Genomic DNA, 123784 nt, shown 5'->3' with positions numbered 1-123784 from the left:
AAAGCTGTCCTCTGGGGACAAATTACCCCAAGACAAATCACCCCAAGGTCATGGGGCTCTTGCCCTTGGAGGGCTAGGGATGACCACATTTGGTCCAGGGTTGAGATCGAGTATTTCTGCCTGTCTATTTCTTTCTGGGCAATCAATTAAAATTTGAAGGTCCGCATGCTGTTGAGGCACTGCAGTGTAGTTCTCCATCTGAGGTCACATTTTCACCGCTTTTACAGTGGGGCCAACAAGACTCCTGCCTTACCTAAAAAGCATGTTACAGTCCCCTGCTGGGAGGTACTATATTCCTGTGAGCGGGTGCTGCACAAACCACCATTGTGGCTGGCCAAGCTGTGCCAGTGGACTTTGACCATGCCACAAGATGCTCTGTGTGGAATGAATAATGTTGCTTTACTTTTAATTATTAAGCAGTAGATGTAATCCTAACTCCACGATCCATGAAAGGGACCCCTAAAGGGCAAGCTGTCGTTGCACTGGAGCCAAAAAATGAGGACTTGGAAGCTTTTAGAAGGAAAAGCCAGTTTCCCTGGGGCAGGCAGTGCCCAAAGGCTGGCCACTGAGCAGAGTCGGGGCAAGGTGTCCCAGTAGCGTGGACCCTTGCACAGGGCAATGATGAGAATGGAGAGGCGTCACGGGAACATGGAGTCAAAGCCACTGCCAAAGTCAAGTGTCCACCAGTCCTCACTCACCCCCTCTCCAGTCCTTCAGCCCTGCCAGGGGGTAGTTGAAATCCCGATGGGATTTCAGAATTTGCAAACCTTAAGTCTTTTTTAATTTCATTTGTGAGCTTTTCAGGCCAATGTTTCAAGTTTTCTGCCCAAACGTGGAGGGCTGGGAGACTTTTCTCCTGACGTTAGTCCCGCTGGACCCGGCTGAATGCAGCAGCCCTGTGCTCCGATGTGAAAAGCTGGACTTTCCCACAGGTGGGACATTTACATCTAGAGTGAGAAAAATTAAGGGCAAAATCCCCTTTGTTATTATTTACAGTGCCACGGTGCTGAGGGGAGGAAGATCAGGTCCCCAGGGACCTGGAGAGCAGGACTTGCGGTCTACTTAGAAAAAGAAGTACTTCTGCAGTGCCAGGGGGTGAGTGATCTGTCTGTGTTCAGCCTGGGGCCCTGTAGTCAAGACTTGGTCTGAACCTCAGCCTGCTGAAGCCCAGCCCACCAGCTCCTCTTCCCTTTGTGCACCAGAGCGTTAATTGATCCCCCTGCTGCCGTGAACCAGGTTTTTTCCCACAAGCAATGCTTCTTTCTCCCTGGCACCCAGGAGCTCGAGTTATGATCCCATCCCAAGGTTTGGGGCTTGACAAGAAGCCAGCAATTGCTGGGCCGGTCTTCTGCACCCCACTATCTGCACGCACGCCCCTGCACATACCCCCGCACGCCATGTCACCTTCCTCAAAAATAGTTGCAATACTGTGCTGAAAGAGAAGGGGAAAAAGACCTTTCCCCCCCCCGCCTCCTGCTCAGGGAGCAGCTCCTTGCAGAATGAAATGCTAACGAGCGCCTTTGCCTTTCCTTCCTGCTGTGTCTTACACTGGATTAGACCTGAAAAGCAGTATCACCAAGCTTGAAGTTCAATTTATCAGTGCAGTCAGGATTGATTTGTTACACTACCTATTCTGGGGAAATGAATGTCTCCATCGCGCTCCCTTCCAATGCAGGCGGACCTTTGTTTTGCTCAGATCAGCTGTGTAATGTAGGAAGCTGACTTTCCACAGATAAAGGAAAAAACCTACAAAATCCTGACTAATTCTACCCAGCCCGGCAGTGCCGAGACTGATGCCACTTGCAAAGCAGCCGCCTGGCGTTATGGTGGCTGCAGATACCAGGCAGAAGAAGTGCTCTCCGCCTGGGCTTATCTCCTACTTTTTTTTTTGTTGTTGAAGAAGGGATGAAAAGTGCCATAGGAATCTATTCTTGGGTGAATTACACATCTCCTTTGTCACTATTAATGTTATGGCTGGACAGTCAGGTTGGTCCTTGGAGCTCAAATTCATAGTAAGAGTCAGGTTGAAAACAAAGTTGGGTTTTGTACAAATTTTCAGCTGTTTTGTGAGACAATGGAAAAGGACTTTGCTACTGCTGTTGAGGAGGATAATTTTCACTCATAATCTAGCACAGGGTATCTCCATTAAGAAAGCATGCAATTAAAAACCCAGTTTTCTCCCGAAGCCCATTTTGATGGAATATTAACAGAGAACCATGTACCAATGCGGGAATTACATTTTCAGATTCAAAAGACCCAGAATGTGGATTGCTATTAAGAGTCATATTCTAAAAAGACCCATTTTTTTTTTTCCTAAAAATCCCTGTGCGCATCCTCATGTGGAGGGAAGGGTTAAAAGCCCGGCACCCTGCGGAAACAAGCGGAGATCCTCACGCTCCTGACAACGTGGCTGTAAGAAGGATGTCTATAGCTGGTGCTCATTAAGCGAGACGAAATGAGAGAGGTAGTTGCTCTAAAGTAGATTTTTTCCTCAGGTAAAAGCAGGATTTCTTTCTCATAAATATGCTGCAGCGAGACATAAACCACTTATTGCTTGAAAGCAGCTCTGCGCTGCTGGGGAGCTGGAGCTCATGAGGGAGAAATTGGGTCTCAAGCAACCCTGACCCAGGTGCCTTCAGCCTGGCTGTCGGCAGCGGCAACCAGCTTTTTGCTTGGGCTGAGGCTGCAGGAGACTCCAGCCACTGCAGCTAAACGCTGAGTTTCCAGAGGATGGGAGGAGCGGGCTTATGTCTGAGAGAGCCTTGGTATTGCTGTCCATATTCCCGCTGCCCCCTTCAAAACCCAAGTGTTAGCGAGGAAGAACTCCAGAAGTTGGAGCCGTGCCTGCTCCGCAAGTCTCTAGATCCAGCCTCCTACTAGCGTGTCTCCCCTGAAAATGGAGCGGGCGATGCAGAGATTTGGAGCACACAGCGAGCATCCCTCTTCCAGAGAAAGAAAGGGTCATGGAAATGGCCACAAGCCATTTTGGATGCAGGGAATATCTTGAAGGGCTGCACATCTTTGGATACGAGATTTGGTGTTGCCCCTTCTCTGTAACTTGGGTGTTTAATGTAATTTATTGTGTTTCCTTTTAAAAGGAAAAAGAAAACAGACTCAACATCACACACTCTTCCTAAATGCTCCTTAATCTTACACACAACTCCGAAAACCCTAAGCTTAAAAACTGCTACTCTTAGGGTGTGGGTGCACATCTGTCAACAGAGTAAAACTGAAGGGCTGAGGTGTTCCCCTGCTCCCCTGACCAACATTAGCTTGAGCTATTCATTAGCTCGAGCTGTTCGTTAGCTCCAGCTCTCCGGGCTGATGTCTGAAGTCACGCAGGAACTGGCTCGTGTCAAACCGCGTGTCCCAGCACTGGGGTCTGACCATATCCGTGAGAGTGGCGGAACAGAGCACCTCTGGAGGTCTCATTTTAACTTGAAGCCATGCTTGTCACAGACCCCCTTTTCTGAGACCCAGGTGGTGCCTGTGCTGAGCACATCCGTTGTGGCCAACTTCTACCAGCACTGTACTACCTGCCGTTCAGCGATACTTGGGAAATGTTTGCCTGATGTTAAGATGCTCGTCCTCAGGGACTGTGGAGAACCATGACTCCTGGCCTCCCAACGCTCATTGGGCAAATACAGACAATGGAAATAACCCTGAGCCGTCTCCAAAGCAGTTTGATCTGAAGGGCTTCGTGATTTTTGAACAGCTGAGGTGAGCAATACTGAGAACTCAATTTCCACTTCAGCCAGCTCTTCTACTTGTGCAGGGCAGGGCGCAGAAACAAGGTTTGAGCACTTCACGGCCTCCGCCGGCTGGATCAATATTTTCCAATGCGCACAAGTTTCCAAGGGTTTAAACCGCTGAGTTTTGCAGAACTTTAATTGTATCAAATGCAAAAAAGAAAGGGATACTCTATCAAACTAACACGTAGCCAAGCACATAAAGAATTTAGGGGATGAATTAACAGAAAATAATTCATATGCTGCAAGAATAAATTGCTGAGTCCAGTAGAAGGAACCACTGTTTCTTCTTTTTTTTTTTTTTTTTTAATGGTTCACAAGGACTCGGAAATACAAAATCACAGGAGAAATTTGGTGGAAAGGCCATGTGGGGGTGCCGTTCCTCAACACTACTGTTTAGATTACGTAAAATGTTGCAATAAATTTGAAGAACAACCCAGAACTTCTACCAACTCCCACCCCCTGAAACAGATGAAGCAAGCCGAGAAGTCCACATCACCTCACTGAATTAATTGTGCCAAAGGTGACATTAAGGGTGCCAAAACCTGAGCTATAAACACAGCTGTCACTGGAGAGCTTACTGTGACAGGAAATCAAGCCCTTCCCGCTGTGAGGCAGACGTTCAACCTTTCTCAAATTATTTAAAGCAAGTAGAGGCAACAGATCCTCAATTGGCCCAGACTGTGGCATACGCGTGAAAGTTAGGATCAGCTGAGAGTGTTTCTCCTCAACGGCTTGGCATACAGAATCATAAAAGAGTTTGGGTTGGAAAGGACCTTTAAAGGTCATCCAGTCCAACCCCCTGCAATGAGCAGGGACATCTTCAATTCAGTCAGGTTGTTCAGAGCCCTGGCCAACCTGACCTTGAATGTTTCCAGTGATGGGGCATCTACCACCTCTCTGGGCAACCTACTCCAGTGTCTCACCACCCTCCTTGGTGATGAAAAAAATTTTCTTCCTTATATCTAATCTAACTCTTCCCTCTTAGTTTAAAACCATTACCCCTTGTCCTGTCACCACGGGTCCTGCTAAAAAGTTTGTCTCCATCTTTCTTATAAGCTTCCTTTACGTACTGAAAGGCCACTACAAGGTCTCCCAGGAACCTTCTCTTCTCCAGGCTGAACAACTCCAACTGTCTCAGCTTGTCCTCACTGGAGAGATGTTCCAGCCCTCTGATCATTTTTGTGGCCCTCCTCTGGACCTGCTCCAACAGGTCCATGTCTTTCCTATGCTGAGGGCCCCGGAGCTGGACGCAGTACTCCAGGTGGGGTCTCACCAGAGTGGAGTAGAGGGGCAGAATCCCCTCACTTGACCTGCTGGCCACGCTTCTTGTGATGCAGCCCAGGATACTGTTGGCAATATAAGAAGAGCTGCCCCTAATTAGCAGATTCTTGAGGGTAAAGCCTAGTGGGAAGGTCTCCTGGTTGTTGGTAAAGCTGCTTTTCTAAGAGGCTGTGCTGGGTGCTCGTGCCCTTCCCAGCATGGGTCCAGGAGCTGAGCTGGCTGTTTTGCAGGGGTGAGTGGCAGGGTGAAGGTCCTGCAGCATCAGCAAAGGCTGCCTTTCTGTTTTTTGTGTTAAGTCAGTGTTTCTCCCTTGCTGAATAACCGTGGGCTTGGGATTGCTGTGGTGAGGGATGAAGCTGTCCTGATGTTAATAGGTGGTGGTCGCCATGGGATCAACCCCTTCTGCATTGCTCAGGTAGCAGGGTGAAAGGACCCCAAGGGTGAGCACGCCATGGGGTGCCACAGAGGGTGGGAGGTGGGTACACAGTGTCTCCATCAGTGGCCCAGCTCTTGGGGGCTGCAAGGCTATGCTAGCCTGCCATGACGTGCTAGTGCTCCCCAAAACCGAAGGGAGCTTCTGGACTGTGCAGGGCAGAGCCAGCCTGGGACCTGAGTCTCCCCTTGCACATGGAGGAAGAAAATGAAAGGATCCATCCTCCCAAGTCAGGCTTTTTGTACACTCTTCAAACCTCTTTCTCCTGCTGCTAGGCTCAGCTTGCTGAAACAGAGATTAAAAGCCTGAATTCCTGTAGAGGTACTTCAATGGCAGCCAAAACAGGCTCCCTAGAGAAGATGAACTATCCCCTGGGCCGAGGGGAGTTTGAGCTTTCGCAAAACGGACTGATGAGGAAAATGTAGCTGGTCCTGCAAAGATGAATTCGATAAAGGTGGGCAGAGCACAGCGAAGGCTTGGGACGCTGGTTAAGTGTTAGCTTTTACATATAGCTGAGTTCCAGGTCTTTAGACAAGACTTAATCTTTTCTATAAACAAATAACACATTCATTTACATGAATAATCCACATTTCTTATGCAAATCATTTCCCCGCTGCTGTTTCTACTGAGAATAATATTCAGTATAATTACCACATTTATTTAGTGAATCTATTTACACAGGGTAGCGCTCTGTCCATGAATGCGCTTCACCAGAGAAGCCCAAAGAGCAACAGGGGAGCCCAAGCTGCCAGTCATGTGCGCCCTCCGCTTGCTATTTTTGTTCCGATAAGGCATTTTGGGACTCTTTGGGATGTCTTGGCAGGAGCAGAAGGACGTCGGCATCCTGCCTCCGTCCCGGGGAGAGCACCTGCTGCTAATGGAAGGCAGCTCCCCCCTGCTCGCCAGCCTGCTGTTTGGAGCTCGAGCTAACTATAATGAGGCAAGGCACTTTGAATAATAACTTTCCTTTGGGTATAAGGCTATCTTAATTTTTTGTGTGTTTAAGTTGGTAATTGCCACGGAGTTTGAAAATCTTCCAGGTTTTACCACTCTTAATTATGTTCTCATGCATATGCATCGTCTGCTTGTGCGCTCATTACTGCGAGGAGATCAGAACCCGAAACGTTGGAGCGGTTTCCTCCAATTATCTCCCACGCGCAGAATTTCCTGTGAAATACCCCTCCTGCATGGGATAGCCCAAGCTGTTCGGAGCACATCTTGCTGTCCAGGGCACATTTTGCTCCGCGCGGTTAAATCGAGATGCGTTTCTTCCCTCGCGTGTCTCGCCTGGGCTGCTCCTGCCTGGGATGTCCCCTCGCTCGTAGCGCCAGCTGTTGGGATGCTTGTTCAGGGGGAGTTATTCCGGTGTCCTAATGGAAAATATTTCAACTTTCTAGGACCCTGATTGCCTCTTTACCTGCTCTGTTTGCATCTATTGATTGTTGTGGTTCAACAAGAGCCTCTGGGACTAACAAATTCTAACAGGTTCGAATGCATTAATGAGGTGTTATGCGAGGAAGGAAAAATAATGCTGTTGGGCTTCTAACTTGTTCTTGCTCAATAACAGCAAAACAAATGTGCGCAATTAAACATTACTTTGTTTTCTAAACAGCAGCCTTGAAATTTTGTCCTGCTCGTGGGGAAATCAAGCCGCTGCTCTGCTTTCTAACCAACAGCGATGATTTGGTGATGGGAGATGAGATGTTAATCCACCTGAGCACGTTCAGGGTAGAACATTGCTCCCTCGTAGGCAGGCAGGATTTGTGGCACCCAGTGCGTTTTTCTGTAGGAGATCACAGTGGATCCCACGGAAAAGGGAGCAAGCGTAGACCTTGACATGATGCCCTCGTTTTGCAGAGATTAACTGCTTGCTTTTAAAGATTTTTTGAGGAGATGCGGGGTTAGCTGTTAGCCCCTTGGGGCTTTTTGCTTTTGAGAGCAGGGCATTGCCTGATCAAATATAAATCACTCCGTCTTTATACTTAAAGCGTTGGATTATATATGGAAGATATGTCTATCCCTAGACACTTCACCTAAATAATGTGATTGAAATCTTAAGAAGTTAGGTGGTGTGTGGCTCGCTCTCAGTTTTTGGATCCCTCCGGAGAGGGGAGGGATGAACAGCCAAGACTTTTTTCTGTGAAAAATTTTCTAGGAGGAAGAGGGGTAAAACTTTTCATCCAGCTGTGAAAATGCTCCTTCCCACAAAACGCCTGGTGCAATATTACACATTGCCAGCTGCGTTAATAGATGCCTAACGCCCAGTTGGCATCGGGCCACACTTACGTATCACAGAAGCAGAGATTTGGCTCTGAAGTCTGCTTAACACCTGCACACAAAAGGACAGAAGCATTAAAGGTGCTTTAAGGACAAAGCTTTATTTTGGCTCATGTGTTCTCTCACCCACCACCTGACTTGTTCTTTATTCCGTTGAGTGTCACCTGTCCAAACCGCAATTATGGGCTTGAATGTGTCTGAGGGACAAAGTCCTGCTGCTGGCTAAAAAAGGACTGATTTCGCGTATTCAAAGTAACAAAAGGGTTTGGTCTGAATTCTGGCAGGGCTCTCCGCTTTCTCAGAGATGGATGGAGGGGTGGGTGCGTGCACACGCATGCGTGCACACAGGAGCACGGCTCCTGGGGAGGCAGGGGAGCAGCTCTCCTTCCCCTGGGGTTCCCCAGGAGCATGGTGCCTGCCGGAGCTGTGCCGAGGACTGCAGGGTGCCCAGGACCTTACATGCTCAGGTGCTGCTGGTCAAGACTCACCTGCCCTGTGCTATGTTTGTTTATTGATCGTTTGCCGCAACTTGGCCCATAAAGCTATCTATATGCTGCCTTTTGTCTCAGATCCTCTTTTGTGGCCATTTGCAGTGGCTGCCACAGGTTGCCAATGCAGTGACGTGGCGCTAGACAGCTTCCCCCTTGCCAAAACACTGAAAAAACAGGTTGTGGGATCAGCAGCCATCATTTATCCATGGGCTTTTCCCAGCAAATGCCTGTGTTGGGGAGGATCAGGAGAGACCATCAGCCACCAGAGACGTTTGGAGACAGACAGGACCCAGAAGACTTAACTCTGTTGTGGCGATAAGCTACGCAAAAGCAGGGCCGGTGAAAAGCAACCAGTGAACAGTACTGGAGGTGGTCACAGTAGAAGAGCACTGCCCGAGGGATCTGCTCTTGTGCTCCTTAGTATGTTCCCCAGCCACATGCTGAAGGCAATGTGTCTCCCATTGCTCTGGCCCTTGTTCCCACACCTGCTTCTACTGGCACCATTGGGCACCTGGAAACGTGGGAGCTAATTAAAAGGCTGCATCTAATCCAGAAAAAACAGTGCTCCAGCAAATGGAGACAAAGTCTGGGGAGAACATGAATTAAACACAAGTGCAAGTGGGTGGGCAGTTGATTGCAGTTGCTAACGATGCAAGATATAATACCTTGTGGTAGGCAAAAATTCTCCTCCTTCCCTCTAATCTTACTATGGAGAAGTCTTTGCATTTATCCCAGTGGTGAGGGAGCTCAGCACTGCCTCGTCTGTTGGTGCCACACAAGCTAGGCTGAAGGTAGGAGCCTGACTTGTGGGAACTGCAGGTGGAGCGTCTGGATGCATGCTGGTGCCCATCTACTCTGGGAAGAGCTTGTGCTCCTGCGGCTGACTTGATGAGAACTTCAATTAAATGCTATTAAAGTAGCTCTCCTCTTTATTTTATTCTTTTTATGCATAGCATTTCCTGACAGCTTAAACCTTTAATTAACTGGAGATGCCATCGTGGAAAGTTTGCTGGAGAAGAACGTTTGTAGTTTAATTAAAAAGAAAAAAAAATCCTTTACAGTTATTGAAAAAGATCTGCTTGCAACTCCAGTAGTGGCAAAAAGCCTGCAGGAATTCCTCCATGTCCCTTTCTGATTGCAGCAGTAGGTGAGGAGATGCAGAGTGATATCCTTGCCCAAGGAGAGAAGGTGAGTGCTTCACAGCTTTGTGTTTGACCCTCCAGTTTAGGCTGCAGATGTAGGACGAGCCACAGTTCTGTTATCTCAGTGAGGAAAAGGAGAGAGACAACTATAAAGCTCTTACTTTTTTTAAAGAACTTTAACTTAAAATTCTCCTGGTATTAGGCCAGAGCTGTCTCTAAGATTTGTGGTCTTCTCTGAGGGCACGCAGGGAGAACATTGTTCAGCATAGGCACTGGTCTTTTTTTTTTTTTTTTTTTTTTTTTGGCTCCCATTACAGCACAAAAGCAAAGGCAAAGCTTACCTGCCACGAAACTGTGGGATAATGTTCACAGGGTCTTCAACAGCCTTCACGGAAGTTGCTTTTTGGGATGGTAGGCTACTGCCTGATGTGGCAGGGAGTTCTCGCTGCAGTTTACAACCCTGAGGACTGTGTGTGACGGTAGCTGTGGCTAGGAACCACCAGCTCAGTACAGGCTTGCAGCAACATGTCACGGGGCCAAGGCATGGTGGTGACAAGTGCTGCAGAGCTGGTGGACCCCCATGGCAAAGCAACAATCTCTCCTTCCTCTTGTGCAAAGGACTTGCTGGCTTCTCCCCTTCTTCTGCCGGCATTTACTGGACTAGGAACAAACCAAGTGGCCTGGAGGCTTTCTGAACAGCTGCAGATCCCAAAAGGGACTTTTGTTCCTGTAAATATAAACTTGGAAGAGTCACTGACGTGACTGTTCACGTTTGAAGCACAGCTCCACCCCTAGACAAATGGTAGCAAATGGCTTCTGAGCCATCCCCTGGGAGCAGGTCGGGGCTGTCGGGGTGGTGTCTGGGCCAGGGGCATGTGTTGGCTTTCTCTCCTGGCGGCCCTGCACCCAGGCTGGCACCTCAGCTACTGGGTGACGGGGGACAGCTGGGCTTCTTCTGAAACATGCCAATGCTCAGCACTTGCCAAAATAGCTATTTGGGAGCAGCTTGGTGTGCTCTCTCTCCTCTCCTGGCCCTGTCCTCGGCGTGGTTAAATTCAGAACGTGTAGCACACCCTTTTCCAGGGGTAGGAGAAGAACTTCAGTATGAGCTTCTTTCCCCAAGCCTGGAGCAGGGTACACAAGGGTACTGTTGACCACTGAATGAAATCCATCCCCCTGTGGAACCGCGTATTACCATGCTGACCCTTTCAAATGCTGATCTCTTATTTTTGCAAACAAACATATTCTTTTTGAGATATCTGCTACCACAAGCAGCACCTCTTTGTGGGGAAGCCATAAACAGCAGTAAGAGCTGGGCTGCCCCAAGCCACTGACCATACCAGGTCCTCCCCTGGGCTCATGTCCTGGAAGCCCCTTTTCAGCCAGAGCTCAGTGGGGTTGCTCCATCTTACAATAATCAGTGATATTCAGCTGAGACTCCTCAGCATCCCAAGTTGGGGCTAGATTTTGATCCTTTCCTCTGATCACTTCTTGAGTGTATCTGTTCAAGCCCCTTCCAACTTTTCCAGAATAAGCTGCAAACCATTTGTGATCCTTTTGGAAAAGAAATGTGGTTTTAAATGCTAAGGACCCGTTTCCTAGACTGTTTTTGTGTCTCCGGCAGTACTGCTGGCCTTAAACTTCGCTCTCTTGCAAGCAGGTAGTATGTTATGGACCTCGCTTGTGAAGCATCTGAGATTGGCAGATGAAAAATTAGAAAAACGGGGAAGATAAGGGTATCAATAATACAACAGAAGACTTTTTTTTTATTGCCTTGGTTTTAATGGAATCGCAGTAGGATTTTCATACAAGCCTCTGAAAGTCTATCACTCCAAATAACTCTGAACCTATGGATTTGTACGCTTGCCTCACTCTTGTTTAAATAGCTGTGACTATCATCTGCGCAATATATCATCTGTCCATGCACGCGGTCTGGAGGAATGGACTTTCTCGGAGATCATATGCATTGCTGGAGCTCCTTGAATCCCCCGTCTCATCACCCCCTCCCTGCACAGAGCAGCCACAGGGCTCCAGCAGGCAGGGACTCATACAGTGTCACCGTGAGCTGGCGGTGTCACCCTCCCGGCTGGTGTAACGGCGGGGGAGAGTAAGGCCTTTGCCCGTTATCTCTGCCGGGCACAGCGGGTTATTCATCACGGTGCCGAGCACTGCCAATAAAGCTTTCCCTCAGCAGAGGGAGTTGTTTCTCAAGGTAATAAGATAGTGTTATCTGATCGCGTTTTTGTCAGGTATGTCCTATTTATTACCTTACCTGTAATCTAATTTGTAATGTATTTCCCTGATACTTTCTATATTTCCCCCCTATATTTTCTAATAACTTCCACTGAAAGTCTGACCTACAAAAAAGACAAGGTTTTTAATCCAGCTTTGAATGATAACACCCCCCAGGTGCCTTTATCTGGAAAAACTCTCCTAGCATGGAGAAAGGTCTGGTAGGAAAAGCTCAGCACCCTCTGCGAGTGTGTTGGGGGAACGCTGCGTTACAGCAGCCAAGGTAGCTTCGTCCCGGCCAGGAAAATGCCAGTGGCTACTTTCTGCTTGTGGCAAGATGATAATTTTGGTCAGAAAGCCATTTCTGCTCCAAAGGAGTTAGCGGGAGGTATGTAAGAGGCAGCAACCAGCCCATGCCAATAGCTGGGGTGGACACAAGGTAAGACGACAACTATAAGCTATGTGAAAAGCCACCATGGATGAGCCTCAGCTGCTGAAAATTGCTCAGGTGCTTCACCTTAGCTCTCAGAAGAATGCAAAAAGCACCAGTTTGGGGAAGAGAGTGGCACCTGTATCCAACTTGTAGGTCCTCTCTAGGTTGGGCAGGGATGTCTCATGGTGGCAGAATGGCCCAGCTACCCTGAGCACGGGGTTGATGAAGGTAAGTTGTCATGACAAATGATGCACACCATGGGAAGAGGTGGCATTTTCAGGCTGGCCTCCCACGCGATGTTGGGCTGGTCGTTCACCAGGGCACAAGGGCTTTCCACTTTCTTTCCACCTGATTAGTTCTGCTCCTGCTTGGCTGCACCGCCAAAACAAAGTTCAGCCTAAGTCTGCCTGCTGGACCTGGATTTCATCATTGTGGTAAAGGCATTTCAAAGTCAGACGGCCTTAAAACAAAGAAAGAGAAATGTCCCTTTTTGTTGATGCTAATGAAATTTTTATCTGGGCATCTTTCTGTGAATGTTGGGCCTGAGAGGCATGGATTATGTTAGGGGAGAAGGGCTTACTGAGCCCTGGAAATAAATCAGAGGAGGACAGAGGATGAAGATCACAAATGATAAATTAATAAGTGACAGAAAACAACTGCAGGAAATAATAAAACCAGGAGGAGTGTGTGGGAAATGCATAGGAGAGGTTGTTTACAACATGTGCATCGGACTTTCCAGCATTTGACATCTTATCTCCAATTCATTCCATATGTTACTTTATGCATGGATTCCTGTTTTTATGGGGTTTGTTCTATAGTTTTTGTACTAACATGAATGACTCACATCTGCTCCAATACTTAATTTATTCTCTAATGTCTTCTGCAAGGGATTGCTCAGCTCGTGCAATGCTTGTCAGTGGCAGGATGGGAAGAGCTGCGAGTCAGGCAGGTGAGCAGAGACATGCTGGGCAAAGCAGCTTTTTTCTGGACTCCTACTCTGTTGGTTTTTTTTCCCTTGCAATGTCTGTAATTCCCACTTCGGCTGCCCTGCGTGGACAGGCTTGCTGTGCCGGGGCTGTGCGCGGAGCCAGCAGGGAACACGCCACGGGACAGGGATGATAGCTGAGGGCCATCCCCGCAGGACCACGGCCCGGCACTGAGCTGCTGCCGGCATACCAACAGCTGATGATTATGATTTTATTTTTTAAGTGCTCTTGACAGCTCCAGAGACTCGCATCGTCTCTTCCAAATCCAGTAATTAAATTCCACCTACCTGAATTCCCCCTGCTGCTTCAATTGGATAAATTAATCTTCCCGTCATGTCTGAGCCTCCTCTGTGTGTTGTTGAACGGTGGCCTCCCTTCGCCCCGGAGCCGGATCGGGACCGGGACCGACCGGGGGACAACTTCGCAGCCCCGTCGCCGCGCATCCTTTCGCGCTCGGTTCGTGGGCGCTGGGAAGCGGCCCGGATCCACACACGCTGCGTGGGAGGGGAGAGAAATGGGCGTCCCCGCTTACACCCACCCGCTCACCGCCCCCCCGCCCCCGCTGTGCTCGGCATCCCCGTCCCCGGGTGGCCGCGGCGCGGTGCGGTCCCCGGCGGGGCGGGCAGGGCGGCGGCGCGGCTCCCGCAGCTCCCCCGCCGGGCCCGGGGTGCCAGCCCGGCTGCCTGCGAGCTGCACCTTCCCCCGGCGAGCGGCTCCGGCACCGGCTCCAGCCCCCCCCCCCCCCCCGCAACCTCCTCCCGGCGCCTCCTCCTCCTCTTCCTCCTCCCCTCCCCTGCAGAGCATGCACAGCCCGGGACTCGCATCGCCGGCTCGGCGGCGGGCGGGCGAGACCCTTCTCCCCGCCTAGCCCGGCTCCCGCTGCCCCCGGTGGCGCCCCCCGCCCTCCCCTATCCCCTTCCCGGCCCTTCGTTCCCCCCCGCACCGGACTTTTCCCACCCTTCCCGAGGATGAGGCGGCCGACGCGGCGGCTGGCGCTGTCTCTGCTGGGGGTGCTCTGGCTCGCCGCCCTCCTCCTCTTCTTCTTCGGGGCCAGGAGGAAGTTGGAGGCGGCGGGAACCGAGGGCCGCCCGTCGGAGGTAAGGAAGGGGCGGCGGGACAGAAGTTCCCGGCGGTTTTCGGGACCCCCTCCCTGACCCCACGGCGCTCCCCTTAAAGTTTTGCACCGGCTATGTACCCTTTCCTTACCCCCCCTCCCCCCGTGGATTTACTCCCCCGACCCCCCGCTTCCGCGGTCGCGGTGCCCCTTCCTCCGCACTGTCTCTGGCGGGGACAGTCCCAGCCGTCCGTCCCCCCCCGCGGCGCCCCGGGTCCCCGGGGGCTGCAGCCGTCGGGACTCCCCGGGCCGTGGGTGCCGCCGGGGGGTGGCAGGGGCGCCGGTGGGACCAGCCCTGTGCCCCGCCACCAACTTGGAGCATCCCTGGCTTTCGGGCCTGGGGGTCCCCGGGGGAGCGGGGTGCACCCCAAAAAGATGAAACGCGTGTTTTGTGTCACGCGTGGGGCACGGGCGGCTCCTTTCCCCCGTGGGTCACGCAGCGTTTCCGAGCCTTCTCCTGCGCAAGAAGGGCTCGGTCTTGTCCCCTGGCCGGAGTGAGAGGGGAGCAGTGGGAGAGCGTTCAGGTGGCCCGTGGTTGGGGCGCGTCGGCTGGCAGAGCCGCGGGTACATCAGCCAGGTTGAATCACTGGGGCTTTTAATTACTGGTTTTGAAGACGGCGTGGGTAGGAGCGTTGCCCTGTAAGTCTTCCAGCCGGGGCGGAAGAAGGGTGCATTTGCAGTCACCTGTTTCTGTGTTGTGTTTGAGACCCCAGAGAAGACCAGAGAGAGACAGCACGGGAGAGATGCGAAGAGCATCCTGCTCGACACAGGGAGTGAAACAGCCGAGTTTCACTGCCCAAAGGCTGCGAAAAGCAGGGAGCTGCAAGCAGCTTCCTTTGAGCAAGGTCCGGTGTCCTTCTCTAACGGCTGAGAGCAGCCTGAGCTTAGCTGAGGGTTAACTTTCCAAAGAACATGGATTAGATGCTGATCTTAGTTGTACTGCTGTAAATCTTGAGTAAACTAATTGCGGTTAAAACCCAGGTCCTGAAAATCTGCTGAGATTAAGGGTTATCGCGGCAGAGGAAGGGTGCAAGCCCTCAGCCCTGTTCTTGCACCAGTGACACCCAACTGAGCATTTGGCCCATGACTTGGAGCAACTGTATGTGTTGGCCAGGTCTTCGGAGAGTCTCACGTGTGCGTCACCTCTACAACTGAATTAACGACCTGATTGGAAGAAAAAAAAAAAAGTCAGAACTCATAAAGCTTACTTTGATTTTTTCATCTGGAGGAATTATTGGTTTTCCATGTTTTTTAAATAAAAATGATTGAGGAGGTTTTTTTCAGGCTTTCAGAAATCTTTCATTCCTAGCAGAGGGGAATGAATCCGTGCGATTTCAGGCCCCAAAATAAATAATTACATACACATTTATTTATTTATTTAAGCGGGGAAAGGTAATAAGTCACTGAAAACAGAGTTAGAAGACAAGCGCTTTCTTAACTGTAACTGTGCTTTGGTGTGAACAGGTTTCTATTGGAATTGCGTTCTTAAAAATTGCAAAATGAGAGCTCCCCTGTTTGACGTGAGCTCCTACGTTCTCCTTGAAATGAACCTTGCTTTTCGCTTCGCACCAGCTGCGGCTGAGCTGCTGTTTCATTTTGTGGCCTGTTCTGACTCTCCGCTCCCGTTGAAGGCTCCCCCCCACCCCCAGGTGAGGGTGTGAGGGTTGCCCATGCTGTAAGGGGCTGAGCTGGGCTCCCACAGCTGGTGAAGTGAACTTCTCCCATCACGCAGGATCAGGCCCTGAGTTTCGAAGCTGCAACCGCCAAGTTGCCATAACTCCAGCAATTTGTCTGCTAAAATTGCCTCTCCTTCATTTCCTCTGAATTTTCCATCAAAACAGTTGCATCCCCTTGAGATGCATAGAGTACAGATTCCTTTTTTTTTTTTTTTTTTAATACATTACATTTTTTGGCTTTGGAAACCGCTTTTGAGCAGTATGAATTATAAGCTGGTTGTGAGCACGGGGACGTGGTGTCACTTCAGTTAACCCCTCTGAACGGCTGCAGAGCTGACTTGGGTACCGGAGGCAGGGATGCTGCTGCGGTCCAGAGAGGAGCCTGGCAGTGTGTCCCATTCCCCTGGCCAGGGCATGATGAAAACTTGAGCAGTTAAGAATTGTCATCCCAGATCCCTTGAGAAACTGGAGGGTAGTAGGTTGCTAAAAGCAGTGCAAACTTTGTATCGCATCTACGGCGGAGAAATGGAGCAAATCCACATCAAGTTTCCTGGCAGCATTTTCTGACCGGCTTTTTTTTTTATCCTTCCCCGCCGCCCCCCCCTGCCCCGCCGCCTTCTCTCTCAGTTGAGCTTTATTTCTGCAGCCATATGCACACCATATATCATGCCTCATGTGGATTTAACCTTTAGACCCTTCTAGTTAGGCTCCAGCTGGTAATGCCTCCTCCTGCCTGCGCCTGTCTCCCGGCAGGGATCTCGGCACGTGTCCGATGCTGGAAGGCCGTGGTGCCCGAGCTCGCCGGCCGGCTGCGGCACCTTGGTGGCTTGCCAAGGGCCAGCAGCATGGCTGATGCCCTCAGCTGCATGGAGAGCTCGCCCGTCCATTGCTGTCATTTTGGTCTGCATCCCCCTCCTTGAGCTTTATCCCAAATCCTCTGCCAGATCCAGCGCTCAGCTTCCTGGAGGAGGGCTTGTGATGTTTTTTCCTATAGCTGGAGAACCTTGTGTTGGGGTTGGCAAGGTCTCCGAGGAGCAAGTCCTCAGTGTGAGGGGTCCGCCGTGGTCTTTTGAGTCCTGCCTGCCCCCAAAACGTGCTGCTGGCGTGGCCTCTCATGGCTGCGGTGGAGGTGGGTGTTGGGGCAGGTCTGACAGCAGTAGCTGAGCTTTCCCGAGCTGCGTGTGCCCAAAGAGGTAGACACAGCCCTGTGGTGTAATTAACTTGGCTTCACCTCCTCCTTTTTTTTTTTCTTTCTTCTTTTTTTCTGTTTTCCCCTCTAATCCCATCTCCGTCCATCTTTCTCTCACCACTGCCTGGTGGCAGGCAGGCTCAGAGGGCTCCTCTTCTTGCCAGCCCTTGCTCCCCTCAATCCCGTCGCCTCTTTTCCCTCCTCCTCCTCCTCTCTGCTGTTTGCAGCCGCGGGCAGTACGTGCCGGGGCTGCCCAAGCAGGCTGGGGCTGGATTTTAGGTGTGGGATTCCCTGCTGGCTGTGGGGTGTAGGAACCTCGAGAAGAACGTAACTCGTTCCTTTTAGGCTCTTGAAGCTGTTTCCGGGACAACTTCCCTGGTCCCTCCAGTGCTGTTATTACTGCTGTCACTTGAGATTTGGGTTTGGTTTTTTTTTCCCCTCTTTTCCAAAGGGCAGAAACAGCCCTATTAGTGTATTACTGCTGTCACTTGAGATTTGTGTTTTTGTTTTTTTTTTTTTCCCTCTTTTCCAAAGGGCAGAAACAGCCCTATTAGTGCAGTAAGCAAAACTTGCCTTTGCCCTGCTCTTTATAAAGTCCTATAAATTGGCTGAGGAGAGGAGCAGGAGCGACGTGCCTGTCTCTGCCAGGGTAGCCGGGTACCCGCGGGGCCTGGCCAGGTGCCTCGTTAGTAGCCGTGGGCTCAGCCCGCGGGAAAACTGAGGCTGATGGATGAGGGTGTAAGGACACGGGGCCGCTCGGGGTTACTGATCAGCTGGGACTCGTTGTCGCGTCCTGCCCTCCCTGCCTTTTGGCGGAGGATTTCGAAATACTTTGCAAGCATTAATTAGTTCCAGCCTGTCTCCCTGCCCCGGCGGTTTTCCGTCTGGATGAACTGGGACCCAGAGAGGTTAATTGAACTTTGTATCCTTTTTGGCTCTTGTTGATTCCAGAGGAATTGGAGTCGCTCAGCCCTCTTGGAAAATGAGGCTGCCGGTGACCCACCTGAAGTCACCCAGGGAGGCGGTGTCAGGGCTTGGTACGTGCTCCGGTAATTTGGGCTCGTGGTCCCGTGCTACGGCTTGGCATCTCCCCTGGTTCTCTCTGATCCGGCCCTTTGCTTTGCTTTGGGAAGGGGGGGGCACACACGCACACACACACGTATAAATTAATAACTTAATTATATTAAGAAATAATGAGAGGAACTGATACGCGGGATTAATTACAAGCGAATTCCCAAATTGATTTGTGAGGAGTACGTGTAGCTGGCTCTGCAGGGATGCTCCCTGAGTGTGCTGGCTCCCCCGGCTCCTGCCGGTGCCCTGTGCCGGGCGGCTAAGGATGCGAAGGAGGGAGCAGGAGAGAGGGGTGGGTGACAGCCCCCCCTGGTCATCTCATCTGCTCCACCTGGTGGATCCATGTCGGACCAAAGCAGGGAGCTGGCTGTGCAGAGCCCTGTTGCGGTGAGGGGCTGGCAAGGAGTCTGGGCTCCGGTGCTCGGGGCCAGCGGTGCATGCAGGACGGGCAGGAAGGTGGTTTTTTGTTGGACTTGAGGTTTTTTTTTTTTTTTTTATTTCTCTTCTTTCTCTCCTGCGTGCCGGCTCGCTCCCTCTGATGAATGGCTGAAGCACAGCTGACAGCCTCTGGAGGGAAAGCGGGTCCGTCACGGGCTGGATTGCAGGAGAAAAGCTATGGAGGAAAAGTTCCTTTTATTAAAAAAAGTGACCTGATACACTTGACTTGAGCCGGCGTTTGCAATGCAACGGCTCCTTTCCGAACGTGTCCAAATGTGGCTGGGGGATGGCTCCTGGGAGATGCTGAGGGTCTCGGCACCCTCGCTGCCTGCTGGAAGTGCTGCAGGGTGCTCAGCGTCCCCGCAGGATCGGAGCTTGGTGCCGAGGGACGCTTGCCAGCCACGCGCTTCACTGCCTTGCACCAGCCTGCGCTGCCTTCTGCATCGCCGCCGTCTAGAGAGCCCCAGCACCTGGAGCTCAGCTGACAGTCTCCAGATATTAAATTCCTGTCAGTTTTACAGCAGCAGAGCCACTTAACAGATTAAAATAACTGCGTATCCTGCAAAAATTCAGATCTTAACAATTAAGGGATTGAAGTGGCAAAGCTGTGGGGAACAAAAAGGCAGAGCGTTTAATACCAGGGAAGCTCGTGTTGGCTGGGGGCTCGGCTGGGGGCATGGGCAGGTCCAGGGTGGGAGAGAAGAGGAAACTTCTGCCATACTTTACCAGTGAAGTCTCTAGGAGCAAACCCAGGCTTTCTAGGATATCTGAAGCTTTGATGGTGCAGGAGATGGGGTGGAATCCAGTCGCTGTCTCCAGTTGCCGGTGTATCTCGTGATGGAAGTGGAAATAGAAAACACAACCCAAGTCCAAGCTGTCCTCCTCTGTGGGACCAGATGGAACAAGTCTGGTGCATCAATGGGTGCTTGTTTTCAGGTGTTTGCCTTCCTTCTGGTGGGCTTGGGAAAGAGGTTTTCTCAGCAGGGCCTCCTCCTTGTGCAAATGTCTGCATCCTCGGGGAGCAGGAGCGAGACGAGAAGTCGTACTAGTCAGCACCCAGTCACCTTGGCTACTAAACCAGCCATGGACAAACAGCCTGCCTTTTACGTCTCATTTAATTCATCTACCGACTGCGCATCAAGGCGCTCTCTGAGAGACCTGTGGAAACAATAGGCACTCAATAAAAACCCTGTTAATTTTTCACTGGTAATTGCAATGAATGAATTTTACCCCCATTACATTCTCGTAGAGCTCCGCGTTGCAGCCGTGACTGATGAGGGGCATAAATATTGATTGGACAAGACCTGTTGGCTTTGCATAAATGGTGAGCGCTGGGATGTCCAGGCGCCTTTCCTAGCTCAGTGCTTTTAAAAAAACAGCAGGGAAGGATGGAGAGGATGCAAGGATTACGCTTCTTTGCTTGTAAGATGCTAAATAAATTTCTACGTAGCTGGTTCACGTCTTGTTGACAAGAGGTGTTGAGCACCAGAAGAGGGAAAATACTTTTTTATTCTCCTCTGGAAGAATAGAAAGAGCTGGAAAAGTCCTGCTGCTGCGCTCCGGAGGGGTGTTGGAGGTGGTGGTGCTCGTGGGGTGAGCTGGGCTCAGGAGTGTCACAGTCTCTCTTGTAATCTGCTTCTCCTGGCAAGGTCCCTGCGGAGCACCCTGCGCCCTGCCAGCGGGATCTCCCTGGGCTGCAGTGTCCCTTGCCAGCTGGCGTGGCATGGTGGCGTCCCCTTGGGAGGTGACAGGACAAGGCATGAGCCCCTGCCCCTGCAGCTGGGTTTTTACAAGGGCTCAGCTCTGGCTTGTGGCCCTGAGCCCTTGGTGACCCTTAGGGGTGGGCTGGACAAACCTCGAGCCCTTGGTGTCCCCTAGGGGTGGGCTGGACAAAAGAAAGTTCCGCTTTTGAGCGGGGGGGGCTCCAAAATCAGCTCTGTGTCTGGATCCCGAGGTGTCATAGACACAGCACCTATGTTGTGAAGTGTCTCCCTGCTTGAGAAAGATGCTGACTATCAGGCAAGATGTTTTTTCCTATTTATCCTTTTGCCACCTCAGATACGTCCAGAGGTGGATTATTTACTCAAAAACCTAGGCTGTCGTCTCCTCCTTGCTCTTCCTTTCCGTGATAAGAAATTATCATCCTGATTTATCTTGATGTGCTGATGGCCCAGGCCCGGTCTTGGCTGGGTTTGCTTCCTCTTGCTCTGCCGAGGTGTCTGTTGACCCCGGCTCCACAGCGTGGTCCGTGCCTCCCCGTGGGCAGGGGGACATGGCACAGGGAATGGCTGCCGTGTCAGGGCTATAAACAGCTGTGCCTGGGGCAGGCAGGTCTGTGGAGCATTTTGTGGTACCGGGACTGGAGTTTTTCTTCCCCTCCCAAAGCGGAGAGGTTGGTCGCAGGCGCGGAGGACGCAGGGCACACTCTGCCGAGCTGCTGGGGGCTAGCAGGCGCCAGCTGGGCGAGCAGAGACACTGGCAGGGCAACGCCTCTTATAAGCACCCTCTTATAAACCTGTATAAGTGTGTTATAGTCCCAGGCTGGCAAATCCCTGGGTAGCCGAATACGGGGTCTGAGCAGAGGTGTTGTGAGCCGAGTGTTTTTCTTGTGTCCGTTGTCATGTGTGTCCAGTGCGCACAGCCCATGGGATGCCGCTTTGGTACTTCTGGGTGTCTTTCCCTGTGATCTTGTGTCTTTGCCGGTGGGAAAAGCAAGCTTGGGAGAAGCCATGGAAATGCAAAAGCAGCCTACTGCAGCTGGGAGAGAGAGGCAGGGTTATAACCATTCCCTTCTGCGAGGGCAGCCCGGCATTTGGTGCAATAAAACCAATTACGGGGAATGTGTCTGCGGAGAAAGCAAAAGTGGGATCTGTTTAAGAAAGACGTTTGCATGAAAGGGTAATTATGTGTAGCCTAACGACAAAGGGTGCAGCGGATTGACTATTAATTGGAGTAGCGCGAGCGGGAGATTGCTGGCGTTAGCTGTGTGTTTCTTGCTGGCTTCCTCCTGTTTAAAGAAGGAAGGGGTAAGGAGCAGATGATGGAGAGGGGGGGATGTGTTGTTTGCTCTCAATCCACTTTCCTGTGCAATGAAAAAGCCATTTTACACCCCCCCCCCCGCCCCCCGCCCCTTTCTCTCACAGCAAAATGTTCGGATTTTGCCAGCAACACTTAGCACAGTTGCTTACTAAGCTGCAATTAAATTGATTTCCCACCCTCTTTCCCCTTTTTGGTTCCAAAATCTCAGCAGGAGTCAGCATTACGGGAAGAGTAGGAGAGGAGGAGATCTTGGGCCCCCATCCACTGCTCATCTAAATGGGTGTTGCTCCTCTCTTCCCATGTGTTTCCATAGGAGCTGGGGAAGGTGGGCTCCTAAGACACAGGTTTTCCCATCTAGGTGGGGTGGGCAGCCCTAGGTCGGGATGGGAGCAGTCTATAGGGTCTCAGGGAAGAGGCCCGCTGTGGGATGGGTGTTGGGTGTCCCAGGGGGGCTGGGGAGGTGGGTGCCCATGTTACGGGGATGCTGGGAGGAGGATGATTTCTCATCATTAACGTACGCCTTCGGAAAATTGTCGGTGGTGACGGGTTCAGCAGGAGTTCACTGCTTTGTTTATGGAGGCGACATTAGTAGTACTAATAGTTTACCTTCAGTCCCGCTGTTTGGAAGCTCCTTATGAGTCTTAATTAACCCTTACTGCAGCCGAGGGGGTGGGAGAGGTGTGCAAAGCAGCTCGAGCTCTTCGCGTTGTGATGTTATTTGGAGGAGCAAGTGAACTAATGATTGCATCTCGTCCCGGAAAGGGGCGCGGGAAGTGCGGTGCCAGAAGAGAATTGATTCAGCAACCAAACAGGTTCATTTTCAGATCAGGCTGAAAGACAAAGGTAAGATTTATTTATTTATTTATTCATTTCCCCCTTCCCCCCTCTGTCTCAAGTGTGACTGGGGGTTTTAGCTTTTTCCTCCATGGTTTTCTAGTGGGAATGCCAACAATAAACCTGATTGGAAAGTGATACGAGGAGAACCGGGGTTCGTGCAGTGCAAAACCAAACGAACTCTGAAATCACCTATTCTCTAAACATTATTTGCAGAGCCAAGGAAATTGAGACGGATTATTCTGGGTTTTTTTTTTTTTGGGGTTTTTTTTGGTTTGTTTTTTTTTTTTTTAAGCCACTGAAGGAATAAGTCCAAAGGATGTAATTTGGCCCAGGGAAGGAGAGCAAGGCTGCTTTGTCCTGGCTTTCTAAATAGCTTTGCCTGCATTTAGACACACACCATTTCCTCCTCAAGGACCATTGTTGGCATCCGCCGGTTACAAACACACCTCATAACACATTATGGAGGCACATGGCTTGCAAATAAGACATGAATATGTTCAGTGGTGCGGGCCTCAGTTGCAGCCCCCCCCGGGCTGGGGGAGTTTGTGCACATCGTTTCTTTCTTGTGTGTTGAATTTTTAGTTGCTTCTCGTTAGGTGAGACAGAGAAAAGATGGGAGGGAGGAGTTACAGGTGCGAGCAGGCTCATTTTCAGTGGCTTGGGTCACTTCTTTTTATTAAACATTGATTTTTAGTTTTTTTTAACTTTTTTTTTTTAAAAACTAGTTGTTTTTTTTTTTTTCCTCTGAGTTGGGGTAATCTGCTCTATCTGATGGGTTGATTTGGTGTCCTTCGGGATGGAATAATATCCTCTAACATCCTTTGGGATCTACCTTGGGGGATGTTTGGGATGCAGCCCCTTGGCATTTTGACCTCGACCAGCCGAAGTGCGGAACTCGGGCTCTGGCTGGGGAAAGCAGGCGGTTTTTCCAGCCGGGTGGGCGGCGGAAAGAGGCAGGAGGTGCTGCTAGAGCTGGCGCTTGGGAGCCGTGCTGGGAGGGGAGCTGTCGTGTCACACAGTCCCGCCTTTTGGCAAGAGCGGAGCTGGACAGGGAGGGAGCTGGGAAGAGCCGTGGCGTTTATAATGCCCCTTGCATTTTCCCGGCGCAAAAATACGGTGTAATTTGGAGAGAGAGGGAGACTCAAACATGCGTTGACCAGCCATCTGCTCCTGCGACTGGGATCAAAAGGGATGAATATCTGTATAGGGCTCGGAGTTAAGCTGTGTTCGGTGTGTCGGCTGCGTATGGCGTGCTTCTCATGCTACTGCGAAACGCTTCGTGAAGTGCCCTCCCATCCCGCCCTTCCATCCTGCAGGAAGATCTCTGGTTTAGGCCTCTTAAGTAAAAGGAAGGAACCAACCACCGTGCAGCCCTTGGGGATGGGCGCTCAGACCAGCGGTGTCCCGGAGGTCCTGTCTGCTGGCCATGGCGCGGGAGGAGCTGATTTTGGGGTGGAGGAGGTGACAAGCGTGGCCTGGGGCTGGCCAGCAGCAGCTCTCCCTGCCCTGCTTTCACGGCGCGGAGCAAGGGAGGGAGGGACGGACGGACGGACAGCTTGCTGCAGTGGAGGGATGGCACGTGTCTTGGGAAGGTGTTAGCAGCGATTCTGCTGCGGGGTTGAAATTCTGGGAAGAGAGAAGGCAAATCAATTTGCCTTTTTTTCCTTAAGTTTTGACATCGTTTACCATATTATTAAGTACCCACGGCAATACCGTTCTGGGTGTTTGAAGACCAGGACTGAGGTTTTAAAGCAGAGCGTGCTGCCATACCCATCACTGCTTTAATTTAGCTCCTGTTAAGAGAGTGTAGTTTGAATCCTGCCCGATGCAATGATGTACAAGAGTACCTGCACAGCGTGCTGGATGGCCTCCGCTCGCTTTTCAAGCAACTATTTTGTTTTATTCCTTGTTTTATTCCTTACTGCTCCCTGCTGACCCCAAGCCCATAGGTGGAGGACAACGTTGTGCACTTCCACGCGGATTTTTCTGTCGTGCTCAATGCTCTGGCAGCCAAGGGCTTCATGAGCAGTAATAGTTGTATTTGCACAGCTCCTGGGTAAATAAGGATGTAGGTCCCCCTCGCAGAGGTGACACGTGAAGGATTTGGTCAGCGCTAGAAACGAGGAGAAGATCAAGCCTCCAAAGAGCCCGAAACCTGCTGAGACTTCAGCTGCTGCGGTCTTGGGACGTGTCAGGAATTTGTGCAAAATTAGGCTTTGCAAAGGCTTCTCACTTTGCCTGGTTTGGTGGCGTTCTCAAGGGGGGAAAGTGAAATATCTGAGCCCCTTAGAGAGGCTGTCATCTGTCTGATTTGAAGTCTCAGCCCCAGAGCTTGGAGAAGGATGTCTCAAAATAGAGGTCACCAAGATTTCGTAACGGGACCAAAACAACTTTTTTCTTCCCTGGTTTTGTTATTTGAAAGAGGGTCTGGTTCCCCCTGCCCAGCCCTCAGTCCCCCTGCAGTAGAAAACCAGCCAGGACATTTTTGAGTGAAACAGCTGAAATTTGAAATTAGACTCGTAAATGGCAAAAAAAGAGAATCGCGTGATGAAGAGAGTGGTACGTTTGTGGTCCCTGCTGCTGCAGGTGATGTGGCCCCCGTTACTGCGCACAGATACGAATGTGTCTCCTCGACAGGGACCTCCTGGATGCACTCGCGCAACACGACATTTCCAAAATCAAACGTAAAATACCAACATGATCTACCTTGCAAGGTGAAGAGTGAGCTCCGGCGGGCATCTGAATGCTGGGGAAAGTCGTTCAGATGTTGTTCTTTACCCTGAGGCACTACAGGGCGGCTTGGGGAGGTGAGGGCACGGTGCCTTCTGGGGGCAATGTCAGCCACGGAAAGTCGGCTCCGATTTGGCCTTTGCCAAGCAGAAGCTCCGCTGGTACGTGTGAAGCAGGAGGAAAATGTGCTGGCACTCGAGGGGTGAAGTGCGGTCAAGCTTCCCCAGCAGGCACGAGTGGCGTTCTGCACAACAGGTTTTCTCTGCTCTCAGGGGGCTTTGTTGCATCCATCGGAGATCAGGTCCTGCTGCCGGCGTCACGGTCAAATCCTGACGCTGGGGGCATCCCAGACGTGAAGGAACGTCTCTGCCGTTTAACCAAACATCTTTGTACAACTACTGTTTAAGCAGAGCGCTGTACTTCGGTGGCAGCTGTGGAACTGGGGCAGAAACTGGTGTAAAGGCACTTGCCGTAGGTGGAGCAGCACGAGTGGGTCCGGCACAGGGGATGCCTGTGCGATAGCTGGAAACGGGCTTGTTAAATAAAGTGTAATTTGCACCTTTTAATGCCTGCATGCGGGCACCCCTACTTGGGATGAAAGCTTATGCCGCTTCAATTAACTTTATAGCAATATAAGTGGAATAATTACAGGTGTGAACGAAAGGCCGGGTAGTTATTTCCCTTCCCTCTGGGGTAACCAGGGAGGTGGGAGCACCATCTCGCAGCCAAACAATTCTGAGCGTCCAGGTGTAAATATCAACCAGGTTCAACTAATTTCTGAGGCATATCTCCTGCTATTGACACCAGTTTGGGTGTTAGCACCAGCTGTGCGTATGGCCTTGGGCAAGCCAGCATCTCTCTCTCTGGATGCAGGCTTGGGGCTCAAGATGTTCTCCCCATCTTCAGGCCGAGCCAGCAGCCATTACTGTATCTGAAAGATAAAGCAGACGATTTCCCACTTTTTCTTTTTCCTCCTTATTTCCAGAAGCTGTGTTTCAAGCCTGTAGGGCAGGAGTGGCTGTAGTTTGCAGGCATTTCGTTACAGTAGGCTGCAATAGATAACCGGCCACTTTGGCATCAAAATCACAGGAAACTTTTCAGAATCATTTTAATCCAATAAAAGAGTAAAAACTTTTCAAGTGTAGAAGCTGGGGAACTTTTTCCTTTGAGAACGGACTAACGCTTGACCTGAAAAGTACGATACATCTCTAGTTTTGAGGTGCAGCTAAACTCATGCTGTGCTCCGGATTTCTTTTCCTCCCCCGGTAATCCTTTCCCAGCGCATCAAACGCAGGTACGGGAAGATTAATTTGCTGAAGGTCTTAATGTTTGCTCTGTGTTACAGGGACCCAGATTCCTGTACAGGGATTCCTGTACAGCTTTCACTGAAGGAGGCTTTAAAGCCACCCAGTTCATCCCAGCACGTGCTTAAGGGCTTTTGCCGCGTGGGATTGGGTTTTGAGAGAACGTACGGGGAAGCCAATGCGCGGTTTTCCTTAAGTGGGGCTGATTTTGGATGCCGTAAGGAGCACGGTGAAGTTTGCTAACCCGGCGGCGTGGTTTAGTGCCTTCCCTCGTGCTGGCTGGCTGTGCTCTCGCATGGAGCCACGGCGTGATTACAAGGGCTGTTAAATGCCCTTAATATCCATGCTGTTAGAGACGGCGTTACTCCTGCAGGCTCTGCTGTCTGCTGCTGTTTGCAATAGCGTCTCACCGATGGTTAAATCACCGATGCTGCATTGAATAGTGTGTGAAGCCCCTCCAGCCAGGAGATTCAAAGGCAGAGTTAAATCTCTCCCATTTGCCCACCTCCTTTTTTTTTTCTCCCCCCCCCCCCCCCCATCTCTTAAGTGGCGGAGTTGCTTAAGCAAACAAAGCGCAGAGGGAAGGGTTCAGAGCCGTGAAAGGAGACGGGGAAAGGAGCCCCTTGCAGAGAGGCTGAGGGAACAGGGCATGGGCGCTGTGGGAGAAAGGAGCCGGGGGGGTCAGGGCAACACACGCGTGATGCAGCACCGCTGCACACGCCGCTTCTCCTTCTCTTTTCAAACGTGGATGGGAAAAGCAGTGTACTGAGTAAGATAGATATTTATGTATATATACACACATACATATATATATACACACATATATCTACATATCTATACATATATGTGTATATATACGTGCGTGTATATACATATGCACACAGATATATTTATGTGTATATATATACTGATATATACTTGGTATTCAGCAAAGGGAGGAGCAGCAGAGGATGCTACAGCAGTGGCGTGGGGAAGCTTTTGGAGCTGGAGCCAGCAGCTGCTTATTGTGAAAAGTCCCCACTCCATCCTAATCTCTGCGGGGTGCTGGGGGGAAGTTGCCCCCTCTTGTTTTTTTCTCTATGGATCAGTTGGTGATGGGTATGGGGAGTGTCTGTTCCCTGCCATGCCCGTGCCGTCGTCCCAGCTCCCAGGTTTCCTTGGCTGGCACCGGGATGCAGACGTTTCCCCATCAAATCCTTGTCCCTCGCACGCAGCCTCTGCCACCACGGAGTGGGCTTCAGCCTGCCAGGTGTTGTAGGGAAAAGAGCCAAAAGCAGTTTCTTGGTACCCTGCTTCGCTCGTTTGGCTGCTCCTCATCCCTCTCAGTCTCCTGAGGCCGTGTCCTCTCTTCCCTGCCTGCTTCCCCGCTCAGCCGCAGGTATCGCAAGTGGGTGGCTTTTGTCGGGGGTGTCCCGGTGCTTCCCATTCTGCCCCAAAATGTGCAGCATCCATCTGGCAATAAAGACTCAGATTTAGCTCATGGGGCCGGGGCCTTTGAAGAAAGGCCTGTGGGTGTCTGGGAGAGGGGTGCTGGGCTGAATATCCTTGTCCGTGGGGAAAAGTTGGGGGCTTTTCCAAGGTTGGTTCCTGGAGGTGTGGCAGTGGCCTCAGCAGCCCTAGGGAGAAGGTTGGCACCTCCACAAATGACTCCTTTGCATGGCTTGGTTTCACAGGGTTTCGGTGAGAAGAGTCCTGACGGGGTGGCCATTAACGAACCTGTCGGTTAATCGCTCCCCCGTCGGTTTCGGTTAGAGAGAGCAGCGCGGCGGGGATGCCTGGCTGGGCGCCGGCAGGAGGCTTTGCTCAGGGTTCGCCGAGCCTCCATTGATTTTTGAGCTTGTCACGCTGTTCATTAGGAGAGGGAGAGCGAATTAGGTGCTTAGCAGAAATGCTCCGAGTCGATCCTGATGGAGCAGGTTTCTCCGCTGCCTGGTTAGGGGGGGAAGAAAAATTGTCTTGCCCAAATCCTCCACTCCTTGAGCGCTCAGCCTCAAACCCCCCGTCTTCCAGGGGTGCCCAGCAGGACGTCTGTCCCTCTGTCCCAGCATCGTTGCGCCCTCCCAGATTTGCCGCAATAAAAATGAGGAAAATTGCACTGTTGGTGCTCTTGGTTCACGGGATGGTTTTCTGCCCTGTCCCTTCCTCTTGCCCTGCCCGGCTCCCGTGGCTGGGTCCCCCGTGGCTTGTTGGGCTTGATGCATCCCCTCTTCACTTGGAGCTGCACCGATCGAGGCAGTAAATCAGGTTACCGGTGCTGTGGAGATAAATGACAGCTGTAATGTGAACTGAGGGGGAGCAGATAAAAAAAAAAAAAAAAAAATAGGGAAAAAATGTGAGTTGTTTGTTGTACTCAACAACGGATGGGTTAGGAAATGAAATGCCTACCTCAACCAAGGCGCCTCAACACGGCAGCGTGGTCCTAGCGATGGCTTGAGGTGCTGCCTCGGGACCGGCTGGGGAAGGAAAAAGGGGGCTCCCGTGTGTGCAGAGCCGGGCTGGCACCCTGCCTTCCCCCCCGGCTGCTTGCTGACAGCAGCTAATGGATGGCAGAGATAAGGATGAAATCCGGTATCCGAAGCGTGTGCTGAGGCGCCGGACTGAATAGAGGGCACCAAATGGAGCTAAATCATAGACCAATTTACAGTCTTGCTGTCTACAGCTGCGAGGAGGGTTTGAGCCGAGATACTATTGTGTGAACGTCTCTGCAGCTCTTAAGGTTGCAACCTCTCCATTTGCTGCCTGCCTTAGCTGGGTTTCTTCTTTTTTTTTTCTTTTTTTTTCTTTTAATTTTAAAGCGCTTTCCTGCTGGTGAAAGGCTGACAGCCCTCAGGGCTTAAGTTTTCTACTGATTTCTGCAGGCGGCGGTGGTTTCTGCGTCCCTGGGCTGCCCAGACCGTGTCCCTCAGCCCTGGCCTGCGCTTTTGGGGATGGAGAAGGGTGTTTGGAGCTGAGTTGGTGGTATCCCCACTGGTGGCTAATTATCCACTCGGAGCTAAACGGAGCCTGGCTTTGTGGGCCACAAACCAGATGTCGGGTGGCAGTGATTTAAAGCCGCTGTCATCTGGAGACAAACTGGTGATAATGATTCTCTTTTTATAGACGGGGACTTTGAGGCACGGGAAGATTTAATGGGAGGATGCTTTGTAAAATAAGCTACTTAGCTAAGTTTAGTGAAATCTTAGCCAAATTAACTAAAACTGAGCTAAATTTAGCTAAAATCATGGGAGAATTGTCATTCTTGATGGGGAGGAAAAAGCAGAAATCAGAGGAGGAAGAGAAGAGTTTGCAACATTGGTGAAGTTGTAACGCTGGTCAGTAATTCAGGAGCTTGCCCCCGCCTTGAGTATGCTGCTTGAATTTTGGGCATCTCACTGGGATGGATCCTGGGTTGGAAAAAGTTAAGGTGGGTGGGTCATGGAAAGTTATCTGCAGGGAGAGAGAGGGATTTCTTCCAGCGGCCTTTGCTGCTGCTGGGCTTCTGCAGGGTCAAGCACTTGACGGCTGGCAGCAGGAGGATTTGACACCAACGTGGCCAACCTCAGCCACAGCTTTTATAAGAGGAGGAAAAGAGATGGCAAAAAAAAGTCTCGTGACTCAGGACAGTCTCTTGATGGCAAAAAATTGTGGAAAAGCATCACTCATAAGCTAGCCCGTGTGAGGATATTTGCATCTTCCTGAACGGTGTTAGAGGCAAGGTACTGGCTGAGGTGTCTGGTTGGTACTGCGGTTGGATATGGAGGAAAAGACGATGCCACTGTAGTCCCACACCCTTGGAAGCAAAATGTAAGGAAGGAGAGATGAAGAAAAGCCTCTGGAGCTGAAGGAGGAGGTGAAAGAGGGTGAGGTGAAATTCAATTCTGCAAGCCTGGCTGTCGGCCAGGAGGCTGGGGTGAACTTCTGCCATGTTCCTCGGGATCTCTCACGACCAGGAGCACTTAGGAGCAATTTTTCCTACAGCAGAGCTACATCTTTCTGGAGATGTTAAGCTGCTAGAGACAAGATGGATTGCTGCAGATGTACAAAGGGCTTGGATGTACAGTTTTCCCTTTATCACAATTTATGTCCGAGAGAGTTGTAAGCCTCATGGAGAATTATTCCTATTAGAGGATCTGGTGGTGTGCTAGTGGCTTCCTGCCTTTTGGCTTTTCCCAGAGGCATTCCCAGTGGACTAACCAAGGGATGTCACTGTCACTGGCCGGCAGTGGTGACGCTGGTCCGTGGGGTCACTGTCTCCTCCTCCTCTGCTGAGGAAAGCTGGGGAGCTGGTGTCCCCTGTGGATCAGGAGGGACCAGAGACGTGGTTTTGTGGACCGTGTGTGCCTGACCTGGCGCCTGTCCACCCGTCTATTTTCAGCCCTTGGAGCTGGCAGAGTTGTTGCATCTGAGCGGTACCGATGAAATCGGAGCCAGGTGGGATGATGCCAGGGGAAGCGGTGTGGCAGCATCCCTGCCTGCAGCGGGGGGGCTGGGGACCACAAACCAGGATTTAAGGCTAACCCCAGAGCCTGCACCACTCTGGAGAAGGGAGAAAGTGATGCAGAGCTGGTTCAGAGAGCAACGCAGGGGTTTGCCCGGCATCCCCACCTCACCGCTGGGGCAGGAATTATCGTTGCACTTCCAGGAAAGCGGTCTCGGAAGAAATGTCCTTGTGGAGCCAGAAATCCGAATAATCTGTCAGTTTTCAGGCTGCTCTGATAAACTTTTGCTTTCAGAAGCGAGAAACAGCGAGAAACTTTTTTGCTTCCTCCAAAAATAGTCAACCCCCAAACCCACCCCCTGCCATTAATGCAGTGGGTAGGGAAGAAATATTTCTTTTTTTTATTTTATTCATTTTTATGAAATATTTTATTAAGAAACATTTACCTTGGCCTGCCCAAAAGCACTCAGTTTCAGTTAATGAATTTATTTCTCCCACCTGGAAACCCTCTACTGACAGTGGTCCCCCGCCGGCAGGGCAGACCCCGGCACTGCTGCTTTCTTGGGGTCCCCAGGGACGAGGCCAGGCAGCGTTTTGCCGTTGGCAGTGTTCTTCTGTGGGTGCAGCGGCTGCTGGAGAAGGGACGGGGATGCTGGTGGATGCTGGCACATCGTTTCAGTTCAGTAGCTCCTGTGTTGGGTGTGGGGCTTGGTTCCCACGTCCCATGGACAACGCGGTGCAGTCGGGGCAGCTCCGGCGAGCTTCGCTCTTTTAGGTTTGTGGGTAATAGTGAGCTGTGGTGTGAAATAGCAGTTTCTTTTAAAGCAGTCTTCTCTACAAAAATCCCCTTGAATTTAATGAAGACTTAGAAAAGTTGTTCCTGAAATTTTCATGCCGGCATATAGATACCCATAAAAGAGCCCTCCTTTAAGCTGAAGAGAAAGGAAACCATTCATTTTAGCGTCTGTGCATTTATGGATTGATTTTTACAGAATCCTATTAGTTTCACTGCCAGTAAATGGCACTAGGACTCTATTTCAAACCAGAGAACGTCAAGGGAAAGAGGTGGGCGTTAAATATTATCCTACCTGTTGCTGTTTGGATATAGCTCCTGCTTGTGTCTGAGCAGAATATAATTGCAGAGACCAGGAATGCCAAGTCGATGTCCTTCCAGCTCTCCGGTTAATGAAATCATTAGGAACCAGGATAACATAAGAGGCTGGCATTACGCTGTTTCAACAGCCTATTAAGTAGATCTGATCATTTTTGTGCAACGCTTTCTTAAAAGCAAAGAAGTACTCTCCTGTAGTCATTACCTGGTGCCCACTTTTAAGAAAGCAATGATTTATAAGCCTCTTCCTAAATAAACAAGTTACATAGAATGAAAAAAAGCCCACAAACCAACAACCCTATAAACTGCAGACTGCTACTCCTCCCCATAATGCAGACGATTTCTGGATTTTTTTTGCCTTTCCCCCTGCCAGGTGGAGGACAGAGCATCCTCTCTCTGCCCAGAGGGCTGCGGCCAGCCCGGCTCTACCTGACCGCAGCTGGCACCGCGACGTGTTGCAGTGGCCATTTACACTTTACCTTTGCGAGGCGTTGAAGTGGCTGACAGCCAGATGGTTTCATAAACAGCCACGTCTCCTTGGGCCGAGGGTAGCTCACCTTCCAGTGTCATTACCAGTCTCTCAGATTATTATGAATGAAAACGTGCTATTAATGTAATTTCCATTTTTCCCCTCCCCACTTAAGCTCCCCGCTTTGTGCGTGTCACTCAGTTTTGGCAGTGTGGTGCTTTGATTTTTGTTGATAGGTGGTTTTACTTTGCAATTTCAATTCCAGCTACTTTTGGTTTGCAGAATGTGGGGACTTTGCAATTAAAATCAAAACTGAGTTGCACACGTTGAAGCAAGGCAGAAAAAGCAATAGGCAAACACTTTAATAGAATCATACAATAGTTTGGGTTAGAAGGGACCTTTAAAGGTCACCTAGTCTAAATCCCCTGTGATAAGCAGGGACATCTTCAACTCAATCAGCTTGCTCAGAGCCCGTCCAACCTGACCTTGAATGTTTCCAGGGATGCAGCATCTAACACCTCTCTGGGCAACCTGTGCCAGTGTCTCACCACCCTCATCATAAAAAAAAAAACCTTCCTCCTTCTATCTAGTCTGGATCTACCTTTTTTTAGTTTAAAACCATTACCCCTTGTCCTATCACAACAGGTCCTGCTAAAAAGTTTGTCCCCATCTTTCTTATAAGCCCCCTTTATGTACTGAAAGGCTGTAACAAGATTTCCCCGAAGCCTTCTCTTCTCCGGGCTGAACAACCCCACCTCTCTCAGCCTGTTTTCATAGCAGAGGTGCTCCAGCCCTCTGATCACCTTCGTGGCCCTCCTCTGGACCTGCTCCAACAGGTCCATGTCTTTACTGTGCTGAGGGCCCCGGAGCTGGACGCAGTACTCCAGGTGGGGTCTCACCAGAGTGGAGTAGAGGGGGAGAATCACCTTGCTTGACCTGCTGGCCATGCTGCTTTTGATGCAGGCCAGGATGGGGTTGGCTTCCTGGGCTGTGAGCTCACATTGCCGGTTCATGTCCGGCTTTTCATCCACCAGTCCCCCCAAGTCCTTCTTGGCAGGTCTGCTCCCTTCATCCCCCAGCCTGTATTGATGCTGGGGGTTACCCCAACCCAGGTGCAAGGACCCTGCACTTGGCCTTGTTGAACCTCATGAGGTTCACACAGGCCCACTTCTTGATCCTGTCCAGGTCCCTCTGGATGGCATCCCATCCCTCAGGCGTGTCCAGCACACCACTCGGCTTGGTGTCATCTGCAAATATGCTGAGGGTGCATGAGATCCCACTGTCTGTATCACTGATGAAGATATTAAACGGTACTGGTCCCAGTACAGACCCCTGGGGGACACCACTTGTCACTGACGTGGGTAGCGCTGGTGGCTGCGATAGTGATGTGGAGCCCATTGTGAGCAACAGGCATTGCTCAGGACCGAGAAAGACGTAGGCCCGTTCATAAAACATTTGCAAACCATTAACCACAACCCTATTATTAAGTTCTTGTATTTGTCCCTGCTGCTTGGGCTGCTCCTTTTGTGGCCCGGCAGCCCTAGGCGTATACTTCTGTCTTCCATCCCTGTAAAGCTGATGCCAGGATAAATACAAAGAAGATTAGGCCTGACGAAGATTAGGAATGTTTCGGATGTGTTTCAATTAGTTTGCTGTAGCGATTTAATCCTCCTCTCCGTGACTTCCAGCAGCATTGGTGGAGAAGAGAAGGGGCCTGAGGCTCAAGACTGAGAGGAGTGTGGCACGGCGAGTTGGGGACACTGCTTATCCGTGGGCATCTCTTGCTTGGGAAAAGCAAATCCACGTTGCTTTCCCAGACTGTTTAGAAAAGGCAAAATAACATGAATGTCATATATATACATATATATATGCATGTATGTATGTATGTATGTTTTCCTGTATATAGGTTTTCTGTAGCTGAGAGGGAAGGGGTTGTTGCCAAGATCAGCGGTGTAGCCTCAGCCGCCGTGTGTTATTTGGGGAGCTGATGCTGCTGGTTTTCAGCCTGCTGGTCACCGACACCGAAATGTGCCTTGAAGTCGTTTCTCCTGTCTCACCTCAGTGGGCTGCCCAGGTTGCCCCTGCATCGAGGCAGCGGACGCTCTGAGGATGTCACTTAGGAAAGAGGAAAGGACCTTTTTTTTGAGGGGGCGCTGGTGGAAGAAAGGGGAGGGTTGTGAGTAAAAGCGCCTGGCTCTGAGCTTATCCTCTCCCTGGCTCTTACCCTGCTGCTCGCGTCTTTCAGGCATCTTGCAGGCTGTGGAAGGAGAAAGCCGCCGGGGTGGATGGCAATGTGGGGACCAACAGCCTTGCTGGTCCCGCAGTCGCAGCAGGCACCTGCCAGCACAGCCTTGCCGTGAGATTTTCCTGCTTTAATATCGGGGAATCGTTTCTGGGAGCGGAGGTGAATGTGGCTCTCTGATTCCTGTGCAGCCTCGGGCTTCCCCGCTGGTTTGAGCGAGGAGCTGCCCTGCTCTGCCTGGGGACGGGTAAAAGCCTCGGTGAGCCGGATCAGCCCTGAGCTCTCAAAAGCGGCACCGAGACTTTGAGCGTGCCCTTTTTGCCATATGTAATTTATGAGCGCAGCAGAGGCCGGCAGCCGCGTTTGGGGTGGGTTAGTGCCAGGGCACCTTTAAATTGCAGGGCTTGGCTCCTGGAAATAACAGGATCTGGCTGTAGCATCTATAGCCTAAATTTTGTCTGTCCCAAGATCTTTGAGTCTATTTGGAGCTGGGATTTTTTGTTTTGAAATATTTTTTTTTTTTTTTAAGCTTGAATTGGACTGTACCTAAAGAGCTGCCACATACACCCGCAGCGCTGGGAGAGCCCAGCCGTTCCCGGTGGGTTTGCATCCCACGGAGAGTTTCTGGGCCGCTGTGGGGCAAAGCAGTCGCTGTCTCTGCACTTTGGCTGCCTCATCAGGACGTGGAGAAGGGATGGGGAGCCCTGGGTGAATCTGTGCTGTGCCCCGGGGGCAGTGGCCGAGGGGAGCTCCCTGTGCCAGCCCCACTGCTCTGCGCTTCCCGACTGGGGGAAATACGGCCCGGGAGCATGGCAAAAGCTCACTTTGCCATCTGCTTCACCCACTCTGAGGGTTAAAAGCAGCTTGGTAGCTCACCGCGTAAGGCTGTAAGGAAAATTATGCTCAAAGCAGGGCTAAAATCCCATTTCTTTTGCCATTTAATTATTTAATTTATTTTCTATATTTAACACGCTTGCTCTTCGTGAGTCAACTGAATTTTTCTGTAATATTTTTTGCTCAAATATTTATCCGTGTTGGCGGAGGGAACATTTTAAAATGAGCCTTGTAGCGCTTGTCCTAGATGCCCTAGTGTTTCTTCTGGCTTCTCCTGCTATCGAGCCGGAGACGTTACTCGCTTTGCATTTCCCACGTGTTATTCCTGCCGCTTCTGATACAGAATAAAATGTTAAATCAAAACACAAAGAAGAATTTTAATTTTATTCCCTGCATTCACCACTTTTGTCTGGGAAAGTAAGGGGCTGCTGGGCTTAGCCCGGCGCTGGCGGGAGAGCCCTGCTCCCATAGCTCTTGGCTGCCCGTTCCCGTTCGGCATCGCTGGCGCTGGGCAGGAGGTGAGGGATAAGCCACAGGGAGCCTGCCGGAGCTCAGCCGTGGGGCTGGAAATAGCAGAGCCCCCGCCAAACCCCTTGTGCTTTTGTTTTCCATCTCGGTGTGGAAGAGCATCTTGTCCTGATGTACCTTGCTCCCGCAACCCCTGTGCCTTTTAGCAGCCTGGGCTCATGTTTTAGAATAATGAGGCTTTTGCTGCTTGTCTTCTTGTGGATATTTAAGTAGCGAGGCAGAGGGCAAGACTGAAAAACAGCCTCTCTCAAGTGCCTTGTGCTTGGGTTTTACTTTGACTGCAGGCAGAGGTGAGTGATGCTCAGGAAGCACAGATGGCCCCCACAGCAAGCACCAAGGGCTGGAGCGTGGCGGGCAGGTCGGTTGCATTGCTGGTGAACCATGGGTGGTCAAGGGGCGAGGGCAACCAGGGTGCTGCTACGTGAACCCCTGGTGAAACCTGCCTGCTCTTTGCTCCCTGCCGTCTCAGAGAGCTGGGAACGGTGCTGAGCTGGGACACAGGTGATCAAGGCTTTCAGGTGGCTTCTCTGCGAGAAGTAGGCTTGGGCTGCTTAACCTGCGATGGAGGAGGTGGGGGTTGTGTTGGAGATCTGGAAGATCATTAATGTCAGAGAACGGGTGGGTAGGAAATACCTCCCATCTCTGCCTGGACAAAAGCTGGGGTCATCAAAGGAAGCTGTCAGGGGCAGGTTCAGTGTGGATGGATGCAGGGTGTTTGTGGAGCGCCCTGCAGCAGCGTCTTCTGGGCGTTGAACGCTTGCGTGGGTTCAGCGGTGACTGGACAGATACATGAGATAAAGGTCCGTGTGGACGTTAAACAAGAGGATGGAGTGTGCTGGCAGCAGCGGGGTGCTCAGAAGAGGTGTCCCTGTGCTCACTCACCCATAGTTTTTCCCAGGTTTTTGCTGTTGAGACTCCCATGAGAGATGGAGTGTTTAGGCAGATGTGACCCAGCGGTGTGTGACCCAGCGGTGCTGCTGCCTTTCTGAGCAGCCCTTCTGTGCATGGCTGTCACCCTGCTCCCCGAGGGCCAGCTTTCCCGCTCCGTGCCCCCAGCAAATCCCTGTGGCAGCTCGAGCTGTTCAGCTTGGAGGCTCTTTGCAGGAAAGGGTGTGTAAATGAGCAGGAAAAACGCGGTGTGCAGGCATATATATGCATATACACTGATAAATTTAATTTCCTACATCCCTGTAAGAAAACTGGGCTGTGGAAAGCTGAGGGTGGGTGCGGGAACGAGCGGCTTGGCAGGGGAGGGAGCTGCGGGCACACACCGGTCCTTTCCACCTGGGCAGGAGGGAAGTCTGCCATGGGGCCAGATGGGGACCGAAACCCTCGTCCCTCCCCGCTGTCGCTCTGCGCCCCTTTGGCTGGCTGCGTTACACCGCACCGGCTCTGCATGGCGGCTTCAGCCGGGAAGCACTCACCCCTGGGCAGATGCTGCTGTGCGTGCCCTGCCTGCTCCTCGCCCTGCCTGATGCTGCTTCCTGGGCAGAGAGCCCAGGAGGAGGTCAGAAGTTGGCAGAGAGGAGGAAGCCTTTTAAAGTAACTTGTTTTCTTTAGCCTCATTAGATTATTATTTTTTTTTTCCCCTCTTTCTTTTTCTCTGCTCCTCTGAACACCGCATTTCTCAGCTCAGCGGTTTTGGAGCTAGGGGGTACAATGGGGTACAACCAGACTGTGCCTGGCTGGGATGAGCCCCCCGGCTGACACGGGGAGCTGGGCAGATGCTGCCGGTGCCTGTCTGGGGCAGGGAGGAGGGTTCACCCCTGCTGCCGGGGCTGCCGTGCGTCCTCCTCCGAAGCATTAAGCGGCGTTACAGACAGCTTACCGGGGACCGTAGCACAGCACAGACCATTAGTCTTGCTGAGTACGGCTATGATCATACTTAGTGCTGCCTTCCTATCTCTCGTCGCTGAACCGTAGAGCACTTTGCAACGATTAATTCAGCATGAGACTCTAAGCGAGCATTATTGCCCCTGTTTCAGAGCAGGCATAAAGGTCGCTGGCAGATCAAGAGCAGAAACTCTCTGCCACACAGATGTTCGCCAGCCTACCTGTCACAAGCCACCGGTACTTCCCGTTGGCCTTCTTTTGTCTTGGCACTTTTTTTTTTTTTGGGTCCATTTCATTGCTATTGAGATGTTCCTTCCGCTGCAAAAAGGAGGGGATGCATTCAGACGCTCAGCTGTACCCGGTAGTTTGGGATTAAAACTCTCTTTGCCTGCGTAGGAGGAAAAGTCCTGGCTTGTGTAACCGGTTATTTCTGGTGTGTCTCTCCCAGCGTCTGCGTTGATGTGGGCAGCAGCGGCAGCAGATGCTGCTGGCCACAGAGGGACCAGTCCCGTCGCCATCTGCGCACAGGTTTGCTGGGGCTGTGGTGGGCATTGCAGCTGGGGCTCTGCCTCCCTGCCTTTCCCGGGGCCACGCACGTGCTGGTGGCAGGTCATCCAGCTCCGAGCTGGGAGCTTGTGGCGGTGTGTGCAGAGCTCATCGTGTCTTGTGAGTTTCTTCCCCTTTGGGCTCCAGCAAGGGCAGAAAGAGTATGAAAATGCTCAGCTGGAGCTTGTGCTCTGGAGGTGCCTTTACAAGCAGTAAATCAAATATAAAAGCAGTCAGGTGGGGTTTTTTTCAGAGCCATCAGGACCAGTGCTGGTTGAGGGGCTCAAGCATGCCTGCCCCGTGGCTGGTAGAACGTCTGCTTTGTTTTCAGGAAAGGTCTGTGGAGTAGCGTGTCTGACCCTTGGCAGGTCTTCTCCATCCACAGGGTTTCTTCTCCCCACCCTTCCTTCCACAAGGTGTCGTGGCTTTTGCTTGCTCTGGTGTGCCTGTCAAGGCCTTGAACGTACCCCTGAGGCCTTTGTATCACCATCTTCTCCCCTCTGAGGACATGCCGCGGCTGGTGCCAAGGGCTCGGGGAGCGAGGGGAGGTAGGGGCACGCCTGTGGCTGGCAGGAGGGAGCTGCTGAGGGATGTAAGAGGAGGGTGAGGATGGAGAAGTGAGCCAGAAGATGCCCAACACTAAGGGAAACAGCATCACCAATTTGGGGCTCAACTCGTGCTTTCAGGACTGTGCAGACAGTGAAAGGTTTTTGTTTCATCTCCAGTTACACAGACCCGTGAAGGAATGGTGTAAGAGACTTTCCTCTGGCTGCGGAGAGCCTCCCTGCACCTTCCGCTCCCCACCTCCCCTGCTTTCCACCGGGATGCCCAGCTGGCGACGTGCCTCCTCTGCAAGGAGAGTCCCTTCCCCCTGTACCTGGGGGCCATCGGACACTGTAGTGGTATATCCAAACCTGTGAGCAGAAAAGCCATGTTAGCCTGGTCTCAGCCATACCCTTGCTTTCCTCTCCTGCCTGGCTGGAGTTTAACAGCATCTCATGTTCCTCTGTCTGGGAAGACTGTCTCTCCTCATTTCTTTGCAGCTCCTGTCAGCAGCAAATGCGACCTCATTTGTATTATCCCATGTCTGATCCCACCTAATCCTTAATGCAGGGTGCTGCCGGCAAGGGGAGTGTGTCGCTGCGGGAGCAAGGGGGATCAATTGCCCAGCCAGGCGGTGGGGCTGCCTAAAAGTGGGTCCAGCCTTTATTCTGTGCTCCTTGCATCCTGTGGGGCACTTCCCTTCTGCCCTCCATAGCTTTCTGAGAGCAGGGACCTTCACCTTTGGTAGATATTGTAGTGATAGGACGAGGGGTAATGGCATTAAACTAGAGCAGGGTAGGTTTAGATTAGACATCAGGAAGAAGTTCTTTACAGTGAGGGTGGTGAGACACTGGAACAGGTTGCCCAGAGAGGTGGTGGAGGCCCCATCCCTGGAGACATTCAAGGCCAGGCTTGACGAGGCTCAACCTGATCTAGTTGAAGATGTCCCTGCTTCCTGCAGGGGGGTTGGACTAGATGGCCTTTAAAGGTCCCTTCCAACCTAACACATTCTATGATTCTATGATACTGCACAGCTTCTGCTGGAGCTAATGTGTTCGCCTGGTGCGGAATGCTCTTCGTTAAAGAGGCTGTTGGGCTGTTTTGGTGCAGACTGTTTGAGTTTGGAGGTCTTGGAGGTGTTGCCTATCAACTTATTTCTGGTAAAAGGGTGGGCAACCCTTGGGTGATGACACCTCCATGCTGCTGTGGCTAATGAGCGGAGCACGCGTTGACTTGCCACCCAGCTGTGCTGTGAGAAGCTGTACCATGCCCGCAACTACCACCTCTTCCGAGGCTGGTACCGCTGAAGCATCAAGAGCCGACAGATTTAGGGGGTCTTATTTCTGCCCTGATTTGAGCCCTGCCACAGGCTTGTATCATGCTCACTCAGCTTGCCCACGTGCGTCGTGCCTCCTCACATCGTGTGCTAACACAAAGTGCCATCTATAGAAGCGCTTTGCTGTCTGCATTGAAGAGGACGAGGTTTTGGGGTTGGTTGCGTTGAGGTACGGGCAAGGCTTGCTGTCCCCAGGCGTGGGTTGGCCATGGTGTGTGGAGTCGTGGTGGAGCCGGGCAGGAGCATGCCCGGAGCCATTGGACAAACTACCTCATTGCAGCCAAGGGGGTTGATGCATGTCCAAGCAGAAGCATCGTCAAAACTTCCATCTGCATTTTCATGACTGATGACTCCAAAAATCCTCTTATTGCGGTGAAACGTGTGTGTATGTGTGAGAGAGAATCAGTGCCAAACACAGATCTTATTTTTTTCCTGATAATAACAACAGAGCTTGCTGCCTGGTTGCTGGTTTCCATCCAGATCCCCATGCTTTCAGGAGGTGTTTTGAGTTTGCTGCAGCAGGTGACTTAGCAGTGGGTTTGGTTTTTATTTTTATTTTGAGTGGGTTTTTGTACAATTTTTTTTTTTTTTTTTTTTTTTTTTTTAGCTTCTAGAGATGTGCAAGAAATATTGATCAGATGTTGCCAATGTGTTAGGGAAAGGGGGAAGGGAAGGTTGTCCTGCGTCTCCCGGCTGTGACAAAGCAGTGCTTTTTGAACCAGCATCCTCCTGGGTATGAGAGCTCCACTGATGGGCCCTTGGTGGTAACACAGCTGTCCTCCAGATTACAGATGTCGGTTGCTACAAACCCAATTACAGCTTTGGTTGGTTTTTTTGTTTTTTTTTTTTTTTGTGGTTTTTTTTTTCCTTCCCTCCTTATGTTTCCCTTTTACATCTCTGATCTTCCCAGCAACGTGGGGAGCTGTGCTCGTTCCTTCGCATGAGCGCAGCAGGAGGGGGCGGTGGGATGTGCATCTCCATGCTTGTTTGCCTGCTTCTCTTTTTGGGAAGGACATTGCTGCTTAAGCTTGTCCCTCAAAGGAAGCTGATGGCTTTTGCGGTGGCAGAATGGGGTCTTTGCTCCAGAAGAAGCTGTGATTTTTCCCAGAGCTGTCTCTTCTCCTCCTGTGGGCATGATTTTGGGGGCAGATTTACCCTAAAATATTGCTCAGGCCTCAATGTGAGCTTTGGACCCTGCTGCCAACTCTGTGTTGTCCTCAGGCTGTCCCTGCTGTGTGGACCTGGTGTGTCCCCTGCCGCTGCTCCCCTGCCTGGTGGCAGCTCTGCTCAGGGTTTGCTTGTGCGAGCAGCAGCGCTGTGCTGCTGGAAGAAGGTGGCCAGGCCCTGGAGATCTGTCTGTGATCTCCCCAGCCAGGTCACACCAGCCGTGCCCCTGGTCTCCCCCATCCCCAGCTAAACCCCCACCATCCCAAGGCGCAGCACTTTTTGGAGGCTCCTGCAGCGCGTGTGCTTGCGGCCGGCAGGGACCCGCAGTCCTTCCTCAACAGGCTTATTTATTTTCTAACTCGCCATACCTTGCTATGGTGCGTTTCTCACTAGCCAGGTTTATTTTTCTTCTTTTTTTTCTTTTTTTTTTTCTTTTTATTCCTATTACTGAGCTGAGATAGGAGAAAGTTGTGCTGACACATATGCTCTAAATTATGCTGCTGTATCTCTAGGTGCTGTCAGTCATGTTGCTCCCAGGCTCGGGATCTTGCAGACGCTCCAGCAGCAGGTACCTAAGGATCAAAGGTTTAGATCAGTTCTTGCTGTCACAAATGTTTTATATCTAATTTCTCCTTGAGGAGAGCTGGGGGGAGGATGGGCTGGCGGCTGGGTAGTACATGCACCCTGGAGCATCGTTGCCGTGACCTGAGCTTCATCTCCCTCTGCCTGCATGTTGAGGGCCCTCTCCGGGTTACAGAAACACCTGCCTCTCTGCAAAACACGCGTGAGTGAGACGAGGAGATGGGTCACATTGAAGCCTTGGTGCTTTTTGTTAGTGGGATGGCATCTGACAGGTGGGCACCGGCGGGTCTGGGAGGGGGAAAGGCAAGCTGGTGGCTTCCTGAAGACAGCTAAAGCCATACATATAACTGCCTTGTGTATTTGCAATTATTTTATTTTGCTTGAATATCTATTTTTCTAATCTGTGGGGTTTTTTTCCCCCCTGTTAGAGTAAACCAAGGTAAAATGAAGCTTTCCCTCCCTTGGAGGCCCTTTTCCCTTCACATTAATATGCTGCTGTTATCCGTCGCCTCTCTGCTGCTCGGTTTGGAAGAGCGGCTGCTCGGGGAAGGATAGTAGCATTAGTTTCTAAAGCTGTGTAAAGATCCCCATGGAAGCAATTACCAGATGGATTACCCCTGGCTTTGCTGCTGCGAAAAGGCCGTGTCGGGTCGAGGATGCTGAGTGTATTAACAGCACGATCCCTTCCTTGCTTGGGAGGTGCAGTTTGGATTAGCCGCCTGCTTTTTAAAGGGCTGGGTTCAGAGGAGGACGCTGGCTGCTGGCTCCTTTCCCCTTCCCTCCCTGCTCCCCTTTCCCCCTCCCTTTCTCCCCAAACACCCCCATCCCGGGCTGTCCTCCGGCACTTGGGACCAGCAGCTCCATGGGGAAGGGGGAGACCTTCTCCGACCTCTGAGATGCTCAGGCTCTGTGGTTTGGTAGGAACTTTGGCTTTTGCGCAGAAGGACGAGCAAAGCTCAGCTGGAGGCTTGAATGCAGCTATGGGCTCCTAAGCACTAAATCATCTGCTGCTCCTGCTGAAGCCTGGGAAGGCTGGTTTGACCTTCATGGCTGGGAAGCAGCTCGTGTCCGTCCTGAAAAGGCACAGAAGGGAAACAAAACACCGTCTGTCCATGCAGGAGCTCCCTTTGCCACTCTTATTTGCCCGCCGTGGGTCAGGGCCCTTCCCAAATGCGTTTGACCTCTGGTGATCCTGGAGATGAGCTGAACTTGGCTGGCGTGCAAGAGGACACGGAATGCTGCCTTCGTTTCTTTCCCAATTAGTGCCTTGTATAATTGCCGTGGATCAGGGTAGCAGCTCTCAGCCTCACCCACACCCTGCAGCCGGCGGCTGGTGGCACTGAGCGGTGGCAATGGGCCGTGGGGGGGCTGCCCATGGTGTCCAGTTAATGTGGCATAATGGCTGCAAAGATGCTCTCTGCCGTCTCCTGGTATCCTGGCAAGCCCGGAGCAGGGTGACAAGGGTACCCCCTCTGGCAGGGGGTAGGTGGCATCAGCGAAGGATGGAAAGGGCAGGTGTCCCACCACTGGTGGGAGCGGCAGTGGGGGCACCAGTGGGGGACCATTGACATCAACCTGGGGGGCTCACTGCGGAGCAGAGCCACTGCCAGACCAGTGGGTTTCCACCTTTTTTTTTTTTAAAAAAAAAACAAAAACAAAAACCAAACCCAAACTGAAATCTTAAAAAAAAAAAAAAAAAGGGAGAGAAAAGAGAAAAAATCTCAGTGGAAGCAGAGACTCTCTTGTAGACTCTTAAAACCTATTTGGTCTTGTTTGCTGTCCAGAATTACTGTTTGCAGACCTATTAGAAGAGTTGGCAGGCGCCAACGGGCTCGGGCTGACCTCGCTCATCCTTTCTCGGGGGGCTGTGGGGGAACGCAGAACTTTTTTTGATGGGGGCTTGAGAAGACTGATGCAGCCTGAGCACGAGCGGTTGAGAGCAGGGGGGCTGCAGGCAGGGGGAGGAGAAGATGACCAAAAATCCTCTCCACCCTCCTGCTTGGCTCCCAGCACGGACAGAGCTGGGTCTTCTCTTTTCTCCAGTCAGCAGCTTGGTTTGTGCTGACCTCCTAAATATTCAGCTCATTATACAGTGTAACGTATAAATAAAACAGAAGCAGGCAGCAATATTCTCCAGGAGGATATAATCGGCTTCCTTTCCTTTTTAATTATACAGGATTTGTCTTCATGTGTCAGGCTATCCTATGGGCTAATGTATTATTTTAAAGAATGAAAGGCTACGTTCTTTATACTGCGAAGTGCTACAGTATGGCTGCGTGCGCACACCTGATGTTGGGCGTCCAAAAAAGGAAGACCATCTTTCCAAGTGGGACCGCAGGGAATTTTGTAGCTAGATGTTATTTCTAGAAGTCAGTGGCCTGGATCCTGTGCTCCTCTCCAGCGTCACAGGGAGGCAGAAGGTTCCTCAGCATATTGGAGATGATGGAAGCCACCATGGGGATTCCTTGGGATGCTGGCTGGGAGTGTGCATCGCCTCTCCCCCCAGAGGGGCAGGACAGTGTCCTGATGCTACATCCAGCAGACAAGAGCATTGTCCACGTGGGAAGCTCAGGCCCAGGCTGCTGGCAGGAGGTGGGGGTACGTTTTAACCTGGGGCTGCTGCCGGCACGGCAAGTGCTTGCTGATAAAGCGTGGTGTGAACTCTGAGCTGACTTGCTTTCTCCTCAGGGAAGCCCTGGAAACAGAATTTGGCTTTTCATCAAAGCAATGAATCTGTCATCTTTCTCTCCTTGCAAGTCGGAGTCCCCTGCTTGTGATTTGCAAATAAATTCCCCGTTTTGGTGGCTGCCCTGGCCATCCGTTTTAAAATTAAAGCTTCTGCCTTACTGGAAAAAGCATCAATAATTCTCTGGCGGCTTTTCATGCTCTTGTGTTTGGCTGGAGACTTTAGCAGATTTAAACCTCTGGAGGGTGTTTCAAACCCTGTATATCGTTTACCGCAGATGCAGACAAGAAGATAAACAAAGAGCTGGTTCTAGCTGTGATCGACTTAACGATGGCACAGCTGCCTTAGCCCTGGGTCAGCTCCTTGCACTGAATCCGGGGCCAACGGCCTGTGCTGATGCTAGTTGAGCATGGGGACATTCAGAGGAAGGTACTGGAGAACCTTGTCCAGAGCCTGGATGCGGAAGTTTCCATCTAGGCAGCGGCTGCAGCCATAGTTTTTGAAGATCAAGTCTTCTTCCAGTTCCCGAAGGTCAAGTTTTTACCATCGTCATTTTCCAGCCTTTGTGGGTCCTGTTGCCTGCAGCAGTAGGTGTCTTGATTGTGTAAATGGATGTGTGCAACACAGGAGAGATGCAGACGCTGCCCACGCAGGAGTGGGCATTAGAGGATGGGTTGGAGAGAGACGGGTAAAGGAACCTGGGCAGCGGGCAGGGAGGGCAGCAAGCGTGGTGATAGCCTGGCCTTGGCCTCGGGGCCAAGTGAGAAAGTGGGACGCTTGCTAGAAGGTCCTCAGGGAACTCGTGTTCCCTGCTGAGCTAGCAGAGGAGGAGGCAGTGCTCTGTCCTTTGAAGATGGAGCAGTGTGCCTGTGGATGTGCGCGAGCAGGGAAAGGTCATTGCCAGTGAGAAGCTTAATGGTGAATGCTCAGAGCTTCTCCAGGGATCCCAAGCTACAGGACAGGCTTTGCTGGCGAAGAGCTTTGCTTTAATTACGTATCCGTATTAATATTTTATTCAGTTTTGTTTTTTCTTTTGTTCTTTCTTCCTCCAGGAAGTGGGGTCAGAGCAGACTCAGATCTGCAAGTCTCCCTTGAGATGCGGTAAATCACCTCTAAGCAGTGGGAGATGCCAGTCCTCCTTGGGGCTGTCAGACATGGGTCTGCTGTTGCATCCCTTTGGGGTCCCGAGGAGCTGCCACCAAGGTGCACCTGGATGTTGTGCCCAGGTACCTGTGCAAGGGGAAGAGGAGCTTCACAGCCCTCAAATAAAGGAACTGGAGCTAAAATCCCCACAGGGTAGAAGACTAATTAAGGGCGGATGATAGCCGGGGCCGAGCTACCTCCGTTTCCGATGTGTGGTTGGTATCAGCACAAAGCTGGAGAAGACGGCACTGAGCCAATGAAGCACTTAAGCAAGTACTTAACTTCAGGCATTTAAACAGGAATTTCTGTGCGCTTCTCCAAAAGCCTGGAGTCGCTTAGGTTTGTATTTAAGTGCTTGATTGTTTTGGGGGCTGTGCAGCTTGGGGAAGGGGGATAAGGGAAAGGAGGTATGGGATATGACCCTTCCAGGGTCTGTGCCGGTTTGTTGTTGAGCGTTACCCGAGGCACTGGAGGACATGCTGCAGGATGGGTACAAAGCCTGTTCTCCAGAGACCCACAGCCTGATTTTGGCGCCGCCACATGCTCTTCAAGGGGCAAAGAGCATGGCCGTGGTGCTCTGTCTGTCTCCCCCGTGTTTCTTGGGGATGAGCCCATCAGGATGCACGGCACTGGGCGCACAGGGCGAAGCCAAGCTGCTGGATTCTGGTGTCAGGAAGAGTCCACCAAAGCTCGACTGAAGGATCTTGTATCTTGATGCTCCATCTGGGCTGTTCGGAGAGACGGGGAAGAAGATGGAGGCAGCGTGATGCTGCCCTGCTTCTTTCTCCTCTGGGGCTGCTGACCCTCTTAGTGCATGCGGTGGCACTGGGGGACGAGGAGGGATGAGCCCTGCCCTGTTTGAAGTATTATAGTCCTTTCAGATGGCATTAGCGCCTCGGCTGGTAACAGCTCTATAATTGAACCTCCCATTTGCAGGGGCCTCGTGCTTCAGCGAGACGTTTAAATCTCATTTGTATAATGCCTGGTTGCAATTCCTGCTGAAGGATTGCCCTCTGCCTCCGGTGCCCCCGGGCTGTGCCGAACGCGCACACATGCTCCAGCCGTCCACGGGCAGAGGAGCGACCGAGTGTGGCTGGGCAGCAGCGTGCCGAATGGCATCCCAGTTTCTAGAGTTTTCACTTGTTTGTTGGAGCTTTTGTTAGGCTGATGTATTATTATTTTTTTATTGTTATTATTTCCCCCTCCTCTCCAATTTTTTTAATGCCTGAGTGCCAGGGAAGGCAGGACGGAGGCTCAGCGGTGAGTGCTCGGTCAGGGATTATGTAACGATGAGATTTTTCCAGGGAAAGCTGGGTGTGAGGAGTGCTGAGGGAGAGGCCCATTTGGCTGCTGCCAGACCCCCTTGGGGTCATCATTGTACCTGCACAGGCAAAACCCCTTTGCCTGGCCAAAGATTGGGGCTCCCTGGCAAATCCCGAGCAAAGCCCACCCGGCTGCCTTGGATTTGCTGCCTCCTGAAAGGATGCATGTGGCGCTGGTCCGATTCACCTCAGTCTAATGGCAGCTGAGCCCAAAGGAAAATAGCTTTTATTTTAGCGAAAGCTTAAGTTCTCTATTTTAAAACAGTGCCGCGAAAGAAGAAAGTGAATCAGAGTCCGCTTTTGGCTCATGACCTTTTCTTCCTGGGCAGCTGGAGGCTGGCCCTGGGGACCAGTGTGACTTGCCTGTCCCCGGTCACCTCCGGCTCTGCTTGGGACAGGCTTTTCACCTGAAATGCCCTTTCTCTGCCGAGCCATCTCACCAAGGTGCTGCCGCAAGGTGCCGGCCCCCTGCCCGCTGTCCATCCTGCTCTGGCCTCCGGTGCCAGGCGAGGGGTGCCGGGGGCTGCCCGTGGGGACAGGCAGGAGGGGACCGAGCATCCCGTGGGGACGCTGCGGGCCCGCAGCAGCAACCAGCTGGGTCGCTCGTTCCTCCTTCCCGCTCCAGCGATCCCTGCTGTACTGTAATCACACAATTATTATGCCATTAAAATGTCATATTCGCAGAAATCCACATAAACAAGGCATTAGCAGTTGCCAGAAAATTGTGGTTTTACTGCTAATGACCTGCTCTCCCCCCGCAGCACCACTTCTTATTTTGAAATATTATTTTTTCCCCCCCCCTTTTTTTTTTTTTTTTTTTTGTTTCTGAGCTGTGATTTAAGAGGCAGATGACGAATTACATCTTTGCACTGAGGGACTTTCGATCTTTAATGTGCAGTTGCGGTGAAAAGCTGCCTGCTCTGTGCTTGCTCTGGGGGTTTGCCCTTTGCTGGCGAGGCGGTGGGTGGTTTTGGGGGGTGCCTTTAGTGGGTGGTTTTGGAAGGTTGCCTTTAGTGGGCTGGCAAAGGAGAAGGCTCTTGGCGAGCCCTGCTCTTGGCTGGGCACTGGCGGGAGATGGGAGGTCCTCTCTGTGATGAGTTTTGTCTGTGTCTCCTTGCCTGGGGGGGTCCCTGTCGTTGACCCCCCCAGGGGATCCCCCCCAGTGTGGTGTCAGCAGGGGCGGCACTTGTTTGCTGAGAGCGGCCGGCTATCCCTTGGATATTTTTTTCCCCTCTCTTTCCTGCAGACTCATTGAGTCTCTCAAACTCTTTAAGCATTGACTGTGTTTCCTATAATTAATATCAGCCATTAAACTGCAATGTTGAAAGAGAAATTACCTAATTCCAGGAAAAAAAATGAAAATTTATTACCAGTACATGAGAGAAAATGAATATGAAACTTGGAGAGAGGAGCCCTGTAGAAGATAAATAGAAAGGCAAGTGGAGTATTGACTCGATCCTTTTCTAGTGCAGGGTAATTTGGCTTCTAAAGTGAGTTAGATCATAATAAATTAAATTTAGATTTCTGCACATCAGTTAAATAACTCCCAAGACAGAATTCTGGTGCGAGGAAAAGGTGATAATACATGGCGGAAATATTATGATGAAGACCTTATGCAGTAACCCGTACCTGATGTGCTGTCCCTGGGTGAGCGAAGGGGATTTCTCCTTCCGCTTTAACTCGCTTTTCCCATCCCTGATCAGGTGCCGAGAAGCAGGCAAGTCCCTGCGTGCAGTTCGGGGAGGTCTCCTGCCTCCCACCGCATGTGTAGCTGGGAGCTTCTCATCCGAGGCCTCGCATTCCCTCACCTCTTTGTGCAGGTATTTTTTTTGCAAAGGTCGGTGCAGGTCGGAGCATCCCTGCTCCGATTTCAGTTACCTTTGCGGGGAGCTCGGGATGGAAAGCTGAGGAATGCCTAGTCTTCAGAAGATTTGGACAGGAGATGTGGGTTGAAAGCAAATGACAAAAGCCCGGCTACCTACTGCTGGCTGAGAAAGTTAACCCAATCCCTGGGCTTGTTTTATAACTAAAGCTCTTTGGCCAGGTAGTGGTTGAAATAACTCTTTAATCTCTATTTGGCATCTATTTGCTATTGATCTCAGATATGTATTTAGTTACCCATATTTAGGAACCATCCTGCTGATAGCTTTCCTTGACTGAAAAAAAGAGAGCCTGGGTGAATTAAGGTGGGCTGGTGTCTTTCAGATGGAGATTTCATGGGGGCTTTAGTTATTCACAGCGGTGTGAACCAAGAATGCTATCCTTGGGTGCAAGGTTTATCCAGGGCAGGATGGGAAGCAAACACCACGGGATAAGGCACTGGTATTTGTCCATTTATCCATTTACTGTAGGGACCCCAAGTAACTGGATGGTAGCAGGGATAGATGGACGCTGGGGAAATGCCATCCCAGACCTCGAAGCACGTGCCAGGAACCTGCCGTGGGCCGAGCCCTGCTTCTGCTGGCCTGGCCAGAGCCTCCCTGCCCTTGCAGCACACGTGGAAGCTCCGGTTTTCCTGGAGCTGTGTCTGCCTGAGGGAATCTGCCAGCCCTCCCGCTCGAGCCGTCGGCTGCACCCTTCTAGCTGATCCAAGGCTACTGGGTTTAACTGACATCAAAAAAAAATGTATGTACGTATATATCCAACAGCCTTGAGTCGTATGTGTCCACTTTTAAAAGCCATTTCTCTTCTTATTAAGTTTGATAAAACCAACTTTTACTTTTCTTCACAGCATTAAAATTTAGGGACTGCAACTGCACGGCGGTTGTTTTAACGGCGCCAGACCCCCCAGGGTCATCATGAAATCTTATAAACGTCAGGCTGTTGGTGGCTCCGCGATGCAATCGGCTCACTTCTCCCTGATCTTTTACTGCAGCGGTAAATCACATTTTGCAAGATGCCTTAGAAAAAACGTAAACAATATTTATCACCCTGCGTACGTCAGTCCTCCCGAAAGCCCGCAGGCGGGTTACGTACATCCTCCTTGTGAACCTCCTGCAGTGACCTTACTGGTTTCATAACTTTCTCCCAGCTTTGAATAACTTTCTCCTTATCCTGAATAACTTTCTCCCAGTATGGCTGGTGGCTCAGGGGGGTTTCTTCTGATCTTCCCTGCACTGGGATAAGTGCTGGAGAAACTCCCGAGGAGGCTGTGGGGTCACACTGGGGGAGGACAATATGACCTTGTCTGGAAACCCCTGCATCCCTGGGCTTTTTGGGGGTGCTCGTGTTGCTGGAGGCGCCTGGCTTGGTCCTGCCGCTGTTCACTTGCAGGAGCCGGGGCTCCCTCCTCCCCTTCCTACGACTGGAGAAAACACGCTGCCAGATGCGAGTAAAATCAATTACAGGATAAAAATCGCCTGTTTCAAAAGCTTCATTTTGTGCTATTAGCAGGCAAAATCGGCTTTGAGATGGTGTGAACTGGGGGGGGGGGGGGTAAAAAAAAAAAAGAAAAGCAGAAGAAAAGATCAATTATTGGATAAGATCACCATTTTCTGTAGGGCTGAGATGTCTGTAAATGTTTTGCATCTCTCCGTGTTACACGTAGGCTGAGATCAAAGAGGTGGTGCTGCTGTAACGATGAGATCTTATCATCGCTACATTGTGCTCGCTGGCTCAGGCACTGCGCCGCCGAGGGATGCCCAAAACCCCCCGACAGCACCATGCTGCTGTGGGATGCTTAAATCCCCCGACAGCACCATGCTGCTGAGGGATGCTAAACCCCCTGATGGCACCAAGCCGCCATCGGATGCTTAAGCCCCCCCCCAAGAGCTGTTGGAGCTGTTGGGTAACCCCGAAATGCAGCTCCTCAATCCTTTTGCTGGGGGGAGGCCCCATGGGCACATGCTTGCCCACTTTTGTCTCTGTGGTTGGGCTGAAGTCCTTAGTGGGAGCCTTCTTGTGGCAAAGATGGTCCGAAATCAGGCTGGTAGGCCCATGGCTCCCTTCTTCCAGGGTCTCAGAGTCTTCCAGAGTACAGCTGTGGAAATACGGGATTTTGCTTGATGAAACTGCTCCTGTTCTGATGGCCCTTTCCCACCTGAAAAAAAGTGGGCGAGGGGCAGGTGGTGTAAAATACCTTTGTTTTTTTTGCTGGAGAGAAGTTAAAACCCTAACAAGACCTTTGCGCTTTTATATTTCTCGAGGCTGTGCTGTTTGAGAGGGGAATCCACCAGGGACCTGAATTTGGTTTCAGATTAGTCATTTTAAATTCAAATTGGCAGGCTCACTTTGACATGCTGTTTGAAGACCTAGGGAAAAAAAAAAAGAAACACACCAAAACCTGAAGACCTAATGAGGCTCCTTGTTAGCCTGCTCTTGCTATGCTTGCCCGTGCTGCGGGGCCGATCGACCTCCGTGGGGGCTTGGGAGGACCTCCGGAGCGGGGTCAGACGTGCTCCGGTCTCTCCTCTCTCTAATGGGGCTGACTTTGTGCGCGCAGGGCTCAGACGTGGACTGGGACGACCTTTGGGATCAGTTTGAAGAGCGGAGGTACCTGAGCGCCCGGAGGTGGAAGGGCGGCGAGGACCCGTACCGGCTCCATGCCTTTAACCAGCGGGAGAGCGAGAGGATCCCCAGTGACCGCGCCGTCCGTGACACCCGCCATCACAGGTTCTGCCCTCCCCCCTGGTTTCTCCTGATCTTCCTCACGAACTTCATTGTGTGGGTGGATAGTCCTGTTCCTCTTTTCAGGGCCGTGGTTTTGGGATGCTAGGTGGGTCTGGGCCCTTCCCCCACGCCCGGTGGGTGCTCTTGGGATTGGTTCTGTGCCTGGGTTGTATTTTTAGGATTGAATCTTTTGCTTTACTTGATTTCTTGGCTTGTCTGGAGGTGCTAAACCTATTAATTAAAACCGGTATAAATTATTCCAGGACCACAGGGAAAGAAAAGAAAAGCCTTTTTTTTCTTTTTCCTTCAGAAAAGTAACGGGTGTGCGAGAGCACATCTCCACGACGGGCAAAATCTTCCCTGGTGCTGGGAACTTCTGCTCTGCAGATGATGCAACGAGGTGGTGCAAGGAGAATGAAATAACTGCTGAGCACTTACTTCGCTCTGCAGAGAGCGGAGTTAGTGTGGGGAATAAGGGACTATTGGTGAGTGAGGGGAAGATAAGAATTTATGGGGTTACCAGCCGCTCCAGCTCCACTGGGGTCAAAAATATCATTGGGGACCCAAAGGGACCCCTTGTGAGAGGAGGGAGGGTTGTATTGAGGGCTGCCTTGTGGGACCCGCACTCCCTTGCTGCTGTCCATGTGAGAAGGGCAGGGTGGGAGTTTTGGTGCACCCTCGCTTGCCGTGAGTGCAGCCGTAACCTCCTTCCTGTCACCACTCCAAACTCATCGTGGGGGGGAAAAGCTGCCCTTCGCAGCTGCAGGTTGTTTATGGTTGGTGGGGTTAATTGTTAGTCTGCTGGATGGAGTGATGCCGCGGTGTCCTGCCGGTGTAGGAAATACCCCCAAGGTTCCCTCGATGCAGTTTTCCTCCTTGTCCTCTGAGGGCACAGCATATGCCTGACCCGCACCGGCAGTCCCCAGCCCACAGCCAGTGCAAGCCTTTTCCAACGAGCTGTGCCCGGCATTATGTCCCAGCCTACAGGCAGCATCCGACCTCTGCTGCCCTCTCCTGGGAGCCCTTTTCGGGGTAAGTCCTGCTCCGGTGGGAGCTCTGTGCTGGACCCAACCACGGCCCCTTGCTGTCCAGGCTGCGCCTTGCTCCCAGGTCAGAGCGACTCAGCTCCTGGCATCTAACCCAATTCTGAATTTCCCTTAGCACTTAGGCTGAAATGCTCAAGCGGCACCAGTGCTCCAGCCCTGTAGCAAGCCATGTGCTTATTTATTTATTTATTTGTTTGTTTGTTTAGCTCCTTTTCATGGTAAGGACCAGATGCTCCTTTCTCCAGAGAGGAGCTGTCAGCCCTGATGGACGCCTGTTATAGCTGAGCAGAGAGCGAGCGTGCTGTTCCTGGAGAGAATTAATGCCAGGGATATTAACCATCTGCCCTATTAAAAGCGAAGATTGACTCGGTTGCCCCCTCGCCGTACCCCCGCTGTGTGGTGGCAGCCACCTTGTTCCCGGGCGGGCGGATGCGGCGCTGAGTGCTCCTGCAAAAGAAAAGTTCTCATTAAGGAGGAAGCGAGGGCACAGCACGTGGGAGGGGCTGGGGCTAATTGCATTTGCTTCCAATTTCCTTAACCCGGTAATTGGATTCTGATTTATTGAATATGGCTGAACAATGCTGTGGATGACGCACCATTAGCCGAGCATTAGAGTGGCCACAGAGGAAACGGGGCTGCCGGGAGATATGGGGGAGGCAGGCGCTGATGGGTGGGATGGAGGGGGAAGAAAGGTTTTGGCATGGTGGTCGACAGGGAGAGGAACATGCAGAGTTTGCAAAGTCTGTCTGGAAAGAAATCCTTGCTCATGGTGCAGGTGTCTGGGGAGCTGCCGCAGGCGATGCTCTGGCACTACCATGCGACCTGGAAGTGGGTCCTGAATTGCCCAGTGGAGCTGTGCGGGAAAGCATGGGTGAGCATGGAGCAGGGAGAAATTGCTGGTGGCTGTTTAAGAAGAACATGTAAAGAGCATGGGGTTGACTAGGAGAGGTCCCTCTACAAAGGGGCGAGCAGAGTACCGCACACCAGGTTCGTGTGAGAGGTGGGAAAACCCCCGGGGCTCACGCTGCGTGACCTGCTGGAGACTGTGATAAAAGACTTGGTTTCAACGGCAATGCTGCTTTGTGTGAGCCAGGCTGGAAGTGCTCAGGCTTTCTTGTGTGATAGTGCAGCCAAAGAGTTGGACCCCGATTCTGCTCCAGCTGACCTTGGGGAAAGGCGCATCCTGGCACTGACCCCACGCCAAGGGGCACCACCGTGCTGGGAGCTGTGCCGAGCTGCTCCTGCCCAGCTGCTGTTCCCGAAGAAAGTTTGCATGAGGGGCAGGAAACTTTGGAGAGGGTCTTCCCTACCTCTTGAGCACGTCCCCATGGGCAAGCAGGCTCTCCTTCAGCCTCTCAGACAGATGTTGTTGCCCAAAGCAGCTTCCTCTTCTCTCCAACCAGGTTTTCAGCATGTTTGCTCTCCATGTCTTATCCCCTCTGCACGACACCCGGCAGCACTGAGACTCGGAGACCTGCAGACCACAGTATTGCCCGGAGACCAGCACCTCGCAGCACTGATCCTAGTGCCTGGGATGTGGGAGCGCTGCTCCTCACAGCCCCTCTGTGGAGTGTTTTTCACCAGGATGGTTGCAGAAGATTTCCTGGAGTTTTATTTGCTAATCCAGCCAAGCATCTGGACTTGCCAACAATAGCTGAATATACAAAACCTGGCAAGGGCTGAGCCACAAGCTCCTTGTCAGAAGGTCATGGAGAGGGCAAATACTTTCGGCAGGGTGGGATATGGCACTGACAGCCCGTTGCTTAGCAATGTTTGCTGGATTGACTATGTTTTTAAATTGCAGCTAGCGGAATGGTTTCAGATCAAGAGGAATCGCAGTGCTCCGAGGAATCAGAGCTGGAGAAACCATGGTGGCTCTCCTTGCCGGCCTCCGGCCAGCACAGGACTGCAGCCTCGTGCTCGGTTTGTGGGTGATTTCAGCCAGGGAAATGCCATGGCTTCTGTGGACCGCGTCACGTCCCTCAGTCTGGAAGATCTCATAGCTGGAACATTGCTCCTGGTGACATGCCTGCCTTTCCCTGCTGTTGACTGCATTCCTGATTGCACATTGGCTAAGCCCTTGAACCACATGAAGGGATGCCTTTCTCCAAGAGAGGAGCATGTACGGTCCTATGGTGGTATGTCACATCCCCACCAAGAGTCAAGGTTAAAAAAATCCCCGTGACCACAGCAGCAGGCTGGGCCCGGATCTAGCTGGCGCGTCCACAGCACGCACAGCCAGCTCATGCCGCTGGAGTGGGTGGCTAGTCCCTCTCCGCTGCGGTAGCCACACACCATTGGGATTACCTCATTGCCACATCCCACCTTCTACAACTCCCACCGGCAAACCGCAGGTCCAAACCGTCAGCGCGTGAGTCAGTGCCAGGCACACGCATGGGGAGAGGAGCTGAAGTTTCCAGTATTGCTCAGCAGCTTGGAAAGCCAAGAGGGAGGATGCGTCGCCCCCAGCCAGAAGACTTCGTCGTGATGGCTCCTGGGCTTTTTCCATCTGTGGCAGACAGCTCCTGGGGAGGCCGGTATTCGCCAGGCGGTTGCTCCATATGCTGCTTAGGCTGACCTCCGCCTCCCAAACGCTCCGTTGGGTTTAATAGATGTGCAGATGCTGTTGTGGCTGCCAGGCTGGGCTGGGACCACGAGTCACGGCCAGCACCGGCCTGAGCTGGGGTTTGCACTCACTGACGGCGCTGAAGCAGGGAGGTGAAATCGGGGATGAGGAGAGTAGATGAGAGGGTGGTGGCTGGAGGAGAGGTAAGAGCCTCCAGCAGGCTTCTCTAGCTATTGCAAATCATGTCAGCCAGCCTCAGGCATCCCCAGCTGCCTGTTTTCCTCTGTTTGTCTTGCTTTTTCCCTCCGCAGCACAGAGACTAGTTTAGTAGTGCTGTCTCAAGAGCTGGTAGAGCAAGGAAGCCGGTGATGGAACCTTCTCAAATCCTGGCATAAGGCAATAATCATCTGAATTTTTGAAGCTCCCTCTCCAAGTGCTCCCTTCCCAAGTGCTTTACAAGAGGCCCTACCTACCCAGCTAAGCTTGAATTTAAAAGCTGCTTGAGGGGGTGCATTTGTGTGCATATGTGCGTGTCTGTGAGAGAGAAAGCAGCTGCTAAAATCAAGTTGCGATTGAAATGCCAGGCTGGCAGGGATACTGGCAGATACGAAGATCAGGCGTTGCATCATCTGCTGAAGATGAGAGCCTCCTGCCAGCCCGGTGGCTTGATCACGCCAACTTGTGCCCCTTAGAAAAGCTCTGCCCTCGTAGTCTGTCCTGTTCCCTTTGCAGGGAACAACACACACCGTAAGACTTCCTCCAGGTTTCTTCACTCGAACCACAGCGCGGTGCTGGCTGGAGAGTGTCTGTTGGGTGGGAGAGCTGCCCAGGGCTGGTGGCTCTGCTCGTGGGGGCAGTTCATGGAGGGATGGGAAGAGGTGATGCCTGTGACGTTCCCCTGGGGCAGAGAGCTGCTGTCTTGAGTTCTTGAGGTCCAGGAAAGTCAGGATTTTAGCCCTCAAGCACTACACCCTGCAGCATTATTTTGATCGGCTAATTGCAGCGTGCATCCCAAGGGTGCAGAGGCTGCACGTTCAGCATTATGTTGGAGCAGCTTTAGTTGGGGTAGTTGAAAATACCTGACTGTGCTTTGCGTGGGGATGACCGTGAGGAACACGTCATCCCGAGAGCGGTCCTACCACTGCCAGGTGTGGTACCTGCGTACACGGGCAGGTGGGGCTGAGCATGGATCTCTGCCACTGCACACCTTCCCTGTGTCCCCATGTCCCGTGTGGAGGTGTTTGGTGTGCAGCACCTGAAAGCGTGTGTAGACATCCGCGTGCAGATTGTGTGAGGGCAGCTGCATCACGTGCGGGTTTTGAAGTGGCTCCGGTTTTGGCTGACTTGATGATTGCATCCCAGGAGTGGCAAGCAGTCAAGTGCATTGAGAATATTGTAATATCTTCTTGGAAGTGAAGAGTCGAAGAGGAGAAAAGCAGATTTTGACAGCATTGCCTTTGACTTAGCGTGTTTGTGATCCCTTTGGACTTCTCACATTGCCTTATCTTCCAGCAACTTCCTTGCCCGTTAGACCAAAACCACTTTGAGATTAATTGAGGTGAACACTGGGTCTCAGCAGCTAGGAATGCATTTTGTACCCCACATAGGGATTTAAGCATCTTATCCTCCTCGCCTGGTTTCTTGGGAGTCCCCGGAGGAGGAACTTAATGTCTGGAGAATGACATGTGTGGAAAAGCCCACCTTATTCCATAGGGAGGACAGAGGTGGGGCTATGCTCTGCTCTGCCGTACTCAGCGGTACCTGAACATTAGACCTGCAGAAGCAAGTACGTACCTACCAGGTGGCCAAATCCCCTTTGAATTTGAGGGAAGGTTTGCAGGGATGTTACTGGGATGGATCTTGAACAGTTGAGAGTAGAACTAAAACTGGAGGCTTTCCTGGTCTACTGTTGCCCTTCCCTTTGCTGACTCCATACATTTCTCACTGTGGCCTCTGGATTGTAGCTGAGCTAATCTGGTTTCCTGTGTGTAACGCAGACTGAGTCCCGAGGGATTCTGATATTTTTAAAATTTGCTTATTCAGGCAGCGTCTTGCGAGTTGCTGACTTTGGATGTGCTGTGCTGTAGGCCAGGGCAAGAAGCGGTGCGGGTGCACGTGCACGGGGTGTCGCTGCGCCCGATGCTGCTTGGGGCAGAGGGGTGGTGGGGCAGCAGGGAGACGGGCATGTCTGAGCAGAGTTGCCTAGTGTGTGGTGGAGGGGGGATGGACCTCTGTCCGTGAGGACGGATGGAGCTGTACACTCGTAAGACGTGAAGGAGGGAGCCTGGTGAGGAGGATGGGGGAGAGGGAGTGCCCAAATGCTCCCACACCTCTGGACTCAGCATGGGCAAAAGCTGGAGGGGGTGTCCCCACGCTGTCCTGTGTCTGTGCTGCTGGCTTTGCTCTGTCCTGCACTCTCTTGCGTGGGCTGTGGGGTCCCTGTGTGGGTGTTCTCCTGGGAGACGTGCGTGGTGCTGTGGGGAGAGGGGCTGGCAGAGCTTTGCATGGGCTGGAAGGGGCTGGGTGCAAGGGAGTACAGGTCTCTTCTTGCTTTCGGGGTTCATTATTAGCTGCTGTGTGACTGCCAGCAATATCCCAAAGAGTTTTTCTGTCCCTTGATCTGTTATTCCAGCTGTTACATTGTTCTCTGGGCAAAGCCAGAGTGTTTGTGATTTCATTACAAGATAAGATTTATCACATTTCGGTAAAATCCTGTATGGGTGAGGGCTGTCCCTGGGTCTCTTGCCAGCAGAGGATACTCTGAGACTGAATCAGCTGGGTGAGAGATCTGTGATCACTCTGCCTTTGGTCTTGGTATCCTTCTTATTCCTGATGCCAGGCAAGAGCACAGCATGACCCTGCAGGTGAGCAGTTACACAAACGAATGGTGGAAGACACATTTGAAATGAAAGTTATCTCCATTAGGAAACAGCATAATTGCTCTCGTCTCTTGGACACCAGACCCTAAGAGGTCAGTGCTCGACACTGGTTTTCCATCACCTCCTTAGGCTGTGATCTCTGGGGATGAAGATATGAGAACGGTCCATCAAGTAGGACAGGAGTTGGTGTGTGTCGTGGGGATAAAGCGGAACTGCCTGAAGTGGCCAAGGTTTTGTTTGCTGTCAATCAGCTGGCTTTTGTGGCCTAAGTTTGAAACTTTCACAGGCTGAGCAATGTCTTGAGAGAGAATTGCTTCTGTGCAACCTGGTAACCCTTTGGCAGCAGTAGAAATAGTTAGCACAGGTTGTTTATGTCAGGGAAAGTACCTTAATATGTTTTGTAGCTTTGCTTAATGCAGTTCAGCAGCTGAAAGTCAGTGAAAGAGATGGCTTTGGCACTGATCCACCATTTGAGATCCAGCCGTACCGTCTATGTAAGAGGGGATCGTCGTGTGCTGGGATTTATTTTTTTTAGGGAACTGTCTTTATTATCTCTTCTGGTCATAGTTACCCTGTTTTCAAGCTCTTCAGCCCTCCAGGAATTTGAACCTGTGCTATACAGGTTGGTTACTAGCACAGCCAGTTCCCCTAGCTGGGAAGATTTGCTGTCTGCTAACAAAAGACACAGTATGGAGCTTCTTTTATCAAAACCCACTACCTCTCATTTTATGCTAGAGTTTGTACTTGCTGTCACTCACAGTTTGGACCTATGTGTTGTTGGTGAGCTGGGGCTTTAGAATGAACTGAAGCATGAAGTCCAAAGTGCAATTCAGAGGATGCAAACTGGGACAGTCACATCTGGCCAAAAACTTAAGGGTGCGGGGTAGTTTGAGTAAGGATGCACATTGTGTCCTCCAGACTACCACGTACTAGTTATTTTGGCCTCCCAGCCCCTGTCAGGAAGCTGTACCAGCATCTCATGGTTGTGATGGTCTGATTGTTCCCTACCGCTTCTGGGCCAACACTGGCTTTTGCATGCCTGTTGGATAAACCTGACCTACCTGTGACTATAGGTGGGCCAAAATCTGAGTCTTTCCCTCAAAAGAGCTCAGTTCTGCACTTTGTAGATGCAGTCCATCTGGAGGGCTCACCACACGTAGTGGCGTTTTGTACATTGTCTTCTGGATGAATTTGAACTTGAAACTCCAAGGAGATTTGAGGAACCCAGAAGGATTGTTTTCAGGTAGCACAGAGAACAAGGAGTACTGAGATTTGCAGTTGTTAGCAGCTAAGAAAGGAGAGTGAGAGAGGTCTTCCTTGGTATTAATCAGAAACAGGCACTTCGTAAAATCGTAGAATAATTCAGGTAGGAGGAGACCACAGGAGGTCTCTGATCTAGACTCCTGCTGGAAGCAGGGTCAGCCTTGAAATCAGATCAGGTTTTTCTCTTGTTGCAGAAGCCACTGAGCCATCTGGGGCTCCTGCCTCTCAGGCTTGGCCCAGCGTTTTGTAAGATCTGACATAACTTACAAACCGCGATTGCAGCACACATAATTTGTAGTTCTTCCCCCAGCTGCCTGTGTTCGTGTAGTGAGCTTGGAAGGTGCTTGAGTAGCTGCCCTTGCAGCACTTGCGTTACCTGTATCTTTCCTATCTTGCAGACACGATGGGCCTAATTCACTCACAGGGAGTGAATTTAAATGAGAAGAGGGTTAGATGCGCATTGAAGCACGCTTGCTCAAGCCTCCCGTCCTCGCCGCCTGCCACCTTTTCTGGATTGATTGTTATGTCAGTAGCAAATCTGTGTTTCAAATCGGTGTACCACTGTGCAGTCACCTTATTAGAGGTTCTGAGATGACTGGAGACCTTCGTCCATGTGATCAAGAAGCAAGAGTCTGTGCTGCTGCTTGGGTGACATTGATATGTTTGGTGGCCTCAGGTCATTCTTGGTGGGACAACACTGAGGGGAGTTCTCTCTTCTCTTTTGTGGTCATCACCTAAGAATGGTGCACTTAAGAGACACGTGACTGTGACAGTTCTGGCTTGACATTGCAAGGCTTTGCCCGTGGTGAGGTTGCTTGGACTTCAGCCCAGTCCCCACAGCGTTTCAGTATCCGCTTTTCACGCTGCTTGGGATCTGCAGCTGTTTACATGCCCTACCTTCCACTGTGCATCCTCTGCAGTGCATCCAGTGTGAGATGTGGTGACCCTGATTCCTTGTTTCAAGTTGGAACTGACCTTCTAAACTTTTCTTTTCCCTAAGGCTTGACAAAACTTGGTCAGAGACAAAATTCTATCTCCCACTCAGAGACAAAAATCCCACAGAGTCTCTACTCCGTGATGTTGCCTGAAAGTGGAGAAAAATAGTCATTGGACCATTTTAGCACTGCAAAATAACAGTATTGCATGTTCTTCTGCTTCTGTTGGAGCTGGCATCTTGCATAAATGTGGAGACATCTGAAGTTGGTAAGGTGCCTTTTTCCGATAACTGCACCTACTGCTTCTGGAGGGCTCACGCAGGTGGTGTGATGGGTCTCTCTGGGGACTCAGCATCTGCGAACTGGGCTGGAAATGCAGAGTCCTGGGAAATGGCTGGTGTGTGGCCCAGTCCCCATCCTGGGAATGGCTGTGGTCACCCCAAAGCGTGACAGAGTCTGCGATGTTTGCTGCCCCAAGTTTGTTGTCTGGTGGCCCATGGAGGTGGAGGGCTTGAGGAGCAGGCCTGATGGCTTCAGAGACAGAGGCTGGTGGCTTCAGGGGACCAAATTTGATGAATGTGTTGATCTTTTTCCAAATATTGCTTTGTATTTAATTCCCTTTTCTGAAGCTTTTTGTTTTTCTAATTGGGAGGGAGGAAGTAGTGATGAAAAGGGGTGGCATGAAGTGGGATTATGGTGGGCTTGAGGACTGAGAGGGCTTGTATCTCCCCTGAGGTGGCTGCCTTTGTCTGGGCTGGGGACCGTCCTTGGGCAACACTGCTGGCCAGACCATCATCCCAACATCCGCTTGTCCCAAAGGGCATGTTATTCTCTCCTCAGATGTGATGGGGCTTCTGCCATGGGGTTAGCGTGTTCTCCAGGCCCCACTGACATCTGAACTACCCTGCGTGACTTGCACAGACCTCGCTGGGGAGGAGAGAGGCTTCCAAGTGCCAAGATCCCAACCCAAGCCCAGATTTTGCTCTGATGTCCATGGCAGCCTGCAATGCCACTGTGTCCTCCAGCCCCTGCCTGATTGCTCCTGGAGCTGGAGATGGTAGGTCAGGTCAGCCAACAAGCGACTCCTAGGCAGAAATGCAGGGTAATCGTTACTGCCAGGCGACCTACATCACAGTGAAAGGACTGACGCCCTGTTGGTTTTGGAGGTGTCTTCCTCATCGTGGCAGTGCAGTGGCTCCCCTCAGGTTTTCGGACCACAGCTCAACTGATCCCAGGTTGCAAACAGTGCCCTGGAGTCACGGGCTCTGATGCTGGATGTCTGTGACCACCAAGTGGGGCAGGATCTGAAGCGCCGTGGTTTTGTATCTCGAGGGGCTGCCTAGAGAAAGGCAGGCTGTGAGAGGCTTTAATTAAAAATGGTATTGGGAAGGGATGCTGGGGCAGGGGGAGGCCGGTGTTCTTCAGGAGCAGGGTTGGTTGTGTCTCGATCTGTAAGAAAATGGCAAATGCGACGGTGCTTATTCTGCAGCAGTGGATTTACAGTCCTGTTTCTCCCCCTCCTTTCCCTTTCCTTGAGTGAGAAAGATGAGGGCGACTCTTGGGAAGGAGTTGAGGAGTGAGCTAGACAGTACGAGGAGCTGATGGAAATGTATAGGCGGGTGTTTTGAATGCAGGAGGATGTGTCAGTTAAATGGCTGTGTTACTCTTTTTTTTTTTTTTCCTTTTTTTTTTTTCCGGAGGGCAAAGTTAGTTATATCTGAAAGAGCTGTGCTAGGAGTGTGAGTTATGGCACCTGTCTGTGCAGCGAGCAGAAACGATTCCTGAGCTGTGTTTTCAGCTAAAAGGTGTCTGCAGGGCAAAGGGGATCAGCAGCGTGGATACCGGGGGAGCCCATAGGACCTCAGTGTCTTGGAGCCTGGCTCCTGGCAGTGGGGGTGACTCTGGACTGCTCCTGCAAACACCATGGTATAATATTAAATTTCCTACTTGCTGTGCTTTGTTTCTCCAAGTTGTCCCTTGTCGCAGCCCCACAGTGCCTTGCTGGGTAGGAAAAGCATCCACATGGGACAGGCATCCTCCTGAGAAGAGTCTGAGGAGCTCACTCAGGAGCAGGCACAGTCTCCATCCTAGTTGTCTCTTCCTTGGCGGAGAACACCTTTATTTTGTTTGGACTGATGTTTTGCTTGACAAAAACTACTGTTTCGGAGAGGGAAAAAAAAAAAAGCTGAAAACAGTTTCTCCTCCCTCTCCAAGTGATAGGTTTCCTTCACCGAAGTTATTTTGGGTTTCTTTCCCCGTGAGACAGTTTTGGAAATTCCCCCACCCACCCATCCATTGCATTTGCCAAGAAAAATGCATGCAGAAAATAGTTCTGGGTCGATCTGAAGTCACTCTCCCCTCGTCCTTTTCCAGTTTCTCCATTTACTCTGCTTGCATCCCAGCCCTGTTCTTAGCAGTCTCATGGGGAGATGTTGTGTTCTGCACCCCTCTATGAGGACTTCTGTGCGAGCACTGAGGGAACCTTCTTCTTTGCAGTCCCCGTGGGAATTTGCTTCAGCGGTTGGTTCCGCCCATGAGAACGGGTTTGTCGTTGGGATGGAAGAGTTGGGGGGAGCCCTTGGGGTTTCCCTCTTGTTGTGTAGACCAGGGCATCGGAACAACAAGGGAAGAGACTGCCCCAGAGCTGGCGCTGGTGGCGGTGCCTGGGGAGAAGGTGGTCTGGTGCCAGAGCCGTGAAGCTCTTGGCTGAGTCTCTGTGTCTTGGTTTAGAGCATCCCCTGTACCTGAGGATGTAGACTAGGACCAGCAGAATACACACAGCCTTTGGAGCAGGGTTTTGCCTCTCTTTAATATTCTACAGCAGGTTAGTTTGTGTTGAGAAGTAACCGCTGGTTAGATGTACTGTTAGCCCAGAGCTGAGATGCTGTCTGTCCATCAATACCACGTGTCTCTCTCCAGCTTCCAGTCTCTCGCTCAGTCCCTTGGGAAACGGCAGAGCTAGTGCTGCCAGGGCTAATTATTCCTCAAGACAGAAGACATGTGATAAAATATTAACCTTTTTGAAAAACAGAACCCCAGTTAATTAGCTCCACTTCTGCGACACATTCACCCAGAGATAAAAGCTCGTTCCCCAGGTATCTGTCTGTGGCGCGGTGATCTTTCTGCGTGTCCCTGTCATGATGGGGGACGGGGAGGGGGGACAGCTGGGAATTTAATAAAAGACAGTGACCTGCCAGTCGCTGAGCCCTGAGGATGAATCGCTCCATTTCAAGGTGAGCGATGCCCGGGCACGGGCACCGCTGCTTTCATCCGAGAGGCTGAAGCTGGAAATGGAGACTGAGCAGGTGGTGGGATCCGATCTGCTCCGCTCCCCATGCCTGGGTTACATCCATGTTGTCGGTGCCACATCTCTGGAGCCTGAATTTGAGGGCTGTGTGGGTGGACGGGGCTCAGCAGAGCTGAGTGAATAACCGTGTTTCGGTTCTTTGGTTATTTAAGAAAAAGAAAAGCCAGGAGTTAGCAATTTCAGGATAAAACAAAAGCAAAACTCTCAGTGAATCGAAAAAACACAGGAAAACTTAAGGCCAAAGGGATCTGTTTTTCTCATCCAGAAAAGGAAAAAAAAATTGTTTACATCTCAAATGTTTTTGACACTTCTAGTAATCTGAAAATGACAGGCTGTATTTAAAAGCAAGTGATTTCGAGTATCAGTTGAAAAGTACAGGTTGGGCTCCTCTGGAACAAACGATGTGCTGGAGTGGAAGTGATGCTGTGATGCGCGTCGGCGGCTGCCAGAGCCACCGGTGGGATGATGCAGCACTGCCGCAGTGATCCCTGCACCGGGGGGAGGGCTTCTTCCCACCAGAGGGAGGGATGGGGGTCTCTGATCGATCAGCATCGACCACATCCCGGGTTGTGGCCCTCATTGACCAGTGTTGGCACACTCATCCTCCGTGGAGGCATTGGGTCTCCTCTTTAAACTCTGTGTGCCGCCTCCTCTGCAATGGACAGAGAGGGTCCTGGGGGTTTTATAGGGAAGAGAAAACCTTGCTCGTCTCAGTGTCCATTGCAGAGAGTGATGCGTCGCTCTCCTAAACCACGCCGGGGCCCGCTGATGACTTCATGATGGACATTGCTTCATCACCAAGTGCTTTGGCGTTCCTGGGGTGCCATTGATCACTCTGCTAGAGCCATCTCTGCCTTTGACTGCTATAAGATATTGACCATCTGTCTTATAGTTATTACGTGCCATCGATTACTTTGATAACTTGCTCCAAGTAATTCTGACAGAATGAAGTTGTTTGTTTAACTTTCATGCTCGTCTCAGTATTTCTATTGACCCAATATGTGTGCGTAGGCTGAAATCGAAGCCGAGTATTAGTAAGCAATGGAACTAATTCTCCGAGGGTCGCTACTATTGATAATTAAGGCCATGAGACTGTTTCTTCCATCAAACTCTTGTTTGTTTTTTCAGCTACCCAGTGCCTTAAAGTCCTACTCCATCAACTGTAGCAAAAGGGCGATCCCAGGCAATGTTTCAGGGCTATTTGGGTGGATTTTTGTTGTAAGCACTGCAGATCCCTGCATGCTTAAAGTGTTTTTGAGCTATTGCAGCGTGGAGTTGGGTTTGTGCTTCTCCAGTTACGGCTAAGGAGGCGTTGTGGGGATGAGAACTTTCACTGCTTTGCTTTGCCACATGGTGCCAGGAAGCTCTGGTCAGAAAGCATCCTCCCTAATGAATCTTTACATCCATGATTCTGACCTTCTGAAGTAGAATTTCAGGTTGTCCTGGCTTCTAAAGATCTTTAATAAAGGGTTGGTGGCTTTCCAGGAAGGTGCAAGGTGCCAGATTTTGCTTTTACTTTCACCAAGTGAAAAGCTTTGATGCCAGCTCTGGTATTCCAGTAAAACTGGCATCAGAAATTTGGCCACGATTTAAAATTCTACTGAAAAACAAAGAAGGTTCTTTTTTTTTGTTGTTTTCTTTTTTTTTACTTTTGTTGGCTCCTTTTTTCTTTTTTCTTCAGTTCTGAGGACAGAAGGATGGGGGGAGTCAAGAAGCAAGACAGACCCTGAGTCTGTGTGGAGGGCCCTGGAAGTCTGAATTATTCATGAGCTGCTTTGCAAATCAAGACACACAATCTAGTTTAACTTGTTTTTAAGTGCAGCCATGCTATTCTCTCCTTCCTTTTTTTAGTAGGTTCTTTTTTTCCCCCTCCCCTTTTCCAAAGACAAAAATCCAGCAAATTTTTAATAAATTATAAATGTATCATCTCGTCGGTTTTGAGGTTTGCAGGCAGCAGCACGTCTTGTGCACAGAAGGTTATTTTTGCCTTCTTGCCTTTCTTCGAATTTAGCCGTTTGATTAATTTTTTAGATATCTATCTTGCAGGGAAAAGAAAGAAAGAAAGAGACAGTGAGTTACAGGAAATTCTAATTGTGCACTAGCCAAATATAGCACTGTTTCAATTTCCAGAAGCTGTGTAGAAAAATGTCCTACTTGGACGACCCGCAGTTGAGTTGAACCCGGGTTCCTGTTTGCAGGTCCCTGCCCTGGTGGACCGCGTGCATGGTGGTCCCCTGCCAAGGCTTGGAGCTGCTTGCCTTCACGCAAAGACCAGCTGTGACCATCACATTGATGGTAGTGCATCAGCTTTAGAAGAACACAGAGGCTGAGAAGACTTCCATCAGCCACTGCATCTTCTCCTGCCCTTGGGAGGGCTCTTCTCTTTTGCCCATTTTCTAGTATTCTTGTGGTAGCATGTGCTGGGGAGGGGAGAGGTGGGGACTTGGACAGGCTCCTCTGGAAGTCTAATCTACAGCCAGAACTGGTTCAGCGCCCTGGCAGTGTTTTCCTGTTGGTCTTCCTTACAGTTTTATTCAATTACATCTAGTTAAAGCCTGCTAAATAATTCCTTCTTAGCTCTGATGCTAACTACCATTGCATGTTTGTTGCAGAGGTGCCTCCTCACCTTCGCTCAAGCCCTTGCACAGTCCCAAGTTGTCTGTTCAACCGGGGATTCCTCTCTTTGGATCGCCCCCATTTCTCCCTGCCCTAGCAGCCACTGAGGCTGTTGCATGCCATCCTGGGCACTTTTCAGTCCCTTTTTGGGAATGCAAACCTGGGGCGCGTGCCAGTCCGGCACAGAGAAATCCTACTGACCTTTCTCAAGGTATTTTTTCACTTTGGCAAGCCAAACTTCGGCTGGCATTCCCTGTGATCACATGGCATCACCAGCTGACATCTGACTCCTCGTCTCTTCTTCTTTCCTTTTGGCACGGCTGCTTTCCAGACTCCTCTGCCTTCCAACTGCTTTTTCAGCCTCTTTGCTCTAGGCCCTTTGGTGTTTCCGTAGCACCAACCTGCCTATGGTCACGGCCAACCCGGAGTGGGCCTACAGGACCAGGATAGATGCAAGAAGGTCTGTAGCTGATGGCAATCTCCGCAACTACTGCTCTTCCTGTAGTGCTACAAAGGTCACATCCGTGCTCTGAGCACTGACATTCACGCTCAAATTGTGGTGTGTCCTGGTGGAGTGCTCTGCATCAAAGCTCTTGGTGTTATGGAAGAAACCCCAGAGCTTTCTTGGTAGGTTTTTGTCCCAGATCCCACCCCAAGTGCAGGATGTGCAAGCAGCGGGTGCTGGAGATGGACAACAAGGCAGACATAGGTCAGCCCTCCTTCCAGTTGGCAGTCTTGCTAGTAATTGTCATGATTGAGGGGGTGCAAAGTGTACCTGTAGAAGGAGGAGGAGGTGCTGGCATATCTTGGGAAGACCAAGGAGGATTTTGAAGGTCTCTCAAAGCAGGGTGACAAAATATTTTGAGGTAACGTGCAGGAAGGATGTCTTGGGGAGAGCCAAGAAGAACTGAGGGTGGTGTTGGGAGGTGAATGTCATGAAGAAGGCCACTGACCCCTGTACGTGCTCTGGTCATGCAAATGCCAAATTGTTGTATGAGACTGACGTATTGGCTGTAACGTGAACAGCGCTTCTTGGATTTTCCATCTCTGGAGGGCATGAAGTAATGATTTTTTGAAAGGTACTCTGCAGTCAGACACAAGTCACTGGGCTTAATGCATGGATAACTGAGAAATGCACGGATAACTGGGAAAAATGCCAAAGACCGTGTTACCCAGAGGTCAGGTGAGACAGCGCGTGGTCCTGTCCAGCAGTAAGATCTATGAACTTATTAGCTTCCACGCGATTTGACACATACATTGCTATATAGCTCTAAATCACATCATGTCTAGGGTCCCTATTTTTAGAGTATTTTCATGGAAATTGCCTGTAACTTGGCTTCAGTTCGAAGACAGGTTTTAGACACAATGTTTTCCCACTGGCTGGGGGCTGTGCCACCCTGAGAGGTTGTCTTGAGAGGTATGACCAAGGTGCCTATATGTCCCGCCATCCCTACAGGCATGCGGAGCCTGGGCATGTTCGGTACTGGCTGTGGCAAGGCAGCTGGGGCTCTAATCCCTTCCCTCCCACCGGCGACTGTTTGCTTGCCTATGGTAGGTGGCTTCCTCCCTTCCTAAGGCAGTAATTTTCATTTTCCTCCAAGGGAGTAATTTCTCACACCTGGTTGGTTGTCAAGGATGGCTCCAGTTTCCTCTGGGGTCCTGGAGGGAGGAAGTGGAGTGACTACGCCAAGGGTGCCTTGCTGCAATAGTTAGGTGAAGCAACTCAACCCAGACAGGGTTGAGCTGGTTTTCATGATAAAAAGGAAAACGATAAAAGAAAGCTCTCCTTGTCTTTCTTTCTTGGACTGCTGCCCATTTCCAGAAGCAGAATGGCTCCTGTCCCTTCTGTAAGGTACCAGCATGTTTTCAGCATCTCCGTTCTATCTCCTCCGCTTGCGCTGCTGCTCTGTCTCACCATCTGAGAGCCCGGTGAGAACAAGGTTCCTGGGAGGTAGTCATTGACTGACTGGTGTGTGGCCTGAGCAAAGCTGTAGAGGCTTCTCCCAGGCACGGATGACTCGGTCCAGCCCAAGACCAGGCTGGAGCAGAGGCTTGCTCTGGTCCTGACTGGCTGAGTCCCTTCAGAGGTGTGCATCAGGCTGGCAAGATCTCTTCTTCCAGAATTGGTGCGAGTTGGGAGCTTTGACATTAGTATTAACTCTTCCTTGAAGTTCCTGTGGAGATTTGTGTAACTCAGTTCACTTTTTCTGTGAGCTAAAAGGAGTTTATATGCTCTTCCCCTTTCCACCAAGTTCGTCTCTGCTTCTAGTGGAGCATCCAAATCCATAACATGCAGCTTATGGCAGTTACACTGCTGTGGTGTTACTCTTGCATGTGTCGTTAGGTTTGCCCTTCAGTGGTGGTGTGAACCCACACTGTTTCTGATGGCAGGTCCCTGTCCTCTGGGTCGATGTGAGAGGGAGAACCTTGTGGCTGTGGTGTGGAGACAAACACAAATACTCTTGGTTTAGATGCGTAGCGATGAGATCGCTCTCCCATGTGTTTCCAAGGAGGAGAGGGGAGCCAGGAGGTAGTTGAAAGATGGTGTATAACTCCGTCTCGTGCGTCTGGCTGTTCAAAGTAAATATACGGAGAGCCCTTTGGAATTGGTGAGCTGTGTTGAGAGAGAGTTTGGACTTCATGGAAAATGTTAAAAATTCAAAGCAGAGCTGCTGGCAAGTGATGGCTGTTGAAGCAGAAAAGTGGGATGAGCAGAAGCCTGGCAGGGAGGGCTGGGGCTGCGGGATGAGGATAATCATCGCTTGAAGGACATTAATGAGGCACAGGAAAGAGTGAGCATAAGAGGCGGATTTTAGGAGACGCGGTGCAACTCTGTGGGCACGTGATGGCAAATGTAAAGGAAAAAGCATGTTCTGGATGAACCAAGGGATGGACCAGGAGGGGCTGGGGAACAGGGTCCCTCTCTGTTCACACCGTTAGTCTTTACCATTGTGCTGTGTAGTGGTGTTTCCAAGGTGGGCTTTCGTTCGGTGAGGGGCACTAGGAGTAAAGTCTGCCATTTTAAATTTAAGATGGGTTGAAAAGTCCTGGGAATGGGCATGCGTTGCCCCATCAGGAGGACCTCTATGGATGCAGGGGTGGCTGTGTGCAGAGGCCACCAGGGTGTGATACTGCATGGCTCACCAGGAGCGCAAGGGGCGAAGGAACCCTGGAAAAATGTCTTCAAGAGTGCAGGACTTTGGAGGACTGCGAGGAACACTGGACTTTGTGGGAGGGCTTTGCGATTCCTGCAATGAGTGCAGTGCTCTGGCTGTCTGCTCCCTGCCCCACCAAATGGGCGCGCCATAATTTATTCCTGAGCCGTTACCGGCATATTGGGAAGAGGGAGATGAGATGTGCTGATCCTTCCACCCTGAAGGAAGTACAGCAAGCAGCCAGTCCAGGCTGGGATTTTCCAAGGGTGATTCCTAAGATGTCTGCAGCCAGCATGCCCCGTTCATAACTTTCTGGCTCTGAAATTATTTCAAATTTGAATGGGGAATAACCTTAAAACAGAAAAGTTAAACTTCCCATCAAATGGAAGTTTGACTGCTGGATTCGCAGGAGGAAATAACAATTATCTCTCCAGCTGGATGCTCTCTCTCTCTGGGGTTTTTAGGGCAGGCCAGCCTAGCTCCTGACTTGTTTTGGTCCCCCAGACGCTGTGAGCTGGTGGAGCAGACCATGTCGCAGGCACTTCAGTCTGGCAGCATTCCTACTAGCACTTGTTGTGCGACGATTGCTCCCCAGTGCTGCTGCAAGGGTTCAAAGGATGCAACTTTACACGGCTTCTGCCTGGGAGTTTCAGTCAACACACTGCAACTATAAACAACGCAGTTATGACTTTTTTTTTCTTTTTTTTTTTTTTTTGGAACAATTTAAAAAAAACAAAACACAACCCTCAAAATTTCATTGGTTTCCCGAAAACGTTGTAGGTGGTGTTTTGGTTTTGGTGGTGTTTTTTTTTTTTCTTGTTGGCAATTGGGTGACCAATGAAATACCATAAGCAGCACAAAACGTTTATCCAGTGACAGCCTGAGGTAGCACAGGCAGCTCTTAGCGGGTTTATTTTCATTATTACAGCAATTTTAGGGCTGCATGCTGCAATTTTCACTTGCAGTGAGGTATTAAATTGAAATTACCCCAGATGTAATTGTCACACAAAATAATTCTGGACATGCTGGATTTAATGCTTTTCCAAGCTGTGGTTTTTATTACCCGAGCAAGTGCCAAAAAACCCACTTGTAGTCAACAACTGAAACTGAAATCTGCTTTCTGAGGAGCCGGGATGTTTAGCTGCAGTTATGCTGGGGGAGGAAGGGGAAAAAAAAAATAGGGAACAACTGGAGGAAAGTTTGGGAGGGCTCCCAAAGGAAGGGTCCGGGTGTAAACTCCTGGGTAAAGACAGAGTCAGGGCTCCAGAGGGACCCTGGAGGAGCCCTGGCAGATGCAGCAGCTCAGCCCAACCCTTTTGGGGCTGTTTTTTGGGGGGGCGAGTCCCGCCTGTGGGGCTGGTCACAGAGGCGGAGCGAGGCTGGGGTTACTGCCAGGTCCCTGCCTGCTCCGTAGTGGCAGTGTGGTCATCAGTCCCGTCTTTGGGATGCAACCAGCCTCATTAGACAGAAGTCCAGGGGTGGGTCACAGAGCCAGCGACCAAGCTCTGGAGGTGTGCTCCTATATGATGTGTCAGTGTTTTCCTCATGCGTGTTGTCTAATTAGGCTGATCGGGTGCGTAAACATCTGGAGTTTTAAAATCAAGTGGTTGTCACGCACGAGGAGCCTTCGTCACAGCGCTGGTGGGCTCAGCCAGCGTGCAATATCCCCAGCACTCCCACTGGTGCATGATACAGCAGGCACCCACCCAGGCTTTATTTATTCGCTTCCTTACTATTGTAATAACCTAAGTAAAGTATTGATGACTTTGTATTTTCCACACGCTCTCATTCTTTTCCAGAAATAGCTCCCCTTGTTTGCTCCACACAAACTCCCTCCTGGTGCCGTGCTGGTAGTGGGTGGAAGGACACGCATCTGGGAGCGGTTGGGAGATAATGGTGTATAAATAGCACGGGGAGAGCAAGCGTCGTCGCCGTCTGTCCCTGCAGCTCCGCAAAGCAAGCCAGAGCTGAGCCTGAGCGCGGCAAACCAGGCGCCGAGCAGCAGCAGCTTCTTTCTCATCATCTCAAGTTGGGAAAGCTCAGCTGAAGTTGGCTGCTGGGTGATGCAAGGGGCCGTGGTGACCCAGCCGAGCAGCTCAGGCCATGACCCGGCGCTGTTTAGTAATTCAGAAACCCTCTGCCTTTAGCATCCCTGAGACGTAACTTTGATGAATGAGGGTGTTGTCGCAGGGGGCAATGTCACGGAATTTTCTCCTGCGTGTGGAGTGGCCATGCAACTTTAGTGTCCTTTGAGGGTGGACCTAGAATTAGAATTGGTTGAATGACGAATTTTGGGGACTATGCTGAAAGAACAGGGTATTAATGACAAATCTGCTTTGGTCAAGTTGAGGCAGGATGTGGGAAAGGCTTTGAATGAGAAAAGGCAGCAACCAATTTAGTGAAAGCTTGCAAATATTTTGTCCCAGCCAAGGTGTCTTTTTTTTTTTTTTTTAAACTTTTGGAATTATTTCACCTGTTGCTCACTCTTTTTTCCTTTCATTTATGTCGCTTTGGGGGAGGAAACCGATGGTTTGTTGTCGGAGTGGTTGCTCAGTTCTGTTTCCTGCTTCGTTTGAGGATGGTAGTGGTAGCGCCTGGGCAGTGACACAAGAGCAGGCGAGCGGTGCATGGATGGAAAGGGGCATGGTGGCTGCGATGAGGAGCTCCTCAGGCTTGGTACAGGGCACCCTTCTGCCACTGGTGTGTCATCTTAAGGCCGTCACAGGGGCCGACAGGGACCTGGGACGAGCGGCACAGATGTAAGAGGGGTATCTGGATTTTCTGAGCTAGGAATATGTTGGTGTTGGCCTATAAAAGCCACAAATTTCATCAGCTAAAGGTCAAAGTAATTAGAAAGTCTACGACGTTTCCTCCTGGGAAGGAGGCAGCAGGGGCTGTGGTTGCAGTTGTGGGTTTTCACCTTCTGCAGGCTGGCTTGGAGAGTGTTAAATCCCAGTCTTCCCCGTGGTCAGGTTATGCCATTAAGGCAGAATGAATAAGGAAACAATCAATTTAGAAACGGGACTTGGCTTACTTTGCAGCCGGCTGGTGGAAATTGCTGCCTCGGGAGGTGGGAGTGAGGCAGCTCAGAGCTGGAGCTGCAACGATGCTCTTACCTCTGCTGGTGCCACCAGCCGGGTTGGTGCGAGAGTGCTTGGGCCCCTGGCTCAGTTTAAGAAAGAAAAACCCTTGTCACGGTAACTCAGTACTTCTGAGATGACACTGAAAGCCCCATGAAGCTCAGAAAGCCACCGAGGCAGCATAAGACTTGCAGCTGGCCTTCTGTGAGCACCTCACCTTTGGCGTGAAGGACCCGCTCCTGATCCCATCGTGCTAACATCAGCGAGGAGTATCTTTGCTGAAGGTGGCGTTGCCCTAACTAATATAAAAAGGGAGGGCCTTTATCTTCCCACTGCCTGTTGGTGTGGGGGGCTGGTGGCACCAGGAGGGTGGGCTAGCTGGGAAGAGAAGTTAGAGAAAAGGGCTGCAAGCTGCGTGCCTCCTTTCTCATCCCATCCTATTAATGACAGTTAAGCTCTTTTTGCTGCTTTAATCCTCCATGACTTCCTTGGCAGTGTCTGGACTCCTTCAGAAAGGATTCATGGAGAAGAACTTTTTTTTTTTTTGTTTCCTTTTTTTTTTTTTTTTAATAGTGGCTGGAGGACCATCTGCTGATGGACTCTGCTGCCTGCGTTAATGAAGTGAGCTCCCACTTTGAATTCCAGCAGCTGAACGGCCTTTTCCTCTTTCTCCCTCCCCAGGTGTATGACTTTGCACTACCGCCAGGACCTGCCGCCAACCAGCATCATCATCACCTTCCACAACGAGGCCAGGTCCACCCTGCTAAGGACCATCCGGAGGTAAGAGTTCCCAGTCTGCTGGAAATACTCTTGTTTATAAAAGGTCTTAAAAAGAAAAAAAAAAAAAGAAGAACAATTGGGCTAGAGGTTTTTGTGAATAAAGGCAGAATCTGTTTGCACTCGAGGGGACTGGACCTACCGGCTATGGTCTCAAATGATTACCGGGAGAAATTAGCGTGAAAGCTCGTCTCTGAGAAGCAGGTTTTGCAGTGGGACGCTCAGAAAAGTAAGTAGTTGTGCTCCTTTTTCAGGATCTGGCACAGGGCATTCTTCGGGGAGCGGCAGAAGATGAGACAGAGTCTGGGATAAGAGGTTTTATATCCAGCTGGGTCCCGGTGCTCAGCTGTACTTTGTCCCAGTCCTCTAGGGACGGCTATTATTCTGCAGATGCCTGCTCCGGCACTGCTGCTTGAGCTTCTCCGGTGACCCATCGAGTGCCAGAAAGGCTTGCTAATTGAGAAGCCCTAATGGTGTACATGGAGACTAGATTTTTCAAGGACGGTTTCCGTACTCCTCTGGATACTCGGTGGAGCGCTCTGGGCATGCGGCCATTCCTTCATTTGTCAGTTTGTTCTTGGCTGTGTTTTGCTGTAGCGGGTAGACTAAAGGTTTCATTTTCGCTGCAGGTTTTTGAAATCGGCGTTTAATCCCAATGCGTGCCTCGAATCTGCATGTTCTCTTGTAGGAAGATATAGTGACCTTTGAGGGGTCTGCCTCCGGGTCTCGGCTGGTGGGTTCTTCTGTAGCGAGCTTGGGTGTGCTGTGCTCTGTGCCAGTAATAGGTGTTTTGCAGGTGTGTTTCATGCCCACATAGTGAAGGTTTCTGCTGGGCTGTAAGCCTTGTCGGCTAAACTCTGGCATCCCCAGGGACCTCTTGCCATCGTTGGTACTGGTCAGATTGGGGTTGCTGGCTGGGGGGAGACTACAGCTGTGCCCTGTTCGCTGTCACATCCTCGCTGGGCTCTTTTCTGCAAACAGCATCCTTCCTCAGGTGAACACGCCCAGTGCCACAAGTGAGTTTGACAGTCCTGAAATTGAATTCCTGCTTTGCTTTATGGTTTGGTGCCCAATCCCATCTCCTTCGCTTCACACTTAATAACCTATCACTGCTTTCTCTCTCTAGGGTGTGGGGATTTGGGGTGTCATAGCACTGACACTTGGTGCTGTGTACCAGCTCCTTGATCCTGGACCTTCTCTTTTATCTTTACAGTGCCTTGCATGGGTTTCCCATCCTCCAGAACCCATTGGAATAGAGATGGCAAGGCAAAGCGAAATGCAGTCCTGTAGCCCCTGAGACACAGGATGCTTATAACATGGAAAGTGCAGTGGTGGACTTTAATCTCATTTGTCCCCATAACTCAGCACTCGACTGTCCAGGCAGGTGTGATCATGAGTGATGTCACATGAGACACGTTAGACCCATGATACGGCTCTGATGCCTGGACCTCCGTATCTGGCTTCATTAGAGAACTGTCCATTGCAATGATGGCAAGGTTAGAAATACAGGTAATTTGAATTTTTCCTTCATCCTCTAGAATATTGTCCTCTGAAGTTTCTGATTTCCAGCTATAAAAAGACTTTCTTCCTTGCTCCTCTTCTTTTCTTTTCTTGCCTTGATTAATTGGCCTTATGGCCGCCTTTACCTGGTTGCACGTGATTTCCACCACAGCTTTGCCACCGTGCACTGCTCCTCCTCGCTCATGTGCCCCGGCAATTCCAGCGCTCGTGTTTTGTCTGTGGGGAGGTTTTCCCCAGCTCTGGGGCCCTTCTGAGCCCTCTTTCTTGAAGGCTGATCTCCAAATGGTGCTAGAGCCCTGCAGAGTATCCCACTGAGCTGCACCACAGAGGCAAGCCCGGACAGGGAGGAACCGAGATGACAGCCTTTGGGTCCCCACCTCCCTTGCCTCTCCCTGGGCTGAGATCCTGAGCTCTCCTGAGCTGACCATCCTTCTGGTTTGGAGGTGGCCTCCTGGCATCAAGGTCCACTGTTTTCCTCCTGGATGCAGTACTTAGAGGCTTGCGTTGATCCAACCGGCCCCAGGGGTACCAGCCCTTGGTGGCAAGTTGTGCTGGTGATGCAGCTCCTGCTCTGCTCCTCTCCAGCCATGACTGCACATATTGCCATCTCCCTGCCTGTTTGTGGACCCAGCTGAGAGCTCATCTGCCTCGTCAGCCTCTGTAGGTTAATTTGCTGTGCCTTTTGACTGCTCTGTTTTTCCCCCCCCTCGCTCGGCAAATGTTTAGTTTAATTGGATCTTCCAGATAACTCCATCCCATGGTGGCTGTAACAACATGGATCATTTTCCATGGCTAGTTACAACAAACTGTGTCCTCCTGACACTGCTTTGTGCCTTTTGGAACAGTCTGCGGCCAAGTGTCTCTGAGCACTTTGAGCACATGTGCGTGAGTAAAATGGGCACCTCTTCCACCCTGTTCTCCCCAGTACATCTCCGTGGTGCGCTCTTAGTATAACCCAGGTGACAGATGGACAGACTGAGGAACAGAGAGGTGATTTGTCTCTGGCTGGTGGAAGATTTTGGGTTGCAAACCTGGTTTCCAGAGTTCCAGCGAGTTAGATTTTCCAGCCCCACTGCAAGATGAATGTTCTCACTTAACTGCCGTGGCAGGAGCAAGAAACAGGGCAAAGGGACATTGCTTGGCTTCTCCAAAGCCATGTGGCGATAGGGCACCATCCCCCCAAAGGGAGCACTTCTTATGGGACCCCATGTAAACACAGAGGGGTGGCAGAGGGAAATGCTGTTGAAGGCACCGTCTAAGCAGGGATGGACATCAGCTCTCACAGAAGGGACCACGTACATGATGAGCAGGAGGGATTTTGCTATTCCAACGTTTTTGCTAGGTGCTTGAGAGCTTTGATGCTCACTGCATGCTGAGGCTGAGCTGTATTGCAGGCTCGGTGTGTGGCGTTCGGTTCTTGGTGGGGATGTGAGTGCTCTGACCCATGAAGCAGAGGCACCAACACGCGGCCTCTGCAGCACCCGGTACGCAAGTCACGTTGCGAGCGTTTGTGACAGTTCGTTTATGAACAATTTGCATCGTCAGAGCTATTGAGAAAAGCTAGTGGACTGTGTTGAATAATGAATTAATTTTAAAGTTTCACGATGTTTTCTCTGACCGTTTGCCAGCTGGAAGAAAAGAAGAGGGGAAAAAAAAAAAGCTAAACTAATCGAATGCCCAAATCTCTGCAAATGATGTAGTCAGCATTTATAAATGCATATGTAACTATGCTGGTGGATACGAACATGTCCATGTAGTAGGGACGGGGTGTCATAAGAAAGAGAAATAGGAAAGGGGAGAAGAGGCCAGAAAGAAGGAGATGGATGCTTCCTGCAGGGGGGTTGGACTAGATGACCTTTAAAGGTCCCTTCCAACCCAACACATTCTATGATTCTACAATTCTATGGTGAATAGCAAAGTAGCTCTTGAGATTTTTTTTTACTGTGCAGACGGTGAGGAAGTGCCATTGGGTTGTTGTTTCTGCTACTCACTTTTTGAATGACCTTGGTCAAGTTTCTTATCCCTCCCATGGTTCGTTTTCACGTATTTCAAGCTCCAAGGCTCAGTGCATTACAGATCGTGAGAGTCTCCAACAGTATGGGGATGGGACTGCGTGAGTAAAGCCAAGGAAGGAAGGCGGGAGCAAGGGAGAGAATAAGCAATACAGAGGCATTTTTAAAAAAAAAAACCACAATTTCTTCTTGTCTCCCTTTCCATCCTGTGCTAACCTGGATTTAGGAAGGGAATCCATCTCATTGCCCAGCTCTAGCTACCCAGCTCCTCCTGAGGGAGAGCTTGAGAATGTCCCCCAGGCCATAGCAGTCACTGGAGGGGAAGGAGCAGCGTGGCCAGGAAAGATGTGCTCCCCGTCACCCGGGGCCAGGCTGGGTGCCGGGGCTTTCAACAGCCATGGATGATAGTGCCTCCCCATTGTGTTAGGGGATCCCCCGCCGCTGTGGTTAGGGGGATCTACTTCATGCCTTGCTTATGAGAAGATCATCCTCTTTCCCTCCCATCCTTCCTCTGGAGGCATCAGCAGGCTCACGTGCTGAGATGCAGCCATCCTGGGGGGCAGAACTGCAGGCAGCCTGGGGTGATGCTCTGCTCCCAGACCATCAGAGGCCATCACGCTGTGACTTTCTCCAGCAAGTTGATTTTGGGAGCTTGGCAGGCGGTCAGCGCTGCTGCAGGCTGGGCAGGAGAGGAGGCTGTTGTGCCGGCAACCTGCCGGGCAGAGGGCAGGAGAGTCTTGTTTCATCTACCGAGTGGTCGTCATTTGTTTATTCTTCAGACTTGCAGCTGGGGAGCTCAGAACACAGAAATAAGGAGACTTAATTATTTACCTCTCGCTGACAAACCAAAATACATCCTTTGGCAAAAGTCCTAACGCGAACGCTGTGAAGGCAACATCAAATATTTAAATCATTAATTAGCGAGGAGAATATCATGGCTTTAATTTTCTAGCGCTGGTAAGTGAGAGAAGTGACATCCTGGACAAGCCAGCACCTCGCACCTTCCCCTCGTGCCGCTGCCTTGTCTGCATCCAGACACATCTGGGGCAGGGAGATGACAAAAGCCACGCACCGCCTTCCTTAGGCAGCGGTGGCACCATACAGAGCCTGTGCCATAACTGAAACAAGCCTGATTAAAGAAGCAAAAACAAGCCAGGTGTTGTGCAGAAACTGTATAATTAGCACTTTGTGCCGACTATTTTTTTCTTTCTTCTTTTTGCTTAAACCCAGGACTTTTTTTTTTTTTTTTTTTTTTAATTTGCTAATCATCTCTCACGGTGACTAAGTACACAGCCCTCCATGCGCTTTTACCTTTTGATGTTAACATGAGAGAACTCTTGAATTTCAAAGAGCTTGGTGGGTATTTGAAAGAATAAAATGCGAAAGCCGCAGTGTAATCAAAGCTCATTATGGTTATTCTTGGTGTGATGCCTCTCTTCCTACATAATTAGCCATTTTGGGTTGTTGAAGCAGTTCATTTTGGCGGGCATTTTCTCTCCGTGCTCTTGGTCTGATTTTGATAATTGTGACCCTCGGCCCTTTCGACAATTTATTATACTCCCAAAGTATTGTGGTTTTAGTATTTTTTACCCCTGACAAGTTCCAGTATGTTGCCATGGAGAGAATTAGCGGGTCCATGAGCTCCTGAGCGTCGATGTCAACAGTCACCTCCCTACAGCAACTGTTCTTCTGGGTGATGACCAAAAACCGACCTTTGGTCAGAAGATCTGAACTCCTCCCTGCAAACATTTTCCGTGGCTTACATGTCAGGGTGACTTTTGCACTGGTATTTATTTGGAGATTAAATTGGATCCGGTGCTTACCTCTGGGTAGGTAGAAAAGGATCCCAACAAATTGTTGAGGAGGATAAAAGAAGGACCATGTGATGAAAATTTAAGGTGAAATTCTCCGTGGTTTCATCTGCATAACATCTGCTAAATCCATCAAAACAAAGAATATTTCAGCATTAACTTTTCAAGATAATGCAGCAGCAAATCTGGTTTTATGGGGTTGAATAAGCATAAGCGCTTTCTGGACTAGAGGCATGAGTTTTCGTTTTGATGGTACCAGGTCTTTTGGTGATTTAAGGGAGAAAGTCTTGTGGTCTCTGGCTCCACAGAACTTAAAAGCTGTTTTGATTTGTTAAAATATGCCCATCACTGCAGTATATCTACCTATCTTTGATTCCAGGGAAAAAATTCTGTAAATCACAGAGGGACTTCAAAGCCCTATAATATTAATTGTCTTCTGATTTTATCCCTATAAAAGGAAAAAAAGCCACACACACACATAAAGAAAGAAAAGAAAGTATAAAAAAAAATAAATCAAAGCTGAGCAAAGGCACAAGTAATAGAAAAGCTGTCTTTGAATTTTTAAAAGTGCTTTTATAGTCTTAACTGAAAAAAAAAATTATCCTCGTAACACTGAAAACGTGCCGTATTCGGTGCCTGTTTCCTGTCCTCCCCGAGAAGCGCCGCAGGAGGGGTGTTTATCATCCTCCGTGTTTCCAGCGGCTGGGGTGTGTTATCATGTGATCGATAGAGCACGGGTAGAAAATGCTTTGGAGACATGAGTTTGGCTTTGTGGAAAAGCCGTCATGCTTGCTGTTGGCTGCGGTGGGAAGCGGGCTGTGTCCGCAGCGTTGCAGCCTTTGCTGCGGATCTCTTTGTGCCCACATCAAGTGGTGGCAGTTTTGGGGCTTGCAGGTGTCTGTGTATGGATTCGCAAGAGCAGTAATGAGCTCAAAGCCTGCTCACATCAGTGGACCCACGTCCCTTGGAGCTGTGCTAGACCCAGCCTTTGGACCACCCTCACCAGGGCTTTGATCACTAGGGATTTGGGACAGTGTCACGATGTGGGCAAGTCCCACAAGGGAAGTGATGGGAGAGGGCTGTGACGGTGCTGGGGGATGCTGCATCTCCCATGGTGATGTCTGTCATTAACCCCATGGAAGGATGATGGTTCGTGGAGCTGGGGCAAGCCTTGGAGAGGTCCCTCCTTCCTCAGCCTGTGCGCTGACTTTTTCCCCCTTGCTCTGGTCTGCCCTCTGCATCCCACAGATGGCCATCGTTGGCATTCAGGGGACATCTTCCCTGATTTACGGGGTGGCAAGTCAAGGCACAGAGTTGTCAGCAAATGGCTTGACCTGGGAAAAACAGGAGCCTGTACCTGAGCCTTGACCTGTAGCAGGCCAGATGTGATGTTAGCCTGCACATCTTCCCAACCCAGAGCCTTGAAAAAGGTCCACGCTGGATTTTCTTTCATAAGAAGTGCCCTGGGGGAGAATTCCTCCAAGTCACCAAGTACCGCTATGAGCCCAGGTCTGAGTCTACCGCCCAGTGCCGCGGTTTTGGTTGAGTTATTCTTCCTGGTATCAGCAAAAGCAGAATCAGCCCCTTTGGACCCCCTTCCTGTAGAGTTAAGCCCCACATTGCACTTCTGGCAGGCGGATCTATAGGGGAGACTGGGCGGAGGCGGGCGTTGAATATTCAGCTTGCCCGCTGTCTCCTCCTCTCCTGCTCTCAGCAGGTTATTTATTTATTTTGCTGGCTTTTTTACAAGTCTGTTTCTTTCCTGCAGGTTTCACCAAGTTAGGTTTCCAGGCAATCAGCGCTTGTTAAATATTCCACTGAGCGTGATATTGCTCTCCAGTCTCCCTGTACTGACTCTCAGCTGCGGTAATTTGCTGAACTCAGCTCTCGCATACGGGGATTTTTTAAAAATAACAAACCTATTAATAATAATAATTAAAAATACTTGACAGGTGGGAACAGCACATCTAAATTGCTCTGTGTGCCCCAGCGGGAGGAGGGGCATTGAGCCACTTTTTCTAATACTTTGTGCAGGCTGCAGGCATTGGCGAGGTGGTGGTGTCTAACCCTGCCTGGTGCAAGCCTTAGCGATGCCACGGTGGCCACAGCAGCTCCTGGCTGGTAGGGCTCCCGCTATAACTGTTGCTTAGGGTGGGGGGGAGGCTTTCTTCTCCCCAGCCCAACCTTAACATGCAAAGCACCTTGAAGTAGGGAGGGAATCATGGCTTTTGCCAAAATCCTGAAACTGGAGGAGGCTGGGGTTGTGTTTCCAGGGAAAATAATTCTGGGCTTGGAAGCGATGGTGAGGAGCTCCACAAGGGACATGCCAGCCTTACCCACTGCGGTCTGAGATAACACACAGGCACACACACGCACACCCCGCCTTTTTTCAGGAGGATCCATTTCCAGCATCTGTCTTGGGATGTCCCATTCTCCTTCCAAAAAAATCCGGCTCGACTCTTTCTCTCTCCAGAGGGTTTTAATTCCAGCACCTGGTCGGGTGGGGGTACACCAGTGCAGGCAGCAGGTACCTGGCAATAGGCATAGATACTCCAAGCCTTCCTGGGTGGGATGGGCTTGTGGTTTTTCACCAAGAAGCTTTCGCCAGAGAAAGGCAGCCCTTTGGCTGAATGTCCTCAGATATCCAAGGGTGATGCTGTGAGACCTTCTTGGGTTCCTGCCAGCTGCACTGTTGGCTTCCAGGAACCTGGGTCCCCCTGGGATCCTGCCCTTCAGAGCCCTCTTGACTGGCGTCTGGGTCAGTGACATGGTTTTCCGGACTTCCGGGCTTTTTGCCAGAGCTCTGGGAGACTGAGATTGTTAAGGATCTGGAGGTGTCAGGGGCTTCAAGGGGTGTCTGTCCTCTTATGCCAGCAGTTGAAGGTTTTTCCTAACCCAGACCAGAAAGCAGACTCAGGTGTGAAATTTGGGGGGCTTTTTAATCCTGTTTGAAAAAGGAACCACGCTCAGGATGAAGGCAAAGGAGTTTAAATTCTGGAATGGCCGGTGCCACTCCGTTGCGTGAAAGGGGCAAAGCAGTTTTGGCAGAAAATAAACCCCCTTGCGTTCTGACACTCCTCACCGAGGTGGGAGGCTACGTGCGGCTAGGTTTAAATTCTGAGTGATGCCCAATTCACCACTGTCAGTCCAGTTGCGTTTAATATATTTGGATACACTAATAGTGGACTGCACCTTCCGTCTAGTCATGCTCATGAACTAGCACGGCCGCTCTCGAGTCTTTGTGTTCAATGAGAAACCGAAACGACTAGCTACTTAAACAGCATGGTTTATTTAAGCAACAGATATATAGGTTCTTATGATTGCCGGTGATAAATACACTGTCTGCAAAGCACGTGCGAATAAAAGTATTGTTAAATATACAAAACGCATGACAAAGTTATAAACAATATAGCCTGGCTATAAATGTAGGAAAGATTCTCTAGAGAAATTTCTAAGTTCCCTGAGGAAGCACCCGGTATAGTCTAAGTCTTACCCAAAGGCATCCCTATGGGGGGGAAGAAAGGCTCAGCCCGTCGACTGGTCCTGGAAGTCAAAGGCAGTCTGTGATGGAGCCCTCCTTGACTTGTTCACGATGGTGTCTTCCCTGATATCTCCCCTTTCTTGGGCTATTTTTATACTATTTTTTACCTTCAAGGTGGAGTTTGAGTGACTTTAGTCATAAATACTTTTATTATGATTGGTGTAAAATTCTCTGGCTTCACATTTAAAGGTATAGTTTGCGAAACACTCAGGGTGCAGACTCAAGGAGGAGTGGTCGCACCTTGGAGGCGGGTAGCCTTTGGGATGGAGGTGTGTTTTGGTATTATAATGACATTGTAGTGAGCAAAGTTTGCACAAAGGACAGCATTTCATCAAAATGTGACAAAACGTTGGCTCAGGGTAGCAAATAGCCGGCTTATCGCTTCCATAATACCATCTTGTTCCCATATCTGCTGTACATCACAGGGCAGGGCCACGGAAGGTCACATTCCGTTCCATCCCCCATGTAGCTTCACAAGCAATATTGTACAGGGAATCGCAGGTGTTGAATTCTTCACATGCCAGCTGCGGCTGTATTCTACCTTAGAAGCTTTTTGATTTTATACCTTTCCTTAATGTGTGAACAATGCTGTATTTTTGGCCATTTTAGTAATTATTCCACACACTCAACTGGCATTATTGAAGCCCTTAGGGGATTTTTGGGATGCCCTGGGGTTTCTGCTTCAAGAAGTCGGCCTTGACCCTTTGATGGGTGAAGGATTTGATGGGGCAGGATTTTGCGCATGTGTAATTCTGCTGACCCTCTGTGCTGTGCGAGAAAGGGGAAGAAAAGGTCTAGACTTTTTAAATACTAATAATAAAAAAAACCTCGGTGGCACAATTAAGGGAAGATTGTAGCTTTCAGCCACGTTTCACAGTGTCTGCTCACCTGGAGGGAGCGGTGAACCGCATCCTCCGGCCTCTCTCTTTCATTAAATAGGCAGGCTCCAACCCTGCTCTTATCCTCTCGGCAGTCTCCGAAGCGCAATCAACTCACGGATAAAAACAGTTGTGCTGCCACGGTTGTGAGCTCTGTAAAGATGGGTTTGAGCTGGGTAATTTTCTCTGTGTTGGCCCTGCTGTCGGCGGACACCATATCATTAGCCCTGGGAGTGGTGGTGGGGTGATGGCAGCAGAGCTGTAAGCCCCAAGGAGACTCGGTGCGATGTGCATGTTGCTGAAAAGCCCGTTTCTCCTGGCTTTATGTAGCGCCCTGCTTTTGTTCACAAAGGTGGTAAGGGCGAATCTCAGCTATTTCCCAGGAATGCCAGGTGCTCAGCTCTTAGATCAGGCTACAGGGACCTGATAGCCGGGCACTGTAGGTTACGGGGGGGATGGTGGTGGTGGTTTCCGGGTCTCATCTAGTATATCCTTTCTGGAAATCCAAGCCTGGTCTTCTGTGCTTTGGCAGGGATCGGTTCCTAGGCTTTCCCACCCCATTTGCTGGGTTGTTGAGTTGGTCAAGCACTGTCATGGATTTTCTCTCTTCGTTCTTTAGCGTGCTGAACCGCACCCCAGTGCACCTCGTCCATGAAATCATACTAGTGGATGACTTCAGTGATGATCGTAAGTGACCCTTTCTATGTTAAAAGTGAGGGGCCAAACCGAAAGAGTCTGTGAGAGACTGGGATTTACGCAGAGAAGGGGGAAGAGTTTGTCAAGGTGAAATTTAAAGCTCTGTAGGTGCGGAATAGCAAGCCCTGCTGTGCCAGGTTTGCATCACCGCGTGGAAAATTCAAATTCCAAATGATCAAACCTCTTTTTTTGAAAATAATACAAGAAAAGTGCATAGCAAATCATTTTTACGCCCAGCAGACATGAATCCAATCCTCACCCGCTTCTATCCTGCTGCAGCCGTAGTATGTTTGATCTGGCTTTCAGCTGCAGCCAGGGGCAATTCTGGGTTGACGCCACTGGAATTGCACAGGATACTGATAGTCTGACCCTCCTAATGGATGCATATGTTCTGCATATGTTTATGTAGGTGGCCAGCAACTCTTGACCGATTCTTTTTTTCACCCATGTAAAGAGGATTTCCCACATGGTTTGCCCATTTATGAGATGCACTGTAAATAGTGCTGTACACCACAGACAGACCCACGTTCTCCTGCCATTCTCTCCCAGTTAATAGTGAAATCAGTAGGTCCAGTCTCCATCAGAAGTTGGTATCTGAAACCCCAGGGGCTCCCAGGGAACTACCCCAGCTAAAGACCTTGCCTGGTGAGATGGGTGAGCGGAACATCCAGGGGCTGAGAGTAAATGCTCAAAAAAACTGTCTCAGGCATAAATAGGATGATAAAATACACCTAGGCTGAACGGTCCGTGGCGCTTACGTTTCAAGGAGCTGCAAAATGTAGCCACTTACTAGGAAACGAGAAAACAGAGAGGTTTAAAAGAAAAAAACGGATTTACGCTTTGCTCTTGGATGTTATAAATAGGCAATGCCTCAGAGAGCATTAGCGACAGATTTCACATGAGACCCACTTCTCGGCATTGATGCCTCCCCGGGGAGTCACTGCAGCCAGGGGAAGGGGTTGCAGTGATTCCGGCGAGCTTTGGAGTGACACCAGTGTGTGGGGGGCCAGGCTAGGCAAGCCTGGGGACCGGCAGAACGGCTGCAGCGGAGGAAAGGAGGAGGTGCATGGATTTGAGCTGCCCTGGCGTACAGCCGAGCAGGCTTTTTGAAGGGTGGAGGAAGTAAATGCCCGATATTTGGCTAAACAGACAAAGTGCTTGCCTTCCTGAAAGGAGACAGGTTTGTAGAAATGCGGCTCCTCTGTCGCAGCGTGCCCAGTGGCACGACCTGGGGAGGAGGAGCAGGGCTGGGTTTAAACTCATCCCAGGGCACCAGGGGGGAGCCTGTTTCCCCGTGTAGCCCCTCAGCTACTCAAAACCAGTGCTTCTCAGCTGTCTTACATCTTCTTTCCTGTGATAGTCTGAGCCTGCTGGCATCTATTCTGCATGCATTTACATAAAATAGATGTATTTGCATCATACGCTGTACACAGATGGTCAGTTTTCTCCCTGCAGCCCACCCCAAGCAATTGGTGCTTTTATCTCGTGCCCGCTTGTGTCTCGTTTCTCACCTCTATTTGCCCGCTCACCTCTTATTCACTGGGATGCAGTTGTTCTGCAGGCGGGTTCCCGCTCTTCTGAGCAAATCACAGAATGGCAGGGGTTGGAAGGGATCTCTGGAGGTCATCTAGTCCAACCCCCTGCCAGAGCAGGGTCACCCAGAGCAGGTTGCACAGGAACGTGTCCAGGCGGGTTTGGAATGTCTCCAGAGACGGAGACTCCACCACCTCTCTGGGCAGCCTGTGCCAGGGCTCTGCCACCCTCAGGGTAAAGAAGTTCCTCCTCATGTTTAGGTGGAACTTCCTATGCTCAAGTTTGTGCCCGTTACCTCTTCTCCTGTCGCTGGGCACCACTGAAAAGAGCCTGGCCCCATCCTCCTGACACCCACCCTTTAAGTATTTGTAAGCATTGATAAGATCCCCCCTCAGCCGTCTTTTTTCCAGACCGAAGAGACCCAAATCCCTCAAATCCCGATCTCTTCATAAGAGAGACATTCCAGTCCCCTAATCATCTTGGTAGCCCTTTGCTGCACCCTCTCCAGCAGTTCCCTGTCCTTCTTGAACCGGGGAGCCCAGAACTGGACACAGTACTCCAAGAACTGGGCACAGTTCTCCATCCTAGGTCCCGTAGCCAGCCCCTGCCACTTCTGCTCCCCTGGTGTGAGCAGAGCAATGCAGCTCCGTACCGGAGTTGTCAGGGGTATGGGTATGGCAATGTCTTTTGTCAACAAATATTGCTGGAAGGGATGAAAGCGCTGGGAGGTGCAGGGGGTGGATGGAGGGGACGGGGCACACGCGGCCATGGTGCCGAGGAAGAAGAGGCAGAGAGGTGAGAAGGGGGTTGTGGAGGTCACGGCGTGGGTGTGCAGAGGTAGCAGGGGCTGTGCTGGGTGTACCTGCCTCTGGACCCAGCTCTCGCTGGGAGAAATCCCGATGAGGAGGAATGCGGGCAGCACTGGGGCAAGAGCAATGGCAGCATCTGCGTGTGTGATCGCAGGACCTCCCTAGCTGGGGTGTGGGTGGCTGCGGGGCCTCTCTGCCCCACGGAGCTGCTGCCGCCCAGGGTATGAGGAGCCCCCAGCTGCTCCACGGGGTGCTCTGACCATCCCTTTCTCCTCACTCAGGGCTTGCAGGCCACCTCAGGAGGCTCCTGCCCCACCAGGCAGACAGGCATCAAACAGCTTATGTGTTGCTTTGCGGCTACCAAAAATAGTCATTTGCGTTAATGTGCAAAAACTCTGACTCTGATCCCAACCACAGCTCTTCTACCCTGACTTTACAGTGTAATTCAGCTGTTCTCGGTGTAAATCTGCTGGGTTTACACTAGCTCTGTGAAAACTGCTGCTCTGCCAGTCCTGATTTATGCTGCATGAGCTGAGGGACAAGACTGTTGTGCCCCAGCAGTGCCATCAGCCTGACAAACCATCAGCCAGTCCACAACAGGGTCCTCTCCCTGCTCCCAGTTTCCCCTGGGACCATTTTTGCTGCGGGAGCCGCCAGGAGGGCAGAGGGTGACATGTCCTCCCTTTGTGTTTCCCAAGCTGACGACTGCCGCTTGTTGGGCAAGCTCCCCAAGGTGAAGTGCTTGCGGAACGGACGGCGAGAAGGTAAGAGCTGCCTGCCCACCACTCAGGTGGGAAACCCGGATTTCGGGAAGCATGAGAGTGACGGAGCCTGGGGCACCTCAGTGGAGTGGGCAACACGGGAGGTCAGCAGTTCCTGGGGACGAGTGCCCTGATAAAAGGAGACGTGATAAAGGCCTGGGATTTGAAATGGATCCCCCTCTCTCGTGCTGAAAAAGATGGGACTATTAAGATATCCAATGAGGCTCAGCTGTAGCTTATTAGCCAGAAAATTAGAACAGGCAAAACAAAGCCCCAGGTCTTATTTTCAAAGATGTTTGCTCTAATGAAAGAGAGGAGATCTGCTCCTGCTGCTTCTGTGGAATTTCTTTTTTTTTAGATTAATTAATTATATTTGAATGATTAAGGAGGGCTATATGGAGGATGAACGTATGTCCTACTGGGCTGCTGCTCGCAACCTTTCGAGACATTTTCCAGCTCCCCATAGTCTGAATGGGTGCTTTCAAGTTCTGCTTTGCAGTATTAGGAAAACGAAAAACAAAGAAGTTTTTTCATGCTGAAAATCAAAGGCACGAGTCCAGGTGCGTATCAGGTTGGGGAGACTGCGGAGCAGAGAGGGTTTGTCTGTGGATTCTTTCTGCAGAGGGTTTCAGCTCCGCAAGTTTGGTGTCTGAGTGGTACCTGTGGCTGTAAGAGACATATCTGTGTTGGCAGGACGGTAGGGGAGGTCTCCATAGGTCTACGCCTCCTTCTCGCCCTTCTCTCCTGTGTTATTGGGGTACACATACCCTAGCAGTGGATGGACCTGGAGGTGTTGGTACTCTATAAAGCAGTTGGGATTTGGGAACCCAGCCTGGAGGGCTTACCTCACTTAATGCATCACTGAAGCCGCGTTCCTCAGGACCTGCTAGGCTTTGGAGAGGGCTGGGGTGGATATAGCAGACGATGCTGATCCACAAGATCTTATAAGTCGCAGAGAGAGATACAGGGACAACCTGCATTGCAGGACGTGACCTCGGCAAACACTGGGTTGCTCCAGGCTTCGTTCTCCTGTCCCTCTCCCTTCTGCTCAGAGGCTCTTCCTGGGCCCCTTTCCGCTACGGAGTTTTAATATGGAATCAGTGACCTTCTGCATGGACCTGATGTGTAGCTGCTCCCTGAAACCCTTCTGCCGCTCTTTATCTGTTCCTGTCTCCCCTCATATTACCACTGTTTCTCCTTCACCAAGAAGCTCTACTCCCCTTGGGCAATCTGCGTGTCCTCCTGTTTGCCAGCAGACCATCTCCTGTCTCATGTTGTGATTTACTTGAGCATCGGCCACAGGCAAGAGGGGCATTGGAAAGCCCTTTGACTCCTGTCTAAATAGGTGTTTTCCTACAGAAAACCCACCCTTGGCTCCCCTGGCTCATTCCCCACTGACTTATATCTATGTTAGATTTATTACCTGCGGGGGGTTACGAAAGCATTTTGAGTCGTATTTTGCCCCAGAAAGTGACAGCAGAAATAATTGTGCAAATTAAGGATTGGCATAAATGCCATAAATCATTAATCTTGGCGAAGCCATTTATTTGCTTTGGTGACCTTGGGAAATGATTGGCGTGCCTTGCAGCACCGGGAAGGAGGCAGTGAACCTGAGCCATGGGATTTAGATGGGTCAAAACCCAGGAGATGCGCGAGTGCAGGAGAGTGTGCTGGAGGAGCATGGGGACATTGCCCAGCCGTCTGGGTGGCAGCTGACGTGGTGTGTCCCTGAACAGGTCTGATCCGGTCCCGAATCCGAGGGGCAGATGTGGCACAAGCAGGAGTCCTGACCTTTCTCGACAGTCACTGTGAGGTGAATAAGGACTGGCTGCTCCCTCTGCTGCAGAGGATCAAAGAGGTGAGTGCTCCTGAGAGACCAGGACCACCCTCGGCGGATGCATCGCTGATGTCCCCCTCCTCTTCCCTCTCAATGGGCATGACCACCCAACCGTAGCCATCTGCATGCAGGCATCCAAGTAAGAAAGCGATGAGCTTTTGGGGTGGAAAGGGACTTTTGCTGGTCTTCCTCCACCAAGCAGCCAGGTGGGGTTGTCTCCATGACTGGGAGAGCGTGTGGGTGGGTGGGACGAGGTGTCTCCAGGGGCAGTGGGGCTCTAACTGGCAAGCACAGGTTGAGTGGTGGAAGGGGAATATGTGGGCAGTGCTCCAGCAGAGTTTTTAATTAGGCTCATGTAAAATGCTCAGTGCTGATGATTTAAGGGAGTGACGGCTCCTTGAATAGGGGCCGAATTTAATTTCATGCAAATTAAGCTCTAATAAATTGATTTAATAGGATTTAAATTCTGCTGATTTTGGAGCAGACAATGACATTCGCCTTTTGCCGGCGGCAACCCTCTCGCCAGACGTGCTCACGGAGGCTCCCGGCACCTTGTCCCTTGAGTCAGGGAGCTGTGCTGGTGACCCGCTGGCATGGTGCAGGGGATGAAACCTTCAGCTCCGACGCAGACACGTGGTCCTTTCCCTTTGCTGTGCCTCATTCCCCCACCCTTGCTACACCTCTGTTTCCTGATTGCTAGTATTTATTACTTGGTAATTTTAAAACTACTGAATTATGTTGAAGTAAGGGCAGCTGAGGAGCAAGGGGAAGCCAAGGCGGTGGGTGGTGGAGAAACCTGCTTGGCTGGTGTTCACAATGCAAGGCGTCCTGCTTTTACACCTCTGTACGTGATAGCTGTGCTGGCTGGGCTGCGCATCCCATGTGCAGAGCAATGATGGGGATGGGGGACACAGCCACCAGGTGAGGTCCCTCCGTGGTGGGTGAGGGCAGTCGGTGCTGCTGGCGCTGGCAGCACAGCCAGCGCTTGGAGAGGGCCCAAGCTGGGCCGCAGCGCTGCTGATAAATGGTAATATAATGAAAATAGCCTTTTCAAGTTATTGATGGCAGCTCCGGTGGAGTTACGAGAACACGTACTATGAAACACCACTCGAGCCTCGTAGCTGGCCTGCCCCGGGGTGGGATTCGCCACTAAACTTTACTGCATCGGTTGTTCCTCCGAGTGTTTTTTAAGGCAGGCATTCCTTGTTCTCTGACAAAGCCCTGCTGTATTTCGGTGAGGAATATCCAGAGGAATTGCCTCTTCCCCAGGCAGAGCTTTTGATGTGTTTTGGCAGGAGAAGGGCGGCAGTGGTGGCAGGAAGGGGGCAGGCAGGGCCGCTTTCCCACACAGCTCTGGACCGTGCCCCACGCTCGGTGCCCGTGGGGCAGGTGAATGTGGACGCTACGTGCGGCATCGCCATAGGAGTTTCACTGCAGAGTGGTCTGAGTATAGCATCACGTGCAAACGTCACCTCTGTGAACTTCTTTTTATTTGCTCTTCTGGGTTAAATCTTTCTCTGGCGGTTGGTAAGCTCATGCTGCTGCTCTTGCCACGCTCATCCTGCCCAGTGTCTTGCAGCCCCGCTGAAGGCAGCAAGGGAGACCTGCTATGGGAAGCATTGAGGGACTTGCAAAGCAACTGGGGTCCCACTTGCTTGCTTTTTAACTGCTCCCAAAAGCTGCAGGACAAGGGCAATGGGCCCTCGGTTACCTTCTTCCCAGGCCCACCGTACCCATCCTTTCCACCAGGGTTAAAATATTGATCAATGAAGTGTATGAAATGTTACTGCTGCCACCTTCAGGCCGTGCTAAAGAGCCGGCTTCCCTGTCCGACCGCCGCGGTGAGGATTAGCCGCCTAGAAAGAGCGTTTTCTTACCGTGTTACTCCTCGGAACAGCCTGCTTTGAGCTACTGTGATTTAAGTTTCAAGCAAAAGAGCGGTGAGTGCTTGGAAGCACGCTTGGCTCTTTCACCACCACCAGCCACCCCATGCGTCGCTTCTCTCTTATTTTCCTATCCAGAGCAGCTGTTCCTGCAGCTTGCCGCGGTGGGAAGCACCGGAGCCCGTGTGGGCCACCACGCACCTGCGTGAAGGTGCCCCTCAAGCCCCACGTCAAGCTTTCCTAGCAGCCGACGGTGTCCCCCCTCCAGGCCCACCCTTACTTTTGGGTGTGGGCAGCATGTGCACGGCTTATGGATTTGGAAGCAAGCAGGACTAGAAAGTCTAAGAGCAAGTGAAGGGGTGTTGGGGGAAAAGAGGAGGCTGGGGGGGGTCGGTCTCGGACCTGTCCCCAGGAGGGTGCGTGTCCCAGCCCTTGGCGAGTGTTTTGCAGCGGCGTGTCTGTGAGCGTATGACTGAGCGCGTGGGCACACGGGCTCTTGGTTTTACTTACGGAAAAATTATCTCTAAAGCCATTAATGGTGCATTTCGACTGAGTAACGTTTCTAAAAATGTAATTATCCAGCCCAAGGTGTTTTTATACAGCATGACTCAACAAGCTCGCCCCAGACTGAATTTGCAAATGGCACTGGGATGGTGACCCCCACCACTTCCAGCCCAAGCATCTGCCCCCCCCAAGTTTGATGCTCTTCTGGGGCACGGGGAGACAGGTGGGGGGCAGCCTGGCCCTCTTGCCTTGCCTGCTGCTGCTGTGGGGCCACAGGAGCAACCGTGGCCTGTTTTGTTGTCCATCACAAGGTTGTTATGAGATTGGGAGACAAGGTGGAATCAAGGTGCTTTTCCAAGGTTGAAACGTATCCATTGTCTTCGGGACCATTTTCAGACTTTTTTTCTTGTTGATTTAGTTCCATAATTTGGCTTGTTTGAGAGGCGTATTGGAGAAATGCATTCTCAGGTTTTTGAGAATGTCATGTGAAAGAGGGTTGAAGATTTGGGTGTTGTTAGTCTTAACACGCCCTGGCATGGGAGGGTATCGAAAAACCAGAAGTGTGAGGCTGCCTATAATAAGATCTGATGCTCAACCCAAAATAAATCATAGCAACAGCGCTGTGCTCTTGAGCATGCCGTGATTTTCTATTGAGGGTCAGAGAGACCTTCATGAAAGCAGAGTGGATATAAATGTCTCCGTGACAGGGGAGGGAAAGTGAGGCAGGGAGGAGGCTGCACTGCTGAAAGCTGCTAGCACTCTGCAGTAATGCGCTCAGCCAGGAGGGAAAGGGGATTTTCTTGCAGAAAGTTGTGCCGTGCAATGAGTGTAGGTGTGGAATTGAAACTGGGGATGAGTGTGGGCTATTAGAAGGGCTCACCAGTAAGATGCTCGAGGGGCAAGTTTTAAACGACTAGATACGATCCTTTCCCTGCAGTGTTTGGTATGCAAAGCAGGTGCTTTGCTTAAATCCTTTCCCCTACCCTCAGGCAACTAAAGGATGCTTGAGTATACCGAGCTGCGGGGGTTTGGTGGGCACCGTGCAGCAGCTGCGATGGGTTTGAAAGGTGTCACACTTGGACGTGACTTGAGTGTCTCCATGTGGTATGTAGGTGCAGCAGACCTTGCTCTTTCAGTCGGATGTTTGACTCTGAGAAAGTCATGTTAATACTCCTGACTTGATGTTTTTATGGAAATACCGAGTATTTGTTATGCTCATTTGGAAAACCTGAGCTCTAGTCCAGGTCCCGCTCATGGCCTTTGGTTGCTTCTTTCTACAGCTGCATTTGAATACTTCTTTGTTGGGACTAATTTCTAAAACAAAGTCTTTTCTGAGTGAGAGAGCAAGCCTGTGTGTGCTCAGATGCTTTCCTTTGCATGGCTGTGAAAAACAATTTGATCTGTGAGGGTAAAAGCTTGAAGTTTGAGCTATAATTGGAGTTTGGGATTTTTGAAAAGAAAAAGAGAGATAAGAGACCAGTCAAAGCTGTCAGAGTCTCTTCCTCCTGTAGATATTTTTGTTCATAACTGTTTGTATAATCTCTTTGCCCATAACAAGATGTTAATTAAATCACCACGAACTATTTAAAATAATTCAGGTCCTTTTTTTAACCCTTTCACACCTTTGGCAAAACTCTAACTGTATCCTCATAGTTTGTACATTTAGAAAATGGCTGTATTTAAGCTGCTTGACTGCCTGTGTTTTTCCTCTGTCTGTTTGCTGCCTGACTTCTGAAATTCAGTAAAAAGTATTTAAGGGAGGTGTAAGGGGAATACACTGGTGAATTTGCAAAAGGCAGATGGAGCTTTGCCTCCAGCTGAGTTTGGTGCCGAGCACACGCACAGCCTGCGGAGGGAGAGACTGCGGGTGAAGCCAAAGCCGGTGAGAGATGCCAGCTCAGCGGCCCAGCAGCACACGGTCCTCTTTCCCTGGAGAGATGACGCCTGTCTTCCCAGGCTTCTGTCAGTGCCTCTGCCGCTTGGTGCTGCTGCCATTAGTTCCTTGGTTGAACTGAGGTGATGGCTGAGGAGGAGGAGGCAGCGATGGGCACTGGTCCCTGACAAACCTGAATGACACCAAGATTTCAAGCCACCTGGTGTCTCCAGGAGTTCAGAGCATCCCTTGAGCAGTTTGAATGGTGTGATCTGAAGTCATGGGTTGTTTCACTTCTGCTTTCCAGGATCCCACCCGAGTGGTCAGCCCCGTTATTGACATCATCAACTTGGACACTTTTGCCTATGTGGCGGCTTCCTCGGACCTCAGAGGAGGTAAGTCCAAGCCGTGTGCATGCCCTGTGGATGTCCATCCCGTGGTGTGAGCATGCACTAGCCTGAGGAGCTGGTGGCTCTGCACCGCCCCACTGGCTCCTGCTATCTTGCAAAAAGCGCATTAGCACTGTTTAGTGCTCCCCGCTGGCTGTTTTCAGGCTATTTTAGAGACAGGTAAGCATGGCGTGAGGAATGGCATTTGCTACAGTGGATAAGGCGGTCAAGCAGGAAAGAAGGGTCATGTCAAAGCCACCCTTGGCAGCACTGAAAGCCAGTCTGCTGACAAGAGGAGATGCGGGATGTCTAGGCAACAAATGGAGGATGCGACTGTAGCACTTATTAGTATGCCTGTGCTATTTGTAGCACGCAATATCCATCAGAGCGTGTATTTTTGTGCACAAGGGGACAAAGTGAGGTTTCAGCAGCAGCTTTAATTCTGACTTTTCCTGCCTTTGGAGGGCTTGACTTTGCAGTTGTAATGCAATGTGTTCTTTCTTGTTCGTATGCAGTAGTAAAATACATTAGTCATTGGACTTTCTCCCAAGAGCTGCATCTCCATGGCTTAAGTCATTTGCAAGTGGGGAAAATACTCCATCAAACACAGCTTTGCAACCTGCATTGCCTCCTAATCCATACCCTATTTCTAATTTCCCATGGTACTTCTCTCTTTGGTTTTAGGTTTTGACTGGAGTCTGCATTTCAAATGGGAGCAGCTTTCCCCGGAGCAGAAAGCGAAACGACTTGATCCCACCGAGCCTATTAAGTAAGTCAAGAGGGGGCAGGAGGGAGCTGAGGAATGTGGGGCAGGCCGAGTATCTCATCTGACCTTATCTGTGTCACCATGCACCTGAGCAGTGTGATATTCCTTCCAGGACAGCTCTGAACTTCTAATACCTATAGCGGGCTCCTGGCTAGCTTGGGTTTTCCAGTACAGCTTCATCTCGCAACACTGAAGCCTGAGGGTGCTACAAAGGTAGAAGGGGTATATTTATGGTTATTTGTGTTTTGGTAGTGCTAAAGAGGCTCTTTATGGTTAGAGAAAAAGCCCACTGGTCTAGACTCCGGCTTCTCACAGCTCAGCTATCACTGAAAAATAACGCAGTGTCCTCAACCCACTTGATAAAAATGTAGTGTCTAGTCCAGCCTTTCCAGATCAGTGCTGCTCTACTGGATCTTGCTGAAGGCTCCTCAGAAACAGATAGCAAAACTGAACAGGAGAGATGCCATCTGTCCTCACGCCGTGGGATGGAGGGAGTCCCTCGTTCTGCTGAAGAACTCTCCTGGCAGCAAGCCAAGCGCTGGTGTCTGCCTCCCCAGCCATGAAGTGCTGGGGTGTGGGGCATGGAGGAGACCAAGTGTTGGGGAAGGCTCAGTGCCACAGAAAGCTCACAGGGGAGCAAAGCACTGCTTCTCCTTAGGATGCTGTTTCTAACAGGAGCTCTCCCTGGCTTCCTGAAGGCTCGCGTTCCTGGTTGTCCTGCCATGTGGGGCACTGTGGAGACTCGCCTGGGCACAGCAGTCACCACAGCTCCTCCTAAGCCTACGCTGAGGCATCCACACTGTCTGCAATTGAATGGAGGCAGGACTTGTGCCAGAAAATGGCGAGTCTCCTCGAGCTATCTTCTGGGTCTGCCCTCCCCTCCCCTCCTCCATGGACCTTCTCTATGCAGTTTTTGTAGTTAATCCAAAGAATGAAAAATAACCCTGTTTTGAAATAAAGATCACACAGCTCGCGATGGCTTTTAAAAAGCCCTTCTGAATTGGCTCTGCCTTCCCCTCCCCAGTGGGACGGTGCTCTTAATAGGCTGGCTCCAGGCAAAAAGCCCGTCTGAGTGAATAACCCCCCAAGCGCTAAGTGCATTTTTGATGCTGAAGCCTACAATCAGGGCTGTGAACTTTGGGCTTGTAGGAGTTGTGCTGACGGGTGCATTAGCCAGTCATTAAGTGCCAGGCAATTTATGATTGACAGCAAAATACCAAGGCAGCTGAAAGAAAGGCTCATATGCTTTTTGAAGGGTGTTGTCCTTGTTTGGTGAGAAGGAGAGATACGTAGGTAACGTCGTGACGATGGCAGAGGAGGCAAAGGGAAGGGCTGCTTCTGTGCATCCAGGTGCTGCAGCAGTGTTTGAGAGTGCGTCCTCTCTTCCTTTACCCATTCTGCAGGACTCCCATCATTGCTGGGGGGTTGTTTGTGATTGACAAAGCCTGGTTCAACCACCTGGGAAAGTACGACAGTGCCATGGACATCTGGGGCGGGGAGAACTTTGGTGAGTCACTCATCTTCCTCCTACACCTTGCTGTGTTGCCTTGTCTTCCTGAGTCATGCTAGACGGATACAAGGTCATTTTGGACTTCACTTCGAATGCTCTGCATGGTTTCCCTCACTTATAGGTTACGGTCTTAGGTGAGTAATGGATCCAACAACCATAAATGATGGGAAGTGAGCAATTTTTGGTACTTGGGACTCCCTGTCTTCCACGCTGCTTTGATTTTCTATAGGTAAATACCCCTAACCGCAGAGTTTTCAGCTTTAGCGTTACCAACAGATGAGAGAACACCACACGCACCCTCCTATTCCTTCCTGGTCTTATTTTCTCATTAATAAAGCAAAGGCATGTCTTATTCCATTGTTTCAAAACAGCATATCGAATCTATGAACTGAGGCATCAGTGCCTCCCTGAATTTGCAGAGAGCCTGAAACAGTAGCTCCGTCAGCATGTTGCAAGCAGGTGGCAAAGTAACATGGCTGCTTCTCCATTCCTGGATCACTAGATCCTGGCTGAGCGCTGCCAGCCTCTCCTTGACACTATCATTTTTCCCGCACAAAAAAAAAAAAAAAAAGGTTAAGAGCTGACCTAAATTCAGTCACCTCTGCCTGTTATCACAGGGCAAGGAGGTCATTAAGAAATCTCCTGCATGCAAACCTGAGGGGGCACATGAAGGAGGTAACAGCCGGTCCCTTGTCCCCCATGTCAAGCGGAGCTGGCTCAGGCTGGGCTGTTCTCTCTTGGAAGCTGTGGTGATGCTGCAGATCAGAGCAGCAGACTGTAGCCGTGAAAGAAGGGGGAGGCACTCGATGTCAGGGAGACAGATCAGAACCTGGCTTTAATAGCTCACCCCTCTGGGGAGTATGGCTAGCAAGGAAGGGAAGGATCTTGTGTCTTAACACATACAGCGATGCTGTCAGTCATCCAAGGGAACAGATGCTGTCGCCTTGCAGTAACCCATCGGCTGCCTGGCACTGTTGTTTCCTTCACAGGCCTTTTTTCCTCAAGCATATTTTATTTATTTATATCTTGTTATGCAGTAGGATCTGGCTCCTTCATGCTTTCTCTCTGTGGGTGGATGTCTTGCCACCGGACTGACCCAAAGCATCTGCTCCTCTGAGTGGGGTGTCTCTGAGGAAGCCTAGGAGGGAGCAGCAGCCCTCCCGCCTCGCCCGCTGGATCAGTGGCCCAAACAAAAGCATTCAAGAAGGGATCTAGAGATGAGGAGAGGGACTGCTGCCCTGCGCCTGACCCACTGCCTGTCTCTGCTCGTCACTCTTCTCTGACAGCAGCCAGCATGAGATGCTCCTGGGAGATGAACAGTGACGGGGCAGCCTGCCCTCTGGGGAAACTCAATCCCAGCAGCTTGTCCAATGCCCTGCACTGGCAGGCATTGCGCTCCTCACATGCGGTTATGTCCCACCCTATGGAGCACGATGTTTCCCTTACTGGTGTTATGCCCCAGGAGGCTGCTCCCGACCCAACATGCGCTGGCTGTGCTGGTGTAATGTCAGGGCATCGGCTGACAAAGGGCAGCCAGGCAGGTTAACACTGCCATAAAAACGTGCAGGCGCATAGCAGCAGGGCAGATCCCGTCTTGCCCAACGCCCTGAGAGCGGAAGCGTGCCCGGCTCAAAGCTGCATCTCCTGCCGGCGCAGCAGTCCAGGGCAGCGTGTCCCACCTCGCTTTCACACACAGGCAAGGGCAGCGGTGACCCTGCTGGCCTCGGTCAGTTCTGGGCAGGTGACGCAGGGCAGGAGCTGACGGAGCGAACAGTGAGCTGTGCTTTTTCTGGTAGCTTAGTCCTGAGGGGATGCAGGACTCTGGTCCTGGGGAGCATCGCTGCTGCCTTTAATGTTATTGACTGGGCAGCTAGAGGGGGCTGGAGACTTCAGGCAAAACAAAATCAAGTGTGTTTGGGTTAGATGGAGGACATTGTAGGTGTTTTACTTCTTAATTTACTTAATCCCCTGGAGGTGAATCGATGAGTAATGGCAGAAAGGCTTGCAGGCCAGCAACAAGCGCTAAAGGTATTTCTGTCAAACTAAGGCCAAGCCCAGTGCACCCCAACATGTACTGCTCGCATCTTTTCTGGGGGTTGCTTGGTGGGGCCACCCACACTGGGGACATCCCTCAAGGGTCAGGTGAAGCATGCTGTCAGTTCCTGCTCCCCTGGCTCCTCTGAGCTGGCCCTGTGCCATGCCTTCGCTGGTGCCTCAGTTTACCTCCTCCCAAGGCATTTAGCTCTTGGCTGCCTGTCTGCAGACTTTGTTTGTTAGCTGCCACGGATGGCTCCATGCGTCGTCGCGACCTGCTGAAACCTGTGCTTTAATTGCCTCTGCTGGGACTGGAGCAGGGTCTGCAGGGTGCAACAGGTCTGAAGCAGAGAGCTCGGGCTCCTCACCATCTCCTGCCCCTCCCAGCGCTGTGTTCTTATTCCACTTCGCAGTGCAGAGAGATCACCTCAGCCCACCTCTTCATTAGGCTTTAAATTGAGAGCAGGCGAGGACCGAATGGGGCAAGTCTTTCCCTTGCAGCGCTTCAGGGAGCTGCTCTTCTCCCAGGCTGAGCAGAAGGACCAGAGGAGGGGAACTGCCACACTGCCGTTCACAGCTGCTCAGCTGATTGTCCCCCCTTGATCGGGCACCCTTCTGATTGACTCAGCAGCGCTGGCAGAGTGGCCGGCGCTGTGACACACAGGCAAAAGAGAGCAACAGCCACGTGTGAGGGGAACCGAGTGCAGCAGCTTAGAGCGGCCGCATCCTGCCGTAATCTCATTTCCCTGCAGCTGTGATTAAGGTTGCTCCCAATATAGCACCAGGACACGGCACAAGGGCATGTTTTATTGGCCTGTTAATACCCAGCACTGGGGAAAGTGGTGAGGCTCCAGCTGCTGTTGCAGCTCTTGCCTGTAAACACAGCAGTGGAGGGGAGGGGATTTCTGGAAAGAAATGCTTCTCCTCCTTGCTGTGCTTTCCCACCCCAGCCTTTGCTGGCCCCTGCTGCCAAGGCCAGCTGTTGAGAATGGGCTCAAGCCTTGAATTTTGGACCTGGGCATCAAGGCAAGAGGGCATGGCGGCTGTGCCAGCCTGCTGCTTCCATCAGGCCTGCTGGGAGCGGGGACGGGAGTGACATGAATCTGGCTCCCACCTCTGCAGCAACGTGCACCTCGTGGCTGTGCCATGTGTGCTTGAGTGTAGGTGGCTTTGGAGGTCTGGGCTCCAATTCTCCTTTGCTCCCTGAAGCTGTGAGTCATTTTTGGAGGGATGGCAGCTTTGGGGGCCAGCAGTGCCTGCTGTTGGAGGTGTAGGAGTCCTGTCCACATTGCTCAAATGGCCTTCCCACCACAGGCACTTGTCTTGCCAGTATCCGACCTGAAGACAAGTTCTCCTTGTGCTGGCGTATGTGAGGGGACTGCCGGGAGCACAAGGTGGCAAAGACGATGGGTGGCCTCCTGTCTGGCTTCTGTAGTTAAATGTGCGTGTGTGGGGAGTGAAAAGAAATTTGTTGTTTTGGAGTAGATATGTGCTATGTATAGCTCTAGACGTCAGCAGATGATAAAATAGGATGCAAAGAACTGCAGAAGCCTTTTCTTTTTAATTTAATTTCTCTTCCATGCTGGTTCTGTCTAAGTATGACTGTCTGACAATATAGTTGCAGATTGATAGCTTCACAGGCATTAGGACCAGATGGACCCATTAGATCAGCCATTCTGCTCACCCATCCTACCTCACCAGCTAGGATTTCATCCAGCTCCCTGCCAAGGGCCCCGTAACTTCTGGTGTCAATTGTGCCACCGGCTCGTTTTCCTCCAGAAGGGCCCTGTGGATCAGCCAGAGAGCAGCTAGGGACAACCAGGAGACATTTCCCATACTGATAGCTTATCCAGATTTTTGGAATAATCCCTCCCACCACTGACTTTTGCTTGTGTGAAGGTGTGTGCCTCGTTGGTCTGCAATATCCACACTCGCGGCCTGGAGTAACTGCTGGGCAGGGTAAGCTCCTATACGTTTTGGGACAGGTGATGGATGCACAGCGCACTGTTCACTTTGCAGAATCAATGGTGGATTCATAAAGGTAATGAGCATTGTAGTCGTTAATAACAGAATTCATGGCCTCTCCCGGTCAATTGACAGCCCTTTGTAGGGAAGTGACTCTGAAATAGGTAGTGCAGAAGTAATTACGGGAGCACAAAACCGGCAAGATGATTCTGCGATGTAAGCAGGAGCGCACGAAAAGGGATCTACTTACTGTCTCACTCTTGCCATTGTGATGTCACCTGCTGTGCTACAGGCAGGTTTCAAGTGTACTGACTTCAAACAGATCGCAAGAAGCTTTGAAATGTGCTTTTAAGGAAGTTGTGCCTAGAAAAGACCCTCTGGTAATTGATTTACCCCAGTTTAATGTGACAGAGGATGAAATGAGAAGTAACACCAGGAGCCAGCCTGCTCTAGGACAGAAAAACAAAATGCTGAAGCTGCTTTTCTTGTAGAAATCTCTTTCCGTGTGTGGATGTGTGGAGGGAGCCTGGAAATCATCCCCTGCAGCCGTGTTGGACACGTCTTCCGGAAGAAACATCCGTACGTCTTTCCAGAGGGAAACGCTAATACATACATTAAGTAGGTGTTTTGTATTTGCTTAGTTTTTGTGAGGTGGAATAGGGTGCTGCCTTGTCAGGAGCAGAGAGAAGAGAAGATGGGGAAGAAAGTTCATTTGTCACATTTTGAAATATCCCTGGGCAAGGAATCTCCTGAGCCAAAGAAAATCAAGCCAGTACGACTCTCCCTTAAGATTTCTACAGTGTCGAGAATATGACAGAAATAGGACACTTATATGGTACCTTTCATCAGCACAGAAATGGAGGGATGGCCCCAGCATGTCCCTGAGCACTAGCTCCCGTAACAGCAAATGGTTTAGACCCTAAGGTCGTCAGAACACATTTGTAATGACCTGAAATCAGGCTGCCAGTGATGTCTGTTGGTACCCAGTGACCTTAGCTGAGGGCTGAGCGTTGCTCAGCTGAACCAGAAAATTTGGTTCCTGATGCTTTTCGGAGAGGGGAGCCGAGCAGCATGTCAGAGTGGGTGGCTTTGCCTCTGGGGTGGTGCTGCCTCTTGAGCAGGGGCAGCAATGGGCTGCAGCTCGCTGGTAGGGACACCGAAGGACCTGCCAGGACCTCCCAGCTGAAGGGGACCTGTCCTCACGCACAGGAACATGGACTGAATCAGCTACTGAAATGGCCGGCTGAAATGGGCTAAGATCCTGGGAACAGCAGGCAAGGAAGGAGGCAGTCCAGAAGTGGGAACTGGCACAGGAAACATGATGGGAGCAGCTCGTGAAGTCAAGAAGGATTGCCTCCTTTTTTAGAGCGTGAGGCTGAAGGCTGTCTGTTAAGTAAATGACTGAGAAAAACATTGGGAGCAGTTATACTTAATGCAGGGCTGTTTCTCATCTAAACTGCATTTGTGTGTGTTTACACACCAGGCATCCCTTTTAGTGTGGCTTTCACAGTGTTATAAGCTGAGAACAGTATTTGCAAAGACCCAGCTGCCTACAGCGGGGCTACCACTGACCCGGGCTCTCTGCAGCTTTCCCACGGTTTTAACGAGACAATGAATTGGGGGAGTGCAAATTACATCCCTCGATTATATCTAATATGCGATTTCCAGCCATGCAGGATGTGGGGCAGGAAGGGGACTTTGTCACCGTGCTTCAAAGAGGTGGCAGTGAGGGGCACAGGGTGTTGCTGGCACCTCAAAGAGGAGGGCACACCTTTGAGAGTCATGAGGAGGGCCCTTGCTTTTGGTAGTGAAGTAAGACTCTTACAGAAGAGGCTGGGATGTGGCAGAATCTCCACCGGCCGAGTCGCTGCAAACCTGAGTGAAAAGGCAGCGTCTGCGTTGCATCACCTGCAGGAGGAGCAGGGGGAGCTCGCATGGGTACGGCTCTTCTGGCTGCACCCCGAGCACAGGCGCAGGGGGATTTTAGGGAGGTCTGAATCAACATCCGGGTGTGCGCCTTGGCACTTATCCCCATGTTTCTTATAAAGCCGAATGAGAGCAGGAAGTCAGAGAAAAAAATCCTGCATGTTGGGAAAGATTAGGTACAGAGGTAGATGTAGACACAGTGACTTCGGCATCTCTTGAGCAAGAGCACTTAGACTGTTGCACTGGCCTTAAATAGAGAGAAAAAAGCACCAGGAATCAGCACAGGACTGAAAAGCGTTCTAGAGAAACATATCTGTAGGCATTAGGAGCTGGAATTTTATTAACCTTATGGTATCTATCAGCCTTAAACTTAATGTAGTGGTATATAGACTGAGAGGAGAAGCAGCTTCTGGCAACCTGATGCTATGTGGTACCTCTGTTTAAACAGAGATGTTAACAAAAAATATCTCCACCTTTCTGCCAGATTTTGATTTTTTTTCCACACAGCCTCTTCTTCAGTGCAAGAGACAGCTCAGGCTCCGGTGTTGTGCTGGCTTCATGTGCAGGCTATCTCCTGTTCTGACCATGTGGGATTCAGCTGGATCGGAGCCTGCCCTGCGGCACCCGCAGCCCAGTGGCAAATATTAATAGCTTGGAGGCACTGGCCTGGCTTGGAGGGCTCCCCTGACCTGGGCAGGATGGGTAGATAGGCATGGATCAACAAAGCCATTTGCAAGGAGAGTTAGAGCCATCTGAAGTCAACAGAAGATTTACTTAGGTTCATAAACCTTCCGCAGACACCTGGCTGATGTGGAAGACCGACATTTGTACTACCACACTGTGGCCAGGGTGGTTTCTCTTACGTTTTGAATGCTGAGATTTGCCTTAATGAAATCCAGGGGTGGAAAGCAGGAGAGTCCATACAGGATTGACACAAAGGAAATAGTTGCCTTCAGTCTTTGGCAAATTTTGCACCACTTTTCAGAGCTCCATCCCAGCCACTAACTAAAACCCTGGGCATGCCTGCCTGGGAGATGATGCTTAAGAGAGGCTTCAGTTCTGAGTCTGCTGCATCCAGCTGAGTTTGAAATGGTGAATTCTTCACCCAAGCTTTGGCCAGTTGTGTTCGGTCCCTGGAGTAATGGGGAGGAGGAGTACCTTTTTTCTAGTAGCGAGGGCTGATTTGGATGAAGCCAAAGACCAAGTTGAGGATGGGGGGAGGGTGGGACGGATTAGGGAATAGATTTTAGAAAATATCACCTCGGAGGCTTCTTTGGTTTTACCTGTCTCTCGTTACCTCTTTCAGAAACACCAAGCGCACAGCAGAGGTGTGGATGGACGAATTCAAGCAGTACTACTATGCGGCTCGTCCCGCAGCCCAGGGGAGGCCTTATGGAAAGTAAGTGCCTTTCTCCCCTGCCTGTGCCCTGCCTGTGCCCTGCCTGCTGCAGTGGGTGTTCAGGGTGACGTTGCCCTGCTGTGGAAACCTGCCTGCGTTGTTTCTGTAGTAACGCTCAATTAAATGCTAATGGTAGGCAGATGCCATGAGCACAGCAATGAAACATATAAACAGCTAGTTTGTATGCTGTGCTGGTTTATCCCAGTGAGTGAAGTGAATCGAGGTGGGGGAAAACCCCCTCTGCATATGTCCTGTCCTTGGCATTAGAATCACAGAATGTCTTGGGTTGGAAGGGACCGCTAAAGGTCATCTAGTCCCAACCCCCCTGCAGTAAGCAGGGAAAGAAAGGAAAAGCAAGGAAAAATTAAGTATAAGTACTTAAGAGTGGAGCTTGGGGGAGAAGAGTCCAGAGGTCCCACTGGCAGCTGAGGGGCAGGAAAATCATCAAATTTTGGGCCCACTAAGGCTTTATGGGAAAGGAGCAAGTGCTTTGGATGCAGGGAGTTTGCTGTCCATTCTGTGAACAGTCAGAAACACCTTCCTGTCAGGAGGACTCTACATATTTGTGTTAATTTCTCGTTTTTATATGCTCTTCCTTCCTTAGAAAGTTTCCTTTGGACCACAGCGGGTTCCAAATCCAACCCCAAATTCCTTCTCGCTACTCTTCAATTTTTAGGATAAAAAAATTGAAATCTCGGTGACTAACCTATTTCCACTGAATTCATACCCTCTTCCCATCTGTCAGCATGGACTGAAGTAACAGCTCTGTCAGCTAAATATAGGAGGATGTAGAGCAGGTAGACTATGAGAAGGGAAGGCACTGGAGGCTTCTTACTGCCCTGTAAATTCCAGCTCATAATAGTGACACGCATAAAGGCTGGCCCAGAGGGGAGTTGGAGTCTGGAAAACGTCACTATACAGCATGATCCCTCAGCAGAAATTTAACCCTGGTTAATGAAAGAAAGAAGTATTTCAGCATGTGATTAACTTCTGCTGACTTAAAGGTGTGTTTAGGTGCTCTTGTGAATCAAGGCCTTCTGTAGTCCTATAAACTAAGAGTAATTTATAATAGCATGTATTAATCTCCTAGTACATTAATATATTAAATTAATGCTTAATGCATATAGTAGATAGCATGCATTGTTTTACTAATTATTTTTAAATGACTGTACTTTTCCATGAACTTTTCATCCTTGTTAAAATGGCAATATGTCATCATGCCATTTTACCAAGTGAGACCTCCAAAGAGACAGAAATCAGAACGACTGGCCGAACTCGTGCAGATGATAGCAGAAAATAGAGCTGCTGGTGCTCTTGTTTTGCCGTCTGTGCACAAATGTTGGGTTTCTCCCAGCCTCCCTTTTTGGTGCATTTGGTCTCGCCTTCCTGATTTCCGTTGTATCTCTATGGCGTTTTCTTCCCACAGCATCCAGAGCAGAGTGGAGCTGCGGAAGAGGCTGAAATGCCACAGCTTCAAGTGGTACCTGGAAAACGTTTATCCCGAGCTTCGGTATGGATGTGTGATCTCCATCTGTCTCTAGCAGGGCAGTGGGATGGCCTGTCCCTCCTGTCCCACAGAGCTTTCCTCTGCCCCTCCAGTCCCCACACCTCCCTCCTGCCCCAGAGACGCAGGCACCCCCTCCCTTGGCTTCACTGAAGGGCACGGTGAACTTCGTGCTGGCTTTAAACACAGCTTGTTCACAGTGTGACGCGGTTCATTTGTGATCCTGCGTTCTTTAAGCAATCTTATAGAGTCCGTGGCTCTTTGCTGCCAGGCTGGTGAGGGGCGAAGTGCCAGTTATTTCTCTTAGCTTTTGGCGCTTCCTCAGGTATCCTCCTGCCCACCTGTGGGACAGGTGGTATAGGGAAATAGCCAGTTTTCCTTATAAAAGTATCCCAAGGTGGAGAATCCACCATAGCCTCTGGTGGATTTTTTTCAGTACTTAATGACTCTTGCTTACCAAAAAAGCACCTAATTTCTAGTCCTTTCACGATGTTCTGTAATACTCGAGACTCCTCTGTTGTGAAACCATCCACTCTAGGAGTTTGTGACCTGTATTCAGCTGCCTCTGCCTTACTCCTAGCCTAACGCTTTGCTTAATATGCACTTCCACCGCTGCTTTTGCACAGATTCCTTTTAGTCACCAAAATTACTCCAGAAATCATTGCATCCAGTCCCTCAAATCGGTATCAGCAGCCATGCTCAGGAAGGGTGCAGAAAATTTGGAGATACCTCCAGGGATCTGCTGATGCAATGGCTGAGTGCAGAATCACAGTGTGAAAAGGATGTATAGCTGTTTTCTTGCTTTTTATTTTGCCATGTGTGGCATTGCACGGCAGCATTCACAGGGAATGGCAGGGCTCTGTGGCGGTTTGTTATAAACTTCCCCACTCCTGTAAGCTGAAGGCTGACCTTCAGCCTGCTCACAGTCTGTTCCTTGCTCCTCTGTTTGCCTCATGTGGTGTTATTTATTTTTTCCTCTTATAAAGGCCAGCCATCCATCTCTTGAGTGCTGCTTCTGCGGCGTCCCTGTCCATGTACCGCTCTCAGTGGTTCAGTGTCATAATAGATCTTGCCACTGTCATTTTCTGAAGGTGAAATGGTGTGACTGCACCCTCCTTACCCCACTGAGCTTCCCTTTGAGTACTCTGTGTGCCTGGGGGACCAGGGATGTTGTTTTCATGCTGTTCCTGCAGGATTCCCGAGGAATCGCTCTATCAGACTGGGATGATCAGGCAAAGGCAGAGCTGCCTGGAGTCGCACAAGTCTGAAGCCCAAGAGTTGCCCGTCCTGAGCTTAAATCCTTGCATCAGCAGCAAAGGCACGGCAGCAACAGCACAGGTAAGATGTGTTGCCTATCCCCGGTGATGGCAGCTGGAGAGAAGGCTCTGGGGCAGCTTTAAGGTGATTTCCTAAGTTTGCTAAAGCTCTGTTGGAGGATTACCCATTCTGCCAACCCCTTTCCTAAGGTAGCGTGTAGTTAAACCCCGGTAAGTCCTCCTTACCTCGGTGGAGGCCCTGGGCAGCAGCAGGGACGGGTGCAGGAGCCACAGTACAGGGTGGACCGCTTCCCTCTGTGCTAGCCTGCGCTGCACACTTACTGCTGCCCAGGAACGCCGCGCGCCGTTCATCTGCAGAGATCAGAGAAAGACAAAGAGAACTATAATTTCCTCTCATCTTTCAGCCTTATTTCTTTCAAAATGCACTGAATCGCAATGGTATTTATAACTTCATAGTCTGCATTCTCCCGATATTAGATTGCCCATTAAACTAGTGAGAATTTAATGAGGATGATCTCATTTTTTTTCGATCTTGTTTTTTTCGATGTCACTGAGACGAGAAAAAGCTGTATGAATCAGTGTTCTCAAAAGCATATTCTAGGAAATGTTGGAGCCAAGAGCAGGCACATGTGCCTTGCAGCGGAGTTGCTGGAGCAAGACTCTGAAGACACAGCTTCAAAACCTGCCTTTGCTTCAGGCTCCCTTTGTGATTTTGGGCATGTCAGTAAGTTCTCTCGCTGTTGCCATCTATAAAACAGGGAGGATAACAATCACTCGCTTCTTTGGGGTGCTGTGAAACAATTTAATAGGCAGTGGTGTGCTTGCTTCCACTTGACTGTACATCCTTAACCCTGACGGTTACATATTCAAACCAGGTAGCTCTGCATATAAAAGGCCCAGTCTGGAGATGCTGCTGAAAATGTCCCTAATTTGTATGTGCAAATGAAGCGGGTCATTATATGCATCTCTTTGGCATGCAGTTGCATGCCTGCTTTTAGTCAGAAAAATAATATCTGTTTTACAGTCTGGTAAAACCACCAATGACTACTTGAATTTTAGTCAGTTCAGAAAATACAGTGAATATAACTGCAAGTACCAGATAGTTACCGCTCTTATGGTTTAACTAGTTTCCAGGTTTTAGAATTCTTTTTCTTTCTTCCACTGCTGCATGGACTTTTTACAAAAACAGCAAGAGAAGCGAGCTGATGAGAGCAGGTCATTATGTTTTGCAGGGTCAACTCCGCTGAAGGGAAAAAAAAAATGCTCTAGTGACAATTGCGACTTTCAATGAATTGGATGCTTTTAAAAAAGTCTGGGAAAACCGGAATGGAAACCGCTGCTGCAAGCCAGCGTTTCAAAATGAAATGGCATTGATCTGTCTGAAATATTAATTTGAAGTGATATTTTAAAATGAGAAGTGTCATGCCAACAAGTTGAATTGTTTCATTCCCATCAAACACATTTTGTTTTGACATTTCTGTGCAGTAAATTTTTGGAATTCTTCATGCCACAAACTTTTCATTTTCCCATTCTGATTCTGCAGCGGTTTGCAATAGGTCAACACTTCCCACTGGATGGCAACTCCATTTCTTGTGCACATCCAGGACTAACTCTGCAGGGGAACAGAAAAATGCGCTACAAACAGATTGCTGAATAGCTACGCTCAATACACAGGCAGGAATAGAGAAAAACCTTCTCTTTTGATCTTTCCCTGTCTTTCTAAGATAGTTCTCTGTTATTTGTACCCATGGAGAATATTTCAAATGAAAACAGAATATTTAAATTTTCGTTGTGAATAGAAACATATTTTAATTACACAATTGTTACAAGACCTGAACTTTTGGATGACATGGGGGTTTTATAGTCACCAGGCTGTGTAGGATAGATTATGCAGCGGTCCTGGATGCTACTTGGTTTCTTATTCGGTATACCAGAATAGAGCAATAATCTTCACTTTTAACACACTGAAGTCAAATCTGTTTACCCTAAGCTTCATTATTTGAAAAATAGGCTTAGCTAAATCAAAGCTGTCCTTTCCTGGCATTCAGTAACTACTATGGAAATATCCTGACCATCCGTATCCTTTATTGTCAGTGTTAGTAGCATTAATTTGGTTGCTTGATTGCCCGTCTGTGGCTGTTTCCCTATTAGACTCCCCAAGCCCTTTACCAGCATTACATGAACGAAGTCCTGGGACTGGGTGTGAGAAGATCTGAGCTGTCATATATCACCATGGTTTGAGAAGCGAGGAACAGGAGCCGCCAGATGGCAATCAATTGCTCTTTATTTTAGTTTTTGCTATTTCTAGTGCAGGGGAAGGGTGTTGTGAGCCCTCTGTCCACATCCACAGTTTGGGTAAATTGAGAAGAGTGACTGCAGTGAAATCAGACAGGCTTTACACCCCTAGCAGATCTCACAAACCCTCCCTGGTGGTGTCTGGTGTTAGACCTGAATTACTAAAAAGGGCGCTGAGGCACAAGAAGACCCCTCATCTTTGTATAGGAGAGCTTTGTCTTCTCATCCCTGGAATCCACTTGGCCCTTCCCACTCCAAAAGGTCTGGTAGTAGTCAGGGCAGGCTCTGTCCCCTGGGGTGGCTCTCAGAGGGACCTGCTCTTGAGTTAGTGACTGGCAGAGATCGTTGTGCAGTGCTGCCCATCCCCAGGGCACAGCGGGCTCTACCTGCGCTCCTGCCCACTGGAGCCTTGGTACTCTATGTCGTCTTGTGTCTTGTTTGCTAAATGAACTGTTTGTTCTAGTTTTTCACAACAGAAATGCATCTGAGGGAAAATAATTGGTCATAATTTTGTCCTGGTCTGTCCGATGAAGACATGAGTTGTTGGGTTTTTGTCAAACTAAGTGCCAGTTGATATTATTAGTCCGTACATCTTTGGAATAGACAGATGACTCTGGAATGTATTTAAATCATTTGCAGTTACAGGATAAACCTGACATACTTCAGATAAAAAAGCAGAAGACACTTTGACCTGGATACTCACACACGTGTAAGCAGTAGCCACAAGATGAAAGTAAAGTTAGTGATCTCCTAGACAAGTGAGGCAACATTGGGAAGGTTACAGCATCCGTTTCCCAGGACTGCACCCCAAAATATCTGGCCTGTACCCTCAAATATCTGGGCCTTGGAGCTGAGTGTCTGCCATTGCACTTGGGTGGCATGTGCTTGACTCTTGTTGTGAAGGAAATGCAATGTGATAATCTGCCTTATGCGGCATTGAAGCTTACCCCAGTTGGCTTGAGGAACTCTGTGGGCTGACTAGATCTGCACTTTCTCTGGAGAACATTTTGCATCTATCCAGACTAGCCTGACAGTGTCCCTCCTGAGACATCTCAACCATAAAAATTCTCTTCTGATCTTCTTTCCCTCAAACGTCTTTATTCTTCTCGTCCATGGACGTGTCCTGCCCCCAGCTGTAGGTCAGCTGGAGCTGTGGGAGCTGGGCGGAGCCAGCAGAGCAGAGAGGCTGGCTGGCAGCAGTGTCATTTCTGCACCTGGGCTGCCGTGGGCACGTTCTGTGCTTTGCTTTCCCTCTCCTGAGATGTGTGTAAGAGCTAGTTGCATCCCAGAGCCTTTTGATGAGTGAAGCACTTTGGTATCTTTAGGTGACCCATGCAGTCGTGTGCCTTGGGGCACTTCCCTGTGCACTTCTCTGTGATTTTAAAAAGATAACAATTGAGGGTTGAGGTTATTCCCGGCTTCTTCACAAACATTTTTCTCTAGATGCTACCCAGCTTTAGGCTATGGCTGACCTCTTGCTTGGCAGCAGAGCATGTACAGCTCTGTCACGTAACACTGGGCTCCCATTGGACTGCTCCTTGCTAGACTGAGGGGCTCCTTTCTCCTTCTGCCACCCAGGCTACGCCAAGCTGAAGGTCGCATTTTAAAATAATTTCCTCAATTCACAGTGATGCTGAGTAACAGTGACAGGTGCCTGCCCAAATGATGCTAAAGCCTTGAAAAATAGAGACAAGCCTCAGATGGGTGTTAGTGTTATCCAAGGCCTTGGAGGAGGGAGATTACTCGTTGTGGTGTGCAGCTGGTAGCTCTGCGCTCCCATTCCACCCTCTTCTTCCTTGTTCCATGACCACTTCATCAGGAGCTGCTTTGTCTTTGAAAAGGCAGGAAATCTCGATCTCAGTTTCACCTTGTGTCTGTTTTTACTTGGTGCCAGGGGTCTGCTCTTAGGCTCGTTGGCATCTCTTGTGGCCAGTCTGTCCCTGAAGCCATGTTAGCTCCCTCTTCTTAGGAGTACTCTGGGCTGCCCCGTTCACCTCAGCCCCCGGGGTGCAAAGCTCTGCTGTTGTTACTGCTGTGCTGGCCACGTGAGTGCTCAGTGTGCCAGTGTTTAGAAGATAAAGTAGTTTCTTATGGTGTAAAAAAAAAAAAAAAGCAAGAATTTTCATCCCACTTGATACAAAGAAGGAAAGAGATGGGGTAAGATAAAAATTTGCACGGCTGTTTGCCTGTATTTTAGCTGAAAGCTTTTCATGGATTCTGTGGTGTTCAAGTGACCTTTTTTTTCCCCCAGAATTTCTTCATTTTCTGCATCATTTTCTCTGGCTTTCATCTAGGGCTGAAAAGAGACAAGACATGATTAGAACTGGATAAAACATTTTTAACAGGACTGGCTTCCATAAGAAGCCATTCTGCCAAAATAGAAGAGCTGCGTGAAAATATGTCGGTTTAGATAAGGACAGCAGCAGGAAAGCCCTGGGGGCGAGAGGGGAGGATCTGATGTCAGCTACCAAACTGACACATATATCCAGCTCTGAAGGCCTCACTTCTTATGATGAACAACAGCTTAGAAGAGATGGTTACCACCACCCTGTCCATCCCATGGCACTTTGCAGAGTGAGAGGGTGATCCTGCCTTGAGAGGATGTGAATATTGGGAAGGCTTGAACAGAGCCTGGCCTGGAAAAAAAGTGTGAAGAGCCTCTGAGAGGAGCAGTCCTCCCTGAGGTGCCTCAGTGAAGCGAGGAGGTTAAGAGGTCAAAGCAAAAAAACAAAAGGTCCCATGGCCTGAGTTAGTTGGGGGATTCAACATATGCACGAGTTACAGGATCAACTTGCTGCTTTTGAGGAGCCTCAGGGGTGCAGCTCCAGCCCTGTCCTGAGCTAAAATGATGAACAATTGGTTAAAAATGTAAAGCACGTTTTCAAAGCAGCTTGTAGGAGCACGGATGCCAAGAACAGGTGTTGGAGCTTGCCCCGTAGGGCTTGGTTCTTCACAGATGCAGGACTAATTTGGCACCTGATTTCCCAGGCTAGTGGTTTACATAGCAGCTGACAGCATGCATGGTTGGGATGTCTGGAATGTGTTCGCTGTAGGATCTGGTAAACTCTGCTCTGTCTGACAAAGAAGAAGTAGTTGCCAGAAGGCCCTTTGGGTGCAGACTGCAGCTTTGAAAATGAATGCTTGCTATGTGCCGAAATCCTAGGCAGCTCTCGCTGAGAAGGCTGCAGGCAGGCTGTTCAGAAAGCCAGGTTTGATTTCCATTAGCTGGTGGGGAGTAGTAGGCTAAAAAATGTGGGGTGTGAGGATCACAGCGTGAAGTCCTTGTGGATCTGGGTCTGCTGTGCAAAAGCATGTTTTCCCTTCCAGGTGGTTAAGAACCTGAATGAAATGGGATTTATATTCCCAGGAATTAAATGCCTGTAGCTATCTGTTTTGAAGATGAGGAGAGGAGTTAAAGCTGCTGACGGTGATAAATACCAAAGGGGTGGAAGAGTTTCCCTGGTCTAATAACTCAGGCTAATGCAACCCAAAGCCTCCACCATTCAAAGTCAGTGGGAGCTGCAGGCATCTCAGCTCTGAGATCAGGGCGGCCATTCTTCACTTCCCCCTCCGGCTCTCAGAAAAGGTTGCAGTCTCCCAAGAGCACCTTTTGCCCTTCATTTTTCCAGATCCAGCCTAAACTGAAAAGTGTTTGAGCCCTGCCTTCTCTCCGTTGCCAACTCCCCTGCTCATTTCACTCCTCCTGGACCTCTGACTCCTCCGTATCTGAGCTCTCAACTGTTTTGCTTTGTCTCTGCACCTTTTCTTTCATAGCAGCTCTCCCAGTTCTTAAAGCCTGTGCCCTGTCAAGGCACTTGCCTTGGCTCTTGGGGCCTATTGTGGAAACTGTCTTGCTCCCTGGCCTTGCTCTCTCCAGCGTGGTTATTGCCCTCTGCTAGTGAAGCCAGCCTGCTGTTTGCCCTCTAGTCCTACTCACCTGCCCTGACACAGCTTGGCAACCTGCTTTGCATTTGCTTTCTCTGCTGCTCGCCTGACTTCTGTCTCAGAGCTGTTCACACAACAGGAGTTGATCATAGAATCATTTTGTTTGGAAGAGACCTTTAAGATCATCAAGACCAACTGTTAACCTAGCACTGCCAAGTTACCACTAAACCATGTTGCTGAGCACCACATCTACACGTCTTTTAAATACCTCCAGGGATGGCGACTCAATCACTTCCCTGGGCAGCCTGTTCCAATGCTTGACAACCCTTTCTGTGAAGAAATGTCTGCTAAATTGATCCTGCTTTGCACCCTGGCTTAGAGACCCTTGGAAACCCCTTCTAGCCCTGCTCTTCCTAATTTTAAAGTTAACACCCACACAAAGTCATAAGTTAAAAACTTGTTCCAGAAGTCACTCTCTGGGGTCATGTAAAAGCATGGTTTGTGGTTTCCCGTAAGCCAAAGCAACCCTTGCCTGCTCGTGTCCACACACAAATAGCAGGGAGATGTCCCTGCCTGGACAGCCTCAGATCCTCAGGAGGTGCTCTAAGTAAAATGAGCACAGGTGAATGACAGAAAATGTTCAACTGGAATAAACAGTGGAATAAACTTCTGTGAAATACTTGTGGGCTAAGCAGCATATCTGTACATACGTGATGCTTTCTCCAGCACAATTGGAAATCCTGGTCAAACTCTCAGCCTCTTTTATTTTTCTCCCATGGGTGGAAAAGATGATAATCCCAGAGAGCCCCTGTTGTATGATAAGCTTTACACGGGACAAAGAATTTCTGTTCCCCCAACGGCTTTTTCTTGGAGCTGAGGAGCTGTTCAAGAGCAGGTGAACATGAAAAACAGCATGAGAAAAAACCTCCAAGACAGCCCAGGGGAGCAGGAATAGCAGTGGTCATAGCAAACCAGTACAGCAAACATTTGGAGTTTGGTGCCACTCCTTTGATATGAAGGGGAGCTTTACCCCCAGTTTCTGTGATATTTGGGAACAGAACCCTGGGAATTGCAAATATTTGCTATATATCACCTCCTCTCTCCCACTGCTAGTCACAAAGAATTTCTGCTGCTCTTCCTTGGAAAAAGAGGATCGCACATTGTGTGGCTGCACATTTCTGCCTCTTTTTCCATTTTTCCATCACCCTGTTCCCCAGCCACAGCCCGGTTCTGGGAAATCCTTTGCCTTGTGAACCATTTTCTTTCAGCAGCTTTCGTAGGTATTTTCCTTGGTACATGCAGTCCCTCAGCGACACATGCAGTTTTGGGGAGGCTTAAAACATTCTACTGACCTGTCCTGGTACCTCTTGAAGTCAGCGAGGTTCGTGCTTGGTTTCAGAGGTGACAGGATCCAAGACAAAATGTTTGCTTTCCAGGTAGAAGAATACCAAGAATCAACTCTGATCTCTCAACTTTTTTCTTTTTCTTCCTCTTTGCAGGAATGGACGTACACATACAACCACCAAGTCCGCCAGCAGCAGCTGTGCTTGTCCGTATACACCCTCTTCCCCGGTTCCCAGGTGCTGTTGTCACCTTGCAAAGAAGGTGACAACAAGCAGGTGAGCCCTTCCGTTGATCCCTCATTTGCTTTGAAGTTCCCTTTCTCCCAGAATAGTATTACTGCACATCACATCGCCTGTGTGCTCTGACTTCATTTGGGAAGCACAGTCTATCTGGGAGTACAGACTATGGCCTGTTCAGCCCTTTGCCTCTTAAATGACTGTGTTGATAAGGTTGTCTATTAGTGCGGGTGGTGATCTGGATACTTATCTGCAGAAGTCAAACCAAAACTGGCAATTTAGTTCACACGGGCTGCCAGTCAGCCAGCAGATGCTAAAATTTCTCTGCAGTTAATCATCGAGCTGGCATTTGAACCAGTGACCTGGGGAAAAAGCTGTTAGTAATATATTATCTTTCTGAAGCCAGGCAGAGACTGAGCTTAAATGAGTATGCTTCTCATGGGAGAAATGCTCAGCGTGTGCTCTGCTGGGTGTGGGCTGGGGACTCTGTACTTCCCAGAATCAGGCCACAAAGGCTTTGTGACAACTGTCCTCTTGATACTGGAACAGCACAGTAAACGCGTAACGAGGAGGAAGCTTGTTCACCCCTGTTTCTTCTCTCTTGTGTGTCTCTCCTCAGCGATGGGGTAAAGTTGGGTCACACATTGAACATATAGCTTCACGCTTTTGTTTGGACACTGAGACGATTGGGGACACGAATGAGAGTACCAAAGAGCTTGTCATCAACCCTTGCGAGAGCACAGCCCTGAGTCAGCGCTGGGACATGGTGATGTCTTGACCTGCCAGAGGACAGATCTTACACAGCAGGGGTGGGCACTGAGACGTTGCTACACGTGGCCAAGATGCACCACATGGAGCTCAAATGCAAAACCATTGGGGGCCCTTGTGTATTATGGGACAGGAGAAGAATCATTCAAATGAAAATAAGGACATGGTGCTCCAGGTTGAACAACGGATGCTGTCTGCAAGGCATGCAGCTGGTATTGGCCTGTTGGCGGTCACACATTCAAAGAAAAGAGATGGCAAAAAACCAAACTTGAAATGTTTTAGAGGGATACTGGGAGTGCTGTGATGGGCCCTACAGAAGTTCGGTATGCACAGTATATATTAATCTCTCTGGAAACAGGTAGAAGAGCCTTGGAGACCAAATGGAGACTTGGACTCAGCAAAACAAGCATCGCAATAGCTTTTGGGGAGTGAGGCTCGTGTGCAAGGAGAGATGTGCCAAGGGATGCTAAGAAACGTCACCTGGAATCAAGTGGAAAACACTGAATTATCTTTGCACTTTTTATGTCTGGGGATGAGTTTGTCTTCTGCAGACAGCGTGGGTGGAGCCGTCTTGCACATTTGAGTTTGTATCTGACTCACCTACATGTTGTGTATACAGAGGCAGGGCAGTTCATGGCTGTGGCCAAGATCAAACCAGCAAGTAATGGGGGAGTCCTGCTCAGTGCTAACTGTACATGGGGGTGTTTGAATCTCCAAAGCCCAGGCAAACAGAGGATTCAGTGTGTGAGATTAAAGGATATAAACTGCAGTGAAGCTGGGAGGAAAGGCATTAACATGATTATTTATCCTTTCTGAAGGCCGTGGGTGAGCATTGGTCACTGAAAACTCCCCTATAATCTCGCTATATGTCTCTCACTGCTTCAGATCTGGAATAAGTCAAATTTTCACTTTTCTTCCATAAAAGTAATATTTTTGGTAATTGAAGGTAATTGTGTCATATTTGTGTTTCCCAATTTCCTGACTACAGAAGAGGGGACTCCCATAAAGTGCTGTGGCTGAAGGAACGGAGGAGATACTTAAAACTAGAGACTACTCTGAGAAAGGAAAAAGGATATTACCTGGTTTTGCTTCCCAAGTGTCTTGTAGTCCAAGATGTGAAGTACTGAAGAAAAGCTCTGGGATTACACCAGTCACATCTGTGAGCAGGGAACCCTGGGTCACAAAGTACGTCTCTCCCAAAGTCTTTTAGTGTAGGCAGACTTGGCAGATATTATTTCTTCAGGTTTTGGAGATAAGTGATTAACTAGAGGTCATGTCAGGTGCCATTGCTATGTGGGAGTGAGGTGACTGCCAAAGGAGAATAGGACAGAAGAACTCAGAAGGGATGTTAGGAATAGGAGAAGACTGGAAGGTCCTTTCCAGCCTGCCTTTCAGAGCAGATCCCACCACAGTAAGAGGTAGCGGGCAGTGAATCACCAAGAGTTGCACACACAGCTCTTTTGTAGCAACAACTCTTGGAGAGAACTTTTGCAGGACCATCAATGGCACTTGAAAAAAATACAGTTTGTGTATCTAAAAATGCTGGTGCTTAATGAAAATCCTATCCTTTGTTACCTGTGCTGCAAACTATAGGTAAAATACCACAAGCTTTGGGCCTTCAAGTGCTCTCAGCATCCCTTCTTGAATAAATTGCTGGCTTTCAGGATTTCACTGCCTCAGTTTCTCCTCCCTCAGTGCTGGGAGAAAGCTGTGTGTGTAAATCTCCCTGGCTTTAGAGGCAGAACGAGTATAACTTTATTTACAAAAGGTCACAAGGTATAAATGCTTTCTGTGTGCTGCAGTGATTACTAACTTAATCAAGCTCCTTCGGTGCAAACCTCAAGAGCTTCTGTTATGGAAGGGCTGGAGTAAGCTGTCATTTCATGGTGGGAGATGGCATTGTTTCCATGTCACATCTTTGCACAGGAAACAAAGGGAAGTATTAAAATGGAATGGACCCATTCCACAAAGAAGGGCAATGACCTAGGGCTCCTTCTGTTTAATTGAACCAGGAAATATCACACCTACTTTCCACACTGGCAATGACAGTTCTAGTAATTCCCTGTCTAGTGCCCACAAGGGAAGGGAGATCCCAAGAGCTTGCAGCTTAACGTGTTCACACCTGTACCATGCCTGCCAGGACTGCCCAGTTGCTGGCACTTAAATTCTGAAAAGTTAAAGAGACTAACAACTTGGCATCGGTTTTTGAAGTCCAGCGTCTGGCAGGTACACTCTGACCAGGTCCTCAGACCTATCTAGCTTTGTTATTTTCCGCCTAAGCCAAAAATACCTGTTCTGCTGACAGCCACAGTTCACTAAACAGGTAATGCTCCTCTTTGCCTTAGCAGAAACAGTTACCTCACTACACGTGTGTGTGCTTGAGCACATGGACCCATGGGACCTGCAGGGATATATATTCTAGAAGAAGTTATTTGACCAACTTTTCAGCTGTCTTGCATCTTGTAAAATCCAAAAGCTATACCAGACCCCTCCTATTCCAAAATATGCACTAAGGTGATCACTGTGAATTTGTTTGGGGGTAATGAAAGGCAGGCAATGGGGAAGGTGACATCAGGCATAGTGTCCCCTACAAGAGAGTAGCATCAATTCAGCTGGGTCTCTTGCAGGCTCAGAAGCCACCAAGCACCGAACAGACCTGGGGAGCAGCAGCCATTTGGCAAACTGGTGACTGTGTCTCGTGCATCCATCAGCCATAATCCCTAGATGGCAGCTTGTTTCATGGTCCAAGAAGTGAGATTAGCCCTGTGGATCAGCAGTGTTTTCAGAGAAGCCTGAGGGTATCAGCCTGACTCCTGGGAAGCTTTATATAAGCAAGCAATGGGCTGGCAGTCTCTAGAATTAGCCCCAATATGGCATTTAGCAAATCTTCGACTTAGCATCCCTGCAAAGAGACCTTGCATCATGTCAGGGGAAAGGTTAACTGTTGCTAGAAATCCAACTCATACTTTTAGGTTTATTTCACTTATTAAAATACACTGGAGATAGACAAACCTTTTTTGCTTTGTATTTGTTACTTGCCTAAACATTTATCATCATGCTGTGAACAGATATACATGACATTGATAGGTGTATCTAGATGGGCTCCTATGCCTATACCTCTTAAGCCCTAATGTCATTTGGTGGTAATGCTTTTTGGTAGTATTTTGCACTGACTTGAAAGAGCAGAAGATAAAGTATGAAATATGGTTCTAATCCTGGCTGTTGAGCTTTGTGACAGCCTTTATGATCTCCAGGTAAGTCACTTCTTGTGCCTTGGGAAAATTAAAGCAGGAAACTCAGGGCTAGAACTACTGCCTTTCAAAGAGCCAACCAAGGCTATGCAAAAAAGACCAAAAAAGCACCTTAACCTTCCTCTTCCCTCCTGAAGGAGTTCCATGTTCCAGTGAGAACAAATCTACCTGGTTTTAGTTGGGCTGGGGGGAAGTCTTACTGTCCCTACCTTGCTGCTTGTCTGATTTCCAGGTATTTTGTGCTCATCCTCTCTCTGTACCATCAAAGTGCCATGAGATAACAACACAAAGCATCCGTGCTTGGAACCTCAGCTTACAACATGCCAATGTATTAATTCAGTAGTAAAAAGAAAGAAACTGAATTCAGAGATCTTTGATTATCCAGTGAAGCAATAGGAAAATGGAGCTGATGGATGAAGATTGGAGGACTGTGGTTCAAGACAAGCCCTGAGCGCTAATCCCTTCTACTGCTTCTAGAAGTGACTTGGTATAGTTTACTTCATTTCCCTTCCTCAGTTTCCCAAACTTTCCATGAAGACAGAATGTTTTGAACAGAGAGAAAGCCCAGTATTAGTTTTTGTTGCATGGAATACCAGAGGTACTGGACTGGCAACAGACTGGCAGTCTCTGGAGTTAGGCCCATGGTCCCTTCTTATCTGCCTGTACAGGGTCTGGTTTGGACAGAGTTAATTTTCCTCATAGCAGCTTGTCTGGTGCTGTGTTTAGACTGATGACCAAAACAGTGTTGATAAAATGCAACAATGTTTTAGTTATTGTTGTGCTTGCACAGTGTCAAGGCCTTCTCCATCTCTCACTCTGCTGCCCCAGAGAGTAGGCTAGGGTTGGGTGAGATCTTGGGAGAGAACACAGCCAGGACAGCTGGCCCAAACTGACCAAAGAGATATCCCATACCATATAACATCATACTCTGCAATAAAACCAGGGGGAGTTTTTCCATAGTAGGTGTTGCTTGGAGACTGGCGGGGCATCAGTCTGCAGGTGGTGAGTGACTGCCTTTCATTACTTAGGTTTGGTTTTTTTTCTTTCCTTCACTTATTAAACTGTCTTTATCTTGACCCACAAGTTTTATTCACGTTTACCCTTCTGATTCTTTGGGAGGGAGGAAGGGGGAGAGGGAGTGACTGGGTAGGGTTTTAGCTGCCAGCCAGGGTCAACCCACCACGCTGCCCTAAGCAAACCAGCATCTGCAGTGTAGCTTGCTGATATTCTTCACGGCTTGGACTCTGATCACAACTGTGCAATAGGATCTGCACTGCTCAAATTTCAGATCTTAAAAGCTTTAGTGAAAAGCCTTTGTTTGTAGAACTGGTAAAGGAAGGAAAATCAAGCAGAATACAAACTGCTGATGATCAACATACAATCAGCAGAAGAAACTGTAGCTCATCAATGTTCTGGTTAAATTAATTTCAAATGATCAGTCCAGCTCCAGTTTTAATACTATGTGGCTGCTTTAGATGGCTGAAGAGCGTAAGGAAATCTGGTACGGGTGTCCAGCTTGCATTGAGATTTAAGGGCTGAAATCCAGTGGAATTATTCCAGGTTTATGGATGTTTTCCATATGTCCACTGTTCTGTTACTCACTGGAAGTGCCTTCAGAACCCTGTAAGAATAAAGACCTGTTACAAGCTACTACCTCTCTAACTGAGTCTAATTAAGTTTCAAGTTGAGCTGCCTTTTAGCCTAGAGCTGACAAAATGCAACATACAAATTTGCAGGTAAGAATGCTGCTTTTGTGGTGTAGGGGGCTGGTTTTTTTTCTCTGGTATTTCTTGGGCACTAAGGAAATCCAAGCTGATTGTGTGTGATTTACAAAAGAAAACATGACTGAGTTTCAAGGTTGGGGTTTGCATTAGCACTCATCTAGCGGTTATCTATCAACTGTCCATCTCAATAACTGATGTCTCCCATTTTCCTGGGATTTATGTGAAAGAAGTGTCCAGGCAAGACCTTGCCACTGTACAGGGTTAAATTCAGTTGTGAAACCAACCAACTGACCAGCCAAGGTGGGAAAAAAGGAAAAGAAGCTTTGAAAACTTATATGTAACCTGATACATGTAATAAAAGAAGGAAGTTGCAAAATAAGGACTCTTCCCCAGGCTGAAAGATCTTGGAGTCTCCAAGTCAGTAGGAATGTGTTTAGGGTTATTTTTAAGAGAAGGGTGGAAAAAAGAGATCTTAAGTGTGAAGAAATTTGCTGATTGTAAACATACCTTTTTCTGCAGTCTCTGCAACCCAAGCTTTCATACCTTGGGCTGTGAGCCCGTTACAGACAGAAGCGTCCTGGCCTAGCCTGTTCCCAGTGCTCATACTGAGAGAAGTGAGAAGAAGCAAACTCCCATCTAAAGGTCAAGTTGATACAATTCTTTCTAGTTTTAAATTGTCTTAGTTTTACCCTGTGTGAGGGAGAATGTTGCTATCCCTGTAGGGTAGCAGCCGTCTCTGCTACAAAAGGGAATCCTCTGCCAGAACACTCAGAGTGCGCGAGGCGCCTTAATGCTGTGGCAGGATCCTCTCCAAACTGGTGGCCTTACCTCCTGGCCATGGACTGGAGCGGCTATGCTTTGTCCAAGTGAGCTGCAGGTTCAGCCCCAGTGGCTCAGAGCTACACCATGGGGTCAGGTTTGTAACACAGCAGCAGAGCAAAGTCCCCCCAATCCTCAATTTTTTTACTGAAAAGATCACGCAACTCTACAGTGCTGCTGTGGTCCTTTGTACCAGCCATGCATGTATCAGGAATTAAACATGCGCTACATGCTCCCAACTAACTCTGACCATGGTGACACATAATGATCCACGTATCTGTGTGTCTCTGCAGGAGCGAGATATGATGCTATGCCTCCTCTTCTCACCTTTGGAGAAGTTGCCTGAGCCTATTTTAATGGAGGTCAGCATCCTGGTACCGTAACGCTGTTCTTGCATTTGAAGTGTTTTTAGCCGAATCAGTGTTAGAAGCACTTTGAGCAGTTTTCATGAATTCTGATCCTGCTGACAATTCGTGAATCACCCCCATGGGGTGATTTTCTCTAGCAGAGATTATTGTTTTCTCTAAATACAGAGTCAGACCCAAAGACTATATGCAGTCACAACCTGATCCAAGGGTGTTACTAACATTAGCTCTGACTCTCTTGGGCTAAGCCAAGACAGTTTAGATAGCTATTACAAGTTTTACTTTAGCCATCCCACTGACAACAAGGACACGCACAGCAATGATCATGTTACGAGAAGGAAAAGAACATGCGGTGTTGGGAGAGAGCGCTTCTAATTCTCAGCTTGAGGCTGCTTTCACCTTTTTACTAATCCTTGGAGAGTTGAGCTGGGGAGGGTTGTGCACAAGCTGAGGTGAAGGGGAGTTTTCCTAGGGGTCTGGCAGTGGTGGGAAGCACTGGCAGAAAGTCTGACTGACACAAGAGCTGGCGGAGGGCAAGGCGGGGGAGTTCACAAGGTGCACAGTAATTTGTGGAGGTGGGGGGCTGCTGCTGTTGCAGCAGGTCAGGTGAGACAGGAGGGTAACCGGGGACCTTACAAATCATCAGAGCATGAAAATCCCTGCTGCCAGGGGTGCAGAGAGCCTGGGTGGATGTCAGGTCAGCGCCCTGTGCTTCCAGGGGTTTTTGTTTTGACTGATAACTGATCCAGTGTTTAGAAATGGCTGCCCCAGAATGCTGTAGGGGTTAAAACAAATTTGCTTAACTGGTCACTACGTGTTTTTGCTTCCGTGAGTGAAACTGTTGTTAGAGTGGGAGTGGGTTATTCAGTGCCTTGGAAGTGAGATCTTGATTTGGACACGGCATGTATATTGATAACGTGCATTGCTTGTCCTGTCTGCAGCTTTGCATTGCCAAACACTTAGTATGTTTGCAAATGGATCCTTGGCTTGAAAGATCACAGCTATTGAATCTTGAAATTGATTTTCTTCTGCGGAGAGGTGTTTGAAGCAAAAACCAATTTGGTTTGTATAAACTACGTTAGATATAAGAAGATATCCCTCAGAGTGCATGAGATCACCTTTGAAGCCATTTTCACCCTACCGTGAATAACAAGTTGCACAATAAAAGGAATTTCTTACAGCTGATCTGATCTCTACCCATCCGTAAGTTGGCTCTGAAATGAGATAAACCTATCTACTCTAATTCAGGACAGGTGTATCATATTTCCGAATCACATTACAGAGACTCATGAGGCCTGGTGGTGTAACCCAGAGCTTATTACCAGGGCAAGTGAGGCAGCTCTATCTGCTTTGAGGGGCTTGCAAATGAGATGCTGGGCTGTTCCTGCCGCCTTCAGGAAGCGGCAGAAAGTGGTCTGTGAGGCTCTGCCTAAGCTGCCAGTTGGTAAGTGGTGGCTCTAGAGGCTCATGCACACACCTTTCTTTTCTCTCTGGATAGACTTAGTGTCTTGTATCTCTTTTCTCCCCTCCTCTGGTTGATTCTGTCCTTCCACTCTGGTCCTCAGCTGGTCCCTGTCTGTTTAGGTACTCTGGCAACCAACCTACAGAAAACAGCAAGACAGAGAGTATGCTTTAAAGGGAAAAGCAGTGAGAAAAAAAAATGCACGACAAAATCACCATCTTTCCCTTTCTCTCTTGGTCTTTTGTAATAGGTTTTCCTGTTAGCATCTAATTTTTAGCATATCTAAGAGGTATCAGGGCTTGGGATGCTACTTTGGTACTGGAGATATTGGTGCATTTGCAGTGCAGCTCCTGTCCAGAGTCATCCCCTCTCTTCCCTCAGCACAAGGCTGCCAGCTCCAGTTGTGCCAAGACTGAGTATGTTTTGTGGGTCCTGCATTGCCATTTTCCCTTGGCAGGAGTGCTAGGTTGGCTCATGAGTGCTGAGAAGTTATCCCCAAACAGAAGCAGATGGACTTCTAGGAAGAGATGCCAACTCAGGTTGTCCCTGAGACAACAGGGAAAAAGACCCTGGCTGACCAGGCCTGGGGCAGGCACTGGTTGTTCTGCAGGGGACAGGGTGACATTTGCAGGTAAGCTTGTTGCCTTTGGTGGCAAAAAGCAAATTTTCTGTTGGTTTGACTGTATGCAGCTGTGGAAATGAAAGGTCCCATATTCATGTATCAAAATAATTAATGGTAGTTGTCAAAAGGTGCCTGAGAGTGTAAGCATCCATCAGGGAAAGGAAAAATTCATGGTGCCTTAACTGGATTTTGTAAGAAGTAACTGGACTGGGGGAAGAAAAAGAACATGTCCTTAACCTGACTTCAACTTTTTGTGGCAAATAATAATAGCAGCAGCTGTGGGTGGGTGGATGGACGCGGAGGGACTATGTGAGATCCAGTCTGTGATTTAAAAGGTCAGCCTTGAGCTATTTTAATGTGAGGCAATGGGGAGTTAAAAGCTCTGCTTTCTAAACTCTGTGGCCTGTGTGCTCGAGTATGCAGGGCTGTGCTGGGGCCTGGGGAGCCCTGTCTCCCCAGGCTTACAGTGATAGCTTGTGGAGGATCACTGGTGGTAAGCTGTGCGTGCCCTGAATATGCTCTACCTTCCTGGTGTGACATGCCTGCTCCTGGGGAAGACCGATGCCAACCTCAGCAGAGCCAGTGGGAGCCCGTTTACCTCTGGTGAGACCCCAATGGAGCGAGAAGCCAGGTCTGTTCGGGCGGTTGTGAGTTGTTCCTTGGAGGCTGCTCTTTCTAGGGCACTTGGCTGTCTGGTGCAACCTGGAGCCTACTTGTCAGCATATTATCAGCTAATTTAAAATGACTCAAACAAGCCTTTATCAGCGCTTGAGACCAAAGGGTATTAGTAGGCACGATGACACGGATGGCTTTTATGAACCACTTCATAAAGCCAAATCCTCAGGAGCTATTGAGGCCATAATTAGATTTGCGGATAATATGATTCTTCCCCTTCCCCTCCTCCCACACACACACTTCTTCCCCCATCTTTCTTTCTTTATCGCTGGTAGCAAATCGATGAAAAAATTGGAGCACTCAGTTTATTCTTGTGGAGCCAGAGTGTGGCTGCAGGCGCTTTGCTCAGTAACACAAAGGGATTACAACTTGATACCAAGTAGCTCGGGAGAAGCACGAGCATAAAAGTATAGTGATCTTTTGCTGTAGACTGTGTGGATCCCTTATGTACGTGCCTTGAAAAGGCCTCCCAAGCCTTAGGAGCAATTAA

General features: G+C 50.1%; 1 protein-coding gene and 1 long non-coding RNA gene across 6 annotated transcripts; one reads left to right on the top strand and one right to left on the bottom strand.

Moving 5' to 3' along the window:
* Positions 1 to 9250: 9250 nt before the first annotated feature.
* On the bottom strand, positions 9251 to 10035 carry LOC128907861 (uncharacterized). The gene is made up of 2 exons (XR_008465767.1): positions 9718 to 10035; positions 9251 to 9489 (listed from the first exon to the last, which is right to left on the bottom strand). It is a non-coding gene; the product is annotated as an uncharacterized LOC128907861 (long non-coding RNA).
* Positions 10036 to 11189: 1154 nt separating this feature from the next.
* Positions 11190 to 115321, top strand: GALNT14 (polypeptide N-acetylgalactosaminyltransferase 14). Of its 5 annotated transcripts, none has more exons than XM_054196840.1 (15): positions 11191 to 11588; positions 51629 to 51798; positions 73324 to 73422; positions 83802 to 83869; positions 86919 to 86984; positions 88718 to 88839; positions 93386 to 93473; positions 94152 to 94236; positions 95637 to 95740; positions 100234 to 100360; positions 102975 to 103067; positions 104494 to 104577; positions 105765 to 105909; positions 113528 to 113647; positions 114228 to 115321. In XM_054196840.1, the coding sequence occupies exons 3-15, from the start codon at positions 73328 to 73330 to the stop codon at positions 114384 to 114386; spliced, it is 1356 nt and encodes a 451-aa protein (XP_054052815.1). In that variant the 5' UTR covers positions 11191 to 11588; positions 51629 to 51798; positions 73324 to 73327; the 3' UTR covers positions 114387 to 115321. The 5 variants fall into 5 exon arrangements, with proteins under 5 accessions (XP_054052817.1, XP_054052815.1, XP_054052812.1 ...); XM_054196837.1 differs by lacking the exon at positions 11191 to 11588 and adding an exon at positions 13635 to 14124 and having other exon boundaries at positions 51629 to 51849; XM_054196839.1 differs by lacking the exon at positions 11191 to 11588 and adding an exon at positions 13636 to 14124.
* Positions 115322 to 123784: the final 8463 nt, after the last annotated feature.

Source organism: Rissa tridactyla, chromosome 3 (assembly GCF_028500815.1).
Source record: "Rissa tridactyla isolate bRisTri1 chromosome 3, bRisTri1.patW.cur.20221130, whole genome shotgun sequence".
Taxonomy (NCBI): Eukaryota; Metazoa; Chordata; class Aves; order Charadriiformes; family Laridae; genus Rissa; species Rissa tridactyla.
Note: the sequence above shows the minus strand (reverse complement) of the source record. Positions and strands in the feature narration are given on the sequence as shown.

Excerpts from the sequence above, each read along its gene's own strand:
- GALNT14 (XM_054196837.1), top strand. The coding sequence starts at position 13,996 with ATGAGGCGGCCGACGCGGCGGCTGGCGCTGTCTCTGCTGGGGGTGCTC. Across the intron at positions 73,423-83,801 it reads CTGCTAAGGACCATCCGGAG|CGTGCTGAACCGCACCCCAG; the intron begins GTAAGAGTTCCC and ends TTCGTTCTTTAG. Across the intron at positions 83,870-86,918 it reads GGATGACTTCAGTGATGATC|CTGACGACTGCCGCTTGTTG; the intron begins GTAAGTGACCCT and ends GTGTTTCCCAAG.